Raw genomic sequence first — 141,194 nt, 5'->3', positions numbered from 1 at the left:
TTTCTTTTTATTTCCATTTTCATTTTCTCGGTTTTTTTTTTTTTTCATTTCTCTCGGCTTCATCAAGTAATAATTAATATTCTTTTCTTTTTTATGATTTTGATTACTTGATTTTGATTTTGATTTTGATCATTTTCTCGGTTCTATTTTTTTTTTTTTTTTAATTTCTCTCGACTTCATCTCAGATTCTCAGTTCATGTTCTCGGCTTCATCTCAGGTTCTCCTTCCGTGACTTCACTGGTAATTGGTAACTTCAATTATTAGTTTACAATAGCATTTTAGTTTATTTGTGATTTTGTGTATGTTGTGAATTTGATTTACAAAGCATTATTGTTTGTAGAATATAGTTTACAGAGTATTATACTATTGATTGTGTATGTTGTGTTGATGAATTTATTTGTTGATAAAATGGTTGCTGTCAGTCTGAAATTATTGACTATTGTTTGTGTATGTTGTGTTGATGAATTTATTTGTTGATAAGATGGTTGCTACCACTTTGAAATTTTTGAGTGAAATGGAGTCCACATCTGTACCATCTATTGAACATGCTTCTACAACCAGATCTAATGCTAGTTCTTCATCTGCGAGAGCGAAATATGATCCCGCATGGGATCATGTACCTGAAGAGTTGAAAGATAGAAAAAGTAGTTATAAATGTATAAATTGTGAGAAAAGTTATAAAGGAGGGGGCATTAATAAGATGAAAAGACATCTAGCTAGAATTAAAGGTAATGTGGCTACATGTATGCGTGTACGTTATGATGTTAGGTTTCGAATGGTTGAGAATTTGAAGAAAATTTCTAAATCTAAAGAACAAACAAAAAAGGATCAAGAAGCATCTAATTATTCGTCATTAGAGAACTCACCAGAATTTGAAGATGTCCAAGAAATTACTCCTAAAGGTAGGGGTTAGGTAGGGGAACTAGAAGTGGTCCTAGTGGTTTTCCACCAAGATCCAATCTTGGCAAGAGAAAGGTTGGTGACATTGGTAATTACATCGCTCCTAGAACAACACCGGGAGCTCAACCTTTTATTAAAAGTGTGCTTGCTGGCAAAGAAAAGAAGTAGAGGGTTGATATGGCTATAGCAAGATGGATGTATGATGCTTGCATTCCAATTAATGCTATGAATTCTAGTTATTATCAACCTATGTTCAATGCTGTAGCTTCTTACGGTCCTAGATATAGAGGCCCAAATTATCATGCCCTTCGAGTGCCTTTGTTGAGAGAAGCAAAAAGAAGTCCAATTGATTGTTGATTCTCATCATTCATATTGAGCTGACACTGGTTGTACAATAATGGCTGATAGGTGGACTGATACTAGGCATAGAACACTGATTAATTTCCTTGTCTATTGTCTTAAAGGAATTATTTTTATACATTATGTTGATGCCTCGACTTGGTTAAGGATGCTATTAATTTGAGTAATTTGTTTGATGAAATTGTTAATTGGGTTGGTCTTGAAAATATAGTACATTTGGTCACTGACAATACTGCAAATTATGTAGCTGCTGCAAGAATTTTGTGTGAAAAATATATGAACATTAGTTGGTCATCTTGTGCAGCACATTGCCTAAACCTAATTTTTAAAGAGATTGAGAAGATGGATCGTGTAGCTAAACTTGCAAAGCATGCATCCAAGATCATAGTATTCATCTATAACCATGTGGCTTTGCAAGCTTGGTTGAGGACTAGAAAAAATTGGACGGAAATTGTGCGTCCAGGGCCAATTAGGTTTGCTACTACTTTCATCGCCTTAGGGAGTTTTAAGGAACATAAGCATGACTTTCAAGCATTGGTGACTAGAAAATTTTATGTTGAATCAAGATATGAAAAAGATAAGAAAGTAAAGGCAGTGGTGAAAATCATTCTTAACAATTGATTTAGGAATGATTGTCATGTAATTGTGCATATTATGTCACCATTGATTCATTTATTACGCATTGTTGATTCTAATGAAAAACCAGTTATGGGTTATGTATACGATGACATGTATAGAGTAATTGATGGAATCAAAAAGATTTTCAAGGACAAGAAGAGACTATGGGAGCCTTATGTTAATATTATCAAGGATCGTTGGGATAATCAATTCTATAGAGATATTCATGATGTTGCTTATTAGTTGAATCTTACATTCCAATATTACCCATCCACTCTTAATAAGAGGCTAGAGACACAATCTGCTGTGACAGATGTTATTGAATTAAAAGTTTTAGTTGGTTGATTGAAGTTGGTGGAAGAATTAAGGCTATTTCGAGAGCGTGAACAAACTTTTAGAACCCAACTTTCTCAAGAATTAGCCAAGACATCTCAGTTGGGTAAGGTATTGTTTACTTTAGCTAATAATAAAATGAAAATATGTTTTAAAGATCATAGCTCTTTTTTTATATTTTTGGGATAAGTATAGCCGTGTTTATTGATTCATTGTATCTTTGTTTTGTGTTGTATTTGGAACTTAGATGAGTGGTGGAAGTTGTTTGGATCTTGTGCTCCAACCTTACAAAAGTTTGCAATTTGGATCCTTAGCCAAACAACTGTCTCTTCGGGATGTGAGCGGAATTAAAGTGTTTTTGAACAAATACATACCAAAAGAAGAAATAGATTGGAGTATCAACGACTTAATGATCTTGTGTATGTTCATTATAACTATTGATTGAAATAAATGTATATATTATATAATCTCTTTGTTTCAATGTTTTTGTGAGGAAATATGAGTGATTCACTAATTTGGTCAAGTGAGTTCTTTGTGATTGTGAAATATAAGTGATTTGGTTATCAATTATTCATTATGTTCATCTAATGATATAGAGTCAAAAGGAAGAAGTTCAATTTTGATCCTATTGATTATGCAAGTATCGATAAAACTGAATTTTGGGTAATGGAAGATGAGAAGCCTCCATTTCTGGATCATGAGGAGATAGAGAATGCATTATATGAAGAAGGAGCCTATCCAATTGAAAAAGGGTCTTCTAGCCATGTACAAAGAGGTTAGCTTATAACAATTCTTTGCTTAGTTGTATATTTTAATTAGACTATCTATGATTTATGAGAAATGATTATTAGAATCGTTATTTCATTTATTGTTCTTTGGTTTTAGAATTTGTATAGATATGGATAATGAAGTGATTGAGAAGATGCTCCTCCTGGATTTAGAGATAAAAATCATCATATTCATGTTGAAGATGAAGAAGATGAGGATGAGGATGAGAATGATGATAATGATAATGATGCTAGTGGTGGAGCATTTGGTTCATATGATGATATTGATTTCAATTTTCTTCATAACAAATGAGGCTTGGATCTTAAAACTTAGTAGTTGTTTGTTTGAAATTTTAAAACTTATTTGCTATTTGAATGTAATGAACTTATTTGTTATTTGTTATTTGTCATTTTGATCTTAATGTAATGACTAATGAACTTATTTATTTAGTTTTGTTGAAAGTTTATTATGTTCATGATAATTGTTTTGTAATGTTATTATGTTAAATTCTTTAAAAAGATGTTATATACTTATATACTTGTATTTTTTTTTAAAGGAAACATATTTATTAGTATTGGTTTGTTAGTTTTAGTATATTAAAAAATTATTAATTATTTATATAATTTAATAAATAATAATTAAATTATTTATGATTTCAACCGTTTGAAAATCGGTTGAACCCCAATCCGACCATAGAACTAGTAATTAGCTCATTTTTCGGTTCTTTTACTTTACTAATTTTTAAAACCATAACTTTTATATACTGAAATTGTTACTTTAAATCAAATTATCAGATATAAAAATTCAAGTGTAATACACTGGGTACAAGAGTTTTGACTTTTTACCCTCTCAGTTTCTCATCCTTCTAACCTTGTTCCCACTTCACCTTTCTCATCCCTCTCGCTCTCTCAGTCTCACGTACATGCATTAATTTAATCGTAAAATTTGTTATTTAAAAAAAAGAATTTAACAGTAAGAAATTAAGCCACCAAAGATGAAACCAAACCCATCACCACCCCCAATACAACACCAGATGCCACAGTGGTGCGTGAAGAAGCTGATGCGGTTGAGCTTGCTTCTGGAGCTGGAGCTTCAGCAGAATCAGATCCTGGAGAGTCTGCGGTTGCAGGAGCATTAGCTTCTGCTGGTGAATCGGCTGCTACTGGTGAATCGGCTTCTGTTGGTGAATCAGCTCCTGCTGGAGTATCAGCCTCTGCTGGTGTATCAGCCACTGGTGCAGGTGACTCTTCAGGAGTACCTGCTTGAGTGGGTGAAGGAGCCTCTGGCACTGGGTTATTTGCTGGAGACTGAGCAGGAGCATTACCAGCTGGTGTAGGAGCTTTGCCAGGTGTTGGAGCCTTACCAGGTGTTGGAGCCTTACCAGGTGTGGGAGCATTTGTTGGTGGCGGTGAAGCACCTGGTGGGTTAGCTGCAGTAATACCAGGAGGTACAATAGCAGATGAAATTTGAAGCACAGAGATGTTAAAAGGCTGAGCCGCCACAGATTTAACGAGCTTAGAGTCAAGTTTAGAGCCCTTTACACCTGACCCAAATGCAATCTCACCCTCATTGACGATTGAAACATTCACAAACCCTTGTTGGTTCATGGCAGTACCGCTGGCTTGGAACAAGGTGGTGAGGAGGGTGGATTTCTTTGTTAGAGTGCTGAGTTTCTGAACATCATAGTAGTCGAGCACCACGTGGACGCTCAGGATCTTCCTGACCTCATCCAAGTTCAGTCCAGAGAGACCAGCAATCGCTTTGTTGTCTACTGCCAGGACAGTGATGGTGTTGCGGCTGTTGATTTGTTTGTCCAGTTGGGTCTTTGATATATAGTCATTCATGGAACTGAAATCTGGGTGGCGATCGAGAAGCATGGTGATGTTGAAGGCCGAGGCAGCGGAGGAGAAGGCGAGAAAGAGAGCAAAGAAGAGGAGGGAAGAGGCTTTGGAATCCATGTTTGATAATTGTGAGTGTATATCAAATATGAGACCCAAGCCCTTACTGTTTGCAAAAGGATTTTTGAGGCTTGGCTTTATGTATATGGATTTATAGGTATAGGGAGAGGGGGAGTTCCAATTCACTAATCCTAAAAATGGGAATGGAACAGATTGTGTTAAAACTGGTGGGTTATGAGTGAATTTCTCTCTGCCTCAAAGCTTAAAGGAGGTTTTGCTAGGGTGGACATTGTCGAGAAAATTATGGGGTTTCAGTAATATGTAGCCTATTTCTGGGGAATGGATTGGTTTTCAAAGTTATGAATTATGATGAGATGAAACGATTTTTAACTAAAGTTTTTTTTTTTTTTTTTTGAGAATCTGTTTTTAACTAAAGTTAGAAAGCCTTGATTTGACAGCAAACAAATATGGATATTCTAACTGGTGGCGGGTGTATAAGAGAATGACCACGTTGTAATGGCCATGGTTCAATGATTTCAGTTACGTGATGCCGCCATGTATAGTAATAATAGTGGAAAAAAGAAAAGGCTTGAATTTAATGATAATTGTCGTTTGAACCTATATATAGTGAAATATTTTTACACAAAACAAAAATAGATGAATAATGCTATAAATATAAATTATTTTACAAAAATTTTTACAAAATTACTTTTAAATAAATTTATCAGTTTTTTTTTAAAGTTATTCTTAATGAGGCAATTAAAAATGTGCCCCAATTAGATTAATTTTTTAAATATTTATTAGTTTTCTTTTCAAATAATTTTGAAAATAAAGTAGGAGTATAATAGGAACATTAGTAAATTAATGACTTTTATTTTTAGAAATAACACAATATTTTGGGACATCCCAAAATGGAATAGAGAACAAACAAACTAGAAGAGGGAGTACTATGTGGTGAGTAATTATTAGTAAATGAAAAAAATTATATGAGCAATGCTACAGACAAACTATTTTACAACAATTTTACAAAATGTTGATGTGGTCAACTTCTTATTAGTTTTCATTTAAGGCCACAGTTAATATCACTTTTTTAATTACCAATAATCCCTCATTACATCAGCAATTCATAAAAAAAAATTGTAAAATAATTTGTATGTCTAGCATTATTCAAGTGATATTAATGGTGGGACTAAATGAAAACTAATAAGAAGTTGGGTCATCAACCTTTTATAAAAAAGAGATGCTACATCTACAACATTTTTACAACAAATCATAGGTGGTTAGTTGTTATTGGTTCAAATTTGACCCTAACACTAAGATTACTTTTTTGCCCTAACAATAACAACCCATAACAATCTGTCACTTAAGATTTATTGTAAAAATGTTGTGAAAATGTTATGGACATATCATTTCTCTTTATAAAAATATTATAAAATAGTTTGTGACAGTAGCATTACTCTAAATAGATTAATCAAATTTTCATCCTTGGGTTTTCTCTTTAGTTGTTCTTCTAACTGTAATTCATCCAATTAATGCATCATCCCTAATTAAGCCTAAAAATCAATTAATTATTATACATTTATATATAGAAGGACAAAATTCAACTGTGTTCTTCAATAAATAAAAAAAGTTTAACTGTGTAGAATGTATGCTTGATAAGTAAATTAGTCCATTTGTAATGTATGCTTGGTGAATCAGTTTTTTTTTTTTTTTTTTTTTTTTAATTTTTTAATTTTTACTGTGTTTAACGTACGCCTAGAACATACAATGAAAATTAACGTAAATAAGATAGCCTTGGAAGTTTTATATTTCATATACCTTCAAGGAAGTCTAAAACGTTATATAGACAATTGTTATATACCTAAAAAAGAGAAGCAATTACTCGGTGTGATGAAAACATTTTTTTTTTCTTTTCTAATATAATAGTAAGTCTTACTGATTAAATTTTTTATGCAATTTACCATTCATGAGAGAGTGAGAGAGTATAAGTACAGCTATGAGACAGAGAGATCATTTTTAGTCTCATTTCCTAACAACCATTGAATTGTAATTTTGTCTTAGGGCATGTTTAATATAATGTAATAGATACCGTAATGTAATAATTATTCTAATCATATACCTCTCTAAAAGGACTATAATAGTTATTTCTTAGTAATGTGATGTGCATGAAATATATACAATAAAATACCCTCATATTTGCATCTTTGGCCTCATTATTATGGTAATTTGCGACTGGTTATAATATATCTTTGTTTTATAGATTATAAGGGCTTTGCATGCTTACAAGAATTATTGGAAGATAAGAAAAATGAAAAAGAAGAAGAAGAGCAAGTGAAGTGTAATTGACTATGCCGAAACTACGAGTGGGGCCAACTGATTCAAGAAGGCAAATTGTACAGAATTGTAATTTGCAAGCTTGGAGACATGTGAAGGAAAGAAAAAGAAAAAAAAAAAAAAAAAGGAGTTGGATTAATGCAGCTGATGTGATGAAGAAATAGAAGTTCAATTATGTGGAGTCTACAAGTGGGCTTGTGGTCTTTATGCATAGCTGTTAAGTGGGCCTCTTTCTTACTTAAAGGAATTGCACATTAAAATGTATAGCAGAGGTATTTCTGGGCCATTCGGATTTATACCTTGTGAAACTCCTCAAGTCAGCGTGTGGCCTAAGCATTAAAAGTTCTAGTTCCACTTGTATTAGGATGAGGCATAGTATCAGGCGGTGTAAGTAAGTATATAAATAGAGAGCAAAACAGAAAAACAGGAGGCGGCTAGGACTGGAGCGCAGGTGATAGCACGTAGTTTCTTTTATGGCTTTTCTCTAATTGTGATTATTTCTTTCTCTATTTTATTTGTCTAGTTGAATGTTTAGTATTTTATTTTTATGTTTTCTTTCAATTACTAAGAGTAGTTAAATTTATAATTAGGGTTGAGGATGAAACTTTATTAAGGATTATCAGTAATATTTATGTAATTTAATTTTTTCCACAATAGTTGTACTTTAATGATTTAAATTGTTCTTGTTTCATATCAATTGACTAAGATGAGATTCTAGATATGAGTTCAATCATATTTTTCTATGATTTAGGATTTATCTTAATTAGTTGAATGCTTGGTTTATTAATTATTGATTATAAAATTGGATATCGCTTGTGATTTCTCTGTCAATGGATACAACTTATAATTTGATTTTTAGAATTTGATATATCTTGTGATTTGTTTGGCTACGGATACAATTGATGATCTGATTTTATACTTAAGAAGCGAAGAAGAACATGCTTTTGATTTTTAAAATAAGGATTTTAATGAGAATATTTTCCATGATAGCAAGATTGATTTCTAGATTATCATGTAGTGAGTTGAAAAAAATTAATGATCATAAATATATGCTGATATGACTTACAAGTTTCCCTTGATTGTTTACATCTTTTTATTACTTTATATCTTTTTCTTAGTTTAACTATTTGCTTAATTTTATTATTTGCTTATTTTATTTAATTTCAAAACAACCAATTTTTATTAAACTAGATTAGGATTAATTTGGTTAAGATTTAATTAATTTTCCTACCTTCATTCAAGTCCCTGTAGGCTCGACCTCCTTCTTGTCAAATTATACTTCAGTACGATTCGGTTCGTACACTTGCGAGTATTTTAAAATTTCACAACATAATGCAATAATTTTTAAAATTAATATATTTCCAAATAAACAAACCTTCTATATAAACATAACAATTAAAAAAATTAAAAATCATAAAAAATAACACATCTCTCTCAAATTTTAAATAAATATATATTATTTTTAAAAATATATATAATTTTATGAGTAAGATATTGTAAGTGCACAATTGCACCTGGACCCAAAGACAATCACGGGCTCAGGCCCAATGAGCCTTAAACAATGAAATTTGTAGAGTGTGGACTTGAAATCTAGATTAGAAGTACTGAGAACTTAATAACAGGCTAAGATGTGCACACACTTGTAAATAACAAATGATAACTGCAAATAGACCTCCTCGGACGTGAGCCGAGGACCACCTCTGTATTATTTCTCTTTCTTTCTTAAAGGTTACAATTCTTCTTTTCTTTCTTTGTTTTTTGGACCTCCCCTTTCTTTGGCATTCATCCCCCTTAAATACTTCTTTTCCTGATACATTATCCACGTGTTGCTCAAACCTCCTCCTCCCTAGATATTTCTTTTCTTAGTGCCTTTGAATAGTGACCAGAAGTTTCAGTTCCACTGTTTAGGAGCCACTTCCCCATTAATGCGGCCAGGGAGGTAGGTGCAGAGTCTTTAATGTGGAGGTGGCAGCCTTTACTCTTGGAATTTCTCTAACACCGGTGTATCTAGAAGGCTCAGGGTTTCCCCTTTTTAACCAACAGTCCTTCCAGAATTCTGTCTTGACCTTCGTAGTGAATCTCCGACTTCTCTCGGATCTGTCTGAGGAGAAACTCATCCTCGGCTGTATCCTCGGACCCTCGGCGTATGGGCCGATTCGCAGTACTAATAAATCCTTAGCTCAAGAGCAGATCGGCCCTCCTTGCTACAGCCCAAAAGGCCCAAATGCCCACTTGGGTTCCTTTACACCCCACAATAGCCCCTCAAAACTCTATTTTTCAGCATCCGAGGAGAAAAATAGGGTTTTGATCCAACGAGAACTTACCCCACACGTTTTGTACATAACTGCGCGTGTGTAAAAACCGTTTCGCGTTCCAGAAGATGCCACTTGGCGGTTTTATTTTCAAAAATGCGTGCATTTATTACCGTAAGTTACACCTTGTCCCCCACGTTCAACGGTGAGATGAGCATCCAACGGCCCCTGTTACTCCGTGAAAATTTGGGCTGGACAAATGTAATTTCGAGGCCGCTTCCCGCACGTCGTGACGCTTCGGGAACCTGCGCCTTCATTTATTTCTTCAGATGCTAATCCCATCAAAACATCAGTAATCACCTTTTGTCTGCAGAAATCCGTGGAAATTCGCACAACTTGAAATTTGTAAGTTCTTATTCTTTTTCCTTAACCCTTTCTCCTCGGATCCTGTCCTCGGCTCCCCTTTTAACCGTTCTCCCTCTTAGAACTTAGTCTTTCGCTCCTTTCTGATGGGAAAGTTTAAGTGTCTAGTTGATACCGCCGCTGGGATGGAAGGTTTTAGGGCTAAATATCGCATTCCCAGCGACATAGGTTTAAAATACTGCCCGGCGGAAGCCGTGGCCGGTTCTAGGAAAACCGGAGAGGTCATCATCCGAATGGTCGCCTTCGTAGAAGGTGGGATGACCCTCCCAATGAAACCCGTAACCAGGGAGTACCTCCGCAACCACCGGTTGTGTCCCGATCAGTGCGCTCCCAACGTTTTTAGAGTTTTAGGTAGCGTCGACGCTCTAAACGAGCAGATGGGTCTCAACCTTACCTGGCACGACGTTGTTTTCATGTACGAGTACCATAAACTTACCAATGTAGGTTATTACATCAAATCCCGTTCTAGCGTAGTTAGGTTAATCTCCTGTTTGCCCAAGTCTAATAAAGGCATGAAGGATGACTACCTCATCGTCTCTGGCAACTGGCACGACGGCCTCTACTGCCCAGTTGAGTGGGGAGATCCAGGTGCGACACCTTAGGATTTAACTTCCCACCACATAACTCCCTCTAACATCTAGAAATGTGCATTTGCATTTACTTGAGCGTCTAACTTTAATTTATCACATGTTCTATGAATCTGACCATATTTGTTTATTTTGATGTTTTTCTTTACAGATAAGCAACTCGTGCGCCCACGCTTAAGCCACTGCAACGTTGCAGATTTGAATCGCATGCTACGCTCCGAGGTGTTTGTCAGCGAAGATTTACAACTTAAAGCAGCTTATCTGATACTAGGCTACGATCCGATATCCTCAGACTTCCAGGAGATAGAGAACGCCATCATCACGGGGGATAGAAGGCGTAAGAGAATACACGTAGCAAGGCCGTGATTTCTTACCGACGACGACATCCCCGACGCCCCTCACACCGTATTGTACACACAGCCCATAACGGCAATCCCCCTCGCTGCGCACTCTCAGGGCAATTGCTGTCCCAGAGGAGCAAGTGTCTTCTTCGAACACGTTGGACGAGGAGATAGAACAGTTTCAGCTCGAGGACGCCCCACGACCTCGCGGAAACCAGTTCGTTGTTCTTTCCGACGAGGAAGAAGAAGCAGCCGAGGCCTCTGGGATCGCGGGTCTAGTGATAGCGCGTCCAAACGACAGCTCCATTGAAGAAGAGATGGACGAGCTGAAGGACCTTATGACCGCGAGAGGCGCACGAGTGGCAAAGAAGGGAACGAGAGGGTCCCAAGTTCCCCCGGCTTTACCACCACCTCCTCCTCCTCCAGCCGAGCTCAAGCCTCCGGCCGAAGATCCAAAGAAGAAAAGGAAGGCGGAGGCCGAGGGGGCTGGTGGTGAAAAGCAGAAGAAAATGAAACAGCCCGCGCCGGCCCAGCAGCAGAAATTGGACAAGGGCAAAGGGCACGCCCGCTCAGTCGAAAACAGGGAGATCAGGGACGTGGCCGAGGTGCACCGAGCACTAGCCACCTGGTCTCCTGACTTGAGACTGGACGGCGCACCAATTCCCTGCCACTCCAGCATTAGGGCAGTCCAACAAGGCCACGCCCACCACCTGGCCGAGGCGTTGGAGCGCCCTCTCCTGCTGCCCAAGGACATGGAAGCCTTGGAAAAGATGGGCCAGCCTCAATTATTCCTTTCGTTAAAAAGGGGTTTAGCTCTGGTAAGTTCCACCTCACACTTGTACTCTAGGTTCATTTGTAGACACTTCACCATGTTTAACCTCCTAACGTTTTTGCAGTCCATTCAAGAAGTTTTTGCGGCTGAGAAGTTTGTGGAGGACTATCGGAAGCGAGCTGGAATGGAGCAAGAGCTAAGGCAGGAGACAGAAAGGTCCCTAGGCCAGGCCTTAGCAGAAAACGGGGAGATCACATCGCAGCTGGCCGACCTGAAAAGAGAAAGGGATGGTGCCGAGGCCAGCTTAAAGACAATGGAGACCCAAGTGGAGGGGCAGCGTAAGCTTCTTCGCCAAAAGGACGACGAGCTTTCTCTAGCCCAACGGGCACGCTCTGACTTGGAGAAGGAGCTTACGCGATTGAAGGAGGATGCTCGCACCCACAAGCAAGCACTAGAGGCCGTGAAGAAGGCCAGCTATCAGGAGGGGGTGACTAGAACGCAAGAACAACTGACAGAGGCTTTTGCGGCCTTGTGCCGAGAGTACTGTCAGCAGGTCTGGGGAAAGGCCATGAATGCAGCAGGAGTTTCTCAAGCTTCCGAGCTGAGGAAGCCCGAGAACATTTGGCTTCCCCTAGACATACAGGAAATTGGAGACCCTCCTGTTGCTGTCTCTCATGTCCTTCCTCCTGTGGTGCAAGAACTTGTTCCTGATCCTATAGAACTTGAAGGTTCCCATAAAGAAAAGGACGAGTGTGGTGGTGCCGAGAAGGAGCAGATTCAAAACGTGGAGCCCCTCGTTCCTTCAACAGACAAAGGGAAGCAAGTCTTGTCTACCTTTGAGCTGGAACTGAAGAGCACTGAGGCTGGCAGCAGCTCCCTCCAAGACCCCCTTCCCCTAGCTTAGGGCCTAGTATAGGAATTTTCTGTACTCCCCCCCTTTTTTGATGTATATAATTAATGAAGAACAGTTTTATTCAACTTTCATTCATGTTGTAGTTGTTTTACTTTATTCTTTTTGTGCTTGTCATGAAAGTTCTCACTAATAAATAGTTAAAGGGAGAACAGAATAAATAAGTCTAACTCCACCGATCAAATAACCATAACTTCAAAACAGCCGTATAACTTAGTTTGAACATTAAACAATGCCTTAGTTAGAAAACTCATATGATGGTTAAACCTTTGTAATCTGAGGTATTGCTTTTAGTAGGATGTAAGGTCCGAGGACCATTCCTTACAAAAATTTGCTTAACACTTAAAGATATAGAACTTAAGATCCGAATTAATGAATGGTAAGATATTGATTTCCACAAAACATGTGGTAAGAATAAGAACAGTGACAAGACATTAAGTATAGTAACTTCAACAGTTAATTTCCCCAAAGTAGGAGGTCCGAGGACCCGGCATAACTAAGGTTCTGTTTAACAACTAACAAGATATCAATTTCCACAAGGTTTGTGATCCGAGGACTACACTTAACCAAGTTTCTATTTGAATCTTAAGAATAGTAACTTCAAATGTTAATTTTCCCAAAGTAGGAGGTCCGAGGACCCGGCATAACTAAGGTTCTTGTTTAACAAATGACAAGATATCAATTTCCACAAGGTTTGTGGTCCGAGGACTACACTTAACCAAGTTTCTGTTTGACTCTTAAGAATAGCAACTTCAAATGTTAATTTTCTCAAAGTAGGAGGTCCGAGGACCCGGCATAACTAAGGTTTTGTTTAACAAATGACAAGATATCAATTTCTACAAGGTGTGTGGTCCGAGGACTACACTTAACCAAGTTTCTGTTTGACTCTTAAGAATAGCAACTTCAAATGTTAATTTTCCCAAAGTAAGAGGTCCGAGGACCCGGCATAACTAAGGTTCTGTTTAACAAATGACAAGATATCAATTTTCACAAGGTTTGTGGTCCGAGGACTACACTTAACCAAGTTTCTGTTTGACTCTTAAGAATAGCAACTTCAAATGTTAATTTTCTCAAAGTATGAGGTCCGAGGACCCGGCATAACTAAGGTTCTGTTTAACAAATGACAAGATATCAATTTCCACAAGGTTTGTGGTCCGAGGACTACACTTAACCAAGTTTCTGTTTGACTCTTAAGAATAGCAACTTCAAATGTTAATTTTCCCAAAGTAGGAGGTCCGAGGACCCGGCATAACTAAGGTTCTGTTTAACAAATGACAAGATATCAATTTTCATAAGGTTTGTGGTCCGAGGACTACACTTAACCAAGTTTCTGTTTGACTCTTAAGAATAGCAATTGCAAGCCCCTGAGGTATTTATAACTTTAAACTGATAACAAACAAAAGCACATTTTATTAATAATAATACCTTCGAAGGTTATTTACATTCCATGGGCGTGGTACAATTCTTTCATCTAGGTCAGCTAGCCGATACGACCCTATGCCTGCTACTGAAACAATGCGATAGGGGTCTTCCCAGTTTGGTCCTAGCTTACCCCAAGCTGGGTTCTTAGAAGTGCCCATAACTTTTCTTAGTACAAGATCCCCAGGTGCGAGTGGCCTTAGCTTCACGTGGGCATCATATCCCCGTTTTAGCTTCTGTTGATAATAAGCCATTTGGACCATAGCTGCCTCGCGTCGTTCCTCAAGTAAATCGAGACCTTTTTCCAGGAGTCCATTGTTATTCTCCGGGCTAAAAGAACTCGTCTTCAGGGTGGGAAAACCATATTCCAGAGGTATAACCGCCTCGGCTCCATAAGTCATAGAGAATGGTGTTTCTCCCGTGGACCTGCGCGGTGTAGTCCGATACGTCCACAGAACATGTGGGAGTTCTTCTACCCATCTGTCTTTCGCATCGTCCAACCTTTTCTTGAGCCCACTAACTATGACCTTGTTAACGGCCTCGGCTTGCCCATTTCCCTGAGGATAAGCTGGGGTGGAGTATCTATTTATGATGCCCATATCACCGTAATACTTCCTAAAAGCCTTGCTGTCGAATTGAACGCCGTTGTCTGAAATAAGTGTATGTGGTATTCCGAATCTAGTGACAATGTTTTTCCAAACAAACTTCTTGGAATCAACGTCTCTGATATTTGCTAAAGGCTCGGCCTCAACCCATTTAGTGAAGTAGTCCATCCCCACGAGCAGCCATCTTTTGTTTCCTACAGCCCTCGAAAATGGCCCCACGATGTCCAATCCTCATTGTCCAAAAGGTCAGGGACTGGAGAGAGGATTTAGAACCCCTCCAGGTTGATGAATATTAGGGGCGAACCTCTGGCATTGGTCGCACTTTCTGGCATAGTCTTGAGCCTCCCTTTGCATATTAGGCCACCAATAACCCTGAGTCAGGGGTCTATGGGCTAAGGACCTTCCCCCAGTGTGGCTTCCACAAATCCCTTCATGCAATTCTTCCAAAAGCGCTTTCGTTGATTCCGGGTGTATACATAACAAATACGGTCCCGAGAAGGATCGTTTATACAGTTTCTGATCCTCGGACAACCAGAAACGTGGCGCCTTTCGACGTACCTTATCTGCTTTAGTCTTGTCCTCAGGAAGGATGTCGTTCTTAAGAAAAGATACGACCAGGTCCATCCAACTAGGTCCAGGCCTTATTAAATGGATGCGAGCCGCATTGACAGCGGTAAGAGTTGGCTCTAGCAAATCCTCCACAAGGATAATCCTGGGCAAACCCTGAGCCGAAGACGTTGCTAACGTAGCCAAAGAATCGGCATGGGTGTTTCCACTCCTAGAAATGTGAGCTAAGGCGAAGGAGTCAAATTTAGCCTGCTGACGCTTGACCTGGGCCAAATATTCCTGCATTCTTGAATCCCTAGCCTCCATGGTCCCCGTGACCTGGCCGACCACTAACTGAGAGTCCGAGAACGCATGGACTTCCTTTCCACCCATCCTATGTACCATGTTCATGCCCACCAAGACTGCTTCGTACTCGGCTTCATTATTAGTAGCCGAGAATGACAGCCTTAGAGATTTTTCGAAGACAATTCCCTCAGGGGATATCAGGACAAGTCCGACACCAGACCCTCTCTGATTAGCTGCCCCATCCACATACATTTTCCAAGTCGAAATTGCTGCGGCCGTGATAACACCAACTGATTTTCCATCCATGTGTGATTCTTTCAGAGTTTCTTCTAATAATGGTTCAGTAAACTCTGCCACCAAGTCAGCGAGGACCTGGCCCTTCACCGAGGTGCGAGGCTTGTATTTAACGTCAAAGGCCCCCAGAATGGTTCCCCACTTTGCCACCTTGCCTGAGTAGTCGGCACTACGTAGCACCGCCTTGAGGGGCAATTGGGTCAGGACCACCACAGTATGGGACTGGAAATAATGAGGAAGCTTCCGCGTGGCATGAACTATGGCCAGAAGTGCTTTCTCCAAGAGTAGGTAGCGCACCTCGGCCTCATTCAAAGACTTACTAACGTAGTAGACCGGTCTTTGCACCCCGCTTTCGTCCCTTATGAGGACCAGGCTGACCGCGTGGACGGCCACTGCCAAATAAGCAAACAAGATCTCGTCCGCCTCGGGGCGAGACAAAATGGGTGGCCGAGAAAGATATTGCTTAAGCTGTTGGAAAGCTAACACGCAGTCCTCGGTCCATTGAAACCCTTTCCACTTGTTCAACAACTGGAAGAAAGGACGGCACCAGTCAGCTGATCGAGATATAAATCTGTTCAGTGCGGCGATCATTCCGGTCAATTTCTGGATTTCTTTTGGGTTCCGAGGCGGCTGCAAATCCTGAATAGCCTTAACCTGCATTGGGTTTACCTCTATGCCTCTATAAGTAATCATGTATCCCAAGAACTTTCCAGACCCCACGCCAAAAAAGCACTTTGAGGCGTTAAGGTGCAGCTTGTACTTTCTTAGCACCTGAAAGGTGTCGGCCAGATCTTTCACGTGTGAAGGTATTGTTTTACTCTTCACCACCATATCATCCACATATACCTCAATGGTCTTCCCTAGTTGCTGTTCAAACATTCTGGTCATCATTCTTTGGTAGGTAGCCCCAGCATTCTTCAATCCAAATGGCATAACCTTATAGTGATAGTTCCCTGTTGGAGTAATGAAAGCAGTCTTCTCTTGATCCTCCAATGCTAATGGAATCTGATGGTAACCCTGGAAGGCATCCAAAAAACTCATACGAGGATGCCCGACAGTGGCGTCCACAAGCTGGTCAATACGCGGCATTGGGAATGAATCCTTGGGGTAGGCCTTGTTCAAATCCGTAAAGTCCACACATACTCTCCACATTCCATTCTTCTTTTTAACCACAACCGTATGCGCCAACCACTCAGGGTAGAAAACTTCTTTAATAGCCCCGGCCCTCTTGAGTTTGAGCACCTCTTCCTTCACAGCCTCGGAATGTTCTTTGGAAGAACGCCGAGGTGGCTGCCTTCTCGGAACAATGGCAGGGTTGACGTTTAAACGATGACAAATGAAGCTCGGATCTACACCTGGAGCCTCATAAGGATCCCACGCAAAAACATCGATATTGTCTTTCAGAAATTCCAACAATTCCATCTTCTCCTGGTGCGGCAAACGTATGCCGACTTGGAAGAACCTCTCTGGGTCATCAGCTATCAAAAACTTCTCTAACTCCTCACAATGAGCCTCCTCTCCTGTCACCACTACAGGTGCATCAGGAGCTGTTAATTGCTATAAGTCTTTGGTGATCAAAGCCGAAGACTCGACTTCCGTCTGGTGCAGCACTGCAGCCGATATGCACTTCCTGGCCACCGATTGACTGCCGAGGATCTCTTCAACGTATTTCCCCGAGGGGAACTTGACCTTAACATGTAAGGTAGAGGAGACTGCTCCCAGGGCGTGCAGCCATGGCCTGGCGAGGATAGCTGTATATGGGGAGTACGCGTCAACCACAATGAAATCCACCTCAACCGTTTCTGAACCAGATTGAACGGGTAGACGAATCTGTCCCTTCGGCACAACGGCTCTTCCTTCAAAACTTAAGAGTGGTGAATCATAAGGAGTGAGATCCTCCAACTTCAACCTTAGCCCCCTAAATAAATCAGGGTACATGATATCTGCACCGCTGCCCTGATCAATCATCACCCTCCTTACATCATAATTCCCTATCCTAAGAGTAACTACAAGAGCATCGTCATAGGGTTGGATAGTCCCCACCTTGTCCTCCTCGAAAAATCCCAAGACGGGCAAATTCAGCTTCAACCTGCAGCCTGACTCCTCGGCCTGAGGATGTGAAACTGCCATCACCCTGGTGGGACCCGAGCCAGTCCTGCTAGGTGCAGCAAAAATAACATTAATTGTTCCTAACGCCGGCCGAGATGAATTGTTCCTCTGATTGTTTAAGCTGGATTGACTGCCCTGCCGATTGGGTTGACACAGGTGCTGCTTCAATTTTCCTTCACTAACAAGCTACTCTAAGTGGTTCTAAAGGGTCCGACAGTTCTCGGTAGTGTGGCCCACATCCTGATGGTACTGGCAAAAGAGGTTCTGATTCCTCTTTGTAGGGTCTCCTACCATCTTACTAGGCCACCTGAAGAAGGGCTCCTTACGAACTTTCTCCAGCAATTGGTGTACTGGTTCTCGGAACACAGTGTTCACGGCCTGAGTTGCTGCCAAGCCGAATTGACCGATGTAATCCCTCCTCGGCTTGTTGTTGTGGTATCTGTCCGACTTGAAATCCCTTCTCTCCTACGGGATAACCTTCTCCTTACCCTTTCCTTGCTGCTGGTCTTCCTCTACTCTTTTGTACTCGTCAATATGATCCATGAGGCAACGTACGCTGCGGACGGGCTTTTTGGTCAAAGACTTTCTCAAGTCGTGATCAGTAGGAAGACCTACCTTAAAGGTATTGAGCGCCACCTCATCAAAGTCACCATCTATTTCATTAAACGTCTCCCAGTACCGGTCGGAATATGCTTTCAACGTCTCCCCTTCCCTCATGGTCATGGATAGCAGCGAGTCCAATGGCCGAGGTACTCTGCTACACGTAATAAACCACGAAGCGAATGCTCTAGTAAACTCCCCGAACGAACCTACAGACCCCGATTTAAGGCCGTTGAACCACCTCATAGCAACAGGTCCCAAGCTAGAAGGGAAAACTTTACACATCAGGGTCTCGTTATGAGAGTGCACCGCCATCCTCTGGTTAAAGTGACTCACGTGCTCCACCGGATCAGTCCGGCCATTTTAGATGGTAAAGGTAGGCTGGGTGAACCTCCTGGGAAGCTTCCCTTTCTCAATCCTCCGTGAAAATGGAGATTTGGAGAGTTGGTGCAACGCCCGACTCATAGCATCGTTCCCTAAGCCCCTAGAAGGAAGCTTCTTGCATCTGCGAGCTGGCTGGCCGTCCTCCTCACAAGAGGACATTGCGCTGGGGGGTGAGCATGACCTTGAGCTATAACTACCTCCCCGGACCTCCACTGAGGAAGGATTAGATGAGGACGGTGAAGGCCTACGTCTGGCGCGGCGCAGCTTTCTTTTCAAACGACCAATCTCCTTCTGCATGGCTTTAGCACCATCCTCGTGGGTGGTGCTACCCCCGCCCTGAGTATGGCTAGCCCTAGGGTATGGCTAGCCCTAGGGTATTCTGTATGGACACTTCTCTCACGATCCCTTTGACGCTCAAGACGCTCGAAACGATCCTCCGGTTGTGATCCCTGTGATTCTGCATGGTGAGAACCTAGGCCTGCCATCGTATCCCAGCTCCTTTTTGACTAGATTCCCACAGACGGCGCCAATTGTAAGTGCACAATTGCACCTGGACCCAAAGACAATCACAGGCTCAGGCCCAATGAGCCTTAAACAATGAAATTTGTAGAGTGTGGGCTTGAAATCTAGATTAGAAGTACTGAGAACTTAATAACAGGCTAAGATGTGCACACACTTGTAAATAACAAATGATAACTGCAAATAGACCTCCTCGGACGTGAGCCGAGGACCACTTCTGTATTATTTCTCTTTCTTTCTTAAAGGTTACAATTCTTCTTTTCTTTCTTTGTTTTTTGGACCTCCCCTTTCTTTGGCATTCATCCCCCTTAAATACTTCTTTTCCTGATACATTATCCACATGTTGCTCAAACCTCCTCCCCCCTAGATATTTCTTTTCTTAGTGCCTTTGAATAGTGACCAGAAGTTTCAGTTCCACTGTTTAGGAGTCACTTCCCCATTAATGCGGCTAGGGAGGTAGGTGCAGAGTCTTTAATGTGGAGGTGGCAGCCTTTACTCTTGGTATTTCTCTAACACCGGTGTATCTAGAAGGCTCAGACTTTCCCCCTTTTAACCAACAGTCCTTCCAGAATTCTGCCTTGACCTTCGTAGTGAATCTCCGACTTCTCTCGGATCTGTCCGAGGAGAAACTCATCCTCGGCTGTATCATCGGACCTTCGGCGTATGGGCCGATTCGCAGTACTAATAAATCCTTAGCTCAAGAGCAGATTGGTCCTCCTTGCTACAGCCCAAAAGGCCCAAATACCCACTTGGGTTCCTTTACACCCCACAGATATTTTCTAAAATAAAATAAATCTTAAGTTTTATTCTAAATTACAACTTACAACCAAATTTATGAATAAGTTTAGTTATTTCATTACAAAAAAATTTATTCTCATTAATAAATATTACAATTTCTATCGTAATCCTCATTTAGCTAGTGTATTAAACGTGACTTTAGTTTCCTAATAAAGCATAATTTTGTCACTACTACTTGAGTATTAAAAAAAACCCACCTAGAGAACCTAAAAAAAAAAGGGTAAATTACACAAATAAATTACACAAATCTCTTGTAATTTACGAGAATGACACTCTATCACAAACATCAAGGGAACTGACACTTTTCTCCTTTGAGCTTTAAGTAAATCAACACATTAGTCATTCTATTAATAATGGTAACACAATATTCCCAAATTTTGAAAAGATTCCATTGTCCAAACCCAAACCATGGTTAGTGAAAGTTTTGTGGTTAAATATTGTCATTGCCACCAAATGTTAGAGTTTGGTCAAGGGAATCTTTTTAAATTTTAGAATATTTTATTATTGTTATTGATGGAAATAATTGAAAGACTAATACATTGATTTCTCCAAACCTTAAGGGAGGAGATTGTCATTTTCATTGAGATTTGGGGAAGAGTGTTTCTTCACCGAACCTAAAGCGAGGTTTATATTTTGATTTTAATTGCATGCATGGCCAATCGAAAGCATTGGCTTGGTGGATTACTCGAGTTCTATATCGAAATTTAAATTTTATATATCACTTAATATACATTTGTATGCCCAACTCTTATCAAAAAGTAAAATCTTAACAGGAAAATTATAACCTTTCAGATTGACACTAATACCTTTCATCAGCCATGCATTAAAACTTTCTTTTTAATTTTTTTATTTTACGTTTTTGATAATTCCATAGTTAAAAAAAATAAGGGAAAAATAATGAGAAAAATTGGATTCAATTGTCAACTTTTCTTATCAGAAATAGGATTGACAATAAAGCTGTACGATTTTTTTTAATCTAAATAAAGTAGGCTTTACATAAAGAAAATTTGACTCAGAATGTTCTATTCAATACGAGTAAGAGAAGAATCGGACTTTATGTTCTTAAAGAAATAGAGAACACTATGATTTCCTTATAAATTGGAGCACTTAATGGCATTAAAATTACATAACTTTTAACAAAAGTTTAACAATTTATTTTTACTAGGTAAATAGAGGGAAGAGGGCTTTGAAATCTTAAAGCAATGCCATGATGTATTGCAAATTATGGTCAACACACTTTTTTTTTTTTTTAGAAACAAGGTCAGCACACTTGATAATTAAGATCCCTCTCAAATTGTCTAAATATAATCCAACAAAACATATTAGTGACATTTGTCTCACTCTAAATACTCCACCAATAAAAATAAAAAATTTATGATTACTTTATAAGGGGGCAAAAATAATTAGACGTGTGATAGTGATTGGTAAAGTACAAAGTGAATTATTCAAAACAACAAATTTTTTTGCAAGAAATTAGCTTTTCAGTTGAATTTGATAGTCCAAATTTAGAGAAATACTCTTAATATTATATTGGCCCCATCAAACCGAAGTCCTCTAAACAAGAATTTGGTTGCATGTAAAGCAAAAGTGATGAATTCCAGAACCACTTCCCTCCTCATTTTTGCTTTCTTCGTTCTCATCTCCTCCTCAGTTACCACAGCCTTCCACATTACCAAAATCCTACGAAAGTACCCTGAGTTCAGCACATACAATCACTACCTCATTAAGACCGATCTCCAAAGCCAAATCGACCGACAACCGAACATCACAATCCTCGCAGTTGACAACAAGGCCATTTCCTCTATATCTAAAAAACCTTTGAACGTGATCAAAAATATATTGAGCTTGCATGTGTTGCATGACTACTATGACGTTGAAAAGCTGGTGAAGGTATTGACATCCAAGACTGCTATCTTTACGACATTGTATCAGACCAATAATGGTGACCCTGTCAGCCTAAAAGGGTTCTTGGAGGCAAGCATGGTGAATGAGGGAGAGATTGCCATTGGCTCCGCCGTACTGGGTTCTGGTCTAACTGTTAAACTCGTTAAGCCGGTTTTGTCTCATCCCGATACTATTTCAGTGCTTCAAATCACTGCCCCTATTATAGCCCCAGGCATTGGTGCAAGCTCGCCTGTTAAGGTTCCAGACCCAGATAATTAAGATGAAATGCATGAGGAAACAGGGAAAGCTATATGCATGTGATGGGCAATAAATAAATTAATGGAAAATTTATTTATGATCTCTGGTCACATTTTAGTCTGATTCCTGTAAACCTTGTATGAAATTGGTCTTACCAGCCAATTAATTATGAAAGTCGTAATTTTGCGTCCTTTTATACTGTTTTACTTTTACATATCAATGGGCAATGGTTCCTATGACGGAAACTGTAGGCAGGGAGCAAATGATTATTGATTAAATTGTACGGAAATATTTAATATCATTAGCAAAACAAGATACAATTTTGTTTCCTTTTGTTTTCCCCTTCATGAGGTGGAATACTGTGATTGATCTATGATGATGTTGAAAAATCACCAATAAGCCACATGTTTCTTACAAGACTGTAACAACACCTACAAACAAACAAAAAAAGACCTAACAGAGAGCACTGGTGTGGTGCCGGCCAAAAACCCTCCAAAGGTCAAGTTAGAATTTTTCACAACCCTAGAGTGTCAGAGTTGAGTGAATTATGCATACCTTGATTGTTGAGGGCTCATGGGTTTTTATAGTAGAGTCGGCCTCCGTTTCTTGCGTTCCAAGACGTTTCCTTCTAGGGAAGATCCTCTTTGATGAGCATATATTACGGAATCCATTACTAGTTGGAATTCTTTTCATATTGGGATTCCTTAAAAATTATCGTAAGGAGCAAGTTAATTTCATTTTAAGAATCCTTGGAACCCAAGTGAGATAGATGAACGCCACGTGTCTTTTACATCCGTCCTCTATATGTCCGTCCACATTGGACTCGTCTACTACTAGCCTGCCATTTTGACATCGTTACATCTATTGAAATGGATTCGTCACCTATATCTTTTGATCCTCTTCAGTTGCCCCCTCATTCCGTGGATCCATCACCTATCATACGGACCCATGGAATGATGGTTCGTTTTTATCCTTGATAAGTGTGTTTTGAATGACAGGCTACCTCAGAGCAATAAATGCCTCAGGGACACGTGGCGGACTTTGATTGACTATTCACTTGGATCGATGCGTCCCTTCGTCTTCCGCGCCGTTCCCTCTAAATATACTGTCCATCCCTTTCATTTTTACGTTTTGGAAAAAATTGGGCTGGTCAAAGCGCAACCGTCCACTTTGTGTGATCCGTCGCCTCAAGAAGTTGTTGTTTTACCGTCCTTTCAGTTCTTTCGTCGCTTTTTTCGCACCGTCAAGCTGTGAGTATCCTCTTTACTTGTTAATTTCTCTTCTTTGTTTCATATGTTAGTCTGTCGTCATTATAGATCTAGAGTCTTAGGTTTCTTTTAACCGTCATTTGTAGGTGTCAGATGTATAGTGAGGTGCCAAGTGGTCAATCTTTTGTCCGCTAGGGAGCAGGCTATAAGGAGGTGTACCCGTCAAGTCAAGCAGACCTTGGCACCTCTAGTGAAGAGAGGGAATCGTCAGCCAGCTCTCCTTCCAATGTGGAGGATGAGAGGCAGGGTGAGAACGGGTCAGAGTATGACTTGAATGATGATTTAGACGGCATAGATCCTCCCATCCAGTCCGTCATAGGTCCTGATGGGTTCTGAGAATTCGTCATGCTCCCTTTGTGGATGGTGAATGACTTCATCTTGTCCATTAAGCAACCTCACCTCAATACTCTTAGGCAAAAATATCAGATACCTGATAATATCCCCATCCGTCTACCCTTCAAGAACGAGAAATGTTATTACAAGGGTCTTGAAGATGTTGGTGTATACGAGCAGATGCTCAAAGCGGGCCTGCGATTTCCCCTAGGTGCCTTACACCGTTGTCTTCTCCAATACCTGGGTTTGGCTGTCACCCAAATTGCGCCAAATGCCTGGAGGGTTTTTCTAGGTGTTGAAGTCTTATACGGCGTGATGTCTGACGGTGCGTGACAATTAACAGTGGAGGAATTCTTTCATTGTTACCGTCCGTCTGAGATTACCAAATCAAAGGGTATGTATAGCTTTACGCCGAGGAGTCCAGTGCTTAGGTTAGTGTGTGTGACCCCGAATTCCAATCATAACTGGAAGGGTTGATACTTTTTCCTTCAAGGGGGCGATTGGATGTGTCGCCCTAACAACCAAGAATATATGCCAGTAGATAAGACCTGGGGTATAATGTCGCCGTCTAGTATGTGCTCGTCCTACTTAGCATGTTTGTATTGAACTTTGAAGTTATTCTAACTATTCGCTCTTTGCAGCTCAGAACCGTCCGCCAACTACCACTGAGCAGTTTGGTTTCTTGGAGAAAATCTTTCAAACCACCAGGTTGTCGAAGAGGACTTGGATAAAACTCGTCACTTTGGATACCCTGCATTGGTACTGTGACGGTCCAGAGCCCACCATTGCTGCCCATCGATACGACTCACGAATACGAAAACGTAAGTCCTTTGCTTGTGCTTTTGTATTTTACCATCATTTTTACCCGTCTACTTCTTGCAGAAATGGAGGATGCCAGGAGAAGGGCCATCATAAGCAGCAAGCTGCTGTCAAGAAGAAACGGGGCGGTGATTCTGCCTCCAAGACGAGTTCAAACCTTCCGTCTGCTAAGAGGAAACCGTCCGAGAAGTTTGATCGTCATAATAAGAAACAGAAGGTGGTGACGGGGCTGCCTGCTAATCAAGCTCCCGGCGTATTTAAGTTGCCCCCTAAGTTGGCATAGGCAAGGGCAAGGGTCTAATGACTAATCCTGATCTCGTCAAAGAGAAACCTCTTGTCTTGCTCTGAGAAGACCCACAGTATGCCCTTACCCAAGTGACCTCCATTATCAAAGAGGAGGATTACGAGAACCTGGGCAATCATGCTACGGAAGTAATGGGGGAGACTTGTCTGTTCAACCTTACTCAGGTCGGTACCCGTCACTTATATGCTTTGTCATGTTTCTTAGTACTTCATACTTACTCATTGGTGTTGGTGTAGGGGGTCCTTATGGCTAAGGAATTGATGGACCGTTGCCTTGTCCAAGAGAAGATGTTGGAGTGCTTCCGTGCAAAGGCAAAGGTGACAATGGAGGAACTTTTGAAGCTCTGGAAGCTTCGTCATGAAAAGAAGCTAAAAACTATCCGAGTAGGCTCGTGAAAACTTGGAAAAAGAGGTGCAGTTACTGAAGGAGACCATGAAAACTAATGAAGACAATCTTCGTCGGGCAAAGGTTGAGGCTGTCCAGGAATACCAAGATTCCGACGCCCTTTTGGCTGAACTGGGTACCTCCTTTGCCGACGGGTTCGATGACTGTCTCTGTCAGGTGAAGGCCTCATTCCCTGATTTAAACCTTTCACACATCAATATAGACACCGAGGGCCAGAACCCTGCTCACCTCGTCGACTTTGAAGCAACGGATGATCTTTTTGGAGAAGATCCTGGTGACGACGAGGCCCTAAAGGATGTCGATGCTGAAGGCAATGCCCACCAACCGTCGATCCAGAGATCGGAAGATAAGGAGGACAATCCCGTCACCTTGGAGTAGTAGGATGTTTTTATCTTTGTATGAAGAGCAGTTTTTTTATTTTTTGTCTTGCTTAGGCTTTTTGTACTTTATTGCATTTTTAATGCACTTTGGTTAAACTATTTAATGAATCCGTCTATTTCATGGTTGTAGTCTTAATTATTTGTAACTGTCTTATTATCCAATTTTGGATGAGACCGTTCAATTGGATGATCCTTCCTGGGACTGACTCGTCCAATTGATGGGCTAAAGTAATTTTCATCCTTCATAGGATGGCCCGTCCACTTTGTGGTCATAAATTGATTCCATCCTTTATAGGATGATCCGTCCACTTTGTGGACTTTAAATAAAATTCATCCTTCATAGGATAACCCATCCACTTTGTTGACTTAAAATAAATTTCATCCTTCATAGGACAACCCGTCCACATTATGGACATAAATTTCATCCTTCATAGGACAACCCGTCCACATTGTAAACAAATAAATTTCATCCTTCATAGGGTGATCTGTCCACTTTGTGGACTTAAATTTCATCCTTCATAGGACAACCCATCCACATTGTAGACAAATAAATTTTATCCTTTATAGGGTGATCCATCCACTTTGTGGACTTAAATGAATTTCATCCTTCATAGGACAACCCGTCCACATTGTGCACATAAATTTCATCCTTTATAGGGTGATCCGTCCACTTTGTGGACTTAAATGAATTTCATCCTTCATAGGACAACTCGTCCACTATGTAGACTTAGTAAATTTCATCCTTCTTGGGATGATCCGTCTATTATATGGACTTAATAAATTTCATCTTTCTTGGGATGATCCGTCCACTATGTGGACTTAATAAATTTCATCCTTCTTGGAATGATTCATCCACTATGTGGACTTTGTAAATTTCATCCTTCTTGGGACAATCCGTCCACTATGTGGACTTAGTAAATTTCATCCTTCTTGGGACAATCTGTACAAATAAATTTCATCCTTCTTGGGACGATCCTTCCACTATGTGGACTTAGTAAATTTCATCCTTCTTAGGACGATCCGTCCATTATGTGGATTTAATAAATTTCATCCTTCTTGGGACAATCCGTCCATTATATGGACTTAATAAATTTCATCCTTCTTGGGACGATCCTTCCATTATATGGACTTAATAAATTTCATCCTTCTTGGGACAATCCGTCCATTATATGGACTTAATAAATTTCATCCTTCTTGGGATGATCCGTCCACTATGCGGACTTAATAAATTTTATCCGTCTTGGAATGATCCATTCATTATATGGATGTTAGCAGATCCTGAGCAAAAACATTTTGTATACTCTGAATAAACTCCTCTTATTATAATGGATGGGTAGAATATTGTTCATGAAAATAAGAAAATTGCCCTTTGGGGCTCTAAGAGTACTGTAGAAAATAAAAACTACAACTGTCTATCGAAAAAGATAAACTGGAAATGAGGAGGGTGATGTTGTTGTTGTCCTTGTTCATTGCCTACTAGTAGTACTTCTTCAGGTGCTCTGTGTTCCACGGGTGGCTTAATTTTTGTCCTTCTAGTGTCTCTAGGTGGTACATTCCTTTCCTATGGAATGAGGTGATCCTATATGGTCCTTCCCAGTTAGGTCCTAGCTTCCCTTGGGAGGCGTCTTTCGCAGCGCCGATTACTCTCCTTAAGACAAGATCTCCAACCTGGAAGTCCCTGTGCTTGACCTTAGAGTTGTAATGCTTCGCCATGAGGTTCTGGTACCGTGCTAATCTTTGCTCGGCCGTCGCTCTAACTTCGTCCACGAGGTCAAGATGTAAGCGCATGGCTTTGTCATTCTTGTTCTCATCATGGTTCTCAACCCAGTAACTTGTAAGCCCTACTTCTGCTGGGATGGCTACATCGCTACCATATGCCAATCGAAATGGTGTTTCCCCTGTTGGTGTCCTTGCCATTGTCCTATATGCCCATAAGACACTTGGTAATTCATCCGGTCATATGCCCTTTGCCCCTCGACCCGAGTCTTGATAATTTTGAGCAAGGATCGGTTCGTGACTTCAACCTTTCCGTTGGCCTGCAGGTGGGCGGGTGACGAGTAGTGGTTCTTGATCCCTAGTTGTGAACAAAAATCCCTGAATGTGTCATTGTCAAATTGCTTTCTCTTATTTGAAACAAGCACCCTTCGTATGCCATACCTGCAAATGATATTCCTCCATACAAAGCTCCGGATATTCTTCTTCGTGATAGTGGCCAAAGCCTCTGCTTCCACCCATTTAGTGAAGTAGTCAATGCTGACCACTAAGAACTTCAATTGTCATACCGCAGTTGGGAATAGGCCCATTATGTCTAACCCCCATTTACCGAACGGCCATGGGGCCGTCATAGGGGTGAGTTCTTCCGTTGGTAGCCTTATAAAATTGCAAAACCATTGGCACTTGTAGCACGCTTTGACATATGCGTTGGCATCCTTCTGCATCGTCGGCCAATAATATCTTACCCGGAGTAGTTTGTGCACCAAAGATCTAGACCCAGAGTGGTTGCTGAAAATTCCTTCATAGACCTCCCTCATAATATAGTCTGATTCTTCAAAGGCAAGGCATCTCAGGTAGGGTCGAGAGAAGCCTCTCTTGTATAGAATGTTTTTTATTAGGGCGAACCTGAAGGCTTTAACCTTCAACTTTCTCGCAACCTCCTTGTCGTCTGGCAGTTTGCTGCCCATTAGATATGTGGCTATTGGAGTCATCCAACAATGTTCATCGCTTACCTCCTGCACACTAGTGCCATCTATTAGTGATGCGAGTTGAACGAAAGATAATACCTGGTCGAGAATGATCATAGGTTCTGCGGAAGCTGCTTTTGCAAGTTGGTCGGTATCTTGGTTCCCTTCTCTTGGGATTTGGACCAGCTTGATCTGGACGTTACCCGTTCGACCCTTCACTTCCTCGAGATACCTCTTCATTCTTTTATTCTTGCACTCATAACTACCGTTAACCTGATTGGTCACGATTTGAGAATCAGAGTATACGATCATACTGTTAGCTCCTGCAGCTATTATAAGGTCTAGTCCTGCTATTAAGGCTTCGTATTCTGCCTCGTTATTAGTTGTGGAAAAGTTCAGACGGATCATGCACTCGATCTTGTCTCCTTTTGGTGTGCGGAGTACCACGCCGGCTCCACCTACATGTTTGTTGGAGGATTCGTCTGTGTGGATGCTCCATATAGGAGCTTTCTCTACCCCCTGGTTGTCCGTGACGGTGAACTCAATGATGAAGTCGGCTATTACCTACCCATTCACAGCGGTTCGTGGTTGGTACCGAACGTCAAACTCACTCAGCTCTACCGCCTATAATGCCATTCGTCCCACAGCTTCGGAGCTACTCATCGCTTTGCGTAGGGGCTTATCTGTCATGACATTTATGGTGTGTGCTTGAAAGTATGGTTTGAGTTTTCGTGCGGTGGTTACCAATGCGAAGGCTAACTTTTCCATCTGTGGGTATCTCTTCTGCTTCTCTGAGTGCTCGGCTTATAAAGTACACGGGCCTTTGCACCTTATCTTCTTTTCTAATAAGAGCTGCACTGACGGCCGTTGAGGAGACGGCTAGGTATAGAAACATCTCTTCCCCCGGCTTGGATGGGCTGAGTAATGCGGGAGAGGAGAGATACGCCTTCAAATCTTCAAATGCCTTTTGGCATTCCTCCGTCCATTCAAACGATCTCTTCAACGTGCGAAAGAAAGGGAGACATTTATCCATTGCCCTTGATACGAACCTGTTCAGGGCTACTATCTTTCCATTCAAGCTTTGTACCTCCTTTACCGTTTTTGGGGGAGCCAACTCCATGATCGCCTTCACTTTCTTCGGGTTGACTTCAATACCCCTTTAGGACACCATAAACCCAAAGAATTTTCCTGCGGTTACTCCGAACACACATTTGCTTGGATTCAGTTTCATGTTGTAAGACCGGAGAGTGTTGAAAGTCTCCTGGAGGTTGCTCAAGTGGTCGGATTCTTGAACGCTTTTTACAAGCATGTCGTCTACGTAAACTTGCACATTTCTCCCAATCTGGTGCGCAAACATCCTGTTCATCAATCTCTGATATGTGGCTCCTGCATTCTTGAGTCCGAAGGGTATTACTTTATAGCAGAAGAGCCCCTGACTTGTAACAAACGAGGTCTTCTTTTGGTCCATTTCATCTAACTTGATCTGGTTGTAACCAGAGAACGCATCCATGAAACTCAAAAGTTCATGTCTTGCGGTCGAGTCTACCAGGGCATCGATACGTGGGAGCGGGTAACTATCCTTAGGGCATAGATCTACGAAGTTGACACGCATTCTCCACTTTCCATTTGCTTTCTTTACCATTACCACGTTTGCCAACCAATTCGGATAATATACTTTACGTATGAAATTTGCTTCCAATAACTTCTATACTTCCTCGGCAATGGCTCAGTCTCGCTCAGGGGCGAACACTTGCTTTTTCTGTCGGACGGGAGAGAATGAAGGTGACACATTCAACCTGTGGACTATCACTGATGGGTCAATTCCCGGCATGTCTTCGTGACTCCAGGCAAATACGTCCTTATTTTCTTTTAGGAACGTCGCGAGTGCCTGTCGTGTTGACTAGCTGGCCAAAGAACCAATCCTCGTGGTCCGTTCGAGCCTAGAGTCATCGAGGGGTACTTCTTCTAACTCTTCCACTGGTTCTGCTACCGTCCGTTGTTCCTCGATGTTCATCGTCTGCAGGTGGTTGTCCATCTCCATCATGGCCACATAGCATTCTCGCACGGCTATCTGATTTTCGCGCAGCTCTCCAATTTCATATTCGGTAGGGAACTTGATCATCAAATGGTAGGTCGAGGTTACAGCTTTTCATGCATTGAGAGTGGGTCGTCCGAGGATAGCATTGTAGGCTGAAAAGCAATCGACCACGAGAAAAATGACATCCTTTGTGATCTACTAGGGGCAATCTCCGACCATTACAGACAGTGTCACAACGCCCAAAGGGTAGACCCTTGTTCCTCCAAATCCGACGAGTGGAGCGTTTGTTGGAACCAATCGCTCCCTACTAATTCCCATCTGCTGGAAAGCGGGGTAGTAAAGGATATCAGCCGAGCTTATGTTATCAACCAACACTCGGTGCATGTTGTAGTCTCCTGCTTGTATGCCGACGACAAGTGCATCATCATGCGAATGATGAAGGCGTCGGGCATCTTCTTCCGAAAACCCAATGCTTGGGTTATCAACCCGCACAATCTTTGGTGCAAAGCCCGTCAACTGGACGCTTTGAATCATCCGTAAATATGTTTTACAGGCTTTTTTAGACGACCCTATAGTAGCGGTGCCCCCAACAATCATCCTTATGTCTCCTATCAGTGGTCTGGGACGTTCGTTTTCCCGTCGGGGGGCCTACTCCTGGGGTTGATCCGTTCTTTCCTTACTAACGAACCTCTATAGCCTTCCTTGTCTAATAGAAGCTTCTATTTATTGCTTTAGGTCACAACAGTCTGCAGTGTCGTGGCCATGATCCCGATGAAAACGACAGTATTTGTCCCTTAGCCTCTTGTTAGGATTTCCCTTCAACTTGCCGGGAAACGTCAAGACTCTTTCATCCTTAATCTGCATCAATACTTGGTCGATTGGGGTAGTAAGCGGGGTGAAGCTTGTGAACCTTCCCGCGGGTGGTTTGGAGCGTCGATCCTCCCGTCGTTCTCCAGTTCTAGCCATTTTCCGCCCCTATCCGATCGTGCGTCTTCCGGCCTTTCCCTTTTTCTGGGTTTCTCTTCTCGGGCCAGCAGTGCGTCTTCCGCGTTCATGTACTTAGTCGCCTTGTAAAGCACATCCGACATGGTTTTCGGGTCATTCTTATATAGGGAAAATAAGAACTTACCCTTCCGCAGCCCATTTGTGAACGCCGCTACAAGTATCTTGTCGTCTGCTTCATCGATCGAGAGAGCCTCTTTGTTGAAGCAAGTGATGTACGATCTTTGTGTCTCGTCTTCCCTTTGCCTAATGCTCATCAGACACTCGGTGGATTTCTTATACCGGTGACCCCCGATAAAGTGTGACACAAATTGAGCGCCTAGTTCCTTGAAAGTACTAATGGAGTTGGGCATCAATCTACTATACCAGATCCTCGCAGGTCCTTTCAACGTAGTGGGGAAGGCCCTGCACATGATTTCATCCGATACACCTTGAAGGTGCATTATGGTCTTGAAAGATTCCAAGTGGTCTAAGGGGTCCTTGGACTCGTCATAACTCTCCACCTAAGGCATGTGAAATTTTGGGGGAAGGGGGCATGAACTAACGGGTGCTATAAAAGGCGAATCAATTCACTGGACCAGGTCGTCAAGGTCGCTGGATACTCGACCTTTGAGGGCGTTCATCATCACATCCATCCGTTCCCTCATCATCTGCATCTCAGTGGCTATGTGAGGAGGGAAAGTGTCCGAGATAGATGGTCGGTTGGTGTCCTACCGCTTTGGTCTACTTGGAGCGTTACTACCCTCAGGTCCTTCCCGATTCCTCCTCTCAGCGCTTGTCCCTTCATGGTCTTCCTCCTGTGTGCTAGGATGTGCATTCCTTTGTCGCAACTGCTCCTCCAAATCATGATTCTACTTGGTTAAGCATTCAACCACCACCGCGAGCATTTGGACTTGTCTCTCCAAGGCCGTAGTGTGCAGTTCGTCGCCCTGATTGTTGGTTGTTGCCATCAAACGAGTGAGTACTATGCAACTTTTTGTCTCAGGGATAAAGCAACAGCTGATTACTTTCCCACAGACGATGCCGAAAAATCACCAATAAGCCACACGTTTCTCATAAGACTACAACAACACCTACACAACAAAAAGAAAAGTCCTAACAGAAAGCACCGATGTGGTGCCGACCAAAAACCCTCCGATGGTCAAGTTAGAATTTTTCGCAACCCTAGAGTGCCAGAGTTTAGTGAATTATGTGTACCTTGATTGTTGAGGGCTCATGGGTTTTTATAGTAGAGTCGGCCTCCGTTTCTTGCGTTCCAAGACGTTTCCTTCTAGGGAAGATCCTCTTTGATGAGCGTATATTACAGAATCCATTACTAGTTGGAATTCTTTTCATATTGAGATTCCTTAAAAATTATAGTAAGGCACAAGTTAATTTCATTTAAGAATCCTTGGAACCCAAGTGAGACAGATGAACGCCACGTGTCTTTTACGTCCATCCTCTATATGTCCGTCCACATTGGACTCGTCTACTACTAGCCTGCCATTTTGACATCATTACATCTATTGAAATGGATCCATCACCTATATCTTTTGATCCTCTTCAATCTATAATGGAAATAGTCAGTTGCGGACATATATGAAAGTGATATTCTAAATTCTAATGACAATTTGTCACAATTACAAGTTGTGAAAAATAAACAATATAAAAAGATTATATCTCCACCAAATCTCATCCTCTTGAATAAAAATCATGTGCATTTCATTTTATATTCCATCAATTATAATGTTATATCTATAAAATGAAACACAAAGTCAGACAATATTTTTATTCCTTTGCTCTTAACAGAAATATTTATTCTTATTATGCTACTACATAGTATAAACACGATTGCTCCCCCCCCCCCCCCCCCCCATAATCCTAGAACATTGTAGAATTCCAAAAAATAATTAGGGTTTTAAACTTCATGCTAGAATTTCCTTGAATTGAAAACTCTAGAAAATCTTGTATGTCTATGTGATAATTTTGTTGATTCAGTTCACAAACAAGAGAATTATTAAAACCCTAAAGGATTGGTCTAGTGATTCTCAAAATCTCATGAGATCCGTAAATCTTAGATTCAAAATGCCTAACCACCATCTTGAGACCACATCCAATGAATTCTTCCTGGTAATTACTTGGTTGGAAAAAATGCCCATACACCCCCTGAACTTTAGAGGAGTGGTCATTACACCCCCTAAACTTTTATTTTGGCCAATTTACTCCTTCAACTTCACACATTTACCAAATCACTCTCTCTGTTAGTTTGCTATCAAAATTCTAACAGAAAATGCACATGAGACACGTGAAACAAAGGAGAGAACTGTTTTTTGAGTGAAGGAGACACAATCAATCAGAATGACCATCTCTTCGTTTAACCACAATATGGATCCACACTAGACACACCCAAACAAAAGTCTCAAATCTCTATAATAGGTTTGTTTCAATTTTAAGAAGGTTCTAATGGATTTGGATATGAGGGAGCACCGCTAAAGCTCCCTAGGGATTTCCTAGAAACCCAAACAACTGGAGGTTTTTTGTTTTTAAGTTTTTAATTGAAAACAAAAATTCTGGGTTTTGAAGAATTCGGTGTTGTTGGGATTTAGAATTAGATGTGGGTTTTACCGTTTTGGTTAGTTTTCTTTATTGGGTTGGTAAAGAATGTTAATAAAGATGGTGGACTTGGCTATTGGGTTGTTGATTACTGCTCCCAAAGAATTCGTCCAGAGAATGCTTGAAGGGTAAAAGAATTGAAAGTCCAACATTCCATCCTTGTAAACCACGCTTCATTGTAGGAAAACAGGGTCCCAAAACTAAGGCATCATGGGAAATATTTAGAAGAAAATATCAGTAAAATGGTGGCTATTGAATAGGAGATCCATATTTGCAGCTGGACGGTGCAGTGGAACCATAAACGGCAAGACAAAGACTTCCAACCCCAGAAGTAGGAATGCCACAGTGGTGTTCTAACCATTGAGCTCTCTCTTCTCATCTTTTTGATTATGGTATTTTAAGCATCACGTGTGTCTCACACGTATTTTCTGTTAAAATTTTGACAACAAACTACAAGAGGTCATTGAAAGAGTAAGTTGGCCAAAATAAAAATTTAAGGGGTGTAATTACCATTTCAGGAAGTGTGGGGGCATTTTTCCCTACTTGCTTGGTTGTTTGCGTAGAAAAGGAGTGCTATAGATCCAAGGAATAATCAGGTGCGTAGAAAATGAGTGCTGTAGATCCAAGGAATAATCAGGTGCTCAAAAGCTCAGAACACACAAGTTCGCCAGCATGCGTTAGGCAGTTTCATATGAATAAACATTTCCTTTCCTATTTGGGCTAGGCCCAATATTATTTGCGATGACAACAGTCATAACCCATACCCAGCTATTTTAACATGCATTTTGAGGTTTTTGGTGTAGTCTCAATGTCCAATGCCCAGAACCTAGCCTTTTATTCAACTAATATTTATTCTGATTCCAGATGTGACACTCAAAACGAAAATCATTTCTTGGTAACGCTGATCTCTATCAACCAGATACAGATTCATTTTAATTAGAAATTATTAGAAATATATATCAGGGGTTGAGGAAGAAATATACAATTTAACCGAATCAAAATTATGTGATTATTCATTGTTACCTGCCATATCATTTTTATTTGAGTGAATACTGAATAGGGGATGTACACAACTGAAAGACAAAGCAGCAAGAAATAAATCATCCATAGAACAAAACTGTAAACAATGACTATCAGAACAATCAGGAGAGTGCACAAAAGTTATGGAAGATTTCAATTTTTTTTTTTTTTTAAAACTATCAATGCAACCTTGCTCCTTTAAGCAGGGGAAAAGGCTGCTACCACAGTAACCTAAATGCATCTGTATTCATCAACTCATCCTATCAACAATATCTAGAATGACTGTTCAATGTCAAGTACCCCAATCTTAAATAGTATTAGTACTGACAATTCAAAAGCAACAGATACCAGAGCAGAATATCCAGACATTAGAAGTTTCTACCATGAAAGAAAGTTAGCAAGGCCAACTTCATGCACTACAACAAAATGACTTTCACGGTATATCCAAAATCCACTTGCAAGCAGTTGGTGTTCATTTGATCTTGTCAATAATACCAGAGATAACTTCGCCCATGTCCAGATTCTTCATTGGTGTAAATGGTCGCTTCATATCCTGCAACAACCCAAGAAGAAAGAAGTAATTGGCAACTGAGAGAAAGGCTAGAGGGTTTTCCACAACGCTTTTCCACTTTAGTTCACTAAAAAATTTGATAGACTTTGGTATTAAGTTAACCACTAAATAGACCTGCACCTGCCTCTGGTAAAAGAATGATCAGGCCACAAAATTTTTGCCACAGCCAAACAACTTTATTATCATTATCAAGTAATCTTTGTGAAAAGAGATTGATTCTGGTAGGAGGAGTTGTGTATCCGCGGTTTAGTTCCTAGGGTTGGGTCCAATGGGGCCTGCCTCGGTGAGGAAATCTTTGTGAAAAGACAAAAGAGATGTACAACAAAAGAGAAATTCCACCAATATACAGATTTTGGGGTCTGGAAACTGATTGAAAGCTAAATGCAACATACCTAAGGTTCTCAGGCATCAAACACCAAATTGCAATTTGTTCTCAAAGACTTCATCTGAATGTTTTGTGATATCCAGACTGCCATTTATTTTGCCAATAACTCCATATTTCAAATCAGGATCCTTGTCTTTTCAAGGTCAAGATTTAGTTTCCAAGGATCTGAGGGTATATATGGTGCCACATCATTTAAAATTTATCAATAACACATTTTAAATAACATGACACCATGTACACCCATAGATTCTTGGAAACAATCTTCATCATGACATGGACTCATTTCATTTCAAAGAGAAACATAGAGAGTCCTCCCCATATTTTGTAAGAGGACAAAACATATTGAAGTTCATTCTTCACTTTCATTAAAAAATATATGTATAATACTTCATAATCAGAATTCCATTTATATTGCCAGTACCTCCACATGCCATCCAAGACAAAACACAGTGAAGCTAATTCCCTATACTCATGATCACCTAATATTCTCATGAGACAATTCCTAGCAGCCTTTTCAACAACAAATCTGTAATTCATTATCGCAATCAATGGTATGTAGAATACAAAAAACCCATTCAATTTCCAAGGGGCAGAAAATTCAAGTTAATTGCATCAACAGCCATCATAAGAACAACATACTGGGGAAAACCAGATTTGACATGCATAATGCATCTGAAGGTCAACACAATGGAAAAAAAAACACACAAATAATTTTGTCTTGTTTACCAGAAGACTGATGAACGTCTCGCCGCCTTTTTCTCGTATTTCAAAGCACCCCCTTCTTGGCTGTTGAAAAGAGGAAAAGTAAAAATGAACCAAATCACTAAGCCTATAATAAAATGGCAATTAACCTTTAAAAGCAAGTCACAAGGGACACTTTTGACATACAAGATGACCCTTTTGTTTCTATTGCATTTAAGTGGAGTGTACTTTTAAGACATATAATTAGGGAAAAGTCAATCTGACCAAAGGGTGTACTCATACTTCAGTACATAATTCACTTACTCGTACATCATCAAAAAATTTCCTATTCCATTATTACAATCAAAAATAAAAATGAAAAATCAATCAAAATTTCAAAATTTAATTGCAGCATAATACAACAAAGTATAAAAATGGAGCAAATATGAAAATTTAAAAAATAAAAATAAAATCTTTAGAAAGATGAAGAATCAACCTATACGCTGAAGTAATGAACCCTCCTGCTACATGACTTAATAAGTTTCAGTGAATCACACAAATAAATAAAACTTTAAATGAAAAATAAAAACTTGTAATATAACATCACACTTTACTAAACAATTTTGGATATTTCAAGAAACAGATTTGAAAAACTAAATTCATTGGTAAGGAAGGTATGAGCAACAAAAGGTAGAATAATTCAAACATCAAAATAGAATATTGATAATAAACAACATAAAATTTTGCTTTTCCATTCAAAAGAACAAGATTTCAGCTTAAGCAGCACAGAACAATAAACTTGTCTAATAATTTATACTCCAATGCCATTAAGGTATGCCATAACTAGAATGTTATTAAAGAATAAATTTTATGATAAAATTCAATCCTAAATGTTTGTTAGTTATCCATGCATATTCAAGAAAAGGCATTTTATGAATAGAATATCCTTGAGAATTGCAGATGGCGTATTTATGATTGTTATTATGATTAGTTTTCTACGTCTATTTTGCATGGGTTAAAAACGTTATAATAGATTCATTACTTAAAACAGTTTTTGACATTTTTCCCCTGCATCAAATAAACCATAAATTGAATCCACCAGATCAACATTAGTATGGATATCTTGTGCAATGGCTTTGCAAAGGTGCTCTCATAGTTTGAACCAAGACTCATTTTTTCCTGACAGGAGAATGGCAGATAAAGAAACTATTTTTCATAATTATCACATTCATACTAGTCAATCTCATGTTATCTAGTGGCTTTGCTGTTAAGAGATGTCAAGTTCAATGCAACTACTGAAATCATCAACAAAGTTAATAACATTCACCAAGCATACCTTATCAGGATTGACCAGCACTGTGATACCACTAACACCTTCCTCCAAACCTTCTTTCACCTGAATAGCTCTTGTCTTGAATGAATTGCATTGCTTGCTAGAGTAAAGCAACAAATAAATTAAAAAGAACACCATAATATGGGAAGCTTATTTCTCCTAAAAAATACAGGCTGTTGTCAGGGGCAAAAGACATCAAGGAACAACATCTGAGGAAATATTCCCCATAAGCATCAAAGAAAATGAATATATTGCATATAACAAGACTTCAACTGACAATGGCAAAAGAAGGGAACAATTCCAAACATAATATCTCCAATGTATGCTAAAAGCTGCTAATGAGATCAGATTCATTCAAGATATTCTACAAAGCCAAAAAAAAGGCAATATTGGTATTTCCTAATTTTATACATGCTATCCAAATTTGAACTGAATCCATTAATTACTTTCTTCCAGCAAATAAATATAGCAAAATTTGACTAAAAAAGATCACACCCTAAGTAGTCTGATTCAATCATCAACCTTCTCAATAGCCAGTCCCCTGAGAGTCGCAACAAACACCAAAATTGAAAAACAGGGGAACCATTCAAAACATATACGCATACAACAAGTCAAACTTGAGTTGATCTACTTTCTTATTTTGGATCCCCACGACAGTAATTACAACACTTAACATCATTTTCGCTACCTTTCTACCAATTCTGTAGCTAACAAACTGAAAGATTTACCATAAATGTTTGTGTGTCTGTACACTAATCAAAAGATAACAAAATCTTACGAACTGAACAAAACCACAGAAATCCAAAAGAACAACCAGCCAACTACTAAATTAACAGTCTTCAAGCAGCAAACTGTGTGGGTCTTCGGGAAGTGACAGGCAGAGTACTACTTATCAAAATAAAAGGGACTGGCAGAGTACCTTTCAAAACTCAATATGCTACCCACCCATTATCAGAACAAGGAATTTTATCAATGTTGTGTTTTCCTCTGCTACCAATAATGAATCTTCACAACCTGTACACCTCTATAATATATTGACTCTAATCTTTCATCATGTAAACCCAAATTAACCTAGAACCCAAGAACCAAGCATATTATAATAGAAAACCCTAATCAACTTACTAATAACAACAAAAGGAAAACAATATCTAACTCAGCTTATACAACAGTTTTGCTCACGTGAACAAAAAACCAAAATTCAAAACACCTCAAATCTTATTAATTTCTCTTAGCGCCTCAAAATTTCAGTTTGCTTTGATTTCTTCCATTTTCAACGCAACCAAACAATAAATTAAGCTTCTTTTCCAAACTAAAAAACCAAACAACAAATAAAAAACGACTAAATTTTTATCACTTCCTTGGCAACCAAACAACAAATATAAGGTATAAGCAAGCACTCGATGTACCTTCTATTCCAAACCAAAAGAACAAGAAAAACCATAATACAAACAAGACTAATTTTCTTTCACCTTCTCCGAAACCAAACAAGAAACATTAGATATAATAAGAAAAGCACTAAAAACCTAACCTTTCAAACGAAAATAGCAACAATACCACAACAAGAGACTAATTTTCTTCTTGCACTTTTCTCGGCAAACCAAACAAGAAACATTAGACATAATATGCAAAGCATTAAAAACCTAACCTTTCAAACGAAAACAGCAAGAAAACCATATCAAGACACTAATTTTCTGTTTCACTTTCCTCCGCAACCAAACAGAGACAAAGTACCCAAAAAAAAAAAAAAACAGAAAACCTAAAGAAAAACTCACCAGTGCTCAATCACAATGGTTTTCGTCCCTTCCTCGACTTCTTCCTCCACCACCTTGAGCTCTACGTCCTTCTCAGCCTTCTTGACCTTCTTCGCCTTCGGTAACTCGGTCTTCTGCAACTCAGCCACCGAGTTATCTGAGTTAACACTGGCACCTCTCCGAGCCGCGCTCCGAGTCACCCGCGCAGCCAACTCGGACTTCGGTTTCTCTTTCTCTCCTTCCTCAGCAAAGCGTCGTTTCCTGGGCGCCATTGAAGAAAAGCTTTTTGCTTTCTCTCCTTCTCAGACTCTCTCTCTCTCTCTCTCTCTCTAAAAACTTGAATTTTCTACTATACAACGCGCACTCTGCTTCAGTGAGTGTGTGCGTGACAATTAGACGCTGTGTGAGTATTTATTTCCATTTTCCCGCTCCAAATTTATGTACTACTACTTCTATTTGGTGATTTTGAACGGACGGTCTTGATTAATCTTTATCTTTTTTTTTTTTTTTTTTTACATGGGTATAGATGATTGAAGTTCAAATCTTCTGTCCCACTTTTCCTGCTCCACTATATACTCTACCAATAAAAACTTGCCACGTGTTCACCTAATTAATTAAATACTATTATTATTGACTTATTAATGTTACCGTTATTAATTAATAGTAGTATTTAATTAATTAGGTAAACACGTGGCAAGTTTTTATTAGTGGAGTATAGAGTGGAGCAGGAAAAGTGAGACAGAAGATTTGAATTCAGATGATTGATAGGATTCTGCAAAATAGTCACTTGCCTTCCTAAAATGGTAGCAGCATCAAGATCAAAACAAAAAAATTTCTAGAACCACATATCTTATGCTATTGGCCGCGCATACTTAGAGACCCTTCTATTCTTTTTAAACGTCTATAACTATAAGTTACAGCAAATAAGAGATTTATTCAATAACACCAATACTTTTAAGGTTTTTTTTTTTTTAAGGTTCATAAATATAGCAAATGAGAGATTTATTCAATAACTCATAAATTTTAAATTTGAGTACCACCTTTAAATGTATGTTTGTCATACACCTATATATGATTTTACTCGTTGGGGTTGGGATATCATTTTTTATGTAGCCTATTGAATCACAACATCAAACTAATACATATGCAAAAAAAATAATATAAATCTTTCACATTCAGCGTGCGTTTTACTATTTAACTTATTTTTGCTACAATTTATGTGTAACATTGAACTATTTTAGCTAACTTTTACCTTTATCTACAATACTTTCAGTAAAAAGTTTCTGTCATTAATCTAATAAATTATTTACAATGTGAAAGCCTTGCAATTAATGTTTTCAACAATACTACACATATAACAACATCAACCCATCAAGGAAGAAGAATGACATGTCATTGATAATCCAGTGAAACACAACCAAAATTACTCTTCTTGCGATTGGCATTACTTAAAAAGCCATTTTTTTACTATTCAGCTTATTTTTACAATTATTTATAAGTTTCATTGCACTTTTTAGTACTATTCATGAGCCTGCCATACTATTTTAGCTACCTTTTAGCTTTGTCTGCGGTACTTTCAACAAAAAAATTTCAATTTCAGCTAAATAAGTTCTTCCTAAACACACAATTAATCCACTTGGTCAACCTGCAAAAACTTCAAAATTGGGTCAATAATGGTAATCTCGGTTGCTGATGGAATCAAAAAACAATTTACATAAGATAAAAGATTTAAAATAGAATTATGAAAAGAAAAAAGTAACCCACAGTTGGTACAAAATTATTTTCACACAAGTTAATTTAAAAAAATGACATGAAATGAAAATTATTCTCACACTTCACGTGAAATGTGACCAACACTGCCCAATGCAACAGACTTAAAAGCATCGATTACCAATAGGTCGTTCCTCCTAGAGAGAGGGAAATAGATAAACCAAAAAAAGAAGAAAAAGAGAAATAGATGAATGCATGCGGCTGACTTTTTAATGGGATAAGTTTTTAGTTTGTGAAAGTTATCTTTGATTTGTTGTGGTTAAGCCAAAATTGTCAAATACCACTATTTTTTAAAATATTTTGCAATTTAACACTATTTTTAAAATACGTAGGGATCTATCACTAATTACTATCACTAATTAGAAATTTCAGTTTTCCATGATACTTGGATTTCATAGAAAATTTTTGAAAATTTTTTATGTAACTCGAGTTCCATAAAAAATAGCATGACAATTTGAACGCTATTTTTTCAAAGAATTTGAGTTTCTGGAACTCAAGTTACACAGCAAACTCAAATTTCACGAACTCAAGTTTTAAAAAAGTAGTAAATCGCTAAATATTTCACAAATAATGAAAATTCATACATATTTTCTCAAACTGTGGTATATGGCCATTTCGGCCGTTGTGGTTAATTTTAAATAAGAGTGGTGAGACATGTGATGATAGAGGAAAATTAATAGGTAGATTAGTGAGAGGGAAGAGAGGAAAACGAAAGGAGTTGGTTTTTTTTCCCAAATCCTCTTAAGTTGTAACCGCACCGGATGTTTTGGCCCCAAAAAAAAAAAAAAAAAAAAAAAACTCTGAATTAGAATTTATTTTCACTCACCTTGACAAAGTGGGGACAAACTTTTTTAACCTTTTTTTAAAAAGAAAGAATAAAAAATAAACTTGGATTTATTTTTGATAGAATTGTACTTGCAAAAAAAAAAAAGAGTGAGAGAGAGAGAGAGAGAGAGATTTTCTAAGTAATCTAGAATCTAGGATTTTAAACCTTAATAATTTTATTTAGATAAGTGAAAAAGAGTGGTGAATAACTGGATATTATTTTAACTACATGAGATGAGATAATCACATTAAAATTAAAATAAAAATTAAAAACTATAAGGGATATGAAGGGTTTTTTTTTTTTTTAACTAACTTAACATGGTCTAATTTTTTTAAACTATAGAATAACTTTTTTTTTTTGAAGGTGAGGACAAAAAAAATAAACAAAGAGAAGGGAGTAACCGTGTTTTGATTGGACTTAGAGTAATGTTAGCAAATTTGAATTTTTGTCATTTTTTTTGTTGATAAACTTGAATTTTTGTAATTGGTTGGAGTGGGAAATTACTTAACAATAAAAAATAAAAAATAAAAGTGAAAAGTTATTCTATAGAGGTATTTTTGAACCATGAAAATGAGAATCTCAAACAGAAAAAGACTCGCAAATAATAGTATAGATATCAAACTACAAGTGTTGGAAAAAATAAGTGTTGAGTTATATGAAAGTGTCTGATAGCCTGTTATAGTCTGTGCCATATAGAATAGTTATTGTGAATGGTGGAGAAAAAGTAAATAGTTTATATAAAAGTGACCAGTAACCCGTCATAGTATGTATTATATAGAATAATTGTGAAAAATGATGTAGTAATGAGTGTAAACGAATAATCATAGAATTACTATTAAAAAAAAAGTTAGTCTTATCAAAGAAGGTGAAAAATCAGAGAAATACTATGTTTACAACATTTCACAACAAATCTTAACTGACATGCTATTATCTATATCTAGATTCTATACTACTATTTAATGAGTTTTCCTTGTTTGGGATTCTCAATTTAGATGCCCAAAATACCATCAAATTCATCTGTTACTAAGACTTAAATCATAGGATTAGACATATAAAATTAGTATTAAAATCTCATAATTTTTAGTTTTTTTTTTTTTTTAAAGTTTTTTCTCCCACCTCCACATTTCTCTCTCATGTTGGTTGTCAAGTACTAATACAACTTATTTTTTTTTTAAAAAAAAACTGTTTTTTTATCCACAAATGTACCATTTTTATAATTAGTAAATTGTTTTTGTCCTACCTCCACATTTCTCTCTCAAGTTAGTGGTCAAGTAATAATTCAATTTTTTTCTTAAAATAAAAAATTAAATAAAACTGTTATGAGTAAAACATATAAACCCAAAAATAAATAAATAAATAAATAAAAAGCCTCATCGCACATTCAAAGTGCGTGTGATGAAGTTAGTTGATTGTTCTTGACATTAGTTGTCAAGTACTAATACAACTTATTTTTAAAAAAAAAAAAAAAACTTTTTTTTCCCACAAACATACCATTTTTTTTATCACTAAACTGTTTTTGTACACCTCCACATTTCTCTCTCATATTAGTAGTCAAGTAATAGTAAAACTTTTTCTTAAAATAAAAAAATTAAATAAAACTGTTATAAGTAAAACATATAAACCTAAAAATAAATAAATAAATAAAAAGCCTCATCACACACTCAAAATACATGTAATGAGGCTAGTTTGTTGTTACTGACGTACAAAAAGGTAATTTCAATTATGAACTTTTTTTTTTTTTGATACATTTATGAACTTAAATTAAAACCAATAACAATTTATCACTTATAATTTATTGTAAAAATATTACAGACTTTACATTTGCTGAAAAGTTATGAACTTAAAAGTTACTCTTTTATTGTATCCGCAAGTATTGCATCCCATGCAAGCTGAACAGCCATACTTTGTTTGCTTTGGAATAATTTATCATTAATTATTCAAATGACTGTATTTATTTCACATTAAATTATAATTTTGATAATCTAATTTTTTTACTTATTACTTTCAATCATTTACGAGACTACAAACTACCCAATTTCTCATCATTTATTGAATTGTCAATTTATAATAGAAGTATCATTGCTTTCATGTGGCTTCATCATTGATAGTCAAGTAGTTATATACTCATCACAACTTGACATATTTTTTGAGTGTGAAATTAGGTTTTGTTTCTAGACTCTTTTTTTTTTTTTTTTTTAAGGGGAACTTAATAAATAACACAGCATAATTAATGCCAATGAGCTTTAAAGATGGTGCCATCATATTTATCTTTAAATTTATACAAATTTTGGATAGAATTTTCATCCGAGCTTGTCTAAAATAAAACGTAGCGGTTAAAACAAGTTTTATATATATTTTTAATCATATGATTTATCTAATGAAAAATATTAATAAATACTTTAGGGTATTGGTTTAGAAATATTTTTTATGGAAAAAATGATAAAGAAATTAATTTTATTAATACTTTTTTATATTTTTTTATAAAAAATGTGTCAAAATTTTTTTTATTAATAACTGTGTCAAAATTTTATGACATGTGTCTAATAAGTGGCGGGAACATGGGTGACAATTACGAAGCATTTGAGCAGTGGAAATGGCGGCAGCAAGGCGAAATCTCCAAGAGCTGTTTCCCAAGATGTGGCAGTAAACATATGGATAGTTATTTTTCCAAAGTAACTGCTACGATTTCCTATAAACCTATATTGTTTGTGGGTGTCAATAGCTTGTGTGAGCAAGGGTGTTTAGGGTGTTAGATAGGAAAACGAAAGGTACACTGAGAAAACATTGTAACTATGTGGGTTTTAAGCCTTTGGTGGCTGCGTGTTTTAGAGCAAAGACAGGTTTTGGTGGGAAAAGTTTCAGTTATTTGGCAAGCTAGTTTAAATATATTTGTATACACTTTTTTACCCATATCAAAAATATTCAAACAACATAACTTAAGCTACTCTCCCAAACACCTCCTTAATATTCCTTTATACTTTGAGACAAAGTGGCAAACTAATAAAATGTTGGAAGTTTATGTGCTTGTGGTGTGTGCTTTACATTGTGTTGTGTATTGATTCACACAAACTAATTTGAGTGTCCCTTTATCATGAGTGTTGATGTTGACTAAGAATGTGTTTGGATTCAAGGCTGCGTTTTGCGTTTTGCGTTTCAAGCTTTTTTTTTTTTTTTTTTTTTTTTCAAGCCGCAGATGTTGACCAGTCTTCCGTGAACAGTGCATCTGTGCACTGTTCACGGACCCACAAATTTCACTTTTCAGTCACTTTTTCATTAAAAATGGGTCCCGCGGTACTATTCACACATTTTAAAATTATTTTGCTACAGTGTTTTCAGTTTTCAGTTTTCAGTTTTCAGCAATAAGTTCTATCCAAACGGACCCTAAGTGTGTATTTAGATACGGCTTATTTTGTTAAAAGCTGAAAATTTATTACTAAAAACAATAAAAAATAATTTATGGATTACTGTTCATTGCTGAATGTATTGTTCACTTGCCTTAAAACACTGTTCATGTTTCATGAACAGCGCAAGAGGCGCTGGTAAAAAAAAAAAAAAAAAGGCAAAAACGCCAAAGCTGAAACTAAAAACGCTATTCAAACGGGGCTTAAGACTAAATTGACAACTTAAGGTCAGCTCAACACCTAGGCTTAGGGCCCTATTATAAAAAATTCTCTTGCAATTTTTATTTTGTAATTAGAATTAATAAATATTATTAAAATTGACCATGTCACGAGAAAAGTAGATAGATCAACTACTATCAATTAACACAGAGATGAAAGCAAAACATAAAAACAAAAACTGATTAATTACCTTGCATAAAAAAAGGACAAATGATTTTTAAATCTTAAAAAAATATATAATTTAGAAAATTAAATAAATGTTATTTAATCAATATTTAAATACCGAAAATAATTTCACTTAAATTTATCGTCATATACCTTAAACTGTATTGAGCTAACACTAAGAAGATTCTACCCTATCACACCAAGAGACCAAGATTTCTTTTTGACTAACATAAGTACTCTTTCATCGGCTAAGGGATCTAGGAAAAAAATTGTTCAACTTGCGAGATTAACAGTACATTATAATTATTTTTCAAGAAAAAAGTATTCTTTCATTTGATATTAAAAGACTATTTTTATTTTATTTTTGCCATAAGATCAAGGGCTTAAATAAAACCCAGGGCTTTGATCCCGACATATAGATATTATTTGGTATGGTAGTAGCACAATGTGCATGGCTGCTGATCATTTTTCACGAGACAACTAGAATTGAAAATCAAAATTATTGAGTCCATGTGTGTGTATATATATATATATTCTTTTATAGCCAAATAAAAAAAATCCATTTATTAAATTAAAAATAAAAATTTTACGTTCAGAATATATATAACCCCAAAAAAAAGTAGGCAGAAAACTGTGAATCAGGGACAAATGGAAAAATCAATGACAAGCTGGCAGCCTCCTCAAAATCTTGACCGTTCAGCTTCTTGCCTCCTTTCAGCTAAAACTTTTTAGATATAGTGAAGCACCCAGATTATCTGGAAAGTGAACCTCACAATCTTTATCTAAACATTATCCGGGGTAACAAAGGTGAGGGCTAGAATCAAATGATGTGATTGTTGATTCCAGCAAAGAATAATACTGATAGAGAAAAGGCTTAAACTGTTGTATAATTGGAGAAAAAGTGCAGCAATTTATCCAGAGTTTCAGGATAGAACTTTCTGCCAAATAAAAAACATGGCTTTTTCATCCCATTCCACAAACAAGGTGTGACCAATACAGTTTTCTGCAACCAGAAATCAAAACAAACATCTTTTTAGATCTTCATTCTCCCATATAGAAAAAAATTATTAAGTACGCCAAGAATACAACGGCTTCGTACTCCCTCCTGTTGGTAGATCCCACTATAAATTTAATGAGTGGAATTTACCTAAGAAGAGGGAATACGTTGCCGTAATCTAAGAGTACTGTATGGTTACTTTTCACAAGAACACAGGAAAACAAAAAACTAAGCAACACCTTTAAACCACCATTCAAGTAATAAACTCAATACCTTTCCATCACTAGTGACATGTATGCTCTCGTCAATGGACTGAAATGGTTAACACGGTGTCATTAATGTTGCATCTAATACCAAGGAAATCAACTAAAAGCAAAAGATAAGATTTTTCTCACGTACTGTAATGTTCTTTAGGAGCTCATAAGTAATATCTTGAGCCCTATATGCTTTGGGATGCCATTTTCCTTCGGACCAATCGACATGTGTTACAGACCAATTTGCAATTCCATTGGGATCAATCATCTGAAGAACAGAAATTGAATAAAATGGCACCAATAGGAGAGATTAAATTGAGTTATACTTCACAGAAGATGACTCACATTAAAAAGAGTTGGCAAATAATGCTCATCAGAATAGCAGTTGCGCCCATCCATATTTGGCTGAGAAAGTTGAAAGCACCAACATCAAGATGTTTGTTAATGAAACTGGTTTTACAGTTTACACGTTTTCCATGGGCTTCCATAACACAATATTGGCAGCACAGAAGAAAAGATATTGAATCCAAAGTAGCAAACCATTCAAACTGCGATCTTTTTTTTTTTTTAACAGTTCATATGGCAAAATAATTTGTTGCGTTCAACATTGTTGTTTATGGCATGCATAAAAATATCAGACCATAATAACTTTGGAGAAACTTAAACCTTGTCCAACATTAGCTTGCTTAGATCCTCGTCCTCTTCCAACAGTAATATGAGATATCAACATTAAGATTTTTTTTTTAAAATGCAGCAAATAAAAATTTGATACTAGGGATAGAGCTTCCAAAAAGCAGTCTAAGAACATCAATAAAATAATGTCTTCATTCTAGGTTATGAAATTTGCTTACTAGAAAGCAGCCAATTGCAGGGAAAAACACAATAGACATTCCAAATTTATATAAAAATAATGAATGATACATGCAGCCTAAAAGGAGAAGATTTGGCTAAAAGCACTTTGATGAAACGAAGAAGAAGAAGATCCTCAAAAAAAAAAAAAAAATGAAGAAGAAGAAGCTAGGGTTCAACACTCTAGAATCCACACTAACTTTTCTGAATTATCTTTCAAAAAAAGAGAAATTCAACAGAATAACTTACAGAAAAAATAAAAACAACAGAATTTTAGCATTTAAGAGAAGAAAGAAGACAGAGAGTGAGGCAGGGGAAAGTAATGCAGTTTAGTAATTCTTAAATGTTCATTCATCCTGGGTTCTAATCGTGTTTTCAATTGATAGACCCTTTTTCATAGACATTCCAAAATATAAAAAACAGTTAAAGAAAAACAATTTTACTTCCTAAACCTAAGTTTTTTTAAAGTTGGTGTATTATATTGGTATCTCATTTCCAACTAAGATTACAAATCTCCTCCCCCTCCCAAGACCCCATCCCCCCAAAAAAAGGGAGAGATTGCAGAATCTATACAAATAGACTGCTTTTGGAATGCCTTGGAAACACCTCTACAAAACCCGCATAGGCACATACATAACAATATGTGAAAATTCAAATAAGCGAGCATGTAATTATAGGTATTTGTTGATAAATTATCCCATCATTTGTCCTACCTGCCCCTTAAAAGGTGAAAAAAAGAAAGAAAGAAAAGAGAGGATCATCTTATACTTGCTCCCTCCCATGTCCCAATCCCAACCCCCCCCCCCCCCCCCCCCCCCAAAAAAAAAAAAAAAAGAACAAAGAAAGGGAAAGAAGAGAATCCTAATAACAAGGAGCAAAATAATATCAAAATTCTGCAGCTGAGATGTAGCTATCCCTGGCAAAAGCAAGATTCCTTGCATCAACCATGTCAAGATCTCTATGTTCTTAATTTACACCATATTTTAATCTTAATGAATCAAGACCTGCCAACCTAGATCAAGACAGACATTGAGATATGCGAGGAAAACACAAATGCAGGCCCTACAGAATAGACCAGATTCTTCATCTAGCAAGCAATAACAAAAGCAAGGACAAGATCATGACTGAAAATGGATTACCTTGCAGTAAAGCCTGAATTTCCTGTAGTAAAGATTGTCTGCCGTAACCATGATAGCATGCTGCCGCTTCATGGAAAACCACTGCAATACAAACAACATTCACAAATAGCAACACTTGAGAAATATTTCAATCTTCTATGCTACAAATTTATATATCTGTTGGAAGAAAAAGAAATTAAGCCACAACCTATCTGTGACCAAAAATTCTACAAACAGTAGAATTTTCTGATCTACGTGAATTAAAAAAATTGAAGGTTAGGTCCTGATCTTTTTGCTGTTGAGCAGCCTAACTAATTCTACAAGCAGAGAACGGCATGATATGCCGTCAAGTTGCTTAAATATTCCGGAACTAACCAAAGAATGTGGCACATGATCTCAAATGGCTCTTTGAGGGTAGAGTGTCACAAAGTTTTAAAAGAATACCAAAAATTGAAAAAGCTGAGAGAGACTGTTAGAATAATGGTTAAATGATTAAATTCACCTTTCCTAATAGTTTAAGCTTTTGGAATAAACAATAGTTTATCATGTTATCGGAGCAGGTGGTTTATGGTTTGATCCCAATCTCCACTCTTCCTCCCATTTAAGAAGTTTAAAATCCCACATGTTAGACCCACTATTTAGGGTGAGTTTGGGTCCACGTGTGAGGGGAAGTATTAAAATAGTGGTTAAATGATTAAGTTCACCCTTTCCTATCAGTTCAATATAGGTCATTCTACACAATGCAGTGGAAAAAGTCAGCAAGCCTAAATTTGAATGCTAGTGTGGAATTCCTCAAAGGCTTCCATGAGTTCACACACATTAGTAATTGTTTTCCATGAGGGAAGGTTGCCCAGCCCAGTGAGAGAAAGTGGTCCTCATTTTTGTGCATGAAAAAACTAATATTCAAAAACTTCAATTATGGTGGGAACAACAATATGAAGCTTGGTGAGTAGATGCATTGCAGAGGAATTCATAAAACCAATCAAAAAGGGGAACCAATATTAATTTTGACCATCATATACCTTAATGTGAAAGATAAGGGGCCACAAGAATGTGTTCTGTTTAACATTGAGAAAACTTGTTTTCCTATAATAAGAATCTCTCTTACAAATAAATGAATAAGATCGAAGTTTCTATGTCAACTACAGTTCAATATGTTATAAAGACTTTACCTGTGAAGCCTTCCGAAAATCTTTCTTTTCAACTTCAGGCAACATGTGCTCTGAATACCTCCCAGTTCCATGTGGACCAGGATCAATGAAACTGGAGAGAGAGAAAGAAAGAGAGAGAAAGAGAGAGAGCAAAACAATAAATCATATATCAACTCAGCAGAAACATAGCATTGATATTGGATTGGAAAAGGTTTCAAAATTTTATCAACCAACTACTAAGGGGTTCCTTTCACAAATTAAAGCTAGCGTACCAGTCGATAAAGCTGACATTTGTATACATTAGATAGTGATACACATACTCGAAGTTATGCAGGGGTACACAACTGAAACAAAATTGTAAAAGAAATTATTCAAATACCATATGCTAATAACAAGCACAATTTCACAACTGTAGTAAGAGAAATCTGATAATTAAATCACCTATCAGACAGCAACACAAACTGTTGGTTATCAGGGTCTGTAAGTGCATTTGCCAAAAGCCTCCTCTCTGCATCAACCATGGAAATTTTCCCCCAGCCCACCTGCAACAGCTTTGCTCATTCCATCAACTTACTGATCTGGTTTCATATCAAATGTTTATATTACAAATCTGATATTTATAAATCTTGTATGAGCACTAACTTTTTGGTTTTTGTCTTTTAATAGTTTCAAGCTTTTGAGAAATAGTGAGTTGATTCAAGTTGAGGGAGCACAAAGAGGTAGAGGAAGACCAAAAATAACATTAGTAGAATTACTAAAAAATGATATGTCAATTAAGGAAGTAACAGAGAGTATGACTTTGGACAGAATAGAATGGCGGCAAAGATTTTATGTGGCTGATCCTGCCTAATTTGTTGAGGATCCAAACTCCAAAACATTTGGGAGTTGACTAATTTGTTGTTCTTGTTGTTGCAAGCTTTTATTTTTAGTAATGTAATTATCCTTTCCAAGTATATGGCAAAATGCTGAAACCTCCTAGGGTGAATCTTACAACTCCAAAATTTAACACATAATAAAAGCCTCCATGAGGTTAGGTTGGAGCATCAATTTCCATCCAAAAAGTCTCTCCAACTTTTCAATGTTGAAAAAGCTTTGCGAACATAATGAACTGATGTTAGTTCAAAGATAGAACTCTTTGGCATCTGTGTAAAAAATACACACACACACACACACACACACACACACACACACATATATATATATATAAATTATTGGTAAGTAATGCATGCACCTAATGGGTCTTAATCCCATTAACCCTCAAACATGTCCTAAGGGGGGAGGATACGCTGTTATAAAAATTACAAAATAGCTGTCATCTTGGACCAGAATAATAAGGATGATGCTGTAACCTCAATTGACTGAAAGTAAAACTAATTACTTACACAATCTAAGCATGTGCATTGTTCCTCATTTAAAATGCTTAAGCAAGAACAAGAGTATCACAGACTAAAGCTAGATACAAAATAATTCCAAAGATCCTAAGCTCCCAAGATCCATCAATATTTCAATATATATGCTTTGAGATATAAATTACTGAAGGGAGATTAATATGAAAATGTTTCCAATTTTTGACAGGTCAGTAGTAAGAACACATCTTTCCAGCTTCAATCATAAGTCTTGTCTTCTTTTTAGTATAATTCAAAGCCACTAATAAGGAAAGGAAGATTAAGAACCCACTGAGCCCACTTCATAGTTTGTGACTTTGTGATAATATTATAAAGTATATTTGTATATATGATAACTTACCTTCTCACTCCGAATGTCTTTACCAACAAAGTAGGGGCTTACATGTACTGGTTTTTGCTTAGATGAATGTACATAAACAGTGAATCTGTCCTCGTGGCCCTGCAGAAAGAGAATAAATCATATATTTTTTTCTTGAATAACAGAGTTTGTACCATCTGAGGAAATTGTATAATATTGAGAAGAAAATTAAGTAGCATTTTGGTAAACTGCAGCTAGAGTTAAAAATTCCTAAATTAAATCTTCAATGAATGTATGGTCTGCAATGCAAATATCATCCTCTTCTCAATATTCCATCTCTACATCTCACACTATGCATAACCCAGCCCTCAATAAACACGTGTAACAAGTGAAAATTCAGAATTTGCAGATAACCTTCTGATTAAGTTGCTTTTTTTTTTTTTTTTTTGTGTGGTGGTAAATACACATGCATCCAGTGGGTCTTGAACCCATTACTTGATCCTCCACCCTGCCCTTACAAAAGGGAAGAGGTGATATTTGACCCTGGAACTCATTGGCAACTTTCCAATCAACTAGTTAACTTTAACTAGTCAATATCCTAAAATTAATACAGCTCCAGGGCATTCCACTGTTCAATCTTCCTTACTTAGTTCATTTATATGTGTATGATTGCACACTTTATAACTCAATTTTCTAAATTACCATCTCAACAAAAATCTGTTGTGTATCTCCACTATTTTTATCTGCACTTAATATAAACTAAAATTAATGTGCATACACATTTTTGTGCAACCAAAGATGGAAGTTCAGGATTTTTCCCATGGCTTAATGATAATCCAATGTTTAAATTAAAGGACTTATCACATTCCATCTTCTCAAAGCTTGCATACAGCGAGATTTGAAGATTTTAACATGAGAAGTGAAACTGAAACTCCACACAACAACTAGAGTAGAACCAAAGACAGAGAGATAAAGTATAATCAATAGAATTTGAAAACACCAATTCAGGAATTATATGAATAAATAGTGCAAGAAGTAAAACAAACAAAAGAGAAATGATGAGAAGGGAATAAAGCCTTACATGGAAAAACTTATCCCAGAGCTTCTCAAAAGGTAATGAACCAGGAGTCAGAAACATGAAAGCAATTTTTGGGGTCTTTGATTGAACAGGTGGTGTCTTCAAAATTTCTCTAAAAACAACTCGAGCTGCCGTCTCATCATCAGTTAATTCCCGTGATGGAACATATGGTTGCTCTTTAATCATAGCACAACTACTTGGAGAAAAGAGAGAGCATGCCACAGATGTTCTTGGTGTGTAAACTAAGGCAGCAATCAGAAAAATGCTCACCAAAGAAACCAATATAATAATCCATGTAGGCCTTTTTAAATTTGGTCTCTGTCGCGATCCAAACATGATTATAATATCTCTTATGCCTGGGTGCAATGCATGAGCTATCTTCATTTAAGATGAAGGTATCATAACAGACTCCCAAAGCATCTTTCAAATTCTTTATTTTTCCAGTGAACTAGTCTTGTCCTAAATATAGAACGAATAGTATCTGCCAACCAGCAACTTCTACCACTGATACACCAGAATCTGAAATTACATTGGTATTTAAAGCTTCAAAACCATGTTTAAGCTCACAAAACATGCTTACGCAAAGTAGTGCTACCATGGTTATTTACAATCAAGATAAGCAGAATTTGGCACTTACATATTTCAACCACAAGCCTCTATTCTTCATTTCTATGAAGCACGCAGCAGAGAAAGAGAGAAAGATCACAATTTTTGCTACAAAATAATAATGCATACATGCACAATTATTAGGTGGAAACTAGCAATGTACTCTAAGCATGGATCACATTGTTTAATGCTATCCCATACAACCAAACCAGTCATAGAACCCTAACATATCAATGAAGCACATGAACATATACCATTCTCGAGGTATTTACTGAACTTCCTTCTTATAATTCTATAAGTCTATTTCTTTAAACATATATGACTCATTGGTAATAGTAATCATATATAGATATATTAAAGTCGAAACACAATAAGAATCCAAATTAGTTCTAATTGTAGTCTAAATTTTGCGTTTTCACGCTTAAGCACAGGTTATTGTAATTGCCATTCATTGACAGAGATACATCACATATTACATTCATGCTTACAAATCAACCAAGACAAATTAATTATAGATAGAGAGAATCAGATGTTTTCCAATCTCAATCTACACAATGTAGGTCCACATATATGTAAATGCATTAACCAATCTCATTGCTAAACAAAAAAACAGAGCTGATCATAAAGCTAAGTCTGAATCTAAAGCAAAAAAAAAAAAAAAAAAAACCCAGCGGATCCACATCTCCGTTTATAGCTTTGAACATCACGCGTTTCAAACAACAATCAAAGTATTGAAATCCAATTCTCAAAGAGAAAACATACACACAAATCACAATAATGAGAATATTGTGAAAGTAATATGTACCTGTGATTTAGAACACGAAAGATCCAAAAAAAAAAAAAAAACCAGAGAACTTTCAGTCACTATTGGATCGTGTAAATATTATAATGCTATAGACACACGTCTACAAAAATGAAAAATGTGTGTATGTATATATAAATATAATGCGTGTAATATATATATATATATATATGGTTATAGAAATCTAAATCTAATATAACAAAGAAAGAAACAGAAATGGTGAAATGCTGTCAAAACAGTGGTGACCATTTTGTGGTGGTGGTGGTGGTGGTATCTATTTGCATACATATTTTGTGAGTGGGATCATTATACTGTTATAGATTGTCGCCACCATTCAATGAGGTTTCAATTACTGCGATGTGACCACTTTATCCAATCAGAATACGCCACGTCGGCTTTAAATTGCAAACGCAGCAATGTGATGTCACGCTGTTAACTTTTCCGTTCATCTTCTTCTTCGTTTTTTTTGTTGAGCAGAGCAGGGAGACGGTAAGTTTAACGGGAGATTCAAAAATTTTCCGTTAGTTTTTGTATGCGTGGAGCTTAGTTGGGTTTTGTACTTGTGGACCAGTTGGATAGTTTTTATTGGATGGTTTGGTCATTGTCGCATGAATTAGTCCGCAGGAAATTTGGAGGCAACATTCGACATCACTCTGGTTAATACGACACAAACTCAATATGATTTTTTGTGGGTATAATTTTAATAACCTCACACTTGTGGAGCTTCCTTACATGTGAGGGTAGCTCTCATGCGCCTCGAGTATAAGAGATTTTTCTGTCAATAATTGGCAAATATATTTAAAATGATTAATTTTGTTTTGATTTGCTTAATTCTGTGATGAAACCAAAATGATTGAATTAGGATCCGTTTGGATACAGCTGAAAATTGAAAAATGAAAACTCAAAACTCAAAACACTGTAGCAAAATAATTTTTAAATGTGTGAATAGTGTTGTGGGTTCCATTTTTAATTTTAAAAAATCAGAAAAGTACATAAACAGTGCACCACTGTGCGGTTACTGTTCATGCACAGTGGTGAACACTACATCTTGTCTCCTGTTGGGACATGTGCACAGGAAGGAAAAAAAAAATCTCAAACGTGAAACACCAGACGCAGACTCCTATCCAAACCCACCTTTAATATATATAAATGTGAACTTTAAATATAATTATTAAGTAATTAAAAGAATTTTAATTAATAGTTATATTGATAAATTATAAATAAATAAAACTCTTGTTTTATTTTATTGTTCCTAGATTGTGCATTGAATTATGGATTGAATAATTGGTTATATTAGAGTTGTTACAGCTTGACACTATTATTAAATGGATCAAGTTAGGATTGAGTCCAAGGGCAGCTTGATGAATTTGGAGGCCTAAGGCGAAAATTAGTTATCTTGTTTCATATATAAAATTACCATTAATTAACATGAACCACGTAAAATTTTTATTTATTTTTTAACTTTATAAACACAAAAAAATTGACAAAACTTTTTACATTTGTTGATGTGGCAGATTGATAGTAATGAGTAAAAAAGTGATGTTAGTGGTGAATTTAGTTGAAAACTAGTAAAAGTTTGGTAACTCGATTATAGTAAAAAATGTTGTGAATTACTTTCTTTCTTTTCTTTTTTCTTTTAGAAGTGCTACATTCAGAATATTTTTCATAACAAATCTTAGGTGTTAAGTTGCTTCTTGTTTTTTAGTTGAACCTACCACTAAAATTATTTTTTTGCTGTCAATAACAAACTTTAACAATTTGCTATTTAGGATTTTTTGTAAAAATGTTGTGGACATAGCATTTCTTTCTCTTTTTTATTTGTTTTTCATTTGATAAAAAAATATTATTTTATTTATTGGTTAATATTTTGGCTTAATTAATACTATTAGTTAAAATTTAGAGGTCTTTTTTCACTTGGGGCCTTAGGCAGCTGTATCAATGGCTTATACCATTGAGCTGGTACTGATTGAGTCATGTCTTCAAATATCCATGTCTCAGCATGGCAAGAACATGATCCATTAATTTGATTTGTCATCATTAGATGAGACAATGTACAAAATCATCCATGTATATATTACGTAAACAAGTCACATAATTCATTAAATTGATTATCTGACTAAAAATAGATAGTATTTAGGGGAATTTTCCTCCAAACGATCATGAAATAAACTTTTTTCTTACAAGATTGTGCTCCATATTTATTTCCAAGTAACGATAAAATCATCCAAAATGAAAATTGTTCAATATTTTAGAAATAATACTATTTGTATAGTATTTGAATAGCCAATTTTATTGTAAATTTAATTAAAGAGATCAACTATTGTTCAAGTTGGAGTAACATTATTTTTTTAAAAATCTTAAGTAAATAATTGTCAAACATACTATGCATATTATTATTACTAGTTTATAATCCGTACTTACGCACAAGAATATAATTTTGGGTTATAATTACGCAAGGGAATGATGAATTGTAGTGGTGTTATTGATGTTAACTTGGGTTATAAAACATATAAGATACTAGTTCAACCATAATATTTGAAAGTACTAAAATAGTTTTTTCTTGCAATTTTCATGATATTAGAGCAACCACATCAGCTCATTTATAATATTCTAAAATAGAAAAAAATATCAATTTTACACATTCTAACCCAAAAACAAACACCCACATTAGTCTTTGTAAAAGTATGCAAATATACACCATGGTCGTGTAAATGAACAGTAACCGTGCATATATGCACGGTTACTGTTCACCGTGTAAATTACTTTTTTTTTTTTTTTTGGTCCTCTTTCCTCACCTCACTCTTTCCTTTTTAGCTTCTACTCTCACCTTAGTCTAGCCTCACCGACAAGATCAATATAGAAAGGAGAATTAGAACCACGACGAGCAATGACATCTCGGCACGATGAGCCAATCATGGAGGTTTTTTTGGTACTAGACTGGGCCTGATCGATGACATCTCGGCCTTGGAGAATTGGAACCACGACAAAGCTTGTTACTACCTAGACCTCCACGGCGAACCACGACGAAGCTCGTTACTACTAGTGGACCATGCTTGCATCGCCGAGGTCTCAATTTTTTGTCGGCTTTTGGTCTCGATTTTTTGTGGGGTTCGGATTTTTTGTTTAATTAGTGAGTTTTGGGGTGATGGTGGTTGATGATGGTGGGTGGCTGGGTGGGTTGATGGTGGTGGTTGGGTGGATGTGGGTTGATCTGAAGATGAATATTTTATTTGAATAAATGTGTACAATAGACAAACTGATGTGGGTGCTTTGTAAAAATAGGAGTGTAAAATAGAAAAAATAGGTTTTAGACTTGTAAATTTACAAATTTTTTGCATCCATTGATGTGGATGCTCTTAGTTACGCTAAGTTTCTCATTACACTGCTATTATGTATATAATTTTGAAAATCACTATTGGATATTATATATATATATATATATATATATATATATATATAAAATATCAATTTACAATCTCTATCCGTGAAATTCTACTAAATACAACACAAAAAAGGTCCAATAGTATCTCCTAAATTGAATGGGGATAGGTGCATATATGGGATAATTCAGCTCAATTACAATTTGTTATGTTCAAGATCCTGTTAGACACAATATTTCAATAGAAATAGTATAAAAAAATATACACATTAGTTTAGAGAAAAAATAGTAGCAATAATTTAAACAATTTAACATGTATGGAAGGCTAACAAAAACAAAATTCAATTTTGAATCTAATTAAATTTTCTATAACATTGGTGATATATATATATATATATATATATATATATATATATATATATATGATTAGGTTTTTTTTTATGGTTTATTTATATTGAACTCCTTGTTTTCTACATAGAATTAAATTCACTCGGCACAAAAATTAAAAAAAACTTATATTAGATGAGACACGTGGCGTAAAATTAAACACTAATTGAATTCCAATTTTTACCTTGAGTTAAAATAACTTGGAAAAAAATTTTAAAAACTTAGATTAGAATGAAATACGTGGTGCAAAATTAGACTCTAATTAAATTTCAATTTGAAATTTAATTAGATTTTCTCTCTGCTTTCTTAATATATATAGACACACAGATTATTGAAAAGCTCTATTTTTTTTAATATAACTCTCTTCTTAAGGGTGCATGTCAAAATATAGAATTGTTTACTTTAGAACCTTTTGATACAAGTTTAATTTAATTTAATTTGTTTGGAATCAAATGAGAATCCCTTCAAAAATTAAAAGGTCAATTTTAATCAATATGTAATTTTTGAAAATAAGATCATTAGGTAATTCTGGCGACCTTTTATCTCTCTATCTTATATACCCTCACATGAATGGTGAATCTTACCATTAATTTATTAAAATAACTTACTATTATGTAAAAATAATAAGCATGACATTGTTGTATTCTGGAAATAGTGAATAAATATTCGTTTATAAAAAATGTTAAACTTAAAACTAATTTCTAATAATGTGAAAACACAAACCTTATAATTTTGCATTTTGCAGAGGAATGTGAATCAGATTTAAACCTACTTTTTAAATGTAAACATGTCTAATCCAACTTTGAACAAAAAGTTGTCACAATAAGCAACTAAAATCAATAATGTTATTATTGGCTGACTTCAAAGTTCAAACATCCATGATGTTATTTTGATTGCTTGGGCAACTTGGACAAATCGTTATTCCTTTTGGGAATGTTACAGATAGTGATAAAAGACTGATTTGGGGGCATCTGGGGAGGTTTCCATTCGCCAAATTGCTTCTTTTTGTTTTGGAGGAGATGTCAAATTGCATCTGATCTCAATATATATATATATATATATATATATATATGTGTGTGTGTGTGTGTGTGTGTGTTTATAATGCTTGGCGTTTTATTTTTCAATAACAAAAGTAGGAAGATGAATTTAAACACTAATAAATGTCTTTGTTAGAAGTATTAAGAAGTGTCAGTCGAGTTAAATGACTCTTGGCTAGTGCTTAAAGTTTTATTATAACTAGCTTGCAACCTCATGCATATACATGGATACACTTAAAGATATACAATAAGATGCATAATATAATTCTTATATATATAATTTAAATACTATTGATAATCATTTTTATATTTTGTTAACTCTTTAAAAAATTTTGTAAGAATATTATTAAGTATAAAATGTAAATTGTCCATATTTAAAAAAAAAAAAAATTGTCAAACACTTTTTTTTTTACAATTAATTTATTCTAAACTCTTTCGTTTTTGTACTTAATAATTCACTTGGATGAATAATTGTGATGTGATTCCACATTTGATTCTAAAATTAAGAAATAAAACTCTTTAAGAATAAATAATTTAGGAACATGACACAAAATTAGAACTCTAACTTAGAATTTTAATTTGAGTTTCTCTCAACTTCACCTATTATATATATATATATATATTCCTTGAATTATAAAATAGCATAGATAGTTGATACTTCAACTATAATGAATTATTTCACCTTGCCCTTTTATCCTTTTTCATGATGTTGAAAGAAGCATTGGTTGTCATTTGCACTGAATGGCATATTCTCAAGTAATAGTACAAAATTCTCTCAGCAAGCCATCAATGTGGTGACTTTTATGGTCTCAAATCAGTGTTTCAAGTTACATCTCCAGCAAATACAAGGTCACATATCTTTTCCTCTAGGGAGACAGTTTCCAGAGAACGACTGTTTAATTGCAGGCTCTTCTTTTCCTTCCTATAGACACCTGCTTCACTTATTCTACCACAATTTTCAAGTCCAGCCAATACCACATTGTACGTGCCTAATGCAGGATAAATTCCTTTCTCTAGCATGGTTTTATAAATTTGAAGTCCCTTGTCAGCATTGCCTACTGTGAAGTAAACACCAATTAAAGCAGTGAAAGCAGCTGTGCTCTTCTGATCATCAGGCAATAGATCAAATATTTTTGCAGCACAAGCAGCCCTTCTTGCACAACCAAGCCTATAGATCAAAAGCACACTTAGATAAGTTCCAAGAGAATGTCCAGCCCCAATCATGGCCTCAACAACATTCACCACCTTTGCATATGAGTTTGATCTGATTAAAATGCCTATCAAGGAAAGATATGCAGTTCTCTCAATGATTATTCCCACTCTTACACTATATTTGAAGGCCAATAAAGCACCACTGCGTCTTCCATGACCACAATTTTCTTTGATGATTGCTGAGATAATTGCAGAATCCAATTGCATATTCTTATCCATAATCCCAGTAAGTAGGCGGTCAATGGCTACAAGATTTCGCTTTTTCAAGAAAATCAGTAAAAGCCCTCTGTCTATGCCAAAAGAAGCGTCAGAAGCCCTTGGTTTAATCTCAAATGCCTCCTCCATGCTGATACACTCTATAGAAAAATGAGGATTAACTTCCCTGAGAAGCACTGTACTCTTGCCAGAACTTTTTAAGGCTTCCAGTGCTTCCAGAAACACAGGATAACGCAGAACAAGGCGGCTTTCTTTCATATACTGAAGGATTAGAGTTAAAGCCTTTGTCTCCCCAGCTTTGGAACATTTCTCAACCAATATATTGCATGCAGCTTTATCAGGTTGTGTCCCAGCTTCTTGCATTTTGCTAAAAATCTCGAGGGCTTCTTCATATTTTCCTGGAACCCATTACAAAAAGGAGCAATTAGCCCCAGCATTTTTAGCACACAATCAGGGAGGTTTTGGGTGTTTTGTATCTGATCCTTTTGTCAAAGCTATAGGAAGTTTTGCTCAATAAAGACATCCCAAAGTGCTAAAAGCAGGAGCACCCTAAGTGAATATGCAAGGAATATATATTAAAGAAAAGTTTTATTGACTATGATAATTTATCATGTTACTATGATATTCCTTGCCACGTATTAATTTAAGCAAATAAAATATCTAAACCTTGATTTCACCATAATATCATTATGAATTTTCAAACTAAAAAGTTCAGAATTAATTATTGAGGACAAATATAGACAGCATTGACTGGTATCATTGTGATTAGCAGGAACTGAAAGCTACTAAATGAAATTAGAAATGGTGAGATGAAAAACATGACTCACAACAACTAATTACAATGCTCAAGTACACTTAAAAAAAAAATTTGTTTGAATGACAGATTCATGGAAGAAGTCTATAAGTGGACCGATGCCAATCAGCTGAAATGTTGCATACTAACCCATCCATTTCAAAACAATGAAGAGTATCTCTAATTTAAATAAATCGAATGTCAATAAGTATCCAAGGACTCTATAAATTCATCTGCAGCAAGCAACTTCTTATATATCACAAAGACAAAACTTCTCAAGTGGGTAATTGATTCCTAGAAAGTGGAAACTAAATAAATATAATTAAGTACCGTGCATAGTTTTAGATTTTATTTTAGTACAGTTTATTATTAAAGTTATTTGCTCCAAGCACAGTAAGCACCCAGGTAGACAATTTAACAAACAATTGAAGTGCACCAAGGATACAAAGAAGTACAGCACTCACCAGAACCCACAAGGTACTCCATTAAGATAGTGTAAGTATGACAAGTTGGAGAAAACCCAGATCGAAGCATCTCCTTGTAAACCTCAGTAGCCTCTTTAGCTCTGTTATTATCAAACAGAAGTTTCATATAAGCAGTATAGGAAACAACAGTGGGAAAACAACCATTACCCTTCATTTCTTCCCACACTTTGATTGCTCCATCAACATCACCACAACTAGAAAGCCAATGCATCAGCGAAGTGTAAGTCACAGCATCAATCTTCAACCCCTTCTCTTGCATTTGTTCAAAAACATGCTTCATTGAAGCAACCCTCCCAGCTTCTCCAAAAATGTCAAGCATGGTTGTGTAAGTAAACTGGTCGTGCTTAAACCCTTTTAGCTTTGAAGCCCAGTTGAAAAAAAGCCAGGCTTTTTCCATTGGTGGATGGGTTTTTAGAACTTGATTGACTGTGTAAGAGTCCCATCTTATAGAAGAGAGATTGTCTAGCTCTTGTTTAGCAGAATCCCATGTTGAATACTTCAAAAGTTTGTATATTTTTCCCACTGTGTCTCTCATATATTCTTTGGGGTTGTCAGTTTCTTCGTTGTTAACTGATTTGAAAGGTTTCTTAGTCTTTCTGTTATAGAAATTGGTAATGGGTTTGTTTTGTTTGTGTTGGCGAAGGGAATGTAGGAGTTTAATCGAACTGTTTCGATAACGAACAGATTGAACACCATGGATAGAGAAAAAGAAGGCAATTTTTTTGAGAAATCCATGGGAATCGTTTGTGTTGCGCATGAATTACAATTTTTACAAGGTAAATTGTTGAGAGTCTTCTCCTATGTACGAGGTGGAACACTTAAGAAGGTGACAACAATGGCAGATGTGACGATGAGAATGCTGCGCAAACCAAAAGGCCAAAAATGAAAACGTCACCGTTAATGGACTGAGAACTGTTGAATGTTGGAATGAAACGAGTCGTTTTGGCAGACCAAGTTATATTAAAATGACGTAATTTTAAAAGACCTGCTGAGCTTATTATTTAGGCGTAAATGCATTTTTAATTTCTATATTTTGGTCATATTTTTATTTTGATCCCTACATTTTTATTTTATCACTTTTAGTCCATAAACCAATTAACGCGTATTATTTTAGTCCTTACCGTCACCCAACTAACAGAAAATGCTGACGTGGCTAATGGAGGGATTAAAATATTATAAAAAATGCCACATCGCCCATGACACATCAGCACGTCAGCATTTTAATTAATAAAAAATTAAAAAAAATTAAAAAGCCCAAAAAATAAAAAGCTAGGTCAGAAAATAAATAAAAATTTTAAAATAAACATTAATCTAAATTTTTTTTTACTTTTCATTTTTTTTCCATAAGAACCTACATGCTCAAGCCCAGAAAATTTCAAAACCAGACAAATTCACATCTCGGTGGACTTTTGAATCCTTTGATCTTAATTAATTATTTCTTAATCTAAATAAAGAACACACAAGTAAGAAGAGAAAACAAAATCAAAAGCACATCACAATAACCAAAAACCCAGCTCTAACATTCCAATTTTCAAAAACTTAACATTAATCATTACCCAACTCTAACATCAACCTCACAAAAACTTAACCTTTTTCCATTACCCACATCACAAATAACCAAGAATCCAGCAAACCCAAAAGATCTAAAATACCCACAAGAAAAACAAATCAAAAAACTCATCAATCATCAAATCTCAAAGGCCAAAATAACCAAGAATCCAAGCTCCAAATCCCCATCACCGAAAAAAAGTTGCTCCGCCGTGGGCGAGATTCCAAAGCACGTCGAGACCAAACCCATCTTCGAATCCAAACACACTAGCTAAAGAAACCCCACACCCACAAGAACACCCATCGAAGTAATTGCTTGGATCCGAGACTACCCAGATCGGAAAGAAAAACCCACTTTGGTTTTGAATGTTAATTCAAACAACCATTCCATTCGAGCGTTGTAGGCGAAGGATGTTGCTGAGAATCGAGAGTTTTTGAACGATCTGGAAGAGGTGGTGGGGAATCTTTGATTAGGGTTAGAGTCGGGAGAGGAGTACGGAGAAGGGAAGCCATTGTTGAAGGAGGAGGAGAAGGAAGAAGCGCTAATGGAGGAAGAGATGTAAGGGTGGAAGGAGCGAGGTTGGAGCTCCGATGGCATCATTTTGGCTCGCCGGAATTAGAGATAAACTCTGTTTTTGCTTGTGTATGAGATTGAAGAAAAGGATCTGAGATGAGTCACGGCTGGCTGCTTCGTTAAGCTTTAGCTCCAGAGTATAGAGTATTTTGGAGTTGGAGATTTGGGAGATTTGGGAGTAGGGGTTTGGAACTCGATTGCAGAGCCCTAACACAATTCAAACAACAAACCCAGATCCGAGACTAAATTTTTTGGGTTTATTTTGTGTTTGTTTCCTAAGAAAATATAGGTTTATGGGTTTGTTGGAGATTGGTCTGTTTACTGGGTTTATGAGTTTGATTTGTGAAAATCATGTGGATTAATGATTTGCTGGAGAATTCGGTCTTGAATGGTTGTTTGTTGTTGTTGTGTTTTTATTTTTTATTTTTATTTATTTATGGGTTTATGTTCTTAGATTTGGGTTGTGTTCTTGTTGTTCTTGTTCAAGGCACTCTTAGATCTCCATTCATGTGATTTTTTGTTTTTAATTTTTTTCATTTAGTTAAAATTAATAATTTTTTTAATTTAAATGCTGACGTGGCAATTTTTTAATACCAAAATATAATTTTTAATTATTATTTTAATCCCTCCATTAGCCATGTCAGCATTTTCTGTTAGTTGGGTGACGGTAAGGACTAAAATAACACGCGTTAATTGGTTTAGGGACTAAAAGTGGTAAAATGAAAATGTAGAGACCAAAATAGAAATAGGGCCAAAATGTAGGGACTAAAAGTGCATTTACATCTATTATTTATTTATTTATTTTTTAATTTAAAAAATTTATAGTTTTTCCCCTTGTTGAGATTGGTTAAAAATATTTACTTTAAGAAACTATGATAATTAGTTGAGTTATAAGACCCTAGTAAAAGACTTATTAATTCCTTAATATTATTTTTTTATTAATTCTTTAATATTATTTTTAAGTATAGTTCAGTAGTACACTAGGTTTTTCAATTAAATTTAAACATTTTGGTAGATTGAATTTAATTGTTCTTGAAAAAGACAACAATATTTACATTTTGTTGGTCAATACAACAAAGTGTTTAAATTTAATTGAAAAACCTAATGTAGATACTCTATTTAAGTTTTACCCTTGTTTTGTAATTTTCAATAACTTTCGAGTCAAACGGCACTTCATAAACAACTATTGCAGAAGGTTTTAGTAATTATGTCTTTAGAACTACACCAAGCAAAGTTTTGATTTCCTCTCACTCAACCTCAATTCTTGAGTCTTTTCACCAATAATTCTCATCAAAGTAATGTCTATGCAAAATCTATAAATTTATATCTAGATCACAATACTGAAAAAAAAATTACCTACTATATTTTGTTTTGTTTGTATTTTGAAAACTATTAGTTGACCAAAAGAGGATGAAATAAAACAATTTAAAGGCTACTAACAAAGACAATTGATGGTAAGTAAAAAATGGCTTAGAAAGGATTATCAGGTATGTTGATCATTTTTTATTTTGGATAAGGAAAAAATCAGGTATGTACACGTGGCAGAAACATAGGAGTACTTCAATTGTACTCGGATGCTACTGTCGATTCTCATTCCTACGTGGCACATCGGGCACCTCGTACCCCAGAAACAAAAAACAAAATGATCTATCTTTGATCTGATCTCTAAGGAGAGTTTTGACCGTCTGAGTCTGGAGAGTCCAGGTGAAGTGCAGCACAATCTATGGCATTGGCTGCTCATTCTTCAGCTCTCTCAATCTCATTCAGAGGCGCCTGGGCCCAGCCCCACCATTCAAAACCCAAACTTCTGTATTCAATTCCCTCCATATCCATATCCATATCCAAATCCAAATCCAATCCACCTCTCATAGGCCTAGTTTCACTTCCTTATCGCCACCGCAAACCATTAAGAATCTTTGCCTCTGTTTCAGTCTCCAACCCAGAGGTGCGGACCGGTCCCGATGATCTCGTTGCCTCTATTCTTTCCAAGGTATATATGTCCGTTTCCTTTTACCTTCAGTCTCTGATGTTTGGTTCTGCATTTCTTTTTCCTAAATTCTGCTTCTAACCAAATAAAGGAATCCAATGCCCGATCAAGTTTATAAATGTTTAACATTGTTGCTGCTGGTATTTATTACAGTAAGTTAATGAATTCAATCAACTGGGTCATTGGATAAGATATAACATTTACACAATTGTACCTTTGTGTCTGTGTTTGTGCGTATATATATGTATATATATGCCTGGCCTTCTCATTTGAAAACACCAGGAGTACTAATTAAGCTAAAATTCATTGGTTATACCCAATGGCAGTACAAAACTTAAACTGCCAATCTGGAGAAACGCCCATAAAACATGTATTTCCATTGGTCAAATGCTAGTAGTCTCTCTCTCTCTCTCTCTCTCTCTCTCTCTTGATAGGTAAGATAGATTTGAACTCCAGACATCCGTTCATGATGACTGCCCTTTACTATGCACTAAAGTCTGCATTTTTCTTTCAATTTCCTGATAGAAAAATCATCTCAAATGCTCATTAAAGAGGGCATAGATTGTTTGGCATTTCAATTACCTTTTTTCTTTTGCAAAAAAATGTGAGTGCTATTCCCCCCACTTTCATCAAATAAGCTGGGTTTTATCGGTGCAGTAGTCTAACGAAAGTTGATGTCCTCTATTTTCCCTGATTTCCAAACTTCATACTTGAGCAGTTATCCACTCTTCCACAGCCTTTAGGACAAGCTTTAGTTGTTGATAGTTGATACTTCAGAGCTTGGTAAACCCCTGATTGTAGTCAGCCATCTAATTTTCGATGTCTTCTTTGCTACTTTTGTTTAATTTATTTCAACCATTTCTGTGGTTCCTCATTTTCATTTGGTGTTCTTGAATTAATGTTTCTGTTGTTGCCTGCCACTAACCTTTGTTATTTTGATACCATTACCATTACGTTGAATCTACTTTTCAAGTTTGACTGCCTAATTTCTAGTTTTCAAGACTAAGATGATATGTTCCGACAACTCCTTGGTTTATGCTGAGGAGTTTAAATATTTGACAGTTCTGGAAACTGAGTTATATCTCTAAATCAGGTGACACAAACAGACGGAGGAGTTTTGCTAACAACGGAAGAACATGAAGAGGTAGCTGCAGTGGCTGAAGAATTGCAGAAATATTGTGTCAATGAGCCTGTGAAATGCCCTCTCATATTTGGAGGTAGAAGCTATATATTTTTAATTAATCATTCTGATTGATTCATTGAACTTCCCGCGTGCAGGATGGGATCCTCTGTTTCCTCACATACTCTCTCCCCCTTTAAATATTATCATCTAGTTGAAAGAAAGAAAAAAATTGAAAATAACATTGCCAACATATTGAAACAATTTTTCTTGTTTCATGCCAATAAACTTTAGCTCAAATGTTAACTCCTTGTAAAAAGGAATGGGGTGGAAGGTGAGGACCGTGAGGTTGTGGGTTTTATGTGTACCTTATAAAAAAAAAAAAAAAAAAAACTGATCTTGTTTCAATCTGTATTTATTAGTACCTTCACCTATTCACAAGGTGCATGAAATGTGCACAATGCTTCCTAAACAAGAAGTTTGAACCTCAGAGTTATTCTGCTTAACTCGTAAATCCACAATGGTTCCTAAATATGGCAATTTACGTACTTTTTAAACGTTGAATCATAGTACCATCTTTTTTCTGGCCATGTATTTCCTGTGATAGTCAGCTATTTACATACTTGGTCATTTTTGTTATCATGGCATGACAATACGAGTGTTTTTTTTCAGAGTGGGACGTGGTGTACTGTTCAATCCCAACATCACCTGGGGGTGGCTATAGGAGTGCATTGGGCCGCCTTTTTTTCAAAACAAAGGAAATGATACAGGCTATCAAAGCTCCCGACACTGTTCTAAACAAGGTCTCCATTAGGGCTTTTGGATTTCTGGATGGAGAGGTCTCCTTGAAAGGTATGCCATCAACAATTTTGTTGTATGAAATGGAATATCCATATTTGTATGTTCAATGATACAACATCTTCTTAGTAATGAAATTTAATCCTTATTGTTTCCTGAGTATCAGTCGACTATGGATTGGCTTGCCCTGATCAAGTTGCACACAATTTAGGGGAGGCAAGCCAACATTGTGTCTGTCTGAGGGTAGCTATAATTCACACTTCTTCACTAAATTTATGCATTCTTGGATTTGTCAAAGTCTTGCTTAGCACTAATATTATCTATTCGTTGAGGTTTCCACACCCCCCCCCCCCCCACCCCACCCCGGTAATTAGTACCAATATAATCACATCACAATTTATATTCATTTGTAAGCTGACCTCATTTTTAATGGAAGACTGGGTTACTAGGCTTATATGTTCCATATCTAAACCTGTCTTTGTGTTATCGACATGAGCTAGCTATTCGAGCTCTAAGCCGATGTCCAAGGTTGACCAAAATGAATGAATTTCTTGTAAGATATAAATCTGTACTTTTTATTTGTTGGCCTCAGGCTCAATTGTTATGCAGATGACAATTGATAAGTGGTCAGTGAGGTTCTCATTCCCTAAGCTTTCCCCCCATGACTGCAGTTAAATGGCTTTCAATGTCAGGATGTATAGCCTAGGTATATGGTTTAGCTAGTAATGGGAGCTCTAAAATGACAAGAAAATGTTTTTGCACACTTTATAATATCCTTCAAATGATGAATCAGATACATTACTTTTGAGTTCATCATTAGGTACAGGGTACCAACACTGACCTTTGTGGCCTAATCATGTCCACATAGCACCATGCTCTGTCTAAACTTCCATTTGTTAGTATCATCCATTTATTGAGTGTTCTCTCTTTGCAAATCCAAGAGTTGATGATTCTGACATTGTGTCTACATGTACATGAACAGGAACACTGAAGGCTCTGGATGACAAATGGATTCAAGTTGTATTTGAGCCACCTGAACTGAGAATAGGGCCAATATTGGAGTTCCAATATGGTGGTGAGAGTGAGGTTAAACTCCAAATCACATACATAGATGACAAGATAAGGTTAGGGAAGGGCTCTAGAGGTTCCCTGTTTGTTTTCCAAAGACGCAGTTAATCTGTTTGTAACATTAATCACTCAGAGGAAGATTTATTCTCTGCATAATATTATACCTAATGATGTGTAATATCAATAGTTTTGTATCATGAGCGAGCAGCTTTGCCTATGCAGTACTAGTGAGATTAGCTCAAGTTCTTTTGCACCTAATGTTAAACCAGAATCTCTTCTCTATTTCAAGTAGGGAGAAAATAGAGTTTATTTTATGGTTCAAATTAAATTTTATAAATCTAAAGCTCTATATACTGTCACGTAGTAATGGCTCTTCATTGGAAACACCAAGAGGTGCCAACTAGTTGAGCTAAGAGGCTCTTGACATCCTCTCCCTCAACTTAAGGTAGCAGTATTTTTTTCAATGAAAAAATAAGAACTATTCTGAGTGTTAAAAAAGGAAAAGAAAAAATGACAAGCAGTAACAGGTAAACACATCTTTTTACCATGCTACTGCCAAAAGAACAGACTTCAAAATGCAGAAAATAAGGACTTTCATTGTTTTATGTTCAATGAGATTGTCATGTCACCAGTCAAACAAGAAAACTGCCACCGTAAGGGGGATATGGATTCAACCGACGTTTCAGATACCTTCAGACCAGAGTTGGTCGCTTTGAAACTTTGTTTCCTTCTTAGAAAAAATATGCTTCTCAAACCTTTTGCACTGTATTTCTTGTTTTCTTCATAGTTGGTCTAGTGTTTTTGGAGTAATAAAGGGAATAACTTCTTGTTGCTACATATTTTAAAATTTTGATTTATATGAAACTTGTGCTGCTCAAAATTATGCCATTGAGACATTTTTCCACTTAGTAGCAGAATATATATATATATATCTTTATTGAATCAACAGGCATTTTATTCAAACCAGAAGAGACCTGAATTGCATAGCAAATTACAAAGAACTTGTAGCAGGACTGAAAACTACAAAAACGAAAGATTACAAGAATACAACCACTTTTTCACATCAGATTTCACATTTAAAAACAAGAAAACATACTAAAAAACTAAGCAGCACTTAGATGAGCAATCAGCAGCCTTTAAATTTCCTTATTAACTGAGTCAGGGAGATTCCTTATTAACCTTTACAATATTTGGAAGGAGAATGTTTTGCATCTCATTCAGATAGATTTCATTTATTGGTAAGTACGAATATTATGCCTATTAGTCCCTAATCAACCTTAACCAAGAAATTTTTTTCACAAGCATATACACCTGATCAGTCCGGTCCATATTTTAGTATTGGGCCTCACTGATGATGATGGGCTTTCAATTTTTGGGCTTTTGCCTAATAGTTTCGGGTTTTTTCTGGGAATAAAAAATATTTTTTTTTAAAAAACCTAATTGAGTAAAGCTCAATTTTTAGGCAAAATCGAAAGCAAAAGCAAAAGCAAAAGAAGGCGGGGAGATGGTTATCTCAAACTCAATCTATGCCAATCTAACTGCTCCTCTTCCAGGTTCTTTTTACATTTTCCACCGTTTCTTATCTTACTAATAATTACCACTTCTTTACTGTACTTTACTCTTTCATGTTATTTCAGGAGCTAGACAATGCAAATACACGGGCCAATCTATGGTATATATATAACTTTAATTTTTCTTTAAAATTCCGAGTTCAACTAAATGCTAATTGATTTTGATTTTGATTTTGGGCAGAGAGTTGTTCCTATACGGATATTAACGGTAGGGAAAAAGCGTTCCCCTGGAGTACAATTGATAGTGGATGAGTACATTCGAAAATTAAAGCATTATTGCACTGTTGATGATGTTCAAATACGGTCCAATCCTAGAAATGCAAGGTATTTATGTAGTCCACTTTTTTCTAATCTTGACTTTTTTATGTTTTTGAAGGGAATTTTTGTTCCATATCACTAATCAAATACTACATTGATTTGCTCATTTATGTGTTGGTAATTTTATGCTAAGAGTCATTTGTAGGCGTCTTATATGCAAAGCGGAAACCGATAATTCGATGTAATTATGGACGCACAAGCGGAAACTGATTTGCTCATTTATGTGTTGCTTGTGTTACTGTGTCCATACCCATACCCGTGTCTATGTCTGTGCTTCCTAGTTTTGGAGTCAGCTATAGACTAAGAAAAAAGGACTTAGAATATGATATATGGTGGGGATTTAGTAATCACATCAATTAACATATTTAGTTGTATTTTATTTATATACATAGGCATATTTTAGCTTTATTTTAAGCATACAAACTAAATAACAATTATCAAAATCTTGAAAACAAATCCATTTAAATTTTTTTTTTTCTTCAAACACATTGAGAATATACTAGGGGATTTTGGAGTGTTCATGCTTCTTCGGCTATAGAGTATAGATCTTCAGAGGGTCGGCCATGTATTCTTTTTGCCATTGTAAATTGTTTGTTCTTAATAATTTTATTTTAGTACTTTTGAATTGATGCCAAGTGTTGTAGTGATGCAAGGGCTCAGGTTGATGATGAAGATACAGCAATGATGAACATTATCAGGTCTGATGATTGGGTACAGTCTCAAACATGATTTGGTTAGGCCACCATTAAACTATCTTGCTCTTAATTTGTTTTTGTTAAGTGCATTTCAATTTATGCCTAAAAGAGAGAAGAGAAAAGAAAAAAAGGAATTGCTTTTGAGACTATCTGGATGAACATTGGTTTTGTTTATCTACTCCCACATTACTTTCTTTGATTTTTCTCGTTGCTGGTATTGCTCTTCTGTTTATCAGGATGTTGTGTGTTTAGTTGTTTGTGCAAAGAAGAATGCTTACAAACCAACCCCAGTTCCTAGTAAACTACTTTATAATCGCATTTAGACCTAAGTTCTCTGACTTAGAATGTCTTCTGCTGTCTGATCTGATAATGAAGTCAAAGTGTTGTCTTAGCTGAACCTATTCCCAACAATTTGTATTGACCCTTGCTGAGGATTTAAAGTTCAAGTTTGGGTTATATTAGTATATGAACTACTGTCACTTAGGGGATCATCTACTTCAGGACTTTAACTAGATAATCTATTAAGGTGCCATGCAGCATCTTCTGTATATTCCATTTGCTTGTATGTGTTGCTTTTGGACTGTCATTCAAGTTTCTACATACTCTCCATGTAAATACTCAAATAAATTTTGGATATAAATAATAATTGGATATTATTTGAGTTCCTATACTGTTCAAGAGTAGTTAAAGTTAAATTTAAGTTGAGAACCAAGTACATTGCCAACTAGCAATCGCTCAAATAGCACCTTCTCCTCTTGTAAGAGCAAGGTGGAGAGTAAGTTCGTGGGTTCAAGATCCACTAGATAGTAGATAAGTTTGTAACTTGCCAATTAAAAATGGGAGAGAATCAAGTATATTGTAATGCAAAGGGGTGTGGAAGGATTAAGGTATACAAGGGGTAAGAAAAGAAAGCAGAATATTCCAATGTTTAGGCTTATTATCCTCAAATGTAAAATTGTAAATACATTAACATGTGAATAAATATGCAAAAGTAACTCGATGCCTTGGGAGACTTGGTTGCCTGGTTACTTGAGGCCTTGCTGTCTAATGTACATTTCTATTACTATTAGTTAGTGACTCCTAATGAATAATATAAATGGGTATTGTGATTGCAAACTGCTCGTACGCACTCATGCCTATTAGGTCTTTAGAGCTTACTGATATTTTATGCCCAACCTGAATCAACTGCACTAGTCTGTCTGCGTGGTATTTTAAATGCATATATTTCAATATACCAAGACAACATTGTTTCAACTATCTGACCATATTATATTACTTGCTGCATTTTCTGCTGTAAGTCCATAGCTCAAATGCTTTGGAAAAGGAAGTAGCATGAATTTATTTCCCTGGGCCTTGTAAAAGCTGCTCTAAACTGTTGCAAGAAGTTTTGCAGCTTGTTCTTACATCTCTGTTCTATAATCATGCACTTTTAGGTTGTGATGTTGGATGAGAATGGACAAGATATTGGGTCTGAGCAGATGGCTGAGTTGGTGGGGGATGCAGGGAATACAGTATGAGCTACCTCAACTTTGATGCTTCTACAATTGGTCATCTTTATAATTCTTTTCAAAATATGAGCAGCATATGGCTCTCTTTTCTTCTCTCATTTGTATAGGCATTGATGCATCCCAATCCTGGTGATGATTCTATGATGTTTTAATATTTGGATATCTCATTCCTTGTGTATTAATGGTGCCCATATTGTGTTTTAAAAATTTTTGCTTTTCTCCAACAATTTGAACTCCTAAGTCCTAATTGTTGATTTCATCAATATTATAAAATGTTCTCCGATATATCTTGGGTCACTTTAACTTGACTGTGCTATTCAAGCTTTTGGCTCTTTGAGATGTTTAAGATTATTATCTTTTAGGCTAAAATATATTTGCATTCTAGTGCATGTGCTTATACTTTGACCTAATCAAGTTGGAATTCTATACCAAGAGTGTTTCCTTACTTAGTTACTCCTGTTTTTATGAGGAATAAAAGGATATCAGTTTGGTTGAAAGGGTATCAGGTCCTGTTACTGTGGTGACCTAAAAGTTTATATAAATAATTTTTGTTTTTTCTATTTCTGTGCAAAATTCAATTGAATATTTCTCCTAGGTGGTTCATAATTAATGTTAATGATGACTCAAACTCTAGCACTTAAACAACTTTCTTGATTTCCAACGTCTTGTATGTGTAACTTGAACTTGGCATTTATATAATATTTGAATTAATTATATTTACTCTCTCTGTCTCTCTTTGGTAGGGAGCTTCTAGATTATCATTTTGCATAGGTGGACCTTATGGTCATGGACGACAATTGCGTGAGCGAGCTAACATATCAATCAAGTTGTCTACGTTGGTCTTAAATCATCAGATGGCATTGCTAGTGCTGATGGAACAGCTATATAGGTAAGAATATTCTCTTCTCCTATTACATTTGGGATTCTATGTTAAACAGTTCCTGATTACTGAAATGTTGTCTTTTCTTTTCCCCTTAAATATTTTGCATGCGAATAGTTAGGGAATTTTAAACTAATAAGGCTTGCTTGCTTTAAATTAAGATGATTGTCTATCACTATGTTTAAGCAATTTTGTTAATTTAAAAGTAAGCATTCTTTGCAAGTGCAGTTTGTAGCAATGCGGAAGCCTCTAGCATGGTGAGCTTTGAATTTCCTATTTTATGGCTGCATCTTTGGCTACAACCATTATTGACTATCACCATTGTTTCCATCACCACTCAAAACCAACAATTTCCACTACCATTTCTATCACCATGAATAAGCAATGGTCTTCATTTAAAAGTATGCATTTTTTTCCCCACAAATGGTAGCAATTTGGAAGTCTTAACAATGGTGAGTTTTAAATTTTTCCTTGGTGCTGGTTGCAATTTAGGCTGCAACCGTTGTTCAGTGTCATTTTTATTTCCGTCACCATTCAAAGCCAACAATTTCCATAACCACCATTAAAAAAACACCACTGTCATGCTCTTGAAAATAATGTATTCTATTAAATTATAAGATTAACACATGCTTTTTTGTCTGACTTTTAGGTCGTGGACTATTCTGAAAGGACAAAAATACCATCATTAGCCATTCTTTCATGATCTGAATCATGTCTGATAGGTATTACTGGGATTGACACGATCTTGTCTGCTCCTCTACCCCCCCCCCCCCCCTTTCTTTGTTTCTTTAATGCTATGCTATAGTATGATGATTAAAATGCTTTGTCCACTTTTATTTGTTGAAATTTGTATCTTCAATTTTTGTGTGGACTGGCTAAGTCCTGTTGCCAAACCTGTTGATTTTAGTAGTTGCCTATGTTTGATTTTATCTTGTTTAAAGATCACTTTCTTGGATGTCTGTTTTGCTTTGCTGGACTGGCTAAGTTTTGCTGGATGTCTCAAATATTCGGAGCTAGTATTTGTTCTTTATGATCTTTTCTTTTGCCCCTTTTTGCCTCGAAAAGTGTTTCTCTTGCATACTTATTATGTTTAAGGTTTGTGCCCCTTGTGCTTTTGAAGAAATGTTGCATGTATACAAGCAAAAATAAATAAAGGGTACCATTTAATATGGTATAAATGAATTAAGTATTGAAATTTATTGTTCTATTGACAGGGATTTTCCAATATTGCTGACCTGGTTATCAACTGGTTGCAACAAGGTTCTATAATGGCGTAGGGTCTGACATTGATTACATATTTGGATGCAGCCCAATCTTCTCTTGAGGAGAACTGGAGAAGTTGCCTTGCTGCTATCTTTCCTTTAGATTTATATTTTGACTTCACAGTTTGGCAAATTATATGAGAGCGTTTCATTAAATAGTCTTGGTGGATTATTATAATAGAAATTTGAAGTTGTGCTTTGTTGGAATTGGAAGCCGCATCAGGACTGAATCGTTCCAGCATGTAGTCTATAGGACTTGTGAAGATGGAACTCATTGTAAGAAACTGACATTTCTTATCAGATGCAGCTCCTTACATGTAGTCTATAGGACTGAAATTTTTTTATCTAATGCCTATGTAGTTTGTATTTTTTTAATCCAAAACTAAAGAGTTTGGCTAAAATAGAATAAAATTTCATACTTTTCAACCCAAAAATTAAGAGAAAAATAAATTTTGAGCTAAAAATTAGAAAATGCAACCTACAAAAAGAATCAATTTAATGTTCAATTAGTCCAATATGAGACCAAATTAGACTGAAGTAGATCGAATTAGACCTAAATGGAGACAAAAGTGGACCAAATTATACCGAAATAAACCAAAATGTTACACTAATGTGGTTCAAAATGATGTCATATAAATATAGATATAAATTATTAGATCATTAATAAGTCATGCAAAATTCCCTTGTTCAATACTTTGTTGCGGATTTGTAAATACCAACAATCACTACCTTAACTTTATGCGACTAACCGTTTAACACTACTATAATAAGGCCGTCGTTTACTCCACACGAGAGAGAGAGAGCCGTAAAGCCACGTTGAACTCGTCCATTGGTTGCCATAAAGCCACGTCATACAAAACTCCCACGCCAACGTGTCACTTTCTCAACTGCTTAAACTAACTAACTCTCTCCTCTCTCTCTCTCTCTCTCTCTTTCCAAAATCCAAACTGCATAGTGCATACATGTCACTATGACTATTCTGCGTTACTCAGTCCCAACTCTTCCCCTGAAAAAGCTCATTATCCCATCAAATTCAACATTCACAAACTTAACTCTCTTTCACTTTCACTTCCACTTCCACACCATGAATTCCATCGCGAGACCTTCAGCTTCATCTTCTTCTTCAACAACATCATTCCACCAGGTTCCGGAACTAGACTCCGATGAAACACACCGCATTTCCGATCAAACCTTTCGAAGGTACTCTTCTTCATCCTCTTCAGCTTCCAGGACTGGCCGAGGGACCGCCATTCTTTGGTTCAGAAATGATCTCAGAGTCTTGGACAATGAAGCTTTGTTTAAGGCCTGGCTTTCCTCCGATTCGGTTTTGCCAGTCTATTGCTTAGATCCTCGCCTTTTCGGCACCACCTATCACTTCGGATTCCCTAAAACTGGAGGTAATATTATATCTGGTTCAGATTTTTCTACAGTTCTTAATCAAAGCTGAAAGCTCGGTTCAGAAGAAAAGCTTGTTTATATTCACCTGTTTAGTGAAAGATAAGTATATAATATTATAAAGTTGTAAATAAATTTTTTAGTCATGGTAAAAAAATAATTTGATCAAGTATCTCTTGAACGAGCTTTAAGCTTGTTTGACAAGAAAATGAACCAAGCTTTGAATATGTAATCTTGGTGATAAGCTCGTGTTTGAAATAAAGTTAAATGAACAAGCTTGAAATTTAATACTCGGCTCGGCTCATTTACATGATTACATCTCTATGTAGTTCCTAAAATCCTATTCATCCCTTTTGAAACGAGTGAATTGAATTTTAACACATAACATTTTTTTAAATGACTCTTATTTTGGTATTTATTTAAATTATTGATAATGTAGTAGAATCTAATCCACTTCTTTCAAAATGAATGGATATGATTTTAAGAACTCCACAGTGGAGTTACCTAAAAATTTTTGAGGATCTTCCATGCACCTTTGTGAATTTCTTTGACTTGTTCTAGTATAACAGAGTATATAAGTTTAAAAATTAAATTGGAGTGATTGCTTGGCAGCCTTGAGAGCGCAGTTTCTTATTGAATGCTTGGCTGACCTGAAAAAGAATTTGATAAAGTACGGCCTAAATTTGCTTATTCGACATGGGAAGCCCGAGGAAATTCTCCCTTCTCTTGCAAAAGCTTTTGGAGCCCACACAGTTAAGTGATTCCCACATTTATTTTGAATTTTTTTAGTAGAAAGAATGGATTAGATATGAGTATATGACTATTCCGAGTTATTGAAGTAAATGGGAGTATGGGTGTTTATAGTCTGATTTATTCTAGCCAGGTATATGCCCAAAAAGAAACTTGCAGTGAGGAGTTGAATGTCGAAAGATTGGTCAGCAAAGGTCTGCAACAAGTGGTGCTACAATCATCTTCAGAGTCAAGAAGAAATACTAACAACCCTAAGTTACAGCTTATTTGGGGTACCACTATGTACCACATTGATGACCTCCCATTTGATACCAGCAGTTTACCGGATGTGTATACTCAGTTTCGCAAGGCATGATGATTGATAATTCTTTTCCATTAGTTTTGAGTTCATTATATTTTGTCATGGATAAGTAGGAAAGCTATTTTATTTGGTCGCAGTGTTGTTTACAAAGTAAAACTTGCAGTCTGTTGAAGCCAAATGCAACATCCGGAGCTGCATTAGAACTCCAACATGTCTTGGGCCGCCACCAAGCATTGATGATTGGGGATGTGTTCCTTCGATGGATCAGCTTGGAGTCTACTCACAATCGCAAAATGTAGGATTTTTAATACATGCATCTGTGCTTCACGGATATAAATTGCGTTTCACTCTAATAAAAATTTTGAGATACAATCCTCCATCATAATATAATGTAGTCCATATTTTTTTCTTTTTAATACAGGTTAGCAAAGGAATGAAGTTTGTTGGGGGTGAAAGTGCAGCACTGGGCAGGGTGAATGAGTACTTTTGGAAGAAGGCAGGGGAAAATCTCTCATCATGTTTCTGTTAATGCTTGTTTTGAAAGCAAGACTGCCAACAATACATTGCAACAAGCATGGAAATTTAACTTCTTAAATACATTGCTGCATTAGAGTTGTTGGTTTTAGATTCCAATAGTTATTATAAAAATAAAAAGATTCCAATAGTTTTCTATGAATGTAGAATTATGAGGACAATAGCTATCAAATTAAAAATTGAGATTAGTGCGATTCATGAACTGTGAAAATAGATTTCATGATTTCATCTCATCTGTTTGATTGATGAGTGATGAGTCTAAATTTCTTCTGTAACCTCCATCCTAATTGCGGATTTGTGCATCAGATACTAAACAATTATGAAGGGCGGCATTTAAAATTCCATGGGATGAAAGATAGGCCAATATGATCATTTCAAAATCAAACAATAAACCAGTTGCAATAATTTAATTTTTGATATAGCTGCTTAAGCATATTTATAATAGAAAGTTATGATGTTTAAAGGAGCACTATTAATATCAATTATGTGGATTTCTAAATTATTCGTGCTTTCTTGTATATGTAGGACTTGCTAAGGATCTACAAAGAGACCAGAAATGGGATGTTAGGACCAGATTATTCAACAAAATTCTCTCCGTGGCTTGCTTCAGGAAGCCTCTCTCCTCGCTTCATACATGAAGAGGTTGAAAATTTCATTCAATTTTTCTTTTGTACTGCACAGAATAGATATACAACAATTTGAAGAATGAGACTAGTTTTTACTTTTATAGGTGAAGAGGTATGAAAAGGAACGGGAAGCAAATAATTCCACATACTGGTATGGTTTTCTCTCAAGATAAACTTATTGACAACATTTCAATTCTGTCCCAATTTCATATTTCTATTGAATTCATAATTTCTTAAGTTGTAAGTGGTTTAAGCCATTTTAGGTGAATAATATTCAGGTACTTTCCTCCAGTTTGTGGTGGCTGATTTCAATCAATGTGCATGTGTGTGGGTGTTTTATCATTAAGTAAACCCCATGATAGTTTCCATCACCGACTTCTGTCCCAAAATTCCTACATGCCCCTTTCCTTTATTATTATTGTTTAATAAAAATTCACATTTTAATGAAAAGTACAAATATATAATTTAGCAATGAGATGACATCAAAAGATATCATCATATGATATCTTTTCTTAACCAGCCTTGACCATTTCTCTCTACTTTCTTTGTTTTGAACTTCTGTTTTCAGCATATTTTTCTCTCTCTGCATTTCTTTTTCCTCAAAAAAAAGAAAAAAAAGAAAGAAAGAAAGGAAAAGCCTCTTACCACGTGCCAGGTTCACATGCAGGCTGAGAGGCTATTCAGTTAACATTTCAGGATAATTTGTTAACTTAACTATGGAATTGCAAAATTGAACTGGTGTGAAAGCAGGATTGCTGGAAATTCTGATTATAACCAATCTTTCAGCTGGGTTAAACTTTTTCAGATATTTTTTATATTTTCCTCTTCCTCTCCTGAATCTATGTTCAACACAACAGGGTTTTGTTCGAATTGATGTGGAGGGACTACTTCAGGTTTCTATCAGTCAAATATGGGAATTCCCTTTTCCATTTAGGTAAAGATTAGAACCATCTTATTCATCTAGTATTAATCAGTTCAGGTCATGAAAATTTGGACTTTGTTTTACTGAATGCAATGTTGTTGGATAATATAGTGCGTGTGTGTTAGAAACTTTTATACATCAATGTAAGTATCATATTGAAGACTTAAAGTTAAGTGTTTCTTGTATGGAGTGATTTGAAGTTCTTTTTTTTTTTTTTTAAGGTGGTCCAAGAAAAGTGGAGCACAGATGGAGCCAAGACAAGAATATGTTTGAGTACTGGAGAGATGGACGTACAGGGTATATTGTTGCTTCCACTAATGTCTGTGTTGCTATCTTCTTTTCATTTCAGCATGTACTTATATATGTGCATGGCCACATGGAAATGGAAAGAGTATTATTTTGATATCTGCTGCATTAGTACTGATCCTGCTTCTTTTTTGTTCATTTTCTGTAAGTAACATTTTATTGACACTCCCTTATCTGAAGGAAATCTCTAACAATCATAGCCTTTGTGTTAATGATTTTATTCCCTCTAATATGGAACTTCTCTTCTATTTTTTCATTTCTTTTTTCTTTTTTGCTTGATATATATGTATTATTTTGGTTATCTGTTATCTTAATGTTACTGTACTCACCTCTATTTTTCTTTTCTTTCTTCTGTTTCATGGTACATGAAACAGGTTGATCTTATGCCCTGGAATGTAGTCAAATATTGAGTATTAGGTTTTTGGAAACCCATTAAAATTTTATATCTCCATGATTTACATAATTAAGGTTGTTGAACTTCCAGGTACCCCCTCATAGATGCAAACATGAAAGAACTATCAACCACTGGGTTCATGTCAAACCGCGGACGGCAGGTAAATTCAAGACTGACTTGAGACTGCTTCTTTGAATCTCAATAAATTATATGGTCTACCAAATTACCAATCATTAATTTTATTTCTCCAGATAGTATGTTCCTTTCTTGTTCGAGATATGGGTATTGACTGGCGTTTGGGAGCTGAATGGTTTGAGACATGCCTTTTGGATTATGATCCATGTTCCAATTATGGAAATTGGACATATGGAGCAGGTGATTCTCATCTTCATGTATCTTCCCATTGTCACTTATGCATAAAAGTATGTGTATTTGAGCATTTCCCTGTGTAGGCAAGACTGTATTTTGGCATATTGTAGGTTGTTGTTTCAAAGTTGTTGCTTCATAAACTGAGAAAACAGTTTACATTATTTGATTTATCTAAGTATATCAGTGTCAGTTGTATATGAACTGTATGACCATCTTGGTAGCACCCTAGGACATAACATGCAACAGGATAGTCATGACATGAGATAATTCTAATTATTTACCCAGAGGTGTTTGTAATGTGCACTTCACATTTCAAAATGTTACAATTAACACCTTACTTCGTGATTAATTTGCAATGTTCCTCAACATCCAAGTTAAGGGTAAACTATAGAATTTTTGTAATTTAGGGTACACATTGCAAATGACCTCATAATTTGGGGTAGATAGGCTACACACTGAGCTATTAATTTAGACCTTGGAGTGGACATTGGAAATTAATTTTGATTACGAGTTTTGATTGTAAATTTTTTTGATGGCTAGTGTGCACATAGAAAATGCCCCATAGATTGTAGTTAATCCCTTCTTTTCATTATAAATGTGGTCCAGTCCATCTTTACTGCGGTTTGGGGTATTTATTAAGGTTGTGAGAAAAAAAAAAGAACTAACAAGTGGCAAAATTTTTGGCTGAGGGGACACACACACACACGCACATAGGAAAATTTAATTGACTTTCATGTCAATCCATGGTGATCTTTACATAATAGTAATATAGAAATGGCACCTACTTTCTGTATTTTATAGGAGACACAAGAAAACAATGAAAAACTGCAGAGCATTGAACAAGCCTTTGTAATTGTTCACGTCATATCTGAAACAAAAATATTTCTGAAGTAAGGAAGATATCTCTTACTTCATTTGTACAAGTTGTCCCTTACAATCTTGTCCTTTATTTATGGCAAGAAGGTTTGATATCCTGTAAGTATATCAAAACAAGTGGTATATGGAGGATGCAAAAGGAAATACATGATACTAAAGAGGGTCGGGGGGGGGGGGTTAGTATGTGTATCAAAATATTATTGATTTGACTGGATAACCACTTGACTTGACCATTAAGAGCTACATTTTATCCATGACCCCCCCAAAAAAAAAACTATTGAACGCTGTTATATTCTTGAAATGCAACTGCCAGGTGCTACTCCTTTAAAATTTGCAGTTAATGAGATCCTTTGATAAACATGTCATTCTTTGTTCTTCTTGTTTAGGAGTTGGGAATGACCCTAGAGAAGATCGTTACTTTAGCATCCCAAAGCAAGTAAGTGCTTTCATACAATTTCTCTTTCCTTTCTGGGAGGTGGTAGACAATCAATAAACACTGTTCAGATGCTCTTATATTATTATTCTGAAATCAGATTCATTTATGGATCAGGTTGGGAAGAGGTAAGTCTGTTTTCTGTCCTCGGTATTAGAAAGCAGGAATAAACTAAAACATATTGCGCTTAAATTTCTGAATATAGTACAGCTTTTTCTTTAGTTATGATATTCTTGTTTATGTTAAATGGTAAGTGGAAATATGCTACTGTATACCTGAGTTGCAATTAGTCAACCCAAATTAGCAGCACCGTCCAACTCCTTCATGATTTCTATATAAAAGATGTAATGCTGATTTAGTTATACAGAAATGTAGGTTATAAAATTTGAATTGATAGAGAAGTTTAATACTATTTTATAGATATAAAAGTGTGTTGAGTGTATCAGGACACAAAGATAGAGGATATAGGAGCTTCAAAATCTCTTGTCATGTATAATGACACATACTTTTGCATAGACATGTAACCTATACCTAAGATACTAAAATTGCAGGCACAGACGTATGATCCTGAAGGTGAGTATGTGGCGTACTGGTTACCACAGCTACGAGCACTTCCAAAAGATAAAAGGAACTTTCCTGGGAAGTCATATACTGAGCAAGTTGTACCACTCAAGTTCAAGACTGTCAGTAAACACAGTAGTCAGGATATGGCTTTGGCTGCAAGACGAACCAATTTTAGAGGGAGAAAATAAAGGGGCATGATAGATAAACTTGAAAAAGATGAAGATACAGCACGTCCTGCTTCTAATATATGAGTGATGAGGAATGTTTTTCAGTAAGCTGTTTTTCCTCAATGCTGTTTAATATCTTATAACTTCGACAATGTAGGAAACGTAGGCATCATATTTCATTTGCAAGCTTTCGAATTCATATAGATGCAAATAAGTGAGGTTGTTGCATTAAATACAAAGGCTTTGTAGTTCAAGTAAGGGTTCAGAGGACATTTTGCTGGATTTTCTCTACCTCTATTGTTGGGGACATAGTAAGATTTTGATATTGAGCACATCTTACAACTAGCAAAGCTGGCTTGTTTCCTTCAAGTATGTATAACACTTGTGAAACACTGCCTCACTTCAATATCACCAATACCAACCTTGGTTTCCTTCCACATATATGGTAGCCATTGTAATCATTATGTTGATCAGCAGCAGCAGCTACTGTACCTGAGAACTGAGCATCTTATGCCAATCTTTTTAATAATAATAATTGAAAGCTCGGATTTGGGTAAAAACACAAGAACTTGTTTAGATTCCCAAATAAAAAATATGGCTAGATTGTTTTTACTCTAACTTAGACTAAGTGCGGAACAAGAGTAAATGAGTGCAAACAGCTGATAACACTACCCTAAGCTATATTCATCCAATATCAACAATAAAAGGAAAGCTTAAGAGTAGGGAAGAGAGATATAAACACAAGATAACACCGAGACATGTTATCGAAGAGAAAAGAGAAAATTGAAAAACTCAGTGAAAAACCTTTTCGTGACCCTCCAAGTCGAAATCGATCTACTAAAGAATAAAGTTAGAGTACATGAATAATAAAAGACCTTTCAAGCTTAGTCTACTCGATGTACTTGAGCCCTCCAAGCTCCTACTACCAACTGGCTTCTCGGAACTTTGTCTTCTCTAACTTTCCGGATCCCGCAATTCATCCTGATTGCATTTGCTAATGAATGACTCCTTCTAATACTTCTCAACAGCACCAAAATCTCACTTGACACTTAGAATGGGTGTGGTAAGTGTTTGGGCTATCAACCTTTCAAGGATCTAGAGATGGAGAGGTAGGAGTTGAGGAAAACCACAAGGAAATGTGTAGATGATTGTGGGTATAACAATTTCTAACTCTCAAGTGTATTTTCAAGGGTTTTCTCTCTGAAAATCACTCTTTACAATTTGTGGGTAATGAGAGTATATATAATGTAGGTAAAGCCTTGGTAAAACAAAATATAACTTTTTGCCAAAGAGAATGTTTCGCAAGTTCTTTGCAAGATGACCTTTCCCGCGAGACACTCTCAAAATCCACTTGTTCATCCTTTTAAGCTTGAGTCTTCACACACTTTCACATTTATCCCTTACAATTAAAAACCGACATACATACAAGGAAATATGATTGAATAAATTACAATAAAATTTGGCACAGAATTAAAGCCAACACAAAATAGTTGTAAATTACAACTTTACAATAATAATAATAATAATAATAATATAATCTTTTCCAAAAAAAAAAAAAAAAAAAACTTGGTGTTGTGATGGAGAGAAAAGGTTTGAGCTTAAGATATGAGATAACATTTTTTTAAAAAAAAAAGGGCTTGTGGCGTGATAAGAAGATTTCCATTCTGCTCTAAGAATTTCTTCTAAAAGTGAAAGCATTACACATTTTCTTAATGAAATTGAGGCAAAGTTTTATTCTTTTTGTAAGTGCACCTTATAGGACCTAATCTAAGTGGACTGATGTGGACCGAATTGAATCGAAATGGACCGAATTGGATCAAATGGACTAAATAGACCGAAGTGGACTGAAAGAAATCCAAAATTTTTCCTGGATAAAAATAAAAATTTGGCTTATGTTATGTTGGGTAATAATCTGGTTTGGGTTGGGACTCTTTATCTAATAACAATCCAAAGGCCTTAGACAACCCAGAAAAATAGAGATTGGATTAGGCTACAGGCCTATAGCCGAAAACAAATTGGGACAGTCTGGCCCAAGTGCTTCTATTACCCCACACCCCCAAAAAAAAAAAAACACATATATGGGAAACACAAAAATGAAGATGTAAAGAATCTAGCAGGGTGTATCGCCTCGCGACACAGCCGTGAAGCCTGGATTGACTAACCAAAGAAGCAGCAGCCAGCACCTACCACCTATAGTCAGAGAAAGAGAGAGAGAGCACAGCAAATGGCTGTGAGTATAAAAAATTTCCTGTATTTGGATTTGTATTTTGGCTCTCTCTGATTGATTGAAATGTGGTCTCTATCTCTCTTTCAGCTACTAATTGGGTGTGGAGAATCGTCGTCTTCGGCGTCCCACATCGTTGTTCTACGATACTTGAATCGAGCCCTAGACTCCATCAAACACGACATTTCTCACCTCTTCGCCAATCTTTTCTGCTTCAACACCAACTTCGATTCAAATGCCAAGTAACTTTTACTAACTCTTTCTCTACTCCCTTCACACTCTTTTTTTACTTTGGGTGAATTTGTGAGCGTGTAATTTTTTATTTGTTTTTCTTAACATTAATTTGTGAAGGAGTTGTGGGAATGAGGATATAATGCCGCCTTCTTTCGAGGATCTGTTGGCAACGATTGGTGAGCGTTGCGAATTGAGAGCTCGAGACTGGCTTTCGAAGAAGAAAGATGATAAAGGGGATCCATATGCTGTTTTCAATGTGTTGGATACAATGCTAAAGGACAGTTTGGAACGTTTGAAATTGATGAGGTTAGTTTTTTTTTTTTTTATAAAATGTGTTGGGTACAAATACAATGCTAAAGGTTCATTTTTGTTTCTCTCAGTATTTTTATGAATAGACTGATGCAAGGGACTTAAAATTACCATTATATGATGATGGATAATGTTACTTGGGAAGGAGTATTGATACCTGGATATGACCAGAGGAGTTTCAGCAATTGATAGTGTAAAAATTTTGGTTTTTCGATAGTAAAAGAAAGAAAGAATGTTAGTTTGTTATATTAGTTGCCTTAAGCTTGATGTCTTTGTTTTGACAAGTTCGGTTTTTCTAGAATTAAACGGTCCTATTGAATGACTGACTTAAATATATTCTACTTGTCAATGTCAGCAACTAAAGAAATTTTTTTTTTTTATATATAATTTTTAATTTATTTATCGATATATTTTTGATTAGAAAGAATGAGGGAGGGAATTCAAACCCTGGTTTTTCCTGTGGGAAGAATGCAGGAATGCCACTGACCCACAAGGCTTTTGGCATCAAAAATCGAAAATATTTGACATGTACAGCTAAATGTGTGTAAGAATAAGATGCCTATATATATAAAAAAAAAGGTTTGTAAGATGCAATTGCTCATTGGTTTTTGACTCCCTTTTGTGACAATGGGATATTAAATATTGTTGAGGAATGTTTGTCAAGTCTGGCGAATGAGTTCAGTCATGCAAGAGCTTTCGATTAGTTATGCTGGAATATGTCTGACAATATTCTTATTATTTGTTATATGATTCTAGAGTTTATAGCATGTCTTCTGTTTTTACCTTAAATTATGCAGGGAAAGCATAACTCTGGCAGAGATTGGCGTTCAAGGGTGCGCTTTGGAAGTAAATTATGTTGAACATGCACAAATAATTAGGAATTTGTGTTTGGAGGGTAAGGTGGGTGTGGCTTTATGGCTTCGAAGAAAAATGATACATAAAGGTGTTGTACCTGATGTATTTACACACAATTATCTTGTAAATGGCCTGTGTAAAACTGGTGACTTGGAGAAGGCAGATTGGCTAATTAGGGAGATGGTACAAATGGGTCCCGCTCCCAATTGTGCCACATTCAACACTTTCATCAAGGGTTATTGCCTCATGAATAATGTAGATAGAGCTCTCTATCTTTTCTCTACAATGGCTAATTGTGGTATTATCCCAAATAGAGTTACGTGTAACATACTTGTACATGCATTGTGCAAGAGAGGTCTTTTGGAGGAGGCTGGGAAACTTCTTGGAGAGATACTAGAGGAAGATAATGACAATGGAACATCAGATTTAATTACCTCAACCATACTTATGGATGGTTACTTTAAGAGTGGAGATATGGCTCAGGCTCTTAGTCTTTGGGATGAGATGGCCCAAAATAATACCCGAATTGACGTTGTTGCATATAATGTCCTTATCCATGGATTTTGTTTGAGTCGGCACATGAACCTTGCATATAGGTATTTCTGTGATATGCTTAAAAGAGGTGTACTTCCTGATGTTTTTACTTATAATACTCTTATATCTGCTCTTTGCAAAGTTCAAGAATTTGATGAGGCTTCTTATATCTATGGTGTTATGTCAAGCTTGGGAGTTAATCCTGATCCCATTTCATACAAAATTATTATTCAAGGCTTATGTGTTTATGGAAATGCCATCAGAGCTCATGAGTATCTTCTTTTTATGCTAGAACATTCAATAGTGCCCGAGCCTCACATATGGAACCTAATAATTGATTGTTATGGAAGATGTGGAGATCTTGGTAGTGCATTCTCCATCAGAGATAAAATGTTGGCTTTTGGTGTTCGGCCAAATGTGTTTACCTATAATGCACTGATTCATGCACAAGTAAAAGGAGGGAACATTGCTGATGCTTATTCTCTTAAGAAGGAGATGCTTCTGTCTGGCCTTTATCCTGATGTTGTTACTTATAATTTATTGATAGGCGCAGCTTGTAACGTAGGGCACATCCGTATAGCACTTCAATTAAATGATGAAATGCTGAGAAGGGGATATGATCCTGATATAATAACTTACACTGAACTCATTAGAGGTCACTGTATTAGAGGCAACATGAAGGAAGCTTTAGAGCTTTTTGCGAAGATACAAAGATCTGGTTTACCAATTGATCATGTTCCGTTTCAGATACTTATTAAGAAGTACTGCAGACTGAGGGAGCCTGACATGGCATTTGACCTCTATCAGAAGTGGTTAACTAGGGGCAAATGAGATTGTCATCTTTAATGGACTTTATTTATGCAAAGGCATGATGGAGTTGATCCTGGAAAATAAGGGCCAACTTTAGCTTGCAATTCAGAGCTTCTGCCTTGGAGAATTCTATATGATGGTGGCATTTTTTGCTTGTGGTGAATTTGAAACTTCCATCTACTCTTCAAAAATGCATGTGTCTTTCTGAATGTTCCATGCATTCTTTTTGGTATGTTGAAATATTTTTGTATTGATTGCCACTTATATGTTAGGTCTGTTGTTTCGAACCTAGCCCTCCACTCATGTATTCTCTTTCTTATTTTCATAGGATTGATCATTATCATCATCATTATTTGATTTAGATGGGAAATGCAATGCAAGGGCCACTCATACGCAGATGTTATTGGGATCACTGGAGTGCATCTTGCCTACACACTACTGGTGAAGTAATCGTCATATTTGAGAGAGCAAAGGTTTGCTGGATGAGATAACTGTAAATCACAGGTTCAGATGGTCAGCAGCATCATAATCAGGTAAGCACCTTCAAAATTGTTGCTGCTGCTAGTCATAACATGATTTAGATGCTGGGATCAGTTAGACTTATCCCCCACACCAGAGAGAGAGATTTTTTGTGGTTGGACCTGGTAACTGCACATGATAGGTGCTGCTTTGTGCCTTTAAGCTAGTTTCGGGAAAACCCTGAAGATTTAAGATTAAAATAAGAATAACTCTGTTTCCTGTAGCCTTAAAAAAATTAATCCAAATCTGTTTATTGTCTTTATTGAATTTGGGGGACTTTATTTTGTGGATTGTGTATATTGGTGCACATGATATAAATACTTTAAAAATTGAACAGGTAGAAGAACTGGATTATTCAATATTCTTTTGCTTTTAAGGAAAGAATGAAGTGTATTCATATATTCAAGCATCAAAAAAAAAATTTTAATGTATATTATAGATTTGGATTGGTGTTATTTTTTGCAGGACATATAATTAGAAATAAAGGAAACAGCACCAGGCATGTGACAAAATTTCATACAGGGACTGAATCTGTACACGCAACTGGAATACACCACTTTAATTCTTCATCCTTTCATCACAAATAGGAGAATATGGTCTCTCTACTGTAGCATGGTGCAGTAGTTATAGGTTCTAAAACTGTTAACAAATTCCTCTTAAGACTCTGTTCTCTCACTGAATTGTTTATTTAGAAATCTAAGGGCTGTGATAGTTTACTTTATGGATTAAAAAAAAAGGATATGCTTGACTTCTGATATACAAGAAAAGTGAATCATTTTGAGGAAATATTGATAAGATTATTTTTTTTCTTTCCTTCTTTCTTTGGCAACATTGAACATAAAGGCTGGAAAGGGGAAAATGCTTCTTTTCCCCTTTCATGTGCATGCATGCATGCATGTTTTATTTATTTATATTTTAAGTTACATGTGCACCCTAGTGCCAAGAACTTTGTAGCTCGATGGCATTGCCTGATTTCCTTTATGAGAACTAGGACTCAAGTCCTCTCTCTCACTTGTAACATTTGAATTAACAAAAAGACAAATAAAAAAAGAAAAGAAAAAAGGTTACACATGCACCCGGTGAGTGTTGAACCCAAGATTTCACATTTCAACCCATTCTTCTTTTTCCATTAGATGTAAGCTTTATGGACTACTTATGAATATTACTGTTTCTTGGGATGCCACTGACAGTTATGTCCTGCAACCTACCATCAATTGCACAAATTTTAGCCTCCTGTGATCTTAAGACACCTTCCCATGCTCACCCTTCTTAGATTTAGTTGTTATTCAATTTCTTCATATGCAGTAAAATGAAAGGAAAAAAGGGAAAAAAATAATAATAAAGAATATAAAAGTTGTTACATGGATGCTCTAAGATGGAAAAATATTCAAAGATTTACCATTGGCATTGTTAATATAATTGAAGGAGGCTGCAGCCCATGGATTTGAGTGTTATTGTTGACAAGTAGTTATAAACTTATAATTGGTCAGTGTTTCACCTCTTACTTCCAAAAGTTCAAGAAGTGTTCTGCTTATAAACTGGAAACTTGCCTGGATTACAAATCCATCAATTTGAAGCATTTGATTGACTCCTGATTGTAAGTAAATTAACTGTGAGGCACAAGCACTGCTTAATGTTTTGGTGTAACATTCAGAGTAATCTCTCTCTCAAAACATTAAAAGGATATCAATGTCAGATTTTTAACTGCAAGGATAAAATGGTGACTGGGGATGTTGCATCAGGGTTTGTTCAAAGTAATCAAAACAACATCCTTGCCCTTTTCCTCTACCAATTTATGTTGATTCATTGCTAGGGGTCATTCTTTATATTTTTGCGTAAAATCAACTAACATTAGCGTTCATGAGAAAAGTTGAGAGATTAGAGGGTGATCGAAGAAAAAAAAAAAAAAAAAACTTTGGTCCACGGTGGAGAGAGTACAAATGTGAAAAATCTCTTATGCACCAGGCGCATGAGATACCAGCTCGCACAAATGATGTTAAATGATGGTAAGTGCAATGAGCTACAAAAACCCAAGTGTTAAGGATTTACTCTCTTTATTTTCTTTTCTTGTCAATTAAGTCATGTGGTGGGATTAGAACCCGAGTGTTCACTTTCCAGCTCATATTTAGTGCTTCTCTGATGTAACTAAAATAAACTTTGATATAGCATTAGTGAAAAAAAAAAACTTTGATGTAGACCAAAACCTGTCTTTCTTGTAGCTATCTGGATTGATTAATAAGTAGACTCTCCTTTATTGCTTGCCGACCTGCTTCGGCTTGGTCAAATTATGATGTTCCTTGGATCGTGTGGGGGAGAAGCCTTTATTTCTTATAGTTTTGAAAACCAAGAAATTAGAGTTGATTTTGAAAGGGGATTTATGCAACTTTATCTTAAATTCTCAGCCATTAAAGATGACTCCTCTGAAGTTAGTTGGGTCGTTCAACCCATTTTTGAAGATACCTAACAAGTGAAGGTTTTTTTTTTTTTTTGGTGTGTGCTTATAAATTAGCCTATTGTGTTGCAAATGGTAAAGCGGGTCTATTTCCATTAATAAAAAATTGAAAAAATTGATTGAATTAGGGATAAATAATGTATAAATTATATATGAGATGGATATTGATCTTAATCATCTTGAAAATTTGTTAATATAAAAAATATAAGAAAAAAAATGTAATTCAAAATTTTTTTTAGAAAGGAATTCAAATTGAATTTGATGAAATTCACGGGGAATTAAAAAATATATTGAACTAGGTAATATTTTTTAAAACTTAAAAGAATTCGACGGCATATATTAAAACATTATTTTGGTTCTTACATTTTGAAGTCACGGTCAATTTGGTTCTTACATTTTTGTAGAAGTCAATTTGGTCCTTGTTATTTTTAACTTAGAGTCAATTTGATTCTTACCATTAACTCACTAGCAAAAAATGCTTACGTGGTTAACAGCGTGCTTTGTTGACATATACGCCAAAAAAAAAATATAAAATCAAATATTTAATATTTAAAAGGCCACATAAGCATTTTAATATCAACAGAAAAGCCCATGTCAAACAAAAAACTAAACTGGAAAATTTAATTTAAGAAAAAATAAAAAAAATTATTTAAAAAAAATCTTTAATTTTCTTGTGTATTTTTGCACTCTCTTAGCTACCAAACAATACACCAATCTGAAAAATCCCAACCAAACATTTTCTTATCTACCAAACATTTTTTTCACTTAAAAAAGTCTGAGGCATGCATTAATCATCAACTTTGAAAAACATTTAATGAAAAATGAGTCACTGTTTTTATTTACTAAAATAAAATTACACAAGTGGAAAGTGACAGCCCAGTTAATGGCAACCATTTGTCTAAAATAACAGGAGAGTCAACGCTGAAATCGAGATTAAAAAGCTTGGGTAAAAAAATAAAAGAAAATGAAGACAGATTCTAGAAGTGGGAAAATGAAGAAAGGCAAAGGCGTTGAAAGTGGGGAGAAAGAATAACATGAGAATTGGGAAATGAAAATTGAGTGGAATCGAAGTCTCTCTGTTATTTATAGCATTTGTCAACAAAAAAAGAAAAAGAAAAAGAAAAAGAAATTGACTGAAAATCGTTGTTGAAGCTATTCGACGTGCGTGGCAGCAGCGCGTTAGCCGAAAGCGTAAGCCCAAATAGGCAATAGCCTTTACCCACCCCCAACCCCTCTCCCCTCCCTTCCTTTCCTTAAACATTTCTGAAAAAACCATTTTTGATTTTCTCAAGAAACAAACACAAACTCACACACACTCACGTACTCATTCTTAGATGCCTCGTTTTTCCATAGCATAATAATTACTCCTTCTTACGTTTCTTTTCCCACACGGACTTCATTTCCCGATTCTCATCATTACCCCTTCTCTCCCTCCGTGTGTGTGTGTTGAGATCTGAAGAAGAAGAAGAAGAAGATTGAGATTCGTTGATTGAAGCTACTTATCTTGAAGAAAGTTTTCTGGTAATTTCTAGATCTATTCTCTTTTCCTTCGTTTTCGGATTCATGATCGTCTCCTTCAATTTTTTTTTTTTTTTGGATTTGGTTATAGTTTGAGCTTATATCTAGGTTAGGAGTCTCAAATTTTTTTTTTGTTTGGTTAATATTATTGTAGTATTCGTAGATTTGGAGGGGAAGAAAATGGCGGAGGACAAAGGGATTGGAGAAGGTGAGAACAAAGACGCTAGTACTAGTACTGCTGCGGCTGCTGCTACTACCGACGGCAATGACAAGAAGAAGACGCAGCGCCAGGGAATTCTCTCTCGCGTTTGGAAAGGAATCTTCAGATTACACGGCGACGATTTCGAGAAGAGGTTGCAGTACATTTCTAAGGAAGAGGCTGCTGTTGTTGCCAGATTGAAGCGGAGATCATATACTTGGAGAAGGATGACTCGGAATCTTATTGTAATCTCTGTCATTTTGGAGGTACTTTCTATTTGTTTGTTACTTTGTTATTATTGTGTTTGATTGTGCCTTTGATTTGGTGTCCTTCTAGTTCAATGCGAGTTCTTTTAGTGCGAAATAGAGAGGGAAAAAAAAATATTGGAACATAGACATAATTACATATCGTGAATGTTGTTGAAGTGAATTACTTTCAATATTTCAGCAAAGAGCTTTGTAGCTCAACTAGTTGGTACCTTCTGGTGCTTCCAATGGGGACATCCAGGGTTCAAAACCCCCCTCCCCCACTGTGTAACTATTGAATTATAAAAAAATTGCTATATTTCAATGTTTTTTTATTGAAACACTGGCTTGTCTGGTATGTTCTTAGATACCCTCACACAAACACACACACAAACTTGTGAAGAGACTTTTTTTTTTTTGGTTATATATAATACTAATTTTATTGAAAAAATGGACACATGATGATGAACTCTCTGGACAGGAAGAAAATACAAAAAGCTCAAGAGCTATAGCTAACAGATCGTAGGAAAGCAGAATTGAAATACATTGTGTAAAACCCCAAATATGAGCCCACTGAAATAAAGCACCAAAAAGAAGATGTTTTAAAAGATCTAAGGATCTCTCATTATTATCAAAGATATGGTTATTATGTTCCTGCCAAACTAACCACAATAGACAAACCTGTAAAGAGACATGCATGTATATTCTCACTTATGAACAATAGGAAATGATGAGTGACCTATGATAATAGGATTAGAAAGTGGCCATTTTCAATTATGTACACAATTTTATTGTTATGCCCTCGTCATATAACAAGTAATTTTGTCCATTGAAAGAAATTCACATATCTTTGAAGATAAAGATTCTTCATTTCTCCTTCTTAAGACGCAGCTAGTGGGCGCATTACTTTCATGGCCAGGCTCACTCCTTTTCTCCTGATTATGCTTCTCATTTGTTTTCTTTCATAGATAGTATCACTGCATGCTGAATTTTATTTTCAGTTTCTTTGTATGTTCTGCGTCATACAGGAAGTATGCTACGACTCACTTTTTATAATCTTTTATTGAATTATTTACTTTTTTCTGATAAAAAAAAATAATGCCCATTGAAGGTTTATTACAGCAACATGGATAATGCAATAGCGTCCTACATAACAATACTTATCAAAAAGCGTACCCTACCTATCAAAAAAAAAAAAAAAAAAAAAAAATCAAAAAGCGTACTTTAAATTTATTATGGACTTGTTGTAATGTATGTGCAATATATTTGGTTCCTGATTTTTGCCCCCATAGTACATTCCCAATGTACTCGGGTTGGCTACTTTTTAATATTTACATTACCTATAAAAAAAAAAAACCCTCCCACCCTTTTTTCTTCCCTTCTTGTTTTCTCAAAGAACAGGTGAAAACACCCATCTCTCCTCTCTTTGCTTCCCCCCATTTTCCATCCACCCTAAAATCCGTCAAACAAAATAGATGTTTTGGGTTTTACCTAAATTAGTTTCAATTTTCAGGTTATTGCCATTGGTTATGCAATTATGACAACAAGATCAACGGATTTGGACTGGAAGATGAGAGCATTTCGGATTTTTCCAATGTTTCTTTTGCCTGCTTTATCTTCTGCTTCGTATTCGGCGTTTGTAAGCTTCACAAGGATGTGTAAGTATCTCAACTTTACATCTAGATTGTTGTCTCAAAATTTGTCTATTACATGTCCATTGCGCACTTTAAATCTTTGTTTTTATTTATCCCACAAAACTTTGTTGTACCCACAAGACTTCAGCTCTACCTAATTTGACAATTTTGCTCCAAATTACACTTTATAGAGTTTGTTGCTCTTTCCCATGCTTTAAGAAGTCTCTTAGCATTTTCTCTTATCACGTTTTGGAATATTTGATGCTAGTTCCTACTATAAAGTTTTGAGTGGAAACTGGGATCATAGGTTTCCATTGAAGAATATATGGACAACAAGGATTCTGCTCAAGGTTGCATTTTTGGTTGGACAACTGCATTGTGGAAGATTTTGACAGTGGATAGGCTTTGTAATAAAAGGGGTGTAGCTATAGAAGATTGGTGTTGCATGTGCGAGGAAAGTGGGAAATAGTAGATCATCTCCTACTCCATTATTTTGTAGCAGGAGGAGAACTCTGGTCTGGTCATTGGTCTTTTCTTTATTTGGGGTTAAATGGGCGATGCCATCGCTTGCTGGCAAAGGAAGTGTGGTCTGGCTAGATATTGCAAAATTTGGAAGGCTATACTGATGAAAGTATTTGTCAGTATTCATTCTTCTTTGTTTGTTTGTTGATATTCTAAACTTTTAGATTATAATTTTTGTTTGTGTCTGGAGTTGCTGTAGTAGACTTCTTGTGTATCAGAGTATTCTTCTCTTACGACAAATTGATTCTTTACTTATCAAAATTTTTAATTTTCTCATAGGATGGTGGTAACCTGCTTGATACTCATTTTAAAACAGTGTGATACTCTTGGCTGATACGTATTTATGTAAAATATGAGACATTTCAGCTTTTATTTATTACTAAAAAACTCTATTTTTTTGGCATACACATCCTGTTGCTCTGTCTGTCTGTCTGTCTGTCTGTCTGTCTGTCTATGAACTTTATGTAAACTGTGAGTTTAAAGATAACCAGATTTCATGCACATCCAATTCTATATTCTATGAAGCCCATACAGAAGCACTACTTGCTAAGATTTCAAGGAATGCATGTTTTGATTGTTGATTAAATTATAATCTTTTGTATTATAAACACATTCACTTTCAAAACCATTTTTTTGATTGAGAATTATTTAAAAGTTCATACTGGTCAACAAAAATAAATAAATAAAGGCCAATGAGCTCTAGCTCAAGTGTCCCTTCCCTTGTAAGGGCAAGAAGGATGAGGTTGTGTGTTCAAGACCTACTGTGTGCGTCTATAACTTACCAATAAAAAAAAAAAATACCAGTCTGAGAATTAGGTAGCGATTCCTACCTAGTTTTCAGACCGGCATTTTTTTTAATTGGTAAGTTAAAAAAAAAAAAAAGCTATTGATTTTCTTAGAAATAAAATTAGGTGGTGATTTATAATCATGAGGTATTGAGTACATGGTGCTGGTTTTTATCTCAAAGCCTTATGTTAACTTTTCAGTGGTACATTATGATGTGGTTGTTACTTATGCAAAAAAAAAAAAAAAATGATGTGGTTGTTGTATTGAAGTTGCATAATAATGATTTGTATCTCATCATGTGATTGAATAGGCAATCGGAAGGATGAGAAAACTCTGGACAGGCTCCGAGCTGAAAGGAAAGCGAAAATTGATGAGCTTAAAGAGAAGACAAATTATTACACCACTCAGCAACTCATTCAGGTTGTTATTAGAAGCTAGTCCTGTTGTATCACTTTCAACATTCTTTGTCTTGTCTAGAACTTTTTGTTGAGTTCTGTAGACTATTGTGCTGTTAATTTTTATTAAAATTGCAAAGCTTGAGGATTTAGCCTTGATGCATAATTTCACCCTCTTTTTTCAAAAAGAATTTTAAACAAGTTGTTAACAATTGTAGAAATCTTTGGTGTGAGGTTCACCTGTCATGTTTCTATGAAGTAATTGTCTGTTTTATATCAAAAGAAAGATATTAAATTATGGAATTGTAGGAAATTGCAGCAGGAGGGTTAGTTTGAAGTTTCAGTTGCCTATATTGTGAATGACAGAATATGCATTGATGGAAAATTTGTGTAATGTCTAGATAATTAAAAAGAGTCAGCTTCCACCTAGAAAATACATGATTCTTCTAATGCTTGTGAAGAAATTATGAATGAAGTAAATCTCATGTTAAATATTTATTGAAGAAAAATCAGTTTAGTGGGTAGAATGACCTTATATATATGGTTGGGTAGAATCTGTTTTTGATTTGTTTTGCAAGGCATACTATGAGCTGAAACCTCATGGTTGAGCCTTGAGGTGTTTCTCTGAGCCTCACTTTATAGTTTTTTTTTTTTTTTTGGGGGGGGGGGGGTGTACATATTTTGTACTTAGTGTAAGCTCTTCTGTGCAGAGATATGACACTGACCCAGCAGCAAAGGCAGCTGCTGCAACTGTCCTGGCATCTAAGTTGGGTGCAGACTCGGGCCTGAACATACAAGTTGGAGATGAGTCTAAGCTTAAAGCGCCAACAGGGAAAAGCAGTGATGTTGAATTGGTGCAATCTGGTGGGCTCCGAAATCGAAAACAAGTTCTCCCCAGATCCAATAGTATGGTGACTTCTCAATTACATCATTCTGATGGAGAAACAGCTCATTCTGAGGGAACTGAGGTTGATCCTCGTACTTCTGAGCATAATCAGCTGGTAGTTAGTCATCACAGTCATCAAGGATCAGCCACAATTGATGGAGGATGGATTGCTCGAATAGCAGCAATGCTTGTGGGCGAGGATCCAACACAGTCTTATGCGCTCATTTGTGGCAACTGCCATATGCACAATGGTGAGTGTCAAAGGTTCCATCTCTTTTTATAGAAAAAAAAAAAAAAAAAACACCTGACGATGCACACCTGCACAGACATGCACTTCCCACTGTGTTAGCTGTGTTATCTGCAGAATGTGGTGGCATGGAGAAAGCAAATTCATGTATTGTTTTTGTGCAGGGCTTGCTAGGAAGGAGGATTTCCCATACATTACATATTACTGCCCACACTGTCATGCCTTAAATAGGCCAAACCAGTCAGAGGCGCAAGTTTCTGGTTTGGATTCCCCTAATTTGGGCTCCTTGAGAACACAGGGCAGTGGTGATGTGATGGACAATGCCAGAGTTTCTGGTCCTAGTACCCCTAATTTGGGCTCCTTGAGAACACAGGGCACTGATGATTCGTTCGACAATGCCAGTGGTTCTGCGAGTGAGAGTGGTCTGACAAGTAACAACACTGTAAGAGCTGGTTCAGAGATTGAGGAAGTAACTAAAGGGGCAACCTCCGAGCATATAGATACTTGAAATGCATATTTGAGTGGAACTACGTAATTAGGGGAGACAGATTATTTTCTTCACTAGGGCCTTTTTGTTTATTATTTCTAAGGAGTGCTGGATTTTCAGTTGATTTACTTCTATTTGGTATTTGAGATGAGATTACCTACGAGGAACTTTTTGTGCTTTCAGATTTATACATAGATTACGTGTTGATGTTGATTGTAAACTTGTAATTATGGAAATCGTTTGCGTGTTCTTCTTTTTCTTTTTTTAAATCCTATCCTGATGGAAAAGAAGAAAATTCTCCTCCTTTTTGCTTCAAAATCTACTTGATTTTACTCCGCTTTATTTATTTTTTATTCATTGTCCTTAAACTTCTTTATATTTTTTTTAATAAATTATGTTTCAATAAAATATATTGATGTTTTTTTTTATAAATATTTTATTAGTTGCTCAGTCTTGCTCGTGTTTTGAAGCCATATTGATTAATCAAGAAAAACAGTCACTACAGCTTGTATGTATCTGAGTGAATTTTTGTGATCAGTCAATTTTATTTCGTTCTAAGAACATATTCATTACTGAAGATGTTATCTGAATTGATCTGAAATGTATTATGGATAAATCATAGTATAGAAGCTTGACAAGAGGAAACAAAAGAACATTGACTAAAACTTTCTATATAAAAAAATTGAACTGTAAAATGTCCATATCTTGAAAAAAGAATCTAGCTATAAAAAGAAAATCATAATATTTCTAGTGCAATTGAATTAATTTTTTCTCCCTAGATTTACTCTAAATTTTTAGTAAATATCAGATTTTTCTTTTATGAATAAGCAGTGTTGTGTTTGTCTTTATCCAGTATTATAATAATAAGAGTGTAAAGAAAAGCAAACAAAAGTAATTAATTGGAGCTGTAAAATCATCATGTCAGTCAGTCAGAATGCTGGTACGCTGTAAAAGTCACTCAACCTTAGTCCTCTCTGACTTAAGCTTGACCCCCAAAAAATAAATTAAAAAAAAACTAAAAATTAAAAAAAAAAAAAAAAAACTATCTCTCTCCCAAAAAAAAAAAAAAAAAACCTCTCTGTTTCTCTGACTCTGACCCTTCCTCCCTCTCAGACCGTGTGACCTTTCCTTGCCAAAAATCATATTCATATATATCCTTTTTTTTTTTTTTCTTTTTTTCTTTTTCACTTATATAGTTATATACCAAAACCAAAGAAAGAAAAGGGGTAAAGTTTTGTGAGCAAATTTATTTGTCGGTGAAACTCCAAGTCAGAAAAATTAAAATTTCATTCAAATAAACTTTCATCCCAAAAAAAAAAAAAAAAAAAAAATCATTCAAATAACTTCAGTAAAGTTTCTCTCTCTCCCTATCTCCCTCCCTCTCTCTCTATTTTTTTTTTAATTTAATTTATCTGTTTTCTGTTTTTTTACTTTTAAAGTTTGTATCTTTTGATCTTTCAGTTGGCTACAGTCAGAGTTTTCTTTCTCTTTGATCTTCGCTCTCATCAGGTATTCACACCTTAGCTTCTTTATCTTTCTCACTTCATTATATGTAAAACTTAGAGCTTTTCTACTTGTAATTTTTGTTTTGTTTTGTTTTTTTTTTTTTTTTTTATAGATTGATTTCCGTTATTTCGCTTTGATTAATAATAACAACCAATTCCTAGGGTTCTTTTTGTTCCTCTTTCTTTCAGTCTTGTGTAAATTAATCATGATTATTTTAAACAAAAGATCAAATTGAAAGATGGGTTTCTTGAATTACATTGTTTTCTTTAATGGGTGTCAAAGAAAACCCTAGAATTAGCGTAAATGCAGATAGTGAATGTAGACTTTTTTGCCCGTGGAGAGTGCTTAATGATTATTGGTATTGGTAATTATAATGGATTCTTCTCAGGGTGCAATGCTTGGGTAGAACTTTTTTTAAGTGAAATGTTCTTGGAAAACAAACAGAGCCTTAGTTTCACTTGCTTCAATGCACGTCTTTCTCTGATGCTTCACCAAAGAAAAAAAATATTTTGGGTTGCTCCTGAATTATTCTCTATGAAAAAAGGCAGACCCGGATGATATAACTTGGGTTTTCAATTAAATAAGCAATCAAAATTGGATCCTGCTCAAACTACACCTCTACCCTCCATAAGAAAGAAAGCAGTGGAGGGTAAGATTGGGGGTTTAGAACCTGCTGTTGTGTCTCCTGAAGCCCCCAAAAAGTAGTAGCTTCGTGCATTGGGTATGACCTTTTTATAGTTTTAAGAATTTCAGGAGTGATTTGCAAAGCATCTTGCATTTTCTTTGTAATTCTTGAGGCTTCTTCGTGTTAAATACATGTGCACATTAATTAGATTTTTTTCACTATCATTACTTATTATAAAAAAGCGCATTTTTTGCATGTAAAGAGAATGAAGTGTGATACTTATGTCATTAGAAAATCTTGTTACTTGTGTCAACTGCAGGGTCGGTCAGGTCATTAAAATGAGCCGGCCAACTACGCGTAGTAAAAACAAACGACACAGACAAGAGGATAATGTTGATATCACTTCTGAAATATTGAGGTAAATTCAAGCAAGTATAAGTTTTTATCTGTGAATAAAGAGAAGGATGTTATTTTTTCTGTTTGAATATGTTTGTGCTACATTAAAAGTGCGCTTGCGTGTTTGTGTGCGTGTTTTATCTTTGCTCTTATGATTTTGGTCATTGTGTAGGAAAATTCACACAACTGGTGAAATAACGGATGACGATGTAAATCAGCTGTATAAAACTTGGAAACCAGTTTGTCAAGGCTGCCGTGTGAATACTAAAGATAACCCGAATTGTTTTTGTGGGTTAATTCCACCACTCAATGGAAGTCGGAAAGTTGGCCTGTGGCAGAAGACGTCAGATATTCTTCAAGCTCTTGGCCCTGACCCGACCAAGGATCTTCGTGCTTCTGACACTCCTGTGGGTCTAACAAATCTTGGTGCAACATGTTATGCTAACAGCATACTCCAGTGCTTGCACATGAATAAATCTTTCCGAGGAGGTATCTTCTCTCTTGAACCAGACGTTTTGAGACAGAATCCGGTGCTGGATCAGCTTGCACGGCTTTTTGCAAAACTGCACACCAGTAGAATGGCTTTTATAGACTCAAGTCCATTTGTAAAGACATTGGAGTTAGATAATGGAGTTCAACAGGATAGCCATGAGTTCCTGACCTTGCTACTATGTTTGCTTGAGCGTTGTCTGAGCAACTCTAAAGTTTCCAAGGCAAGAACGATTGTTCAGGACCTTTTTCGTGGAAGAGTGTCACATGTGACCACGTAAGACTGGATTTATTTAAATGCTAATTGCATTTTTTTTTTTTTTTTTTTTGTTGCCATTCAGAGTTTTTCTTTGTTTATTTGGACATTTAGACCATATGATTCTTCTTTTGTCATTTTTTTTTTAAAAAAATTTGGTTGGCTCCTCTTAAATTATGATACATGGTAAGGACAATAAGGGAACCAAAGAAAGCAAGACATGTAAGAAATTAATAAGCTATAAAAGAATAAAAGAGTTGTCATGAGTATTTATTCACTTTAAACAAATATCTTTCTCATTTTTGTAACTTAATCGAAAAAAAAAATTGATAAATCAACTTTTAAAGTTTGTCATCTCATAATTTTAAAAGATATTTAAAATTTTATACAAACTTTTCCAATTATTGGAATTCCTCTGCCATGTAGTTTTTGATCATTTTCATGTTTTTGAGGAAGTACTCTTGCTTCATTTGAAATACCCAACATTTAATTTTTTTTAATTGGTACTGAATACTACAGGAAGTCCAGTGTGGTAACTAGGGTTTCAAATTGATGATCTAACCCCCAGTCGTTTTTTATTTATTTATTTAAACCTTTAGTATTGCCTTCTTTCGAGTGACTTGATTACAACTTAGTTGCAACTTTTAAATGCAAAGTTTGTGTTTATGAATAGCTTTGAATTGTGCAATGAGCAGGGGTCAGCAACTTATGCTAACATGTAGACACAGTAGTTTCAACTGCTTTGTATATATCATCTCTCTCTTGGTTGAATTTGTATTTGTTTTGGTTGCCGGTGCTATTATTGCCTTCTTTCTAGTGACTTGATTATAACTTGGTTGCAACTTTTAAATGGAATGTTTGTGTTTGTGAATAGCTATAAATTGTATAATGAGCAGGAGTCAGCAGCTTATGCTTACGTGTAGTAGTTTCAATTGCTTTGTATAAATCATCTCTCCTTGGTTAAATTTGTATTTGTTTTGGTTGCCGGTGCTAGTATTTCCTTCTTTCTAGTGACTTGATTATAACTTGGTTGCAACTTTTAAATGCAATGTTTGTGTTTAGGAATAGCTATAAATTGTATAATGAGCAGGAGTCAGCAGCTTATGCTAACGTATAGTAGTTTCAATTGCTTGTATAAATCATCTCTCCTTGGTTGAATCTGTATTTGTTTTGGTTGTCGCCAGTGCTTGTATTATGATTTGAGTGCATTGTTAAATAACAAATCTGGTTGGATTCAATTGTTTGACAGCCTCCTCCCCCAACTATTGAATATTCAAATGAAAAAAAAAAATACTATGATTTGAGTGCATTGGGTGAGCCATTTTAGTACTATGATATGTTATCTTTGCATTGGTGGGTCATGGATAATCCTCCTCCACATGTGCGCCAGGGGTGAGGGAGTTCCTTTTTTTTTTTTTTTTTTACCAAGTGAATGATCTGTTTTTACTTTTTATAATCAAATGAAATTTATATCTTCATTTTCTTTTGAGTGAATTGAACTCTGGAAATCTTTGGTGCTTTTAGTTATATGAGGAATATAGTAATTAATTTTAAAGTTTATTTTTTTAAAATATTTTCTTTTCTATAATCATTTTTCTGTATGCATGCACATGTATGTCTATTTGTGGAAGAAGGGGGTTTTAACTGGCAGTTGTCTTTATATTTTCTCAAGTGGTGAAAAATATTGAGGATCAGTCACTGTCTTTAAAAATTAAGTCTGCATATTTGGCTTAAGTTAATCTTACATTGCTGTTTATCAGCTATTTTCTACTTTAGATGTTTCACAGTCAATATTAGTTACTTTTAGTCAAAAATATTTTTCACTCTTATATCTTTGCTATGTATGTAGGTGCTCACAATGTGGAAAAGATTCTGAGGCTTCTTCAAACATGGAGGACTTTTATGAGCTTGAGCTGAACGTCAAGGGTTTGAAAACATTAGATGAGAGTTTAGATGATTATCTAAGTGTGGAAGAACTTCATGGAGATAATCAATATTTTTGCGAGTCATGTAAAACAAGAGTCGATGCTACTCGCAGTATCAAGCTACGAGCATTACCTGATGTACTTAACTTTCAGCTTAAGCGTTGTGTTTTTCTTCCAAAGGTACTTCTTTATACATTTTTGAGAAAGTAATTTTCAATTTATTGGCTAATGTTCTGAATATACAAAGCTAAACTGAACTTTTTCATATCCTTTCATTTTCCCTAATTTTCTTTCTTTCATTTAACCAAATGCTTCATGGAGATGATGAGAGTTTTGAGTCAGTACTCTTGCATTGGTGTAAAGCTGTTAATGACTTGATAAGGTTATATAAGCGAGTTACTTATCAAAAAAAGGTTATATAAGGGAGTTCCCATATTTGTTAATAAAAGAGAAAGCTTACAAATGAATGACGCTTACTTCATGGCATTTGAGATAGTTACAACTTTTAGAAGAATCGGTTCTTTTTTTATTCTTTAAAGATGGATTGCAATGGCAGGATTAAGTTCTGGACCTTCTCTACTACATTCTTTGAACTATCAATGACTATTCTTTTTTTTTTTTTTTTTCTAAATGTCTTGCCTTTTGTCTTCTCCTTTTTTTTTATTTTTATAAATAACATGTAGTACGATTGGCAAAGGAAAGCTGTCTAAAGTGGTAATGTTCTTTTCTAGTGGCTTGGTTTTGCGGCCATTTTATTGTCTGATTTATTTACTGACTGTTTTAATGATAATTCCGATATGCATGATTTGTCTGGTCAATGGAAATAAATTACTAATTACGTGTCTCACATAATATTACTATATGGATGTGTGCATGCAATAGTGCCTGGATGTGTGCATGCAATAGTCAATGTATTTATGCAAACGAATTATACATTGCACGATATTGTACATTATATATTTTTTAGACATGTATTTACATATTGTTTTATGTCAGTAGACTACAATGAAGAAGAAAATCACTTCTGCATTTTGTTTCCCTGGAGAACTGGATATGCGACAAAGGCTATCTGAGCCTTCTCAGTGTGAATTGATTTATGACTTGTCAGCAGTGTTGATTCACAAGGGAACTGCTGTAAATAGTGGACATTATGTAGCTCATATTAAGGATGAAGATACTGGACAATGGTGGGAATTTGATGATGAGCAAGTCTCAAATTTAGGTCGTCACCCTTTTGGAGAAGGGTCTTCAAGTTCCCCTTCTAAAACTGTTGAAACCAAGCCTGTTCATCCATCTTGCTCAGAGCCAAGGAATATTGTAGCCAATGGAAACCACGTAAATTCTGTTGAGCCAAAATCTTCAGAGTCTAGTACTAATAATGCAGAGATATTTTCATCAGGCGATGCATATATGCTGATGTATAATCTTAGGCAAGCCAGGAAGGACAGTGAAAAAAAAGATAAGGTGTCTGGTGCTAGTGATACAGAAATAGAAGCTGATACAGTATCTTTACATGATGGTGTTTCTCTTCCATCTCACCTTTGTGAAGAGATAAAAAATTGGAATGCTTCATATGATGATGCTTGCCAGAAGTATGAATTAAATAAGGAAGGAGAGTTGGATCGTATCACTAAAAGGAGACAGGAAGTGCGGTCAGTTCTGTCTGAAGCCCCTGTACGGTCAACTGAGGAAGCATTCTTTTGGATTTCTGCAGAATGGCTTCGGCAGTGGGCTGACAACATAAATCCACTGTAAGTATGAGATCGTATTCTACCTTAATTATTTTGGGTCTCTCCCATCTGCTTATGTATGTAATCTACTGTTGCTGCTCTCTCTCCCTCTACATCTGGCGTAACTTTGGGTTAATGTTACACCACTCTATAACTCTTTATTGGTTAATATTTTTAAGATTCCTGCATTCTTAACACTCCAAAATTCATGGCAAAAGGATATTGTTTAATATTTAATCCATAAATTCATGTTTTGTGTAATACTTCGAAATACAAAAGACCTGAAATTCAAATATATTATATTATATATGAAATAGTTATTGATCTCTAATACAATTGTCAAAAAGCTCATTTGATAGAAAGTTATTGAATGTTGTAAGTGACTAAGGGCCTGTTTGGGATGTACTTATAAGCTTGATTATTGCTTATTTTTCCTTCCTACTATTTGCGGGTCTCACATGAGTCACCCACTTGTTTTATTTAACTTTTGCTTATTTTTCCTATTATTTGAGGGTCTCATGTGAGCCACCCTTTTACCTTTTATCTATAGCACTTTACCTTTTATCTATAGTACTTTCAACAAAAAGCCTGATAAGTTGTTCCCAAATGGACACGAAGTGTAATATTGACAATAGTTACACCAGATGTAACTTAAACCTAATGAACTAACTAACTAACTAACTATATATATATATATATATATATATATATATATAGGATTTTAGAAAGATTTCTTACCAAGAGTAGGTACCATATCTGCCCAGGACATCACCTGAGGATTCATTTTCACTAATTCTGTTATTTCCACTCCACATGACCTTTATCCTTTTATTTAGATGGTGTATATTCCATTTTTTCCTTTACGTGATAGCACTTAAGGGCAACTGTCATGTCAGTCTTAGAGTTGTGCATTCTTTTATAGATTATTTGTAATTTCCTGCAGTGTTCTTGACAATACGTCTATCCAATGCTTGCATGGAAAAGTCCCGCTTTCAAAAGTTAGTTCCATGAAGCGATTGTCAGCTAGAGCTTGGAACATACTTCTCTCTAAGGTAATTACTCTTTAATTAGTTTGACTTATGATTGCCAATGAGCTCTAGCCTAAATGGCACCTCCTTCCCATTTAAGAGGCTAAGAGCTACACAGAGGGCAAGGTTGTGGGTATGTGTAGTTACCAATAAAAAAAAAGGTTCAAATTTTATGTCATGTTCTTCAGTTACTTTCCCTGGGCAGTTGTGTTAAGATGCTTTTATTTGTGGATTTTATGGCTATTTTGCAACACGCAGCTAGATTCAATTTTTAAATCTATATGAATATCTGCTAGATTTACTGAACAATTATATTTTGGAGCTCTTTCATGTATCCCAGTTTGCTTCTGTTGGGACATATTTTTTCAATTTCACCATCGATGGTTTTTGCAATAAATAAAACATAATAAATTAAAATTAAGTGATATGGGTGGATTCATAATAGTTGTAGATATTGAGAGTTGAGATAGAATATTAGTAAAATTTTGTTTTGGGAGAAGAAACAATTGATTTACAAAAAGGGGAGGTGGGGAATTTCTCTAAATTAATTAGTATTTTTCCAATAAAAAAAAATTAAAGAATTGTTTTTTTTTTTTAATTATTTATTTACATTAGTTATCTACATCTGGTTTAGGTTTTCCTCTCTGTTCTATCCTCTTCATTCATTGGTTCTATCAATCCGTTTATGCATTCCTGTCTCCTTTTTGCTACTGACTTGCTTTACCATTCCTTCTTTTATTTGGTGAGTTACTAAATGCTTGTAAATTCAGTATGATGGGGGGCCAACACTGGCCAATAATGACTACTGCATGGATTGCCTTATTGATGGAGCCCGTACTGTGGTATGCGGTGATAGCTACCGGGATAGAAGAACAATAATGAAGCAAATTGCAAACGAGGCAATTCAAGGGACCTCTGTGGATGGAGCGTATTATGTATCTAAGGCATGGTATGACTGTAAATTATCTTATTCCTTCTCATCTGTTCCCGAATATGCTAGTTTATTTTAATTATTTAGCATATGATCACCTGTGTGGGAAATTTTCTCATCTTAAATATAAACTGATCAAAAGAAAAACTTTTAGTTTCTGATGATCCCTTGCACTTGTTATGTGACATGAATGGAAGAAAATACTGTTTTTCTTCTTAATTTGTGCTTCTCATCATGCATCATACTATCTACCAATTTCACAGTGATGCAATTCAGGTTTTGATATTTGTAGGTTGCAACAGTGGCTAAAAAGAAAAATCCTCGATGCACCCTCTGAAGGTGATGCTGGACCAACAGAAGCAATCACATGTCCTCATGAGCAACTTAGGCCTGATCAAGCTACTGGTGCTAAGCGAGTTCTGGTTCCTGAGAATCTTTGGCTCTTCTTATATGAAGATGCTATTGCAGTTAAACCTGATGATCTGTCGGGGTGCTCAGCCTTTCCTTCTGACTCTAAACAATGTCCTCAATGCAGTGATGATTTATCTGAAGAGGCAGTCAAGGAGGACTCTTTAAGGTGATTCCAACATATATAAGTATTGTAGACCTAACATGCTTTTATAGCTGTCTGACTTCAATTACATATGCTGTAGAGTTGTGAAGCTCAAACAGCGCCAGAATCATGAGAAATTAGCAACGGGGAAAAGTATTCCACTTTTCCCAGATTGCAAGTATTACTTAGTACCCTCCTCGTGGCTTTCAAAATGGAAAGACTATATTAATGCAAGTGGGAGGAATGTCTCTTTATTTGGGAAACCTGAGACTCTGGACAGTGTCATTGATATGCTGAAGTGTGAAAAGGTGACTTTCTACTTTGCTCTGGACTGCTTCTATCTTATTGTATTCTTGCATCTCCAGTGCTTTGTGTGTGTTTGAATCTCTTTGGTCATTGCTTATGATTTTATTTAAGTTAATGAAAGATGATGATGGTGATAGTAATGGTGAATGAGGTTTTGAACAAACGGTCCATAGAACTTTCAAATTGTGCCAAATAGACTCACTGCTAAATTGACTGCAATCCAATTTGGGCATACTGCTTCATATATGATCTTCAACATGTTCTCCATTGTTTTCAAGATAACTATTGTAATATAAATCTTGTGTTTTTGTTTGATCAGCATACACAACTTCTTGAAAGGCCACCCGAACTAGTTTGCAAACGTGGTACCATATTTCAGAAGGTAAGTATATGAAACTGATATATCATACCTGTCATTTTTTATCAGCAAAGGTGTAGTTGAAGTTTTCAATGTCTGAAAGTTACTGGTGTTAAGTAGCAACTTTCTGCTTCGAGTCAATTCTTGTATAAATGCTGATTTTTTTGTTGTTCTCTTGCCGTTGTTGATTCTAGACAGATGGGTTGACAATCATTACTGAGAATGATTGGAAATGCTTCTGTGAAGAGTGGGGCGGTACCAAGGAAAAAGGCATATCTGCGATAATTGAGTACAGTTGTAATGCAGGAAATTTTATGGTTGGGAACTGTGAAGAGTTGCCAGTATGTGAGGAGCATCTGAGTTCCCATGAAGAAGTGAACACTGAGAATGGGACTAGACAACCTGCAATCAGGACTTGTCCAGAGGTAATCTGAAACTTTGCCCTTGTCTCCGTTCTCTGTGCTGCACAGTGAGGAACATTTTCTCTTCATTTTTTCCCTTTATATTTTTTAGTCAAATTGTCGCATATTAAGGTTATCTTATTTACTAAAAGTGAGTTAAAGTCCTCTGGTAGAATTGTTAGTTTGTTGGGTTGACTTGCACAACTAGCTTTTCATTTTTTTTTGAACTATCTTAATTTTCATTTGCACTCTTCTGTATGATATGTGCTGGACTTTTCACATCCTTTTTTGTGAAAAATATATGTATATGTTTATAAGAGCATTGTAGTTTGGTGATCTGTTAGTAGCATCTTCTAAATGTTGAGTAAATGTTAGCAACAGTCAACAGGCCATTAAAAGCCTGTTTGAACAAATCAAAATTTGGAAGGTGTAAATTCTGCAATTGTAGCCTCCATGGGATTTCTTATGATTTGAATATGCTATTTGGGGATCAATCTATTAGGAATAGGGCTACATAGTTATGGTACATTTACACTAACATCTAATTGAAGACAGGATCTGATAAATACAAACATGGGACAGCATATATATATAAGAAAATATTGTGTAAGCCATCGAGAACCTTTTGAATTACTACTTTACTTTTATTCAAGTGGTTCTTACAAACAAAGGACAAACATATATGGTTAAAGTAAAATTCTGATGCATTTTTTTGTCTTTAATTTAATTTAAGTTAAATTTAAGAGAAGAAAAAATACTTCTTTTTGGTTTTTTAGTTGTAAGATTTTTTAAAACATATTATTCTAGTTATAGTACAGTCTTGCTTTTTTATTTTTTATTTTTTATTTTATTCAGGAAAATCTTTTATTTATAAAAAGAATTAGATATAAGAGTTTCAACCTTGTCAACTGATGCCTATTCAGCTTCATGAATCTGTTACTAAGTATAATTTTTTTTAAGATGACATCATTGTTTCTCAATTATTCGAGTAATTATATTTCTTATTTTCTGTCACACTGTTGAATTTGATCACATCGTCACTTCAATGCACAATTCTAAAGTTTTAGTTTGTTTTCACATTGGTAGATTGTTAAATTTAATTCATATAAATCAATTTGTTTATTCTTTTCCTTCCCTGTGCTGCTTTTTCTGGTGGTTATTATAAATTTTCCAGATATGTGAAGAGTGCATTGGAGAAAGAGAAAGTTGTGAGTTAATGCAGAAACTTAATTATTGCAATGAGGACATATATGTATTTTTTGCACGAGACAAGGAAGCTCCAAAATCATTTCTAGAAGCATCTGATACATCCTTTGAGCCAGATCGCCGAGTCTCCAAGCGATCTCGTAAGACGAATAATGGGGATCTGATAAATTTAAAAGTTTCAGGTTCCACATCAATATACCAATTGAAGATGATGATATGGGAATCATTTGGGGTATGCTACATTCAGCAAAAACATAGAATTTTTTCTTTTTCTTTTTCCCTTGTAATTATTATTCTATTGAATGTATTTAAAGTGGTTATCTTTTTTTATGAAATATGTGTGCTGACGGGCATCTAATCACTGATTCAATTGATTATGCAGGTTGTCAAGGAAAATCAGATACTTCGAAAAGGTGCCAGGATAATTGACAAGGAGTCTGCCACTCTTGCAGACATGAATATATTTCCTGGAGATAAGCTTTGGGTGATAGATTCAGAAATCCATGAGCACCGAGATATTGCTGGTAATTAGCATTGTCATACTGTGACTTGTAATTAGGGATATGTTTTTGTGATTGTATACTGGTCTTTTAAGTGTTGGTTGTTAGAAGTAGATTGGACCCATATAAAATGTCTTTTACATGATTGTATGACAAGTTAATTATGGGATCTACAAGTTTCTAGACAAGAAGTTTTGGACCTCTGTGATTTATTAGGAATACTGTATAGTGTAGGAGATTCTTAAAATCAGTGTTCTAAATTTTGGTTTCTGCAAGTATGTTGAGATCCCAGATAGAGTAGTACATTGATGCTTTTAATGATGACACTGTTAGCGAAGACATTTGGATTATGGAAAGTATCTTAGGAAAGTCTTTGAGACCTTTCTGGTGCAAGCAAAGCTCACAAGGCATAACTTCCCAAAATAACTGTGCATGTAACATGCCATTTTTAAGATTGCAACAATATCATGGCAAGTTCTATGATAAATCACAACTTTTTCCTTCTCTGAAATCCTTATGTAACATTATTTTTTTTGTTAGGTAAATACATATTATTCACAAATCAAAATTTAATACATGACCTTATTCTAATGTAATGATCATGGAAGAAGCTAATCAAATAGATGAATTTAATTTCCTGCTCAACATAATATAGATAAAACATTACTATCTTTTTTAAGTATTCTTACAAAATTTTGTTTAAATCAGTGGGTTGAATTTCATTTTAATTTATTAAAATAGCTAACTATAGTATGAAATTGAAACTTTGCTTTTTTACATAATGGAAAGCTTATTGGAGAATTTCAGTCCCGTCTTGTGTACCATTAGTTACATTGTAATAAATTTACCATTGTTTGTACTAATTTGCCTTGTCAATGTTTCACAGATGAGCTCTCTGACCAGAAAATGAATGTTCAACATACTGAGGAAGGGTTTCGTGGAACACTTTTGACAGCAAATATTTCTTCCCAGGTTGTTTAGAAAGCACTTTAACATTGCGACATCCAACTTCTTTTAACATGATACTGGGAGAGGAAACTAAGCAGAGTTTCAAACCTGCATTGGGAGGTAAGTTGCTAGTCATTATTCATCTTGTTTGCATGTGGTATGTTTTCATGAATGCCATAATTTGAATTCCTTATTGTCTTGAAAGAAGCCATATTCTTTTTAGAGCCTGAATTGTGTTGAATTCCTTATTCATCTTGTTTGCTGGTTCTTAACTGATATTTATATATCTATAATACTCAATTTGTATTTACTGTTTTCACTTATATATAGGATTGTATAAATTTTCTAAATATGAAATTTAAAAGTTAAAAAGACCTATGTCTTAAAACCATGAGGCTTGCATCTTGCCTTGTGAGAGGTTAAAAAGCCTTGCCTTACATTTTCTTCTTTAAAAACTATGGCTCAGATACAGGGTTGATACTTTTTCTATGTTCTTTAGAAACTTATTAAGGGAGTACTTAATAACAATTGTATGTTAGCATTCTATTGTTCTGGCCACTGGTTAGGTTATGAACTATTCATTTGGCTAAAATATTAAACCTAAAAACAACAAAGTTTCTGGAAAGCAACTACGATTTAAAATTTACAAGTAGGCTTCCAAATAGGTTTGAAATTTGAGAGCTGCAAGAAAGATTCTGAAACCAACTATTGTTTGAAATATGTTTTTGTTAGCCACTCCTAAATCCCATTGTGGTTTTTGATTATTTATCATCTTTTTGTCTTGGGCAGAAGCTGTAGCTGTACCTAGGTCGATGAGTTTCTCCCTTCAGAAAAAAAAGCTGGTTTGCTATGTAAAAAATGTTAGGGCTTGTCAACATTTTGCCTTGGAGAAGAGAATTGCCTCATTCTCCATTGATTGCAGTCTTTGCAGACTCCTCAGAAAGGATATGAATCAAAGTATTGTTGCATATCTCCTGCTGTGTCAAACATGTGGGTTTTGGGTATAAATATATTGGGTTCAGTTTGATGCTCACATAGATTTTGCTCTTCCTTCAGCCTGCCTGAAGTCAATATCATCCACAATGGTCCACTGTACACGTTTACGGCGGATTGGCTAATTGGTTACATGGTTCATTAATGTATATCTAAATGTCAAATATAACCAGGCATGCATATCTCCCTCTTGGGTTGAGACTCTCTCTCTCAAGTCTAAGTCGACAACGGATATCAGAGTGATACTAACGTAAGCGGTCTTTTTCAATTCAGTATTTGATGTTTCAAGTTTGTCTTTTTCGTTTCAGTCCTTTCTGTAAATTGTTTCAACTTATTCTTTCGTCTAGTTCTGTCCAATCTTGCTGTTAATTTTTGTATCTTTTCACTCTCCAAAATGGTGTCATTTGGACTTGACGCTGTGGATTGGACAGAATGGCTACATTGGAAATATATGAAAAAGGACTGAGATGAAAAAAATGGAACTTAAAGAACTGAATTGAAAACATGTCAAAGTTGGGTATAATTTTCTGTTAACCATATCTTTGCGTTTTAATCTTTAAAAAAAGGTTTATGATTTTTGGAAACTCTTCCGTTCAACTTTTATACCCTTGTCTGTGTTTAATATTTGAGGACAGTGTAAAAAACTAAGTATTCACATATTCTAGCCATGAAATTAATAATGCCCATGGAGATAATTTTATAATTTACCCTTTTTGTTCAATCGATTGTATAAAGCCATCAAACGGAGAACTAGACTTGAGAGGCTGAAGGATGGAGCGGGCGGTTGGGGTTGTATGATTCATTCTGTTTGGCAAGACGTTTAGTGTTCAAATTGATAACAAAATTCCCATTGTTACATTGCAGCAATGATGGATCCATTTTCTCCGAGTGAAGCTAAATTTGGTACTTAGTAATGGCAGGTGACTAATATTTTCTTAGTGAACTATAACACTATTCTTTAAATTCATTCAAGCGGAAATTCTAGATTTAAGGACTAAAAAAAAAATGTTGTGAGACATAATGGTTGATGTAGTTTATGTTGTGAGACATCTTGGAAACCCAAATAATCAGAAATTGCATAATAGTTGAGGGAATGGTTCTGATAAGCTTTTCCAATTAACATGGCTAGAGAAAACGTACCCAGCATCTAATCCACCACTCCCAACCCATATGATAATTTTAAATTAATTATTAAAAAGAAAAAAAGCACCCGACAAATTTGGTCCTCTAGTAGCTCTTTTTGATACAGTTTTTGCATCTTCTTTCGGGGAAAGAGAGAGTGCTCGCATTATTGTGAGTCAGACTCAGATCCATCGTTTCTGATTTTTGGAGTTGTGGGCTCCTCTGAACCAACGATCCCAGCTCACATCTGCCGGACCCATTGTCCTACATCAAACCATATATGCACCCTCTCTTAGTTATGAAACTTACAATTTATAGCAAACCATTACAATGAGTACATAATTGTCTCCAATCCCATCTTATAAACCGCCACATAATTCGTTGGAAGAGATTTTCTTTTCTTAACTGGATTGAAGGAAAACTTTGTGCTTATAACAATAACGAAAAAAAAAAAAAAAAAAAAAAAACCCAATAATAAAAAACAACTACAGCAGTTTATTTCTTACGATGGAAGCAGTGGATCAGGGATGGATTCAACACTTGAAATGAGTCTGTGGAAGATGACAATAATGATGATCATATACTTATATAAGCGGTCTGAATTGTGGTGATGAAATTAAACGAATAAATTGGCTAATAAACAAGTGTGAATGAAGGATTTGGTTTCTACTTACTCTTGGCATACTGCTGAGGATTTACCCAATGCCTCAACTTGGTCTAGCTCTTCCTGCACCGCAAGTTCACAACGTTGTTGTTGTTTTTTTTTTTTTTTTTTCCCAAAACAAAATACATACGTACCATATGATTATGGTGATTAAAGAAGGCTGTGGATTACCTGGATTGCGTTGATTTGGCTTTGGAGATTGGTTATTGCAGCTGACATCCTATGCTTCCCAAAGAAATTGGTGGGATAATGAGGCCCTGTTGCTTTTGCATTAGCTTCTCCTTCTAGTACTCTCTTTGCTTGATCTCCCTCATGTTCTGCTACTATTGCTGGAGCTGTGTCCTCCATTACATTCACACAGACTCAACAAGCTACTTTTACTGCTGCGAGACCAAGTCTGTGTGGCAATTGGAAATAAAGAGAGGAAAGGTCGATGGCAAAGGAAGAGAGAGAGAGAGAGAGAGAGAGAGAGAGAGAGAAAGAGAATGGGGGCCAAGTTTTTGTACACATGATTAAAGCTAAAGTGGACCAAGTATATAAAATGTTGAATAATAGAAGCAAGGAAGGTGATGTTATAGCTATACGAGTAGAAATTAACTAATGAAACGAAGTAGCCAGTCAAAAAGAAGAAAATGGAATGTGAATAGGCAGCAAGCCAACAAAGACTAGATTAGCACAAATTACCAAGCAAACAAAAAAAAAAAAAAAAAAAAAAAAGAGGAGATAGAGAGAGGCTAAGAGCAAAGAATGTTCAAAGATTTTGTCATGAGTTCTAGAAGAGTTTCACTATTGGCTTTGGAACATACCATTTAAAAAAAAATTAAGGCAAAACACATTCTTTTCTAATTATACATACTAGATAAAATTAATAATGATGATTCAAAATTAGCGGTTACAAATTTTACACAAATTTTGAAAAACCTATAAAATAAGAATCATATAGAGGTCAAAGTATCATTATGGTATTAACTAAAGTTAAACTTATGCTAAAGTTATGACTCACAACAATGAAATATTTTGCCTAAGTCTAAATAGTATTTTGAGAATTTTTCTCGTACCTAAATCATGCATGGATGAGTTTATATATGTGACTCTGACTAATTGCCAGTTGTCCCATAATTGTTACTATATTCCATAATTAAGTCATAGAGTATAGATTTAAACAAATATCTTAGAAATGTGTGCCTACATTTGAATGTGGCATATTTTCCTATATTTGAATAAGGCATATTTGTGATATGTATTACTCATTTATTTTTGGTTATGATCCCAACAAATAACTTTTTTTGTTTTTGTTTGTGAAGTCTTGATTATCGGATGGTCACACAATTTTCTATTTATGATGACAACTTTATATCTAATGATTGAAAATTGGGAAGTATTTAATAAAATTTTGCGCTAAATTGACCTAAACTGGGAGAGCTTACGAGATGTCACCCTTGTTTGTGAAGGTCAAAACCCGCCACATGCTTGATACTTGGCAGCCGTGACTGAGTCTCCACTCTCCATCTTTGCGTGTGAATTGTTTTTGACAATTCGATTGGGATGGTTCATGGGTCCACCCAATGACCCATTCAAACAAATGCTTTTTTTTTTTTCTTCTTCTTTTGGGGCGAGTGCCAACATGATGAGGCCTCGTGTGACGTTGAATGTGACATTATGGTTTAGCCTTAAAAAAATTACATTCTCCACACCTAAAAAAAAAAAAAAAAAAACTTCAAAAAAGTGAAGTGAATAAATGCAACACATAATGATAGCCTCAATTTCTGACTTAGCCTTACCCAAAAAAAAAGAAAAAGAAAAAATACAACCATAAATATTAAATAAATATATAAATCCTCAGCCTCTGATGCAATGGGTTGTGAAGTCACGTTGTATAAGGTGACAAAGAAGAATTATTGTTAATACTTTTTTCCCCCTCTAGCTGCAATTATACTTGGCTTTTTTTTTTTTTTTTGGATGATCAGAAACTTTTATTACCAAACACAAAGAACAAGGACTAAACAGCAACTACAACATTGAGATGTTCTGAATTAATTACATCCATAAAAGGGCTAGGAGCATAACCCTGACCAAAACACCCAGACATATTTTTCCCAAGGCACCAAGAAGCTAAAACATGGGCTGCTTTATTTAATTCTCTTGGACTTCACCTAAAAACAAATTGTTGGCCACGATATGCCCACAAAAGAGTATTGGCAGTTATGGTTGGGATTCTCCAAGGCACGGCATCAATGGGGGCTTTAAGAGCTTCAATACAAGCTTTGGCATTGCTCTCAACCACAACATTCTCAAAACCACGATTAATAGCTACACGAGTCGCCAAATTAATGGCTTTAGCCTTTGCTTGGAAAGAGAGGTTGGTTTCCACCCGTTTAGATAGGGAGAAAATCAAGTTACCTCTCCAATCTCTCGCCACAATGGCAATGAATGAGTGGTCCAGCCCCATCGCCCCATCGCCGCATCGCAGTTTATTTTTATAGCTCCTTGCTTAGGCCTGTTCCAAGAATAAACAAATAATCTAGGCGCCCCTAGGACATAAGTGAGCATAGCAGAGTGTTCATTAAATTTTTTCAAGATTATTTGCAGACTTTTATCTGGGGAAAACTTCATTCCTTTGTGAACAACTTGATTTCTAGCAAACCAAAGTTGCTCCAACACCAAAGCCCCAAACAAAAGGAACTCCTCCTTGTCAGAAGAGCCATGGAAAGAAACAAGGGGGGATACACGAAAGTTTATAAACTAACCTGGATTAGAAAACTACATTGCATCTAGTCTACAACCCCAAACATTGCCAGCCCACAAAGATCTGGCTGCATGATAGAATACAAAGAGATGTAAAGAAGATTCAGGTGAGGCATCACATAGAGGACAATTGGGATCTATTGATGGAAAGAATCTTATCAATTTTTCCTTGGTGGGAAGAATGTCTGAGGCAACTCTCCATAAGACAATCTTAAGTCTATCATGATTATACTTGCTTTTTAGACGGGTCATAAGTACCACTTATGTAAAAATGAAAAGCAAAACAAATATATATACATTTTTTAGTAAACTAGAAGGTACTATCAATAACGTAAAACATAACCATAAGAAGCTAGAGGGTAACAACATGTTCTCCCGCTTCATACTCTTCTGAGCTATGAACATCTTTAATTCAAATAAAAAAAAAATTGTAATTGTTGATGCCCACTTTGGTAAAAAGGCTCAATAAGAAGAAGAAGCCCAACAAGATGAAAATGGCAAGGGAAGAAGAGTTAGCAAGGCAAGAAAAAACCATTAAGCCCAAATAGCAGGAATAATGGTCTACAGGCCTATAAAATAGCAAAAATGCCATAAAGAAAGCAAACGGGCTCCAAGGAAGCCCAAAGGAAGGAGTACGAAGCCCATGAGTATCATAAAAAATGGAAAGCAAGCAAAAATAGGCCGAAAGAGCCCAAGGGAAGAAATTAGTAAATGGTATGGTAATTGGGCCGAGGAAGCCTGAAAGATTTAGCAAAAGCCTATGGGGAATGTAATAATGGAATGGGCCAAGGATACCCAAAGAAATGAAGTGGGCCGAGGAAGCCCCAAAGGGATGAAATGGGCCAAGAAAGCCCAAAATAGTATGAGAACAAGCCCAGCAGAAGTACTGGGCAACGTGAACTGAGTAAAGGAAAAGTGAACAACAGGCCCAAAGGAGGCTCAGTAAGCACAAGTCAAACGACAAAATGGCAGAAGCAATGGAGCGACATGGCAAAAGTGTTAGCCGACCCACAAAGAAGGCAGGGGCCGGATTGAAGAAGGAAAGAACCCATACCCAAGCAAAGCCCAACCCAGGGAAGGAACGAGATATAGAGAATGAAGACTTAGTGACTCCTCCACGCCACAAAGGGTTAAAAATGAGCAGCAGGATGCGCAGAGGGATCAAATCAATCCACAGGCCACGACAAACGCATGAATGGAAAACAAGCCCTGAACTCACATGGGAGTGGAGCACGCACAAGGCTCAGACACCACCCACTTGTACCCAGCCACTACAGGCGCGGTGGGCCATGAGTCAGAGGTAAGAGAGGGTATGGTTTAGCAATAGGGAGAATGAGAAAGTCTATTCTGGGATTCCTGCTCAAAACTCTTTTGGGAAATGTCCTGTTAGGATGACATACCACCCAAAATGAGGAAAGATGAGCTGGAATCACTAGGTACATGCCATAGGAATTACTAAGAGAGAATGTCCAATTCTTTTCCGGAGGGGAAAGCCATAGAAGGCAAGAAAGTAAAACAAAAACTCTTTTTGTCTGGAATTAAGACATGGTGCAGCCAGCACAGGGTAGTGGTGCTGGCTGAGCAGCCAACAAACCAGTGGGTGTTCTGGGAAGGACACCTACACCAAGCCAAAAGTAGTTAAGGGGTAAAACAGTAAAACTCATCACGGCAAGCAGTATAAAAATGCCTTAGCTGTGCACTATAAAAGAGAAGGAAAAACAAGAGCAAAAAAGGAAGAGAGAAAAGAAAACGAGTGAGAAAATAGCAAGGAGAAAAAAAATAGAGAGAGTAAAAAAAAAAAAAAAGGAAAGAGAGAATACAAAAAGTGTGATAAGGCATGCACCAATAGGTTATTTCTTTCTCTCCCTCTCAATAGCCTACTCTTTAGCAAGTTAGAAGACTTGGGATCAAGCCATTTAGGCCCACTTCTTCAAAGTAAGTAATTTCTATGGCAGGATTTCCATGCGAGATTGCTCACATTGAAGGCTGGTTCCCTTCTTGAACTTAATCTGCCGAGGAACTAAATACAGCAGACTAACTCCCCTTTGCCTTCCTTCGTATAACTAATTAAGTAGTAACCGCACTTCTGTCATATTCACACAATCATGTTTTCTTGTTAAGAAAATGGTTTAAATGTTATCTTTTACTGTCAGTAGACGTACCTTTGTTGTATTATATGCCTCTTGCCATAACATTTTTTGTAACAGTGTCCTATACCGTAAGCGAGTGATTAAGATCTTGGTGAAACGATTCTAGCTTGCGCACAAGACAGCTTAAGGTGGGTTTCAATCAAGTCGGTCCTGACTCTTTTATCCTAGAATCATTGGGCCACAGTGTGGCAGCAAGCAGTCTAGCCCAAAAAGGAAAAAACACAAAAAGGCCCACCATATTAAATTGGCGACTCCGCTGGGGAGTTAGGAAAAAGATAGGGAAGGTAGATAAAGCCCTAGCAAGCTATGCCCTCGAGATAAAAAAACGATGCGAAACATGAGTACTGTGCCCTCACATGCAGAGTCAAGACCAGCAACGCCCCATCAACACCAGCCCAACCAGACAGAAGGTGTCAATGGAGCAAGGGCTGAACCTCAACAACAGCAAAGAGTTCCCACTGATAATGCCAACTTTTTCATTGAGGTGCTGCAATCAGTGTAGTATTCCCAGCAGTAAAGAATGGAAGAAATCTGCCAAATGAAGGCAAATAAGACAAAAGAAAGAGGAAGTCAGCATGACCCAGAGCATGCAGTAGACAAGGAAGAGACCCCAGTGGGAGGTGGTCCATAGAATGTGAAGCAACGTTTCATCACTATGGTTGAAGTTGCAACACTTCTAGAGCAGGAAAGGGTTAAAGCGCCCAAGGAAAGGTTTTATGTGCAAAGACCTCCTTATCCGCTGAGGATACTTAGCAAGCCATACCCTATGAGCAAGTTCATCAACACCCTCGACCCTTACGCGACAGACAAGGATTTGTGTCTTCAAAAATTTTCCAAATCACTATGCGTCCGTGCGTACACTTGGTACACCGGTTTGAAACCAGGGTCAATCCTAACATAGGATGACATGGTAGACGTATTTTGCACTAAATAATTTCATGGGGAAGAGACAGTAAAGCTCACAACTTTGTAAGCAACTAAGCAAAGAAGCGATGAAGATTTGATGGAATACATCAAGGAGTTCAGAGACATAGCTCATGATTTCTATGACCACTACGAAGAAAAGACGTTAGTAGAAATGTGCATGGGTAACATGATTATGGAATACAAAGCTGTTTTGGAGAATCTAGAAATCTCCCAATTTGCACAGTTGTTGTAGAAAGCCAGAAAAATAACCCAATCAGTAAGGCCAAGTTTCGACAGGCCCAAAGAGCGGCGGAACACTCCACAAGCCATGGCAGTGTCCATCTGCGAAAAGAAGAGAAAGTCTGATGGGAGGGAGTACAAGACTCCTCCATCATCACCATGTACACCGAAGGAGCTAGACGTGCTCTTGGATAAATGGATTGAAGACGGGGTCTTTAAGCCCAACTAGGTTTCTCGGGAGCCCACCGAAGAAGAGCAGAGGGACCCACGTTTCTACCGCTTACACAATTACATGCAACACCCTACCACAGAATTTTGGGCACTTCGCAACTTCGTACATCGAAGAATCAAAGAAGGAACTCTTAAGCTATCTTAGTCGAAAGTTCAAAGAAACCTGCTCCCAAACCACAAGGGGAAGGGAGTAGCGGCAGTTGTCATTTGCACAAATCTAAAGGAAGACAAAGAGGAAAGGTCAGCCCTGCCTGCCATAACAATTACCACCTTGCAGAAAAGTTCCAGATTCAAAAACCTGTTTGATCTTTAGTGAGCATTGCCTCGGGGGCAGGAATATAATGCTTAATGGCAGAAGTCATGATGACAAGGCTCTCTTACAGGACGTGAACGAGATCACCTTTCGTGATGAGGACATGGAAGTGGGGTATTCATATCACAAGAGGTCCCTCTACCTGGCGGCGTCCATAAATCAAATTCCCATCAAGAGGGCCTTGGTTGATACAGGCGCTTCCGTAAACCTCATCTTTTTTGGTACATCACAAGCAGCAGGAATTTCAACCAAAAAAAAAAAAAATACAAGGGTGCCCAATGGAGGTAACAGGATTCGGGGGAAGAGATGAATATACCGTAAGCCACTTTCAGTTATGGTTGAAAGTGGGGCCAATAGCCTCTTTGGCCCGCTTCCACGTGGTAAAAACGGAGGTCTCATACCACGTACAGTTGGGAAGGCTGTGGTTGTATAAGCACCGGTTGGTCCCATCTACTTACCATCAATGTGTAAAGGGAAGGCTAAATGACAGAATGATACGAATAACAACAAACTTGTTGCCCTTAGAGCAAGTAAAGGCCCATCTAGTAGAAACTATGTTCTACGATGAGTGGGCACCATCCGAAGAGAGCTCAGTGTCAAAGCCACAGTGCACTTTCGTCCCTAGGTGGGAGGACATTCAAGATGACCCAGAGCTCAATCTAAGAAGGTTGCTAATGCAAAGAAAGAAAAGGAAAGAAGCGCCCGTTTGGGAGTCAAGTGATGCACCGCGATGTGTCAAGGTCCAAACTCCTGACGATAGAATAATCTACAAGTTATGAAGGTGCGCGGGGCCCACATGCGACACGTAAGGGGGCCCTAGACAAGGGCTGCAGCATAAAAGTTTGGTATGCTGTGTAGTCCAGTAAAGTTCAGAAGAAGAAGGCAATACGGAAAAAGACAAAGGAATTGTGGTAGTAGAGAATACACAGGTAGTAGCAAAAGGAGAATTGGAAGAAATCGATCTGGGCACTGATCCACAGAAGCCAAGACCCATTTCGATTAGTTCAAAACTTTTAGAGGAAGAAAAGTCAGAACTGATACTGTTGTTGAAAAAATTTAATGATGTTTTCTCATGGGACGACAGCGAGATGCCCGGGCTAGACCTAGGATTGGTAGTGCATACGCTCAATGTAGATCTCAGGGTCAAGCCAGTGGCTCAGCCTGCCAAAGTATTTCACATTGAAAAAGAAGAGCAGATAGTAAAAGAGGTGCAAAAGCTGTTGGTAGCTGGTTTCATTAAGCCCATCAGCACCCATGACGGCTGTCAAATATCGTACATGTGAAGAAGAATAATGGACAGATAAGGTGCTGTGTAGACTTCAGAAATCTCAACTGGTCTGCCCAAAAGACGAGTTCTCGTTGACAAACATAGACCTACTGATAGACTCCACGACAAGTAACGCCATGTTTTCCTTTATGGATGGATTTAGCGGATACAACTAGATTCGAATGGCGGCAAAGGACATGGAGAAAACTACTTTTAGGACTCCCATAGGCAATTTCTACTATTCTGTGATGCCTTTTGAGTTGAAGAACGCGGGCACAACCTACCAACGTACCATGACTGCCATATTTCATGACATGATGCATCGTAAGCTGGAAGACTATGTGGATGACATAGTTGTAAAGTCAAAGAGGCGAGAAGGCCATGTCAAGGTATTAAGGAAAGTGTTTGAAAGATGCAAAATCTTCAAGCTAAGAATGAATCCCCTCAAGTGTGCCTTTGGAGTATCTTTTGGGAAATTCTTGGGGTTCCTGGTCTACAGCAGAGGAACAAATGTGGATCCAGCCAAAGCTACAGCAATAGCAACCATGAAACCGCCTACCATGGTGAAGGAATTAAAGATTTTTTTGGGGAAAGTCTCTTATATCTGGAGGTTCATCTCTGGCTTAGCGTCAATCACTTCGGCCTTCGACAAGTTACTTAAGAAGGGACAAAACTTTGAATGGGAAGAGGCGCAGCAGACAGCCTTCCGAAGGCTACAATAGATTATGACGAACCTCCCTACGGTGCAAGCCCCAATCCGCAAAAGGCCGCTATTGCTCTATTTGGCCACCAGCTCGTATGCCATAGGCCCGTTGATCGCCCAAGAAGATGGAAGCGGTGTTGAGCAACTAGTCTACTACATAAGCTGTGTCCTGAAAGATGCAAAAATTGCTATCCTAGAGCCAAAAGAGCATGCTTGGCAATAGTATATGCATCACAAAGGCTGCGCCATTACTTCCTAGCCTATGAGATTTGGCTGATGACGAAGTCCCACGCAATCAAGGCTCTGCTACGACAACCAATACTCTCCGGGAGGATATGTCAGTGGTTGTTACAGTTGTCACAATATGATTTGAAGGCGGGAGTGCCCAAGGCAGTGAAGAATTAGGCTATAACAGATTTATTAACACAATTCCCAGGGGAAGAGGAATTCCCTTTGGATGACGAGGTTCCGAGGGAAGTAGCCACAACAGAGGTAATTGGAGAGCAATGGGTAATGAAGTTTGATGGTTTTTCTACTGCCCGTTCAGGAGGCGCAGGAGTAGTACTTTACCATAGAGGGGAAGAGGTCGTGGTTCTTGTTCAAGTTAGAATTTCATTGTTTAAATAATACTGCAGAATACAAGACCTATCTCACTGGGTTAGCTACAACCCTCGAAATGGGGGTCAAGCATTTGAAGGTAATAGGTGACTCCAATCTAGTGGTCTACCAGGCCAAGGGGAGTTTTTCTTTGAAGGAACCTAGTTTGGCTTTGTACAGGATGATGGCTAAGAAGATGGAGGAAAGATTTTCAACATTTGAGATAGAGCACGCTCAGAGGAGTGAGAATCGGTACGCGGACGCGTTGGCCGCACTGAGATCATAAATAGCATTTGAAGGAAGCAGCACCAAAATTGAAGTCAACAAGCGAAGGGAGTCTATTGTTGAAATAATGAAGGAAAGGTTCCACAAAGAAATGTGTGAAGAGGATTGAAAACGTTAAAAGATTATACCCTGGTGAAAGGAGAATTGTACCGCGGGATGCTGGGAGGAATCTTGTCGAGATGTGTAGGGTAAGAGGAGGCCCAAAGAAAATTGAAGGAAGTACATGATAGAACCTGTGGGTTCTGCGAAGAGATCAGCCTCTATCGCATTCTAGAGAACGGGTTTTTATTGGCCAAGCATGGGTAAGGACACAGACCAAGTCCAAACCCAATACGAAGCCTGTCATTTTGCGGCAGACAAAGAGGAGAATTACGCTGTCTTCACCAACAAAGACTGGAGGAGTCCGTTTGTGCAATACTCGATAAAGGGTATCTTACCGCAGAAGCATAGTGAAAGATATAAGTTTAAAAGGTTGGCAGTACGCTACTTTTTCACGAAGGAGTCCTTTTCAAGAAAGGATATGACAAAGACCCATTACGATGTTTGGATCTTGTAAAGGAGGCACACGTAGGGTATTGCGGGGAGCACCAAGGGAAGAAAAAGTTGTACAGGTGTCTGTTGCAGATGGATTATGTTAGGATGTGTGCCCTTAAATCCTATTGTATGATGTTATATATTTTATTATGTATGACATTATGTATGACTTAATGTTGTGTTTAATAAAGTTGTTTTGCTATTATCTAAAATAATTGTAACATAAATATTGGGATATTATCATATAGTCCATGAGATGCATAGTATGTGATTTATGTGAAAAGTCACAGAAGATATAAATCACAAGTTCTTTGTAAACTCAGAATTTTAGTTCATAGTCAGTGATGAAATTGGACATTTCATCTACGAAGACTATAACATTTTAACTAAGACGATTTGTCTTGATCATGGAAATGGAGATTTCTAGTTGATATGTTTTAAGAGTTAAAATATATTGAACTGAACCGATGTGAGATTTATTATTCTCCCAACGACTGTCAAGTGAATAATAAACTCACGACTTATATTTGCATGAACTCTTAATCCTGAGAGAATAATGGACTTGATCATGAGGTGTAGGTTGCTTTGATATATCAAGAGTGAGATCTGGAGTTACGATCAAAACCTCAGTATGTTGGGCAACCACATTTAATGTTAATGGAACATATATTCTCAAGATAGAATTCATAGTCTCTTAGCGGAGACACAAAATATTCTCTTGAGATAAATTTAATGAGTTTGTTATTCAGAATGTTAGACCCAACTACTTTAGTAAATAGTTACTAAAGTATATATTTATGAAATTGGATTTTATAAATATATGATGAATAACTTAAAGGATTAAACCGGGTACTCAAGGATAAGATGTAGTAATCTACAAAGTGGCAGTCTACATCCATGACTTTGTGTTACTACAAATATTTTATGAAGGGGTTGCATGTACAATAAAGTCTTGGGATATAATTTATAAATAAGGCCTAGAGTGCAACTACATTTATATAGTGGTATTAAATATAGTTAATGGTAACTTTGGACTTGTCAAGAGTTGACAGAAAAGCCCAAGACCCATTGGAGCGAGTGTCTTATTGGTCCCTTTTTGGTCTCATTCCAAGCCACACACTTAAGCCCAATTGGAAAGGCCCAAAAGGCCAGCCCAATTAGATAATCGGTTAGACACAAAGGGAGAAATATACTGAATTTTTTATAGAGAATTGGGAGAACACGATTGTGAAGTAGTGTTTTGTAAGTGTTAGACACTTCGATATTTCTCCCTTTGGAACTGATTGAGAGACCACACATCTTGGGCGTTAGTGGAATTGGAGTGAAGATTGAAAGTCTTCCCAAGTGATTTTGATCTTCGGTTTTGAAATTCACTGCTCCAATGTACACTCTCTTGTTCTCTAATTCTGAAACTTACATAGTGCATGTTAACTGACGGGACTGACGAAATCAACTACCGACGAGTTCAGTAGGACAGATGAGACCGCTCTTTGAGACGAGCCTAAGCAAGTATCCACGTCACCGACGAGGATATCAAGATCATTCAATGCCATCAATAATACCCCAGACGGTTACAGAACCAGCTGGACAAACCGTTGAAGGCATATTAAAACCCCATTACTCAGCAAGAAGCGTTACCAAAAAAGACATTAACACCACAATATCAACCTCAACAACTAGAATCCAGAGCAACATATATAAAGCCTTCACATTGCCAACAGGAGGTACGGACACATTTTACAAGAGATACCTAATCATTCTTATTTTCTATTATTAAAAACTCTCTTATACTGACTTTGGCATCGGAGGCGTTGTGGCAGACACCACACCGGTGACCATTTCAAAGAATAGCTTCTTCTATCGCAACACAAGCAGACATCTGGTTCCGTCTGGACGACCTCACTACAACTGACAAACCTGTGTTTCATCATTAACATTTATGAATGAAGTAAATCCGTTATTTTTCCGCTGCGCACATCCATAGTTCCATCAAATGGTATCAGAGCGGTCTTCATTTCGTATCTATTTAACATGTTTTGAGTTTTAGAATTGTTGACAATAGTTTCTTGTTGTTAGAAAATAGTTTTCTGCGTGGTTGTTGAAATTATTGTTTGATAAAAACTGATTTTGATGATATGATGTTGTTTAATTTTTAGTTTAAGTATGTTAAACTGAATTTTAAGGCTATAGCATTAATGAAATTTAGTTTTGATATCAATTTATGTTCATTATGATTCGTATGTTGGTTGTTTTGTACATGAAAACGTAGAAAAACTGTCTTAGAAAAATTCTGAAAAATTCAAAATTCGCGACGCTCGATTGATCGAGGATCTGTCGAGCATCTATCTAGCTGACAGAAGATCTCTCGATCGATCGAGGATCTATCGAGAATTGATCAAGCTTCGTAGAACTTATTCTCGATCAATCGAGAATCTGTTGTCGATCGATCGAGGACTGTGGATTCAGAATTTTTCCTATGTGTTTTTACATATATAAAAAGCAAGGCAATGTGTAATTAGTTTATACATGTTTTAAATTAAAAAACATTTATCTTAAAACATCTAGTGTGAGAGAGATACAAGAGTTGCATCTCACGGCCTCCATTGTTGGTTCATAGTAGTGTGAAATATATACTTTGTCTTTGCCTCGAGCTTAGCATTCCATGTGGAGAGTATTTATTTCATGGTCCTACAAGATTGGATTTCTTAGTTTATAGTGGTTTGATCAAACGCCTTGTCTTAGTTTCGAGCTTTGCATTCCATGCAGAGGGTGTTTGTATCATGGTACTACAATATAAGCCTGTTAAAGGGATGAAATGTGGCTACATATGATTCTAGACAATGGTATACACTAGACTAAGTATTATAGTATCCTCTATGCTGAGTTCTTACTATTATTATTTAGAAGCTAAATGTAAGACGACATATTATTAGTGTTTTGATAAGAGTTATCATGATATCACTAATAATGAGAATAGTTCTCAATCAATCATAGTATTTAATGTTCACTCTATACTGAGGAATATTGAATACGGGATTGGGTTGTCGTTGCATATATTATGTTATGGTTTTATTAAGGTTCCATACTATATGCTTATATGCTAAATTGATAATGTTCAATTTACTTATTATATTCATGTTTATTATTTTCAGATTTGAACATGGCATCATTTAGCCCACTTGTTTTTATTCTTAATCAAAACAAACTGACTGGATCCAACTATGTTGACTGGAAAAGAAATTTGGATATTGTTTTAACAGCTGAAGAGCACAAATATGTGCTTACTCAACCATGTCCTAGCTTTCCTTCATTAGATGCTCCTCTTGAGGAAAAACAACGATATGATCGTTGGCAGAAATTTAATGTAATGGCCAAGTGCTATATCCTAGCATCTATCTCAAATGTTCTACAGCATCAAATGTAGGATGTAGAACTTGCTTCAGACATTATGCATAGTCTGAATGAGATGTTTGGTGAGCAAGACCGTTCAGCAAGGTAAAAAACCATGAGGCAAATTTATAATACCAAAATGGTTGAAGGTACTTCAGTTAGGGAGTATTGTCTTACAATGATCTCTAATTTGAATACATTAAAGGTTTTAGGTGCCGACATTGATGGAGAATCCTAAGTGGATATGATACTCTAGTCACTACCAGAATCATTCAAGGAATTCAGACTCAATTACAATATGAACAAAAGATTTATTCTTTGTCTGAATTAATGAATGAGTTAGTGGTGGTGGAAGGCATCCTTGGTACTTCTAGTGTTGAAACCAATGTGGGTGAAGCTTCTACTTCTCAACCTAAGTTGAAAAGTAAGGGTAAGAAGGACTTCACTAAGCAAGAAGGTAAGCAAATTGCCTTAGGGGTTACTGACAAAGGAAAGAAGTTCAAAGGAAAGTGTTTCCATTGTGGTGAAAAAGGACATTGGAAGAGAAATTGTCCAAAATTTAAGGCTGCCAAGAACAAGGGTATGAAAACTTCATTTCTTCTTGAAATATGTTTGGTACAGAATCCCATGGATTCCTGGTGTGTGGATTCAGGTTGTACTAATCATATCTGCAATTCTTTAATGGGGTTTCAGAGACCAGAAAGCTGAATGAAGGAGAATTGTTTCTTACCTTAGCGGATGGGAGTAGAGTTCCAGTTGTATCTGTTGGAGTGCTTAATTTATGCTTTGAGTCTAAAGTTTTAATATTGAAAGACTGTCTTTATGTACCTAGTATTCGTAGGAATTTAATTTCTGCAACTTCTTTATGTAAAGATGGATATTGTGTTATCCTTAGAGACATTGTTGTAATAAAGAAGGGTAAAGTGTTTATCTATTCTGGCAATATTGTTGATGGTCTTTATATTTTATCTCCTGATAAGTATGCATTATACAATTCTGAATTAGATAATAATTCACATGTGAAATCATTAAAGAGAAAGTTTCCTTCTACTAATGAAGCATATCTTTGGCACTTGCGTTTGGGTCATGTTAAATTCTCAAAGATGGACTCTTACAGCCCATGGACTTTGATGAATTTTCAGTTTGTGAATCTTGTTTGAAAGGTCAAATGACCAAACGACCTTTTAATGCAAAAGGTAGAAGAGCCCAAGAGTTGCTTGATTAGTACATTCAGATGTATGTGGTCCTATGTCAATCCAAGCAAGAGGTGGTTATGAGTATTTCATCACCTTCACTGATGATTACTCTAGATTTGGTTATGTGTACCTAATGAAACGAAAGTCCAAAACTTTTGACAAGTTCAAAAAGTTTAGGGCTGAAGTTGAGAATCAATTGGGTAAACGCATAAAGGTTATTCAATCTGATCGAGGTGGCAAATACCTTCTTGGTGATTTTAAGAATTACTTGACTGAAAATGGGATTATATCCCAGTTGACTGCACCTGGAACTCCACAACAAAATGGTGTAGTAGAAAGAAGGAATAGGACTCTTTTAGATATGGTTAGATCTATGATGAGTTATTTGACTCTACCAATTTCTTTTTGGGGATATGCCTTAAGTACTGCAATGTATCTTCTGAATTTAGTACCTTCGAAGTCTGTTCCTAAAACACCTGTAGAGTTGTGGAATGGGCGTAAGCCTAGTATGAGACATCTCTATATTTGGGGTTGTCCAGCACATGTGTTAAAAGGAAAGTCTAACAAGTTACAGTCTAAAACAGAAGTGGTTTTCTTTGTAGGCTATCCAAAAGGAACAGTTGGAGGATTATTCTATAGTCATAATGATAATAAAGTGTTTGTTAGCATAAATGCCAAATTCTTGGAAAATGACTATATGAATAATTTTACTCCTAGAAGTAGAGTTGTCTTGGCTGAAATGAATGAACTTGTAGTTAAACAATCAATGGATGAAACTAGGGATGATGTGGTTGTATTGGATACACCACAAGATACTATTCATGAGATGTCTAGTACACAGGTGCCTCGTTGTAGCGGGAGAATTTTTCGGCCTTCTGTGAGATTCATAGGTTTGGGAGAAACTTATGAAGCTATCTCTGAAGAGGCTGAATTGGATCCTTACACTTATGATGAAGCAATAAATGATATAGATGCACGTCATTAGGTCAATGCTATGAAATCTGAATTGGATTCCATGTATTCCAATCAAGTTTGAGATCTTATAGAGACGCCTAATGACATTAAACCTGTTGGTTGCAAATGAGTTTATAAAAGGAAGAGAGGGATAGATGGAAAGGTTGAAACCTTTAAAGTAAGACTAGTGGCGAAAGGGTATACACAAAAAGAAGGCATTGACTATGATGAAACTTTTTCGCTAGTAGCCATGCTTAAATCTACCAGAATTCTCTTATCCATTGCTGCTTATTATGATTATGAGATTTGGTAAATAGATGTCAAGACTGCATTTCTAAATGACAATCTTGAAGAAGAAATCTACATATTGCAATCGGAAGGTTTCATAGCAAAGAACCAAGAGCACATGGTGTGCAAGTTGAAAAGGTCCATTTATGGACTTAAGCAAGCATCTAGGTCATGGAACATTAGATTTGATCAAGCAATCAAGTTATTTGGTTTTGAACAAAATCTTGATGAATCGTGTCTGTACAAAAGACATCAAGACAAAGTAGTAATGTTTCTAGTGCTTTATGTTGATGACATTCTACTCATTGGAAATGATGTAGAAGTGATGTCATTGGTTAAAGTTTGGTTGTCAAGCCAATTTGATATAAAGGACTTGGGCGAAGCTAACTATATTCTAGGGATCAAGCTTTGGCGAGATCGAAAGAATAGGATGTTGGTTTGTCTCAAGCTGGATATATTGATAAGGGTCTAGAACGGTTTAGCATGTAAAACTCCAAAAAAGGATTACTTCCTTTTAGACATGGAGTTCCTCTGTCTGATGACCAACGACCTAAGACTCAAGAGGAGGAAAATATGATGAGACAAGTTATCCATGCTTTTACTGTGGGAAGTCTCATGTATGTCATGCTTTGTACTAGACCGGATATTTGTTATTCAGTTGGCATGGTCAGCCGATATCAATCAAATCCAGACCAAAACATTGGCAAGCTGTAAAACATATTCTCAAGTATCTACGGAGAACGAGAGATTATATGCTTGTTTACCGTTGTGAGGATTTGATTCCCATTGGCTATACAGATTCAGATTTTCAATTGGATCTAGATTTTAGAAAATTCACGTCGGGATGCGTTTTCACCTTGGGAGGTGGAGCCATAAGTTGGAGGAGTGTTAAGCAATCTTGTATTACTGACTCCACTATGGAAGCCGAGTATGTTGCTGCTTGTGAAGTAGCAAAAGAGGCTGTTTGACTCAAGAAATTCCTTTCTGATCTTGGTGTTGTGAGAATTGAGCAAGTTTACATTACATTGTTCTGCGACAATAGTGGAGTGGTTGCACAATCCAAAGATCCAAGGAATCACAAGAAAGGAAAGAACATTGAGAGAAAGTATCATATTATTCGAGACATTGTTGCTCGTGGAGATGTGATAGTAGCAAAGATTGATGGTGCAAAGAATTTAGCGGATCCTTTTACCAAAGCCTTGCCTCAAAGGACTTTCGAGTCACATTTGGAGGAAATGAGAGTTAGATTAGTGCACAATAGTCTTTAGTGCAAGTGGGAGATTGTTAGGATTTGTGCCTTTAAATCCTATTGTATGATGTTATGTATTTTATTATGTATGACATTATGTATGACTTAATGTTGTGTTTAATAAAGTTGTTTTGCTATCATCTAAAATAATTATAACATGAATATTGAGACATTATCATATAGTCCATGAGATGCACAGTATGTGATTTATGTGAAAAGTCACAGAAGATATAAATCACAAGTTCTTTGTAAACTCAGAATTTTAGTTCGTAGTCGGTGATGAAATTGAGTATTTCATCTGCGAAGACTATAACATTTCAACTAAAATGATTTGTCTTGATCATGGAAATAGAGACTTCTAGTTGATATGTTTTAAGAGTTAAAACATATTGAACTGGACCGGTGTGAGATTTATTATTCTCCCAACGACTGTCAAGTGAATAATAAACTCACGACTTATATTTGCATGAACTCTTAATCCTGAGAGAATAATGGACTTGATCATGAGGTGTAGGTTGCTTTGATATATCAAGAGTGAGATCTAGAGTTACGGTCAAAACCTCAGTATGTTGGGCAATCACATTTAATGTTGATGGAACATATATTCTCAAGATGAAATTCATAATCTCTTAGAGGAGATATAAAATATTCCCTTGAGATAAGTTTAATGAGTTTGTTATTCAGAATGTTAGGCCTAACTACTTTAGTAAATAGTTACCAGAGTATATATTTATGAAATTGGATTTCATAAATATATGATGAATAACTTAAAGGATTAAATTGGGTACTCATGGATAAGATGTAGTAATCTACAAAGTGGCAGTCTACGTCCATGACTTTGTGTTACTACGAATATTTTATGAAAGGTTGCATGTACAATAAAGTCTTGGAATATAATTTATAAATAAGGCCTAGAGTGCAACTACATTTATATAGTAGTATTAAATATAGTTAATGGTAACTTTGGACTTGTCAAGAATTGACAGAAAAGCCCAAGGCCCATTGGAGCTAGTGTCTTATTAGTCCATTTTTGGTCCCACACCAAGCCACACACTTAAGCCCAATTGGAAAGGCCCAAAAGACCAGCCCAATTAGATAATCGGTTAGACACAAAGGGAGAAATATACCGAATTTTCTGTAGAGAATTGGGAAAACACGATTGTGAAGTGGTGTTTTGTAAGTGTTAGACACTTCGATATTTCTCCCTTTGAAACATGGTTTTTAAACCCGGACCGGACCGTACGGTCCGACCGGGTTAACCGTGAACTGTTCATCAAAACGGTTTTTATACGTGAAAACCGTGTATATAGAAAATATGAGAGAACCGCTTGAACCGAGGTCTGACCTGAAAAACCGTTCAAACCGTAAGCCGGTCCAACCGTAAGACATCGGTGAAATTTGATTTTCCGATCTGAAATTCTGGCATGGATCTAAAGTGAAAAAAATAAAATAAAAAAAGAAAAAAAAAGAAAGAGAGAAACTGATGAAGAAGATCCGAAGATGAAGCAAGAAATTTAAGGAGCACCGATTGATGGCTTGATGAGATTAAAAAAAAATAGATGAGCGCAGTTGCAGACGTGACTCGTGAGGAGGAAGAAGAGGGGAGGACTGTAGGAGTACTGAACTGGAAGGCTAATGCTGGATAACTGTGTAACAAGGAAATAAAGCTTCACAAAGTAAAAGTAATAAAAGCATTGGGAATAGAGAAGTCAGAAATCACGTGGGTGGAGTCAGAATGGAGGAGTGAATTTAAATTTGAAAAGCAACCTTCTGGTTCCTATTTTGCAAAATGCAAATACTCACATCCCTACTATACTAATTTATTTCCTAATAAAAGACTATATTTGAGTTTTTTATTTTAGTCTCTTTTTTAAATAATAAATCTCGTCATCTCTCCTTTTATTTGGATTTTTTTAAAAATATTATAGTTAATTCGTTAATTTATATAATTTAGGTATAATAAGAATAAACAATAAAATTTATTTTAAGTTTGTTTCAATTTTTTAAAATATTTTAGTCAATTTTATTAATATTTATGAATTTAATACCTTTATTTTTTATTATTAATTATTAAATTAATTATAACATCACGGTTCGACCTCAGTTCGACCTCGAAAACCTTCAACCTCTCCCTTTTACGGTTCAATGAACGGTTCGAATTTCAAAACCTTGCTTTGGAATTGATTGAGAGACCACACATCTTGGGCGTTAGTAGAATTGGAGTGAAGATTGAAAGTCTTCCCAAGTGATTTTGATCTTCGGTTTTGAAATTCACCGCTCCAATGTACACTCTCTTGTTCTCTAATTCTGAAACTTACATAATGCATGTTAACATTTATGAATGACGTATATCCGTTATTTTTCCGCTACGCACATCCATATTTCCATCAGGTTATTACTATGAAAAATGACACAACAGATATTGTTAAGCAGTGCCACAGTTGTCAAATACAAGCTAACTTGATTCACACTCACCCACAGAATTTGCATAGCATGGTCACCTCGTGGCCCTTTCACACTTGGGGGCTTAATTTAGTGGGACCAGTTAATCCACCATCACGTGGGTACATATGGATTCTTGTGGCTACGGAGTACTTTACCACGTGGGTGGAAGCCATACCACTTTGTAAGGCCATAGGAGAAGCCGCGGCAGATTTTATCAAAGAAAACATAATTACCAAGTTTGGAATGCCTCACAGAATCATCTGTGACAATGGCACGCCATTTGTCAACAATGAGGTAAGGAAGATGCTAGAGTTCTACCAAATTAAGCACCATTAGTCATCACCCGATTACCCCCAAAGGAACGGGCAGGCAGAGGTGACGGACAAGACTCTCATAAAGATCATCAGTAAGATGAATCAAGAATATATTGGGGGATGAGAAACGCATTTGCTGGATGCCCTTTAGGCCTACCAAAGCTCACCAAAGTTTGTCATAGGATTCTCACCCTTCTCTTTAGTCTACGGAACAAAGGTGATGAGCCCAGCTGAAACAATGACACCCTCCTTAAGGGTCATGCAGGTGCAAAAGAAAGAGAAGGAGAAGGAAGTCTTCACAGCAAAAGGATGTGAAGACCTGGAAGGATTAGATGAAAAAAGGGAAGAGGCCCAAGAACGTAGCTGCAAATACAGAAAAAGAATGACTGAAGCTTATGGTAGAATGACTAGAGAAATGGTGTTTTTAGAAGGGCAACTTATACTAACAACAATGGACCACGTCAGGTGAGGTATGACAGGACCATCTAAATTCTCACCAAAATGGGACAGACCCTTTGTGATAAGGGAAGCACACACAAGTGGGTATTACCATTTGACCCAGATGGATGGAAAATATCTGATGGACCCCATTAACGACAAATGATTAAAGCAATATTATGCCTAGGAGACATTGTGTAGTTGTTCCTTTCTTGTTTAGCTCTTCTTCTTTTTTTCCTCCAAGTAACCACCATTGCAAGGGATGATGTCATGAGAAAATGTTGTAGCATGCTTCTATTTGGGAAAGTAATGAAAAAACTATGAGGTATTAGCAAATGAAAGTATACTGTATCATAGTCATAGTAAGACTTGTAGCAAAAGTAGTAGCAGATGTAGCATCATAGATTACAAATCCAAAATATAGAAGTCATGTCAGACTTGCCAAATAAGTACTAGAGAAAATAGAAAGTGTACTAGATAGGGCGAAAGGGGGAAGGAAAAAAAAAAAGAAAAAAAAAAAGAACTACACAATGTAATCTCATTGAAGGCCAGAAATAAGGGTCTGATCTTCAAAGTGGCTAAGGCCAGCAACACCAGAAAGGAGGCGCTCGCCATGTGCCTCTAAGTTTGCTACCTCCTTCTTCAAGGCCTCAATGCGAGTATCTATAGCGTCCACAGCAGGCTGAACCTTCTTCATGAAAAAGGCTTAAGCAATCTCTCGCAGGTGGTCTAGCATGAACTCCATAGCAAAGTCAACTCTAATCAACTCCTGAACTGCAGCCCTCCATTGCAAAATCCTCTCAGTAGATACGGTATTGATAAAGTTATGTTTGATATCGTTTATCACGCTCCCCAGTAACTTGAGGAAATGCTCCCTCGTAGATTGGCCAAGAAGAAACCCCTGCATGAAGTCTCCACAGCTATTATAAACTACCTCCAAATGGGGAATGCACTCCCTAGGAACCCGAAAGCCATGGAATTCAATATAAGGAGCTCCAGCACCCTAGAAGTACGTAGGATCAAGATTGTTGACCTCGGGCTAGTCAAACCGAATGAAGAAAGCAGCAGCAGCCTCACTCGCTGGATCAGGAACTGTGGTAGAACTGTTGCCTACCTCAAATCGAGAAGGTGAAGTCACCTCGGTAGGAATCGGACTTGGAGAGAAACGTGAAGTTTGGCATGATGGATGGACAAAAGTGAAGGAAATAAATTCATAACGAAGACTAGAGAAGAGATGGGAAAAATAAAAAGTACCAAGGCCCGTAGAAGTGGGGGCTGCAAGTGTGGCAGGAGTGGGGGCTGTAGGCATCGCAGTATTTGCTGCAGTCTCAGGCTCCTCAAGAATATCTGTGGCTAAAAAAAAATGCAAAATGATCAAAGAATTACATTGGGAAGCTGCGTAAAGAAAAAGAAGAGAAAGAAAAGGAAGAAGAAGAAAGGAACAAAAAGAGAAGGTCCAACAAGGGCAAGAAACACATACCCATAGCCTCAGTCTCATGGTCGCTATCATCGTCCTCATCAGAATCAAAAACCCTTTTCTTCGTGATAGGCTCATCCTCATAATCCTCAATAACCTCCTCAGATCCTTCATCAGAAGACAAATCCGCATCGGGCACTCGAGTGGCAGAACTGGGGATAGATGAAGGCGTGACCACCAGGGAGGAGCCATCCTTCACGGCCTGAGAGAAAGCAGCAAATGGATCGCTGGCAGATATGACAAGAGGAGTAGTAGGAGAAACGCTCTCGGTCTGAGATGCACCCATAGGAGTAACTCCTTTTTGAGGAGTAGGGATCTCGGTAGGAATGGGTACGGACTCACCAACTCTCTCGGCCTGGGCACTCTCCTCAACTAGGCCAGGCTCATGTGAAGGAATCAGAGCCTCGACAAAAACCTCCTGTGCAGTAGCAGAAGTAGAGGCCATGGCCTCAACCACCCTGTCTGCCCCATTAAATAAACCCTTCATGGGGGTACCCGTAGCGGCAGAAATCTCCTCGGTCGTAGGATGATACACAGAAAGGGGCTCAGGGTCAACTTAAAAATAAGAAGAAAGGAAAAGAATAGAGAAGAATGAAATAATAATAATAAGAGAAAAGAAAAAGAAAGAAGGGAGAGTACATGGTAGCACGTGACAAGGGGAATGCATACAAAAGAAAAGGATGTACCTCAAACTCGGGCTCATCAAGCAAAATAGGGTGGGTGGCAGAAGTATCCTTCTTATACTTAGACTACTAAGAAGCAACAAAAAAAAAAAGAGAAAGAAGAGAGATAAGTGAGCGTGCATGTGCAATTATACAACAAGAATGATCCCATAAACAAGAAAAAAAAATGAAGAAGAAGCAAGGTTAGAGATAACATACTCTCCTTTCAATGGTGGCAGACGGAGGTGGTGGGGATGTCTTTCTCTTGCTGCCCTGGGTCCTGCTAGAAAGATGGGCATTTGTTCGATAGCCGTGGAGCAGCAGGCTTGGGCTTGCCTGCAGTGGGGCGCCTGTTAGAATGGGTGCGAGCAGAAAGGGGAGGAGAACCCACAAGGACTATATTACCTATGGGAGGAAGGCTGCCCTCATAGGGAACAATATCATAACAAATCTCAGAAGAGTCATCACCTCTCTTGGCAGACTTAGGCTTGGTGGACCGAGACACCGAAACTTCACAGGCGCGGGAAGGTTCACCACCTTCACTTTCTTCTCCCAACCTGTGGGGTACTCACCAGCATACAAATACCATCCCTTTTCTTTTGCTTGCAGATCTACTCTGCTTCCTAGCATAAGCCATCATGGACTTGGTAGGAAGTAATAACCGAGAGTTAGTAGAGATGATAGCGTGAAGGCCATCAGGAGGAATGAGAGAAAACCCACAGCTGCCCAACAACTCCTGCTCAAACGAAGTCATCATGGCCTACCAAGACCCATGCATGGCTGCGGTGCAAAGACCCTCCCTTTGCGAGCCTGGTATAGTGACTGCTGTAAAGCACCTGCTCCAAAACTCAAAGGCACTAGGCCGTAGGAATGGCCGAACAAAAGTAGCAGACTCTAGAATGGTAGAAAAATCATCAGGATTGTCTTAATCCAACCCAAACTGTCTCCTCACTTTGTTGGCAGAATAGTGCACAAACCGGACCCCCTCATCAACAGGGTAAGGCAACCACCCAGCATTAGTAGCTGCCAAATACGTAATCCCCCTCTCATCAAAAGCAGTCAACGGGGTGGTGGTCTCAGCCGTATCAGTAAAGGGACCTATAATCGAATCAGCACATGTGTAACTGGTGCCGAGATTTCTATATGCTCTCCAACAAAAACTAACTCCTTTATCAAAGAACTCCACAACAGGATGCCCAAACGGCTTCAACCCAACCCAGCAATAAGCCAACAAAAAGTCAGATACAAAACTATTACAGAAGTCAGTAACAACCTTCGGACATGAACGATACTTCTCTTTGGCAAAGCAGTCCACTTGCACTTAGCCAAGTGCCTAGCACAACATTCCCATCACAACGTTCCCATAGCAGTTGCAAGATAGTACTATGGACAGAAGTAGTAACTATATGGTAGGAGCCCGCTTGCTTCTCATCACTCTGTAGAATATCTAACTACATATACAGATGACCTAGAAACATAGGGGCTGATGGCAAACTCACCCTGGCAAAAATTTTCACTGCTAAATGGAAATAAAGAGGTTTTACAGCATAATGAGGATGAGAACCAAAGATGAACTTACAGAGTCAGAACACAAGAAAGGCCACACGACAAACTACATCGAAAGCCTTGGAGAAAGCCCCAACCCAATGAGACAACTTCACGTTGCTGTCCATCTGTTTCTTCAATTCGGCCACCATGACCTCCTTCTCAAGAGAGAATTCCATGTCGCTCGGGTCCACATCGCAAAAAATGGGAAACAACAGTTGGTTTGCCACATTTTCCAAAGTCATAGTGATTTCGCCGCAGGAAAGAAAGAAGGTATGGGTAGCGCTGTACCATCGGCGGACCAAATGGCAAAGATTGAACAAATCACTATAGTTGGACAAGCAACGCGACGAGACAATAGCTTTCAATACACCGGCTTACTGCAACGGCGCCATGAAACCCATATCGGATAACTCGTTATCTACCTATTCCTTCCAACTTAAAGAAGTAGCCGACTCGAATTTGAAGAGAATGGGCATGGGGAGCAAGTTCGTTGGTGTATATCAAGATCAGGGATCGAAGAAGCCAAAGGGGCCAAGACACCTTCGTGTCATGACGGCAAAGGGAAAGCCACATGCGACCCGGCTGCGGAGGCAAATACTCACCGGGTACCACCAGAAAATGCATATGGGTTAAGGAAGTTAATACTGTACTATAGGCTGTACCAGTTTGGCCAGCAGTACAATATATTTCGGATACCGGTCAATTCTGGTGTACCGTTTCGGGTTTACCGCTATTATATTTTTATATATATATATATTAGCATTTAGTAAAGAATCTGCTGAAGGGCAAAGAATCTTTAAAACCCTTGAACCAACAGCCCCCACCTATTCGTGTAACCAAACACAGTTATAAAAAAAATAGATCCAATGGTGTAGAAGCTTTAAAACCCTTGAACCAATTTGTATCGTCCATTATTAGGTCAACCTCCTTATAAAAGCCTAAAATACACATTTTCATCCTCCTTTGTCTCATACTCTCATTGCCGCCTCTATCTCATACTCTTATTGCCGAAGTTTATGGTTTTCACTCTCTCAGCGCAGCATAGCTTAGCTTCACAAGACTCGGCCTTGTTTTTCATTTTTCTCATTTGGGTTTTCGAATTTAGTAGCCTTGTTTTTCATTTTTCTCATCTGGGTTTTCAAATGGGTAGCCTTGTTTTTCATTTTTCTCATCTGGTTTTCATTGTTTTCACTTACCGGCCGAAACATCCGGATTGCGCCGATACGACTGGTTTTCGCCAGTATGGCCGGTACGACCGATAATTTTTTCGGTACGAAACAGGGGCGTACCTATACCGGTGCACTAGCCGGTACGGTATCACCCACACTAATGTGGGTATCATACCACAGATCAATGAGAGGAGCGCACTCGTTATCCAGATCACGACCCACTTCCTCCTCCTTGAAGAGCACTCTGATTCAAATAGGGGAGCATCCTCGCCTATGGTTTTAGTGGCAAGATCATCGGCGGCAACTTCTTTCCCCTTTCGACAGGTAGAACCCTCGCCTTTCACTGGTGTCATGATGAGGCTTTTGGTTGAAGTGCATGGGTGAGAGTGTTTAAGAAAGAAACACGATGAAGAAAAGAGAGAGTGAAAAGGCGTTCTATGTGAATAATGGAAAGGGAATTAGTTTAAGTACTAATGACAATAAAGATTACGTGAAAGGATACAATGGGTCAGTTGCCAAAAGAAGCATTGTATTAATGAAGCAGAAGCTACGTTTCTGAATAACTGCTAAACTGAAAAATCTGAAGAGACAACATTGTTCACAGCAGGAAAGAAAATAGGACAGGGCCCACTGTTTGAAAAAACCCGCAAACGCCCACAAAAAAAAAAAAAGAGAGAAGAAGAAGAAGAAGAATTTTTTTTTTTTTTTCACATATGAACCACAGGAGAAATTCATATGCTTAGGGGGCTAAATGTTGATGCCCACTTTGGTAAAAAGGCCCAATAACAAGAAGAAACCCAACAATATGAAAAGGGCAAGGGAAAAAGAATTAGCAAGGCAAGAAAAAACCATTAAGTCCGAATGGCAAGAATAATGATCCACAAGCCTATAAAATAGTAAAAAGGCCACAAAGAAAGCAAACGGGCCCTAAGGAAGCCCAGAGGAAGAAGTAGGAAGCCCATGGGTATCATAAGAAATGGAAGCAAGCAAAAATGGGCCGAAGGAGCCCCATGGAAGGAATTAGTAAATGGTATTGTAATTAGGCTAGGGAAGCTCGAAAGATTTAGCAAAAGCCCATGGGAATGTAGTAATGAAATGGGCCAAGGATGCCCAAAGAAATGAAGTGGACCGAGGAAGTCCCAAAGGGATGAAATGGGCTAAGGAAGCTGAAAATAGTATGAGAACAAGCCCATCAGAAGTATTGGGCAACGTGAACTGAGTAAAGGGAAAGTGTATGGCAGTCCCAAAGGAGTCCTAGTAAGCACAAGTCAAACAACAACATGGCAAAAGCAATGGAGCAGCATGGCAGAAGTGTCAGCCGACCCACAAAGAAGGCAAATGCTCGATTAAAGAGGGAAAGAACCTATACCCAAGCAAAGCCCAACCCAAGGAAGGAAAAAGATACAGAGAATGAAGACTTAATGACTCCTCCACGCCACAAAGGGTTAAAAAATGAGTAGCAAGATGCATAGAGGGATCAGATCAATCCACAGGCTATGACAAATGCATGAACGACAAACAAGCCTTGAACTCACATGGGAGTGGAGCACGCACAAGGCTTAGGCACCACCCGCTTGTACCCAGCCACTACAAGTGCGGTAGGCCACAGGTCAGAGATAAGAGAGGGTATGGTTTGGTGGTGGGGAGAAGGGGAAAGTCTATTCTGGGATTCCTGCTTAAAACTCTTTTGGAAAATGTCCTGCTAGAATGATATGTCACTCAAAAGGAGGAAATATGAAATGGAATCACAAGGTGCATGCTATAGGAATTAGTAAGAAAGAATGTCCAATTCTTATCTAGAGGGGAACGCCACAGAAAGCAAGAAAGTAAAACAAAACTCTTTTTGTTTGGAATTTAGACATGGTGTAGCCAGCGCAGGGTGGTGGTGCTAGCGAAGTAGCCACGAACCAGTGGGTAGTTCGAGAAAGCACCCACACCAGACCAAAAGTAGTTAATGGATAAACGGTAAAACTCATCACGACAGACAGAATAAAATGGCCTTAGCTGTGCACGAAAAAAGAGAAGGGAAAATAAGAGCAAAAAAGGCAGAGAGAAAAGAAAACAAGTGAGAAAATAGCAAGGAGCAAAACAACAGGAAAAATAG

The 141,194-nt window shown here is 36.7% G+C and overlaps 14 protein-coding genes across 20 annotated transcripts; 7 read left to right on the top strand and 7 right to left on the bottom strand.

The window, feature by feature from the left end:
- Positions 1–3,846: 3,846 nt before the first annotated feature.
- On the bottom strand, positions 3,847–4,944 carry LOC142611742 (fasciclin-like arabinogalactan protein 14). Its single transcript, XM_075783862.1, has one exon. The coding sequence runs from the start codon at positions 4,935–4,937 to the stop codon at positions 3,960–3,962; it is 978 nt and encodes a 325-aa protein (XP_075639977.1). The 5' UTR covers positions 4,938–4,944; the 3' UTR covers positions 3,847–3,959.
- Positions 4,945–21,666: 16,722 nt separating this feature from the next.
- LOC142612249 (fasciclin-like arabinogalactan protein 3) lies at positions 21,667–22,239 on the top strand. The gene has a single exon (XM_075784367.1). The coding sequence runs from the start codon at positions 21,667–21,669 to the stop codon at positions 22,237–22,239; it is 573 nt and encodes a 190-aa protein (XP_075640482.1).
- Positions 22,240–27,203: 4,964 nt separating this feature from the next.
- LOC142612248 (uncharacterized) lies at positions 27,204–27,644 on the bottom strand. The gene has a single exon (XM_075784366.1). It carries the CDS (start codon positions 27,642–27,644, stop codon positions 27,204–27,206), a length of 441 nt encoding a protein of 146 aa, XP_075640481.1.
- Positions 27,645–27,746: 102 nt separating this feature from the next.
- Positions 27,747–29,528, bottom strand: LOC142612246 (uncharacterized). The gene is made up of 4 exons (XM_075784365.1): positions 29,169–29,528; positions 28,187–28,972; positions 27,885–27,994; positions 27,747–27,801 (listed from the first exon to the last, which is right to left on the bottom strand). The coding sequence occupies exons 1-4, from the start codon at positions 29,526–29,528 to the stop codon at positions 27,747–27,749; spliced, it is 1,311 nt and encodes a 436-aa protein (XP_075640480.1).
- Positions 29,529–35,201: 5,673 nt separating this feature from the next.
- On the bottom strand, positions 35,202–40,185 carry LOC142614258 (uncharacterized). Its single transcript, XM_075786836.1, has 4 exons — positions 39,803–40,185; positions 38,034–38,130; positions 36,743–36,802; positions 35,202–35,613 (listed from the first exon to the last, which is right to left on the bottom strand). Exons 1-4 carry the CDS (start codon positions 40,051–40,053, stop codon positions 35,533–35,535), a joined length of 489 nt encoding a protein of 162 aa, XP_075642951.1. The 5' UTR covers positions 40,054–40,185; the 3' UTR covers positions 35,202–35,532.
- A 6,689-nt stretch (positions 40,186–46,874) lies between these two features.
- Positions 46,875–53,826, bottom strand: LOC142612958 (glycosyltransferase BC10-like). Its single transcript, XM_075785134.1, has 10 exons — positions 53,317–53,826; positions 52,278–52,376; positions 50,973–51,073; positions 50,804–50,875; positions 50,553–50,643; positions 49,402–49,482; positions 47,759–47,818; positions 47,559–47,681; positions 47,433–47,471; positions 46,875–47,165 (listed from the first exon to the last, which is right to left on the bottom strand). Exons 1-10 carry the CDS (start codon positions 53,695–53,697, stop codon positions 47,037–47,039), a joined length of 1,176 nt encoding a protein of 391 aa, XP_075641249.1. The 5' UTR covers positions 53,698–53,826; the 3' UTR covers positions 46,875–47,036.
- Positions 53,827–60,233: 6,407 nt separating this feature from the next.
- LOC142613011 (pentatricopeptide repeat-containing protein At2g01390) lies at positions 60,234–63,077 on the bottom strand. The gene is made up of 2 exons (XM_075785191.1): positions 62,210–63,077; positions 60,234–61,350 (listed from the first exon to the last, which is right to left on the bottom strand). The coding sequence occupies exons 1-2, from the start codon at positions 62,985–62,987 to the stop codon at positions 60,347–60,349; spliced, it is 1,782 nt and encodes a 593-aa protein (XP_075641306.1). The 5' UTR covers positions 62,988–63,077; the 3' UTR covers positions 60,234–60,346.
- Positions 63,078–65,979: 2,902 nt separating this feature from the next.
- LOC142613812 (putative plastid-lipid-associated protein 8, chloroplastic) lies at positions 65,980–69,522 on the top strand. The gene is made up of 4 exons (XM_075786320.1): positions 65,980–66,342; positions 67,433–67,556; positions 68,132–68,311; positions 69,240–69,522. The coding sequence occupies exons 1-4, from the start codon at positions 66,076–66,078 to the stop codon at positions 69,431–69,433; spliced, it is 765 nt and encodes a 254-aa protein (XP_075642435.1). The 5' UTR covers positions 65,980–66,075; the 3' UTR covers positions 69,434–69,522.
- A 1,245-nt stretch (positions 69,523–70,767) lies between these two features.
- Positions 70,768–75,974, top strand: LOC142613674 (putative RNA methyltransferase At5g10620). Of its 4 annotated transcripts, XR_012840303.1 has the most exons (9): positions 70,768–70,878; positions 70,963–70,997; positions 71,078–71,220; positions 71,859–71,925; positions 73,343–73,420; positions 74,161–74,306; positions 74,526–74,554; positions 74,947–75,019; positions 75,512–75,578. XR_012840303.1 is itself a non-coding variant. In XM_075786121.1 (8 exons), exons 1-7 carry the CDS (start codon positions 70,830–70,832, stop codon positions 74,984–74,986), a joined length of 558 nt encoding a protein of 185 aa, XP_075642236.1. In that variant the 5' UTR covers positions 70,768–70,829; the 3' UTR covers positions 74,987–75,019; positions 75,606–75,974. The 4 variants fall into 4 exon arrangements, 3 of the variants coding, with proteins under 3 accessions (XP_075642236.1, XP_075642235.1, XP_075642234.1); XM_075786121.1 differs by lacking the exons at positions 74,526–74,554; positions 75,512–75,578 and adding an exon at positions 75,606–75,974; XM_075786120.1 differs by lacking the exon at positions 74,526–74,554 and having other exon boundaries at positions 75,512–75,974.
- A 505-nt stretch (positions 75,975–76,479) lies between these two features.
- Positions 76,480–83,530, top strand: LOC142613673 (cryptochrome DASH, chloroplastic/mitochondrial). The gene is made up of 13 exons (XM_075786118.1): positions 76,480–76,956; positions 77,567–77,706; positions 77,838–78,053; positions 78,169–78,300; positions 78,427–78,501; positions 79,065–79,181; positions 79,270–79,316; positions 80,023–80,099; positions 80,309–80,384; positions 80,878–80,947; positions 81,039–81,162; positions 82,419–82,468; positions 83,017–83,530. The coding sequence occupies exons 1-13, from the start codon at positions 76,530–76,532 to the stop codon at positions 83,215–83,217; spliced, it is 1,752 nt and encodes a 583-aa protein (XP_075642233.1). The 5' UTR covers positions 76,480–76,529; the 3' UTR covers positions 83,218–83,530.
- Positions 83,531–85,284: 1,754 nt separating this feature from the next.
- Positions 85,285–89,489, top strand: LOC142611852 (uncharacterized). Of its 2 annotated transcripts, none has more exons than XM_075783992.1 (6): positions 85,285–85,426; positions 85,511–85,662; positions 85,772–85,960; positions 86,761–88,391; positions 88,525–88,695; positions 89,147–89,489. In XM_075783992.1, the coding sequence occupies exons 1-4, from the start codon at positions 85,421–85,423 to the stop codon at positions 88,181–88,183; spliced, it is 1,770 nt and encodes a 589-aa protein (XP_075640107.1). In that variant the 5' UTR covers positions 85,285–85,420; the 3' UTR covers positions 88,184–88,391; positions 88,525–88,695; positions 89,147–89,489. The 2 variants fall into 2 exon arrangements, with proteins under 2 accessions (XP_075640107.1, XP_075640106.1); XM_075783991.1 differs by having other exon boundaries at positions 88,491–88,695.
- A 2,654-nt stretch (positions 89,490–92,143) lies between these two features.
- LOC142613380 (uncharacterized protein At2g24330) lies at positions 92,144–98,370 on the top strand. 2 transcript variants are annotated; one of them, XM_075785712.1, is made up of 6 exons: positions 92,144–92,654; positions 92,806–93,116; positions 94,609–94,753; positions 96,348–96,457; positions 97,143–97,569; positions 97,730–98,370. In XM_075785712.1, the coding sequence occupies exons 2-6, from the start codon at positions 92,832–92,834 to the stop codon at positions 98,071–98,073; spliced, it is 1,311 nt and encodes a 436-aa protein (XP_075641827.1). In that variant the 5' UTR covers positions 92,144–92,654; positions 92,806–92,831; the 3' UTR covers positions 98,074–98,370. The 2 variants fall into 2 exon arrangements, with proteins under 2 accessions (XP_075641827.1, XP_075641828.1); XM_075785713.1 differs by having other exon boundaries at positions 92,327–92,654; positions 92,815–93,116.
- A 925-nt stretch (positions 98,371–99,295) lies between these two features.
- Positions 99,296–112,560, top strand: LOC142613174 (ubiquitin carboxyl-terminal hydrolase 26). Of its 2 annotated transcripts, XM_075785395.1 has the most exons (17): positions 99,296–99,400; positions 99,514–99,561; positions 100,503–100,601; positions 100,752–101,345; positions 103,174–103,429; positions 104,249–105,000; positions 105,923–106,031; positions 106,778–106,956; positions 107,231–107,515; positions 107,592–107,799; positions 108,117–108,179; positions 108,350–108,580; positions 109,731–109,994; positions 110,145–110,286; positions 111,149–111,330; positions 112,000–112,167; positions 112,267–112,560. In XM_075785395.1, exons 3-15 carry the CDS (start codon positions 100,522–100,524, stop codon positions 111,241–111,243), a joined length of 3,258 nt encoding a protein of 1,085 aa, XP_075641510.1. In that variant the 5' UTR covers positions 99,296–99,400; positions 99,514–99,561; positions 100,503–100,521; the 3' UTR covers positions 111,244–111,330; positions 112,000–112,167; positions 112,267–112,560. The 2 variants fall into 2 exon arrangements, with proteins under 2 accessions (XP_075641510.1, XP_075641509.1); XM_075785394.1 differs by lacking the exon at positions 112,267–112,560 and having other exon boundaries at positions 112,000–112,245.
- A 697-nt stretch (positions 112,561–113,257) lies between these two features.
- On the bottom strand, positions 113,258–114,502 carry LOC142613175 (guanine nucleotide-binding protein subunit gamma 2-like). The gene is made up of 4 exons (XM_075785396.1): positions 114,161–114,502; positions 114,000–114,052; positions 113,832–113,876; positions 113,258–113,589 (listed from the first exon to the last, which is right to left on the bottom strand). Exons 1-4 carry the CDS (start codon positions 114,335–114,337, stop codon positions 113,508–113,510), a joined length of 357 nt encoding a protein of 118 aa, XP_075641511.1. The 5' UTR covers positions 114,338–114,502; the 3' UTR covers positions 113,258–113,507.
- Positions 114,503–141,194: the final 26,692 nt, after the last annotated feature.

The sequence above is a fragment of the Castanea sativa genome, chromosome 10, assembly GCF_040712315.1.
Source record: "Castanea sativa cultivar Marrone di Chiusa Pesio chromosome 10, ASM4071231v1".
In the NCBI taxonomy this organism is placed as follows: Eukaryota; Viridiplantae; Streptophyta; class Magnoliopsida; order Fagales; family Fagaceae; genus Castanea; species Castanea sativa.
The sequence above is the reverse complement of the archived record's forward strand: the minus strand, read 5'-3'. Positions and strand labels throughout refer to the sequence as shown.

Bases quoted from the DNA above. Each gene is read 5' to 3' on its own strand.
- LOC142613175 (XM_075785396.1), bottom strand. From the start codon at position 114,337: ATGGAGGACACAGCTCCAGCAATAGTAGCAGAACATGAGGGAGATCAA. The intron at 114,053-114,160 runs GTAATCCACAGC...CTTGCGGTGCAG, and splicing joins GCCAAATCAACGCAATCCAG to GAAGAGCTAGACCAAGTTGA. The intron at 113,877-113,999 runs GTAAGTAGAAAC...CATCTTCCACAG, and splicing joins TCCTCAGCAGTATGCCAAGA to ACTCATTTCAAGTGTTGAAT.
- LOC142613174 (XM_075785395.1), top strand. From the start codon at position 100,522: ATGAGCCGGCCAACTACGCGTAGTAAAAACAAACGACACAGACAAGAG. The intron at 108,581-109,730 runs GTAATCTGAAAC...TAAATTTTCCAG, and splicing joins CAATCAGGACTTGTCCAGAG to ATATGTGAAGAGTGCATTGG. The intron at 110,287-111,148 runs GTAATTAGCATT...AATGTTTCACAG, and splicing joins TGAGCACCGAGATATTGCTG to ATGAGCTCTCTGACCAGAAA.
- LOC142612248 (XM_075784366.1), bottom strand. From the start codon at position 27,644: ATGGCAAGGACACCAACAGGGGAAACACCATTTCGATTGGCATATGGT.
- LOC142613673 (XM_075786118.1), top strand. From the start codon at position 76,530: ATGACTATTCTGCGTTACTCAGTCCCAACTCTTCCCCTGAAAAAGCTC. The intron at 77,707-77,837 runs GTTAAGTGATTC...TATTCTAGCCAG, and splicing joins AAGCTTTTGGAGCCCACACA to GTATATGCCCAAAAAGAAAC. The intron at 78,502-79,064 runs GCAGGGGAAAAT...TTGTATATGTAG, and splicing joins ATGAGTACTTTTGGAAGAAG to GACTTGCTAAGGATCTACAA.
- LOC142613812 (XM_075786320.1), top strand. From the start codon at position 66,076: ATGGCATTGGCTGCTCATTCTTCAGCTCTCTCAATCTCATTCAGAGGC. The intron at 66,343-67,432 runs GTATATATGTCC...TCTCTAAATCAG, and splicing joins TTGCCTCTATTCTTTCCAAG to GTGACACAAACAGACGGAGG. The intron at 67,557-68,131 runs GTAGAAGCTATA...GTTTTTTTTCAG, and splicing joins ATGCCCTCTCATATTTGGAG to AGTGGGACGTGGTGTACTGT.
- LOC142614258 (XM_075786836.1), bottom strand. From the start codon at position 40,053: ATGGCGCCCAGGAAACGACGCTTTGCTGAGGAAGGAGAGAAAGAGAAA. The intron at 38,131-39,802 runs GTGAGTTTTTCT...GCTTTACTCTAG, and splicing joins ACCATTGTGATTGAGCACTG to CAAGCAATGCAATTCATTCA. The intron at 35,614-36,742 runs GTAAACAAGACA...GGGTTGTTGCAG, and splicing joins AGACGTTCATCAGTCTTCTG to GATATGAAGCGACCATTTAC.
- LOC142613011 (XM_075785191.1), bottom strand. From the start codon at position 62,987: ATGCGCAACACAAACGATTCCCATGGATTTCTCAAAAAAATTGCCTTC. The intron at 61,351-62,209 runs GTGAGTGCTGTA...AATGGGTTCCAG, and splicing joins GGAGTACCTTGTGGGTTCTG to GAAAATATGAAGAAGCCCTC.
- LOC142611852 (XM_075783992.1), top strand. The intron at 85,663-85,771 runs GTAACTTTTACT...TAATTTGTGAAG, and splicing joins AACTTCGATTCAAATGCCAA to GAGTTGTGGGAATGAGGATA. The intron at 85,961-86,760 runs GTTAGTTTTTTT...TAAATTATGCAG, and splicing joins GAACGTTTGAAATTGATGAG to GGAAAGCATAACTCTGGCAG.
- LOC142613380 (XM_075785712.1), top strand. From the start codon at position 92,832: ATGGCGGAGGACAAAGGGATTGGAGAAGGTGAGAACAAAGACGCTAGT. The intron at 93,117-94,608 runs GTACTTTCTATT...TTCAATTTTCAG, and splicing joins TAATCTCTGTCATTTTGGAG to GTTATTGCCATTGGTTATGC. The intron at 97,570-97,729 runs GTGAGTGTCAAA...GTTTTTGTGCAG, and splicing joins CAACTGCCATATGCACAATG to GGCTTGCTAGGAAGGAGGAT.
- LOC142612958 (XM_075785134.1), bottom strand. From the start codon at position 53,697: ATGAAGATAGCTCATGCATTGCACCCAGGCATAAGAGATATTATAATC. The intron at 50,876-50,972 runs GTGATTTAATTA...ATTTTGTTTCAG, and splicing joins TTTGTGTTGCTGTCTGATAG to TTGTGTACCCCTGCATAACT. The intron at 50,644-50,803 runs GTACGCTAGCTT...CTCTCTCTCCAG, and splicing joins AATGTCAGCTTTATCGACTG to TTTCATTGATCCTGGTCCAC.
- LOC142611742 (XM_075783862.1), bottom strand. From the start codon at position 4,937: ATGGATTCCAAAGCCTCTTCCCTCCTCTTCTTTGCTCTCTTTCTCGCC.
- LOC142612246 (XM_075784365.1), bottom strand. From the start codon at position 29,528: ATGGAGTTGGCTCCCCCAAAAACGGTAAAGGAGGTACAAAGCTTGAAT. The intron at 27,995-28,186 runs GTAAGATATTAT...TGACAATTGAAG, and splicing joins TGGTGCACAAACTACTCCGG to TTCTTAGTGGTCAGCATTGA. The intron at 27,802-27,884 runs GTATGGCATACG...GTTCACAACTAG, and splicing joins TGGAGGAATATCATTTGCAG to GGATCAAGAACCACTACTCG.
- LOC142613674 (XM_075786119.1), top strand. From the start codon at position 70,830: ATGGTTATCTCAAACTCAATCTATGCCAATCTAACTGCTCCTCTTCCA. The intron at 70,998-71,077 runs GTATATATATAA...GATTTTGGGCAG, and splicing joins AATACACGGGCCAATCTATG to AGAGTTGTTCCTATACGGAT. The intron at 74,307-75,511 runs GTAAGAATATTC...TTCTATTGACAG, and splicing joins CTGATGGAACAGCTATATAG to GGATTTTCCAATATTGCTGA.
- LOC142612249 (XM_075784367.1), top strand. From the start codon at position 21,667: ATGAATTCCAGAACCACTTCCCTCCTCATTTTTGCTTTCTTCGTTCTC.